This window comes from Dermacentor variabilis, chromosome 6, assembly GCF_050947875.1.
Source record: "Dermacentor variabilis isolate Ectoservices chromosome 6, ASM5094787v1, whole genome shotgun sequence".
Lineage (NCBI taxonomy): Eukaryota > Metazoa > Arthropoda > Arachnida > Ixodida > Ixodidae > Dermacentor > Dermacentor variabilis.
The window spans coordinates 30757208-30901386 of NC_134573.1; the positions used below are offsets into that span (position 1 = coordinate 30757208).

The following is a 144179-nucleotide window of genomic DNA, read 5'->3' on the forward strand; positions in this document are numbered from 1 at the left end:
CTAGGCGCGCCGCGTAATATTTAGGTCGCGGCTCGTAGCTCTTGCTTTGGATCGCTTAAGTTATTCGTAAGACTTTGTTCCGTGGAGGTCTCTGTCAAGATTCGTGGAATGCACTAGCAGAGCAAAAATAGCCAACGGTTTACTGGCAACGATATTCGTTAGCTGAATGCGTTACCATCGCCGTTGTGGATACCAATCAGGCCTACTTCAATCGGACGAACAGAGTGCACAGTCACATCTAGTACAACTGATCTTAGCATTTATCCACGAGAAACAGTCCATTGTCATACAGGCGCATTATTCAGAATTTACATGGCTACAGGTGCGATATATTGAACAAAATTTATTTGATTCATTCAAAGGAAAATCAACTAGGTACTTGTACCAAATGTTCACAAAAACAATTGATTCATCTAAAGTGCCCTTTTTCAACTTTACAACGAACTTTCCACGTTTTCTTCGAAACAAAAAACGAAGCGCATCAAGGCAGTACTTTTGATTGTGCTCGCTTGTGGTTAAACGGTTGTGCACCACTGAAATTTCTGTTAAACGACAGTTTTTGCGGTGCTCAGTTTAAATTGTGGAAGAAATTTTTCACAAAACAGGCACTTAGGTGCACTTTACAATATCAAATCTAAACTGAATCTTTTCTAATTATATTTAGAGGATGAAAGTGTTGTGCATTTTATTTAGGGCATATTTTGTGAGTCTTCAATCAGAATAATGCTCGGAAATATTTCTTGACCTTGCCTATGTGCTGGTGTATAATGTTTGTTTTGTGTGTTTCGTTTCATGCTTTCAGTGTGGTGAAAATAACTTGGGGAGCAGGTGTTCTCCAAACTGCCTATGTCGTGTCTTAAAGGTGGTTCATCCGCCTATATACTTATGCTTTGAGGAAGGCAAACCACTTCCGCTTGGATTCAAGGAATCCTGACGCACACATTCCTGTGGCTGTACTCGATAGCTGCATTTCAATTAAAACAAAGGTAAAGCTGAAATAAAACGTTCACCTATTTTGGATGACTGTTGAATTTTTTACAAATTTATGAAATCGACTGGTGGGGCTGATACAGCGCTTCGTCATTGCTACAGAGGATTCCCAGATAAAAAGCAGTACAGGATAGTATTCCTAATCTATAACGACATGGCGGGCAACACTGATGAATTCCTAAGCAATAATTTGAGAGTAGTACTAGTATTAAATATAAATACGAGGTATGAAATACACGCAGTGCAAGCCTACGTTCCAAATTCTGTCACAATGATGAAGAAATAGAACAGTTTTAAGAAGATTTTGAAATAGCAATAAGAGAAGTGCAAACTCAGTATATTGTCGTCATGGGCAACTTCAATGCAAAAGTGAGGAAAAGCAGGTTGGTGAACAAGCAATTGACAATCACGGCATCGATTCTAGTAACACTAGAGAAGGGATGCTGGTAGAATTCGCGAAAAGAACCAAACTCCCAATAATGCAGAGTTTCTTCGGGAAGCGTATAAAAAAGTGGGCCTTGAAAAGCCCTAATGGAGAAATAAGAAATGCAATAAATTTCATACTTCCCTAAGAGAATGGATACCTGGGCTAGTTGGTATACTTGCATCTTTACATCATAAAAAAGGCACAAAGACAAGAACGAAGAAAGTGCACAGCACGAGGTGCTTTCTCGCAAGTGAAAAATTACGTGCTTTTAGAGTTTGAAGCACAAGATCCACCTGAGCGACTCAACAACCCGCTTTGAACACCACGCCCCGGACGACCAGCAACATGTTCGTTGCGACTTCTGCCGCTACGCGTTAGAGAGTTCTTATAGGCGGCACTATTGCTACGATGGGACTTGAACATGAAATGGCGGTTCGCTTTCCACCCATCCCGAAACACCACCTGTGCGTTACGCACCACGAAAGCGCTGCTGACCTTCTTGTGGAGCACGAGCTATTGATTGATTGATTGATTGATTGATTGATTGATTGATTGATTCATTCATTCATTCATTCATTCATTTTCTTTCATTTTCATTGATTTCTCATTCGCACATGCTCTTGCACGAAAAAAAGTGTAAAATGTTGGGCCCGTAGCCAAAGGTTAGTTTGGTCCCATAGTCAATACACAAATATTAGCAGCTGCAAAATTTAGTATATATATAGACTTCCTAGTGATGAAAATTAGAGAAATTAGGCGACCTGACATATCAAGACAAACAAAAAACAGTATATTACACATGGAAGTAGGATACACGAAAAAGAAAAGCTGATGTGCATGTGTTTTTACAGTTGTGCAAACAGATAATATTACAAATGACGATGTATACTGAAAAAAAAATGAATCAGGTAATTTTATAGGGGTACAGCTTTTTGACAGAAAATAAAAAAAATTTTGCCATTTTTTCCTCATGAGGTACTGAATTCCATATTTTGGCAACATGAAACTCAGTTAGCCGTACGCCATACGTGTTACGAGGGACTGGTAAGTTAAAGTTCATATTTGTTGCATTCCTTGTATTTCGATTATGCTTAATGAACAAGGCCACCGACAATTACTGATTTCTATGTATAATGGTATTAAGCAGAATCGCAACTTTCATTTCTAATGCAGGAGAAATAGTAATTTGCCGACACGGTTCAAAGAATGGTGATATTATCATGGGGGCTTGTGTAAGTTACGCTGCGCAAGGCCCTTTTTTGAAAACGAATAACGCGATCTATGTAGGTTTTATATGTACCAGACTATGATTCCCAGCTGTATTTGATGTGACAATGAAAAAAAGACAAGTAGATAATCTCAAGTGTGTTAGGATAAAAAACATGCTCTACATTTAATACAAAGCAAGCACGAGCTAATTTCGCGCATACACTGGATGTATGAAGTCTCCAGTTTAGATCGCAATCTGATGCACTCCTAAGTATTTTTGGGTGCCTAACTGTTCTATAGTACAACCTTCAAGACAAATTTGCATTCCTGCGGCGTCAGTGTTACAATATCGGTGTAAATTTAGTACACGCAGACCTTGTTTATGTTTCATAACCCGCGATTTATGGAACTCTGCAATTCATTAAGTGATTTACCTGACAAGATTACAGTGGTATCTTGCGCGTAAAGAATAGCTTTTCAGAGCATTAGTGCTAATAGAAGCTCACCAACATGTAGGGAGAAGAGTATGGGCCCTGAAAGTGATCCTTGTTGAAAACATGTAAAGACAGTGTTTATTTAGAATAAAGGTAGTCATGACTTACATATCGTTTTCGACCGCTTGAGTACCTACAAAGGATGTTCATTGTAGTTCCGCTAAAGTTATAGCAGCATTTCTTATCCTGAGACAGAGGAACATTTCTTACTTTTAGGTTTTTCTGACGACCATATTTTTTCAGCTCAATTATGTCCTGTCGCATTTCTCTCACCTCCCCCTTTAACTGACGCACATAACCAATAATGCTGGTAGGGCATAACTTTTGACAAGTCACGGTGTAGGTTGTCCACACCCGTCCAAAGTTGAAACGTCCTATTCATAATATTGCCGCGCCAGTACTCCAATGAAGAAGACGACAACGCGAGTAGGCATGAGCGTTTTTGTCAAGGCGCAGTCAAGAAGTCGCGGTTGCGCTCGGTTCTCAAAAGGCGACCCGCCACTGTGCCTTCTGAATAGCGCTCTACGACCCCCATTCCTGACGTTATGACACTGGTGGAGGTAAAGCCTGCAACCCCATGCGGCCGACCCCTGTTCAGAGCCGTACACCCCGTTCCGAAGCTCCAGCTCTCATAACGACTCCAGTCCACCGTTTCAGTCGGCGCCTGCTCAGCCTCAGCCCGAAGTTCCCTCCCGTTGCGACTCTCACCGACATGGCTACATCATCGGTGCTTCTACCTCCTTCACAAACGGCGCCTGTCCTTTCCCAGGTGACTCTTGAACACCATCGTGTCTCCGGCATCTGCCACGGTGATGCTTTTAAAGGGGTTAAGGACTGGTTAACCAGTACGAAGCTGTCGCTCTGGTCAATCGCTGGAACGACCAAGAAAAGCTCGCCCATGCTTATTTCGCGCTTGAAAACAGCGCTCGTGCGTGGCACGCGAACAGGGAAGTGAGCTTTCCAAACGTGAGGTGATTTTCGCCGTCAGCTCCTCAATACATTCTCGAGCTCGGACCGGCGCGATTACGCTCAACAACTTTTCGAGGCTCGAGTACAGCAACCCAACCAAACCCTCGCCATGTATGCGGAAGATATGGCCCGTCTGTTTGGCTGACCTGACCCCGATACAATCCGAGGCAAAGTAGGTGCGTCAACTCAAGCGGGGCAATTAAGGAACCTCTGTAACGGTGCATTGCTGCACCGTTAACACGCCTTACACGAGACGGTGTTCCCTTTCTATGGGGAGAAATCAAGTAAGTATCATTTAGCGAACTACACCAACGCCTGCAAACGCCTCCTGTTCTTGTCGACTTCGACCAAGATGCCCCTACAACACTTCACACTGATGCGAGCAATGTCAGTCTGGGTGCCGTACTGCTGCAGTGGAAAGACTGCTCTCAAAACGTAATCGCCTACGCTAGCCGAACTCTCTCTCGTACGGAGTAAAACTACTCAACTACCGAGAAGGAATGCCTCACCGTAGTGCGGGCGGTTATCAAATTTCGCCCGTATTTGTACAGCCGTTCCTTCAAGGTTGTCAGCGATCATCATTCTCTATGTTGGCTGACTAACTTAAAAGACCCATCTGGCCGTCTGGCACGTTGGAGTCTTAGTCTTCAGGAGTTCGACATAACCATCATTTAGAAATCAGGAAAGAGGCACACCTACGCCGACTGCCTCTCGCGGTCACCCGTCGAGTTTGCAGGTAAAGATGACGTAGATGTGGACGATGCATTTTTCGGCGTCGTCGACGCCGTCACTATTTCACAGGAGCAGCGCCACGACCCAGAGCTGCTGCCCCTCATTAATTTCTTGGAAGGGCGAAGTACAGACGTTCCGCGACTCTATGTAAGGGAACTGCCGTCTTTTTGTCTCGGGAACGATGTTCTATATAGAAGAACTTTTCTGCCAGTGGCGTACCTGCCTGTCGTACCGGCATCACTTCGAAAAGAACTACTAAGAGCATGCCACGATGAAACCACCACAGGTCATCTTGGCTACACGAGGACATTGTCCCTACTTCGACTGAAGTATTACTGGCCGAAGCTACCCGCCCCTGAAAAACGTCACGTGCAGACATGTGCGCGCTGCCAAAGCCCGACAAGCCCGCATGTCTCTTACATCCGGTAGAGGTACCAGGCCAGGCATACGCCCAAGTTGGAATGTATTTCCTGGGCACATTTTCAACTTCTACAGCTGGCAACAGACGGATCATTGTTTCCACCGATTACATCACGTGCTACGCGGAGACGAAAGCTACGCAGCGGGGCACAACAGCCGAAGCAGCTCATATTTTCAGTGAAGACATTGTCCTTAGGCACGGTGCCCCAAAAGTAGTGATCATAGACAGGGGAACTGCCTTCACTGCTGAACTGATTGACTCGCTTCTCAGACTCAGTGGGACAAGCCACCGGAAAACAGCCGCTTATTATTTCCAGATGAAAGGACTAACCGAGCGTCTTAATAACGCCCTCGCAGACATTTTATCCATGTATGTGGTCATAGAACATAAGAACTGGGATTATATTTTGCCTACAATTACATCGGCCTACAATACCGTTCGACAGGAAACTACTGGTATGACACCGTTAAGCTTGGTCCGTGGTCGCGAGCCACGACAACGCTGGAGGCCATGCTGCCGCACAAGTTTGACGACCTGCCTACAGACGTTCCCGCATTTACTCAGCACGCTGAAGAAGCCAGACAGCTTGACCGCGTACGTATCTGCATTCAGCAAGACCACGATGCAAAACGGTGCGATCTTCAATACATGTCCGTTTTCTACACCCCCGGCGACAAAGCATGGGTCTGTATACTCATACGCCGTCGTTGACACTTCGAAAAAGTCATACGTGGGTACTTTGGGCCGTACAGAGTGATCTGCAGCATGAGCGACGTGAATTACGAGATTGTTTGTTCGACGTACTAGTTTGTGTGAGTGAGTGAGTGAGTGAGTGAGTGAGTGAGTGAGTGAGTGAGTGAGTGGGTGAGTGAGTGAGTGAGTGAGTGAGTGAGTGAGTGAGTGAGTGAGTGAGTGAGTGAGTGAGTGAGTGAGTGAGTGAGTGAGTGAGTGAGTGAGTGAGTGAGTGAGTATGTGTGCGTGCGTGTGTGTGTGTGTGTGTGTACTTTGCCCCGCTGTACTCTGTACCATTGACCCATTGTCCCGACTAGTAGTTATGACCCTTTTTGTCAAGGCGCAGTGAAGACGAAGTCGCAGTTGCGCTCGGTTTTAAAAAGGCGACCCGCCGCTGTTCCGCCTCAATAGCGCTCTACAACCCCTGTTTCTGACCTTGCGACAATATTCATGGGAGCTTTCAGGTCCTGGATGTCCCTCAGAGACTGTTTGCTGTCATCAGCTAAGCCTTTTATATCAAATCTGATGCTTGCGATACTTTCTAGCTTAGACGTTATGTCAAGCAAGGTTTTGGCGAGTTCCGTTACGGTACCCGATGGTTCTTCCGCAAGAGCCTGTCCAAGTCATTTCTCTGGCTGTTCACTGATTGCAGATTTCGTAGAACAAAAGAGCGATCTAAGAGCTTTAACTTGAGATAAACGTTAAAACGCCCACGTACTTAGAAGTATAGAGGGGCGGGGGTTATATACATGGCTGATGCTAGCAGCTGCCTGTATCTCTCTGAATTGATGCTCGCTCAGTCCAAGAAGGTGTTTTATAGCAGAAACCAGATGCGCCGATTATCAGAAAAGCCGCTAGGTGCAGCCGATCGCTCCTTCGAAAATTACTACTTGAGTCATGCAATCGGGGCGAACCCACCTTCGAAGCAGTGTTTTGGAGATATGTACTCAGCTACGGCATCCGAACAAGATTCAATCTGCAGATCGACGCTTGGTCAGTGTCGATTCGTTCGGTGGAGAATGAAAAACGCAGCGTGCAATGATACAGGGGTGTACGCTTAGCACACTGCTGATGCTGGAAGCTGCTTGGATCGCTCTGAAGTCACGAAACTTTTTAAATATTTGTATAGTCCATATATGTGTTTGTGTGACTTTATAAGCAGTATAGAGAGAGAACAGCCAGTCCATCATCTTCAGATTATCACTGTAGCTTCTCTCTGTGTGAGTGTGTGTTTTCCCGCCTACCTTTGTCACTGAGTCCTCCATCGTCCAATAGGAAGCACAGCGGGCTCCTGTACTGATGCGAACGTTTCGAAACCAATCAAAAATTATCCCTTAAATTTAACCGCTGATGAGTGCAGTCGAACCGGCGTCCCAAGGGTTCCTCAAGAACAGCCAGCAAGTCGATTCTTGAGCGATCTGCGGCGCAAATTCACTTTTAAATTTCACTTTTCAATGAGCGACTTTCACAACAACGCTTTAGCCACCTGCGTTGTGAATGCACTCGCTACTTGCTGCTCTTCAGTAAGCCTGTCGCTCACGTGGACTGCTGAGTAGACGCGAAAGAGTGTGTGAGAAGCCACGCAGCAATTGCCAGCATTCGCAGGCACTGGCGCGTCACGCTTCTTGTTTCGGAGGCCATGCGCGAACTTCTTGGCTGTGTCAACGGATGGCGCACGGTGTTCAAAATGAAGCGCGAGGAGGGAGCCCGATTGCCCATGCCGTGTTTCTCAGGGCTCCCAGGCCACGTGCCGTCCTCGCGGCCGCAGCGCTAGACGGCATCGAGTCCTGTCGGAAAAGGGCGAAACAGGGGTCTCACTGCCGCAATTCACGCCTCATACATAACACGTTTCAACGACTGCAATACCGTGCATATCGACATTGATTCCATTTTAAATGCATTACCGTCGAAAGGCATCGTGAGTTGTGTGCTGCCGAATTTTTTTCCCCATCTGTTACCCCGTGCCCCCATTCCCCACACTTACACATACGCTTGTTTAGCGCTATAACTGAAGTGCTCAGCAAGATATATACTGTTTGCAGAATTGGCTGCAGGGGAAGACAAGGTGAAATGCAGTGGGGTAGCTAATGTCGCTCTTGTCTCCCTCCATCACAGCCGCTAGAAGAACGTGGATCCGCTCGGTCCTGTTGTGGGAGAGTCAGGCGCTTATATTTACCCTTTCGCCGTGCCCTTTTCTTCTGTGAAGACATGGCATGCCGACTGCGAGATGCGTATGCTTGTGACATCAACGCGATGGCGTGAAGGGCCCCGTGTCGCATAAAATCCCAAGTAGGCGCCCCGCGTCGAGCGTCGACCTTCGTTTAGGCAGAAGTCATTCCGCAAAAAGCTTACCCAATTACGCATACACAACCGTGCGGGCCCTCCGTGTCGGGCAAAAAAGTTACTGAACTAATTGAATTTGTCAAACAGAACACGTCAGAAAAATCGTAAAGTACGACTTACAATCTACAGATATAATGGCGTCGGATTGTAATTTTAATATAGAAAACATAATTCAGTTACGTGGAAACCCAAACACAGCCCCTTTTCCAGCGTTTCTACCACTCATATGCCAGCCACGACGTCCGAGAATCCCACGTACCGGCGTGCGCCAAACGGCCTAGTTGCTTGCAACACCTCCACATGGCGCCAGCCTCCAATTTATGATAACTTAAAGGGATGGTTACTACTCTTTCAAGCAGGATCAGGATACGTTAGAACACGCATTTATAAAGCGAGATATAAGAACGAAACAGCACCATGTGCTTGCTGCCGTAAAACTAGTCAAACGATGGAGTACGTTTTACAAAAATGTGCAGATTGCTCCGCAACGGTCAATTCAGGAATCAGTGGTCTCCTTCAAGCAATTGTGTTCAGAGAGAGCAGAGGGAAATTAAATACGTCCGCAATAGGGATTAGTAAGAGGCGATTGGAAGATTGGTGAAGGAAATGTAGGGAAACGACAAACAACGGAGGCCTATCAAAACAAAGTTCGCAATAGGGGTTCAGAAACGTTGGTTATTCCAATTGACCGTAGGGTATTCTTTACATTCTTTTTTTCTCATTTTTACCATAGGTAGGGCATTAGGCAATAAAAAAAGACAAGGGCTTGGTGGCGCAACCCATCACCCCATTCTTGTGTGTCGCTCATCCCTTCCATCCATCCATCCATCCATCTATCCTTTGCGGCCCATGAAGAGGCCACGTTTCTATCAGAAATCTCGCCTCCGTGCCTAGCATTCGCTGCCAGCGTTTCCCGGTAAACAAACATTACGGTAACATATGCACCAGCTGCGAGGAACGGTGAGAAGTAGTAAGCAATTTTTTAATGCTCTCGCCTTCCACTGTAAAAGGCAAAGCTTAAGCGTCCTCCATTTTGTTAGTGCACTACAATTAGGAAAAACGGTCGTTGTGGTTATCATTTTGCCTGATGTTGAAATTTATGTCGCGATAATATTGCCTTACAAAATACACCCAGCATTTCGCAGGCTCGTCGTCATCCCTCTATCCTCATGGCAGCTGGTGTAATGCGTTCGTCGTTGTACCATTGTCACCATTTCAGAATCATCATCTGAATGACACCATGCTGTCATCGTCGTTTTTGTCATTCCATCGACGTCATTCCTTCATCCTGATTCTATCTTCTTCGCTGCGTAGTCGTAGTCTTTCTCATGGCGTTAACCTCAGGAGGGACCTCGGCGAACCAGTGCCTTAGCAAAGTGGGCCAATAACGCAGAGTTTCTGTCCAATGTAAACGATAGTCTTAGAAAGATACTTACAGAATTTTAGGTAACCTCATTGCTCTAAGAGGGAGTGTCGCTGTACTGCTACCTTTGTAGCCACCTTTGAAGGCGCCACGACTGAAATTGTCGTGTTGCGCAGGAAAATTGCCCATGCTGGATGAAGTCGAACTGTCGGCGCGCTACAAAAATGTGTCCGTTGGTTGCACGCTAATTGTGCTTGACTGTACAGGACCAAGTGTCTATGGATGCGACCTGACAACTGCGCTCAGCAAAAGGGGCGTTTCAGTTAGACAGCTCACAGCGCCGCATTTACAGGTGATCATATATAGGCCAACCAAGCAGACGGGGAACAGGCTGCTCGTTGGTTATAAGAACGTCTTCGCGGCAGACCTGTGTCTCATCAAAAGTCCTCCCGCAAGCCTGAAGCTCAAGGAGAAGGTGACAGCGAAATTCTGTAAGGCTAGATTCCTTCTTTACGCACTCCGCAATAAGGTCTTACGCGAAATCGATCGGTTGGTGGCAATTCGAGTCTGATCACCGGTACAACGTGCAGAGTGGGCTACGCCTGTCGTAATGGTATTAAAAAAGATGGCACTGTATGAATATGCGGCGAATTTAGGGTCACGCTCAACTGGGCATGCGATGTAGAGCATTATCGATTTCCAGTAATCGAGAACATGTTTGCTAGCCTTAATGGGGGTGAGAGCTTCAGCATGTTGGTTACGAAGGACGCGTACCATCAAGTACCGCTCGACGACGCGTTACACAAGCTGTGGTTTATTGCACCCATCGTAGTCTGTATTCTTATGAAAGATTTCTGTTTGGTATAGCATCCACGCCGGCTATTCTTCAAAGGAAGATGGACGCAATACTCGTGGTGCTGCCAGGCGCCGAAGCCTATCTTGATGATGTGCTAGTGGCAGAACTTAGCATTGGCAGCGGAGAGTGGTTTAAGGAAGTTTTGGAACGGTTCCGAGACCAAGGCGTTAAGATTAAAGCGGAGAAATGCAAGTTTCAACAATCTTCAGTCACGTACATTGGACATCGAACAGATCGTGAAGAACTTCATCCCGTTGAGAAGAATTTAGATGTCGTCTTGCAAGTACCACGCCCAAGAAATGGCATGGAGTTGCGTTCGTTCTCGGGTATGATCACGTACTACGCACGAGTCTTGCCGAATATGTCCACGGTGCTCACGCGATTGTACCGGCTAATGGACAAAACAAAATTACTCAGAGCCGGAGTGAAAGTCGTTGGCATTTGTTTTTGACGTATCTCGTTTACGTGATTACCTTATAGGTCGAAAGTTTACCCTGGTTACCAAACCAACCATCACCCTCTCCTGGGACTACTGAGGCCTGATCGCTAGACTCCAACGATGGCGGCTATTCACATTCAACAGTGGGCACTGTTCCTGGGTGGCTACCAGTACAAGCTACAGTACGTGTCTCGAAAACAAGTGCTGACAGCAGATGCCCTCAGTTAACGGCCAGTAGAGGAGAATGGTCCAACGACGAAAAGCGAACACCCCAAATATATCTTGTCGTTAGATGCACTTCAAGAAGGTATTGTGACGACCCACGAATTACAGGAAGTAACCGCCAAGGTCCAGGTGTTAGCCCGCAACACGCGCTATATAGTGCGTGGGTGACGTCGAACAGCTAAGAAAATGCAGTGACAGCTATTACCGTTCTTCGGCCGCAAATTAGAATTATCGTGGGCCCACCAACTAGTGGGCTGGGGCTGCCGGGTCATGACACCGTCTGCGGCAGAAAGTAGAATGTTACAGCTGCTACATGAAACACACCAGGGCTCGTCGTCAATGAAATATGGGATGCGATCATCGTTCTAGTGGCCGGGTCTGGACAGCGACGTAGAGAACTTCTCCGCTTAATTCACAAACTGCTTGCAGAACTTGCTCATGGCTTCGGCCTCCTCGCCAGTAAATTGGCCAAAAACATCTGACAGGTGGTCTTGGAGCCACATCGATTTTGCAGGGCCTATAGCAGGCCAGATGATCGTGCTGGTGGTAGCTGCAGACACGAAGTAGATTGAAGTAGTTCAAATGAGGAACGCGAACATAGCTTGTACTATTCGGTGTTTGCGAAGCATGTTCTGCCGTTTCGGTGTACCACGCACCATCGTGTCTCATAGTGGCACAAAATTTACGAGCCAGAATTTCACCACGTTCGTAGCAAGAAATAATATTGTACACTTACGTAGAGAGCAATCCCATCCGCTATCGAATGGAGCCGCGAAGAAAGCGGTTCAAACCGTGAAGGATGGGTTGCGTCAGATGACACAAGGGCTGCTCGAAGATAACCTAACGCGACTGCTGTTCAATTGCATGTGAACCCTCCAAAGGGAAAGAAAGCACCGCTCTGAAATCTGGCTTGGCTATCAGCTATATGTTCGCGCTTGGACGCGTGCTTGCCAGCCAGAGCTGCCCATTCAGGGATGGGCCGTGACGAATGAACCGTTTCCCCAGGCAATAATGTATACATCACAGTTATGGAACAGGTCAAAAATCGGCACTGGGGTCCATGCAATCTAAGTTAGAACCCAGAATGGTAAAGGTTGAAACACCAGACGGAGTAGTGCGGTGCCACGTCGAATAAGCCCGCCAGCGTCATCAAGGTACACCCGGAAGGACTACTTACGAAGCTAGTACAAGCGCCCAATCGGACGGTCAACCTGACCCAACCAGTGCTGTCCCTTCATCACCTGCCAGGACCAGCACTGTCACGTCAGCGTCTTGTCCATGCACGGCAGCCAAGGAAATACCTGTGGTAGGACAGCCACCAAAAGGCCAAAGAAATGTCCCAGCTCTACTGCTCTTCTGCGGGAGCAGGTTTTTGACGTCGAGGCAGCCGACAAAACGACCGGACTCTTGCAGCCTAAGCTAAGGCAATAGAAACGAACTCGGAAACCAGTACGGCGCTTCTAATTAAGCGGCAAAGAATCTTACATTTTTGTTGTTCGTCGTTGCACACCAGCCAAATAAGGTGTGCGCGGCCACACCCATATTCACCTGCCCTGTTCCCTGTTCTAGAATGATCATATCATTATTTCCCTTTCCTTCGCCCAAACCCTTTCAGTACTGCATCCTATAAACCGTTTTATTGAGGGCGCCATCATTTTACGATCACAGCGCCGTCTATCATCCAGCGCCATGCTGGTATGAGGGATCACGCTGGAGGGTGCAAAGCGAACGTGCTGTTGACGACGAGCAGCGAGTTTTTGCGCTTTCTCGAGAGGTGTCAACAAGTTGTTTGATTTGGGAAACTTCTTAGCGAGTCGTCACCAAGCTTTTGCATTTGATATAGCCGCGATATCTAATGGCGACAGGCCTAGAAGCGTTCCCACAACTCTGCCCACGATCGAAGTATGGGTGAGTCAAGTCTCAATATTGTCGATGAGTAACGTATACATGTAACCTATTATTATTGTATGTCTAGCCTTGAACTCTATTAAGGTATAATTCAGGCGACAACAATTTGTGTGTTTCAACTGCTCTGTCAATTTTTCTTGATATAGCAAAGGCGTTCGGTACAATCTGTCCCTCCATACTGTTAGAAAAACTGTAATCTTATTGTATCGTTGAAAACGCGCAAATTATCCACAGCTACTTTAAGGCACGAAGGCAACAAGTGGCAATTAACAAACAACATTATGCTTCCACCAATATCGTATGCGATATGCCACAAAGCTCGGTTTTAGGCCCTATTCTGCTTTCATTAGACATAAATGATTTACCGGACGCACTTAACCTGCCAAAAGTATTGATGTATGCTGACGACATCACCTTAGTTTACTGAGGCGACTCACTCTCGTCATTACAAGACAGTCTATCTGGCAAACAACTAAAAGTAGCAAATGGTCTTCAGAAAATATACTAGCCCTTTCCCAATCTAACAGGAAAATAACAGACTACAGTGCGTTCACTTTCACTCTAACTAACCGACCTCTGGATTGTGCTGAATCATTTAAATATTTAAGGGTTACTTTGGAAAGTCACTTGCACAGGAGAGAACATATTAGCGTTGTCGGTAGAAAACTCACCTTAAGCTGTTACACACTGGCCCGTGCCTTGCAATATTTTTCGCGTTCTTTGCTTGGTTGCATATACTTTATTTTGTTTCATACCTACAAGAGCTATTGTTGTGAAATACGGGGCCTAAAATATAAAACCCACTTAATACCTGTACTGCAGTTGCAAAAATGCGGCCCACGAAAATAATATTTACCTAAGTTCATCACCCTAGTAGCGTTCTGTTTACTGACCCTAGTATGGTTTCTTTCACAGCATTGACGTTTCACGATCTTATAATTTCTTTCAAGAAACTATAAGATCACTTGTTTAGTTCACAAAATACTCAAAACCAAATTTCCCTTACCCAACACCATGTCCAACCTCCCGCGTGCAAAGACCAGGCAAGCAACTAACTTTACCTTAACCCTTCCTTATTGCAGCAATGTCTACGGGGAACAATTATTAGAGTTCTTTGGCGCTATAACTCCGAAGTTTGATCTTGTATGTAAACGCTTTTTCTGGCATTGCCTAACATAGTAACTCTGCGTTTAAAAAAGTACTTCTTCACGTAAAAATTGTTCTTACTCATTGAGCAGATATTTACTTGGTTGACCTGTATACGTATTTTTGTGTATTGGACCAGCTACTAGCAACATAGGTTATTGGTCCAACTCTTTTACGCCCCCCCCCCATTTCTTGAACTGTTCAAATAAAGCTCACTTTTTCTTTGATTGATTGATTGATTGATTGAATCAGGTGTCTCGGTGTCACATGCTGTGTACCGCACCAGCGTATATACCAATCTAGGTAACTGCGAAGATCCGAGGAGACACGTTTTGCCAGCTTCCGTGCTACTAAAATTTGGGCGGTGCGATGTTCTAAACATTGCTTATCTGGCAACCGGGAATCAGGCTTTACAAAATAAAGAACCGCAAAATAACTCGATCAAAGGGCCATTAACATGGATAAAAATTGGAGGACGCTTAAGCTTCGCCTTCAAGAGTGGAACGCGACAGCGTTCCCGTCGACCCGCCAAGGGGTGTAAGACAATGGGCTACGGCGCAGCGACTACGCGCCCCGCATCGGACGCGGTGAGCGTCGAGCAACGCAGCGTTCGGCGCGACAACGAATTGTGCGCCTGAGCAGGCGACGCACGCCTGAGCCTTAGAAACAGCTCGTTTCTAAGGTAACACCGCGTTCACTAGAGGCGCTTTTGTACCGCTTTGAAGCATCGAACACTGTCTGCCAACTCCGCCTGGGCAAACACTTGCCCGAAATGGTTGTCTCAGCGGGCAGTTTGCCAGGGGGTGTTTATGGTTTTCTACGTGAAGTTGTGGTTTCATGCAGGTTTTTGTCAGCGCGTTTTTCACTTCAATATTTGAGTGACGTTAACCGAAAAAAACTGTACAGGGACCTGTGTGATGTTGTTCTTCCCGCCGTGCCTTTATATCGGTCTCTCTACAGAGCTAGCCATGGGCACAATGTTCTGAAGCGTGTTAAGGCGATGCTAGTGCCGTCAGGCGCTAAGACGTTCTTTTTTAAATTGCACTCCGGAACGCTGACTGTCAAACCGTGGCTGGCTGAAAGAGGTTTCTTTGTACCTTGGGGCACTCATTGTACAATTTGCAAGCAGGAGGAGACAATTGAACATGTTTTTCTGCATTGTTGGGATGCCGTTTTCCTCTGGGATGTGCTCCAGCGCACAATCAAAAAAGATTTCCCCCTAGATGCGTATGGGATTCGCTACTTGCCAATAGAAAGTGATGATGGTACCCCATTCGATGTGATCATGCTTATTGCCCTGCATAGCATTTGGAAATGTAGAATGGCGGTAAGGAACACCGATCTCGATGCAAGAGCGGCTCGCCAGTATTTCAAAGAAAGCATACGGAACTTTGTAGGGGAACAAAAATTGCTGGAGTGCATCCCAGAGTGGTTGCCACGTGTGGAATTATTATTGGTGATAAAGGAATTTTAGCACAAGCGCAGCCGCACAAGTTCTGCGGTCGTTTTTAACATATTGTGAGTGTGCCTTCTGATTATTTGTGAATGTGTATTTTTTATCCGGGCCAGTGACCGGCAATAAAGAAAAAAAAGAAAAAGAACCTCGTGGCTCAGTGGTAACGTCTCCGTCTCACACTCCGGAGACCCTCGTTCGATTCCCACCCAGCCCATCTTGCAAGTTGTTTTTTATTCATGACGTGCCTGCTGGGATTTATCGCTCACGGCCAACGCCACCGACGCCGACGATACCGGCTTTTCTGCGACACGAGCTGCTTAACGCTGTCGCGTTAAAATTAATTTATGGTAGTGGCCGCGAATATGTCACGATTAACCAGACGCACGAGACGCGTGAAAAGATTGTGCGCGCTCTTGCGTATCGAATGGTGCCTGCGCGTGCAAGGCACCTCACCCACTCGACAGAGCTGAAAAACGAACTCTTTGCAACAGCAACTTTACTTTCTGCAGTAATACAGCGGGCGATGAGCGGCGTCGACAAGTTGCTGGCAAGATTCGGAAGCACGGGGGAGCCCGATGCCTACCGTGTGAGCACACGGTAGGCATCGTTTTGGTTACAGAATGGAAAAAGAACACACGTTCATTCCCTAGTCGGCGTGTGCTGTTTTCATAATACGTCCTCGGTCAACTACCACAAGAACATTGGTTGTCAAGCATGATAATGTTAGAACACGTTTAAGGAGAAGACGTTTAACGTACGTGGATGAAGAGATAGTAAGCTTCATCCACTCACAATATTTGACCGAATCGAATACGCACCTTTCTTTCATATCCCAGTTTGATCACGGGTGCCGAGTTAGGAGTTTGTCGCCGAGCGTTCTCTGAGAACAGAACTTTCCGAAGAGACACGCGATGGCATGAAGAATTTTCTGTTGATGCTTGCAACGCAAAGCGGACGTTTCTCTGCAATAGCAGCGGCGGTGTCCAGGAAGTCGCCATGGCTTGAAGACGCAATTGGCGCTTGCTTCCGAAAGGTATTTTTTTCAGCCAAATGCAGCAGGGTGGTATCCCGTCAACTTTGAATCATCGGACATTGCAGAAATCCCAGATAGAGCCCGTTTGAATCGCGCTAATTCACAATTAAACCACTACCTTTCGAAGCTGTAGCTAGGAGAAAACGGAATCCGCACGTAGCGGTGCTAGAAAGAGAGAGGCACGACGCGCTTGTTCGAGGCTACGTTCCTCTTCGCCAATAAAACGGTCGATATAATGCAGCGGCGCTTTCAATATAGCTGTTTGAATTTGAATTCGAATTTTTGAGTTTATTTGCAACCGTGTGGCGGGAGACAACGGGTAAAAGCTGTTTAATCAGCTTCAGAGGACCTGGCCACCCTACACACACGCAGCATAATGGTAGTTGTAGCAGCAAAAAAAGAAATACAAAAAAAAGGAAATATAGAGATGCAATGTACTTGGCTCACCGACAGGCAAAACATACTTGCGCATGGCACGCGTCCGCAAGCTTACAAAAACACTATTTCAATAAACAGCAAAATGAAAATAAATAAATGAGCAAGAATTTTGTACAAACGCGTACGAGTTTATGGTAAAGATGTTGTTTGAATGAGGGTTGTGAAATTTCAGACAGTTGTTCCCTACTAAATATATTTAGTAATGTGGGTAACAAGAACTCTAGCATGTCCTTGCCGGAATTTGTGCGACATTTCTTTATTTGCCAATGTTCCGGTTCGCGTGTATTACATTTTCTAATGTTTGCTCCTAGTCCAGCTAATATTTCTAGCGCGTTAGTATTGGTGACTATACCAAATTTGTACTGGCGCACAAATTATAAATGTACATGGAACTGACCCTAATAATACTGTGTTTCTGAATAGGTCCTCAGTGCGAAGATAGTATGGAACCTTGCATGTTAATGGAACCACACGCTTTTGCAACACTACAAGCTGGGCGATATTTTCGTTGGTAGTTGTACCCTAAATTAGTAACCCATAGTTAAATACTCGTCAAAAGAGACAGTTATGAGGAAGCATATTGACACGTAGAAGGCAATAAAAAAACACGGCGTATGACACCAATCGTTTAAGATGACTTACTGATCGTATTGTATACGTGGTCCTCCCATGTCATGTGTTATGCAAAGTAGACTCCCAGGGTTGGTATTGATGGTACTAGTTCAATTTCGATGTCACTCAAATTAACTAGAGCAAGCTAGACAGGTTTGTTTGGAGGTCGAAATAAGACCGTCTTTCTTTTATTCGTGTTAACTTTAGGTGGTCTCGTATAGCCCAGTCATATACTTTAGATAGCGCTTTGTTACCCCTATTTGCTAAGTCTCTGCCTGAATTTCACCAAAAAAATAAATATTATAAATTTAGCTGTAGTATCAGCAATCGGGATCTCATTTTCACATAGCAAAATTAAAAATGGTCCCAGAATGCTTCTCTGGGGAACACCACATTTGACAGGTTCGTAGATGACCTTTCTCCTGCATCCATTATATACTGAGTTTTATGTTGTAAATAGGAGGAAACTAAAGTGTGTAGAACGCCTGTATTCCCATAATATTACTAGCACGGACGAATTTCTTTAACTGGGTTTACACGATGCCCTAGACAAGATTATCGAAGCGCACAACGTTGCTCAATACGAGCGTTTGGCAAAGACCAGAATCGAACGACACATCCTCGAGACGCGGGGCATCAGCTACCACACGCAGCATGGCGAAAAGGTCGCGATACTCACACCGATTCGCGAGCGCATCACCGTTCCGCCGTTGGAGCCCAAGAACATGCACCCGACGCATCTCGCTGGCGGGCGCAACAGGTGCGCGCGAGACCCGCAGTAGGAATACCGCAGTAGCAAAGAAACCGTTTACGTAAACGCGGCCTGTTACGAGCGGCGACGCGGTTTCACGGTCGCAATCACGAACCACAGGGGAACGCGTCGCGAGTGCGACGATACGCACGAGAAAGGTGGAGGCGGTCGAGGAAGCGGCGCTAGCAGTCGCGGTGGCCACCACGGACGCCGAAGTGATAATAAGCGACTCGCAGGCAGCGGTACGCGACAACGCTAGCGGCCGGATCTCCCGGAAAGCGGCCCGCATTCTCCAAATCCAAAACGGCAATATTTGGCACAAGAACGACAGTTTCCTCATATGGACCCCCGTCCTCACGGACCCTTCGCTTCCAGGCAACGAGACGGCCCACGCCGCAGCTCGAGGACTTACATGCCGAGCCGCGGCGCCCACCGGCAATCCCGACGTCTCGCCCACCGTGAGAGCAATGCAGGAGTGGACGTGGGGGGACCACATGACCGCGTTCCGATACCTCACGCAACAATACAGATTGAACAGATGTAAATACCCACCACCGCACGCCAAACAAGAAATAGGGGGTTGGCTGGAGGCGGTTGCAGACCCACATATCCGAACCCGGCGATCCTTCACCTCTGCTACCTCGACATTTATTCGTCCGACGAGTGTAAAGCGGGCGGAGCCAGAGCACGCTGCAGGACACGCTGTGGGAATACACCGGCAGCGAGCAGCACGAGCCCCGTCGAGCGATGCAGACGTGGCAGCCTCGAACCGGGGGTCGCGATGGAAGGTGGCCCTGCTCAGCCACGACCTCGCCAATCAACTGTGGACCGTCCGGCACGCCGAAGAAGCCGCCGCTGACCAAGGACTGGAGTGCTTATGGCCCCACTCCACTCAAATCATTGGACAGTTCTAATAAAGTTTTCACTCACTCAGTTCTTAACAAAATGCTGTGATTAACACGGTCAAACGCCATGAAGCAATCTCAGAATAAGCCGTGTACTATTTCCTGAGATTCCAATTTCTCTAATATGAACTCCTTTTGGGCAAGAAGAGCAAGTTCAGTGTATTTCTTTTCTTGGAAGCCGTATAGGGCACAGTACTTAAGATTATGGCGATCTACAAAAAATGACAGGCGCTGTGAGAATTTTTTTTCAAAGCCTTTACAAAAGACTGGTAATATAGATGCCGGGCTGTAATTGCTGGTTTCATTTTTGTCCTTTCTTTAAATACTGCAGTTACATTGGCGGCCTGCATGTCACGAGGGAAAATTCCTAATGATAAGCTTTGGTTTAAAATATGACTTCGAAATGAAGCCAGAACGTCGACTGCATGTTTCACTAGCTGTATTTGGATAACTGACACATCAGCCGCTTTACTGTGACCTAATGCCACAAAAAACGAGAGAACTTCATTCTCGGAAATCAGTATCAGAAATAATGTGTGTTCAGCGCGAGAAATCATATAATTAAAATATGCATCAATGTTTGAAGATTGACCGACTGAAAGGAAGAAGTCATTGAAACTATTCGCCAATTCGCTAAATGCTCGTTCTACGTCATTTTGTAAAATCGTAATCGTTTGTTCGGGCAATTTTCCTAGCACTGTATTAAGCGTCCTCCAAACGTTAGCATTACGTCCTACAGAGGTACTAAATTGATGAATAGATATTCGTACTTAGCCCTCCGTAGTTCCTTGGTAACGGAGCTTCTAAATTGCTTAAACGCTTTAAGTGCCTCAGACATTTTAGTTTTAATAAATGTTTTGTGCAGTTGGTCACGTTTTCCAATTTGGTGAAGCGATTTTCTTGCCATTCATGATTTTCTGCATTTTTTTGAGCGTTTGTCTTTAAAGGAATCGAAGGATGATAGGCTTCGAGGAATACGTCAAGGAATATCTTATATGCAATGCCAGGCTTAAATCCTTCTAGCACCATACCGAGGTTAATAGGTAGTTTTAGAATTTATACACTATAAAAAGCGGTCTTTCAGGCCACACATATTAGTTCAATGTGTAGCTTGTAGAAATAAATGTCGGCAAGTGATCGCTGTTGCCACGAATAGTTGTACCGGAGTTTATGATCCGTAGTTTTAAAGTCGTTATCAAGAGATATATAAGAGTCATCGATGTATTAGTGAATCTTGTTGGTGTCATTGTACCATTGGTACATGAATGGATATTCAGAAGAGATATAATAAACTGCTGCGTTGTACTAGTCACATCTCACATGTTTACGTTAAGATCACCACCTAGCATCGAGTTGTATCGGCTTTCGTTATTCGAATAACTATTCTAAACATAAAAAAAACCCGAACATTGACTACCAGGGGGGCGATAGGATACCGACCAAATTTGAGCACGAGACTTCACTGTGAGCACTTCATAATTGAAAGTTAACAAGCAAAAGTCTTAAAGCCGTTCAGAGTCCAAGGCATTTGACACTAGCATAGGTACACCACCTCCGCGTTTTTTCAGAACGATTCATGTGATAAGACTTGTACATAGTAAGAGTGTAAACGTTATGCTCTACTCCTATTTACGCTACAGCGTTCCAGTGTTGTATAGTGTATGCAAGTCAAATATTCGCCCAATGGAGAGCTTACAAGGCCAAGCATTGCGCACGTGTTTATGACTTGTTCGCGGTGTATCAACAGCTGCAAAAATCGTGCTGACCAAAGACCTTTCCATTCAAGCATACGCAGCAGTGGACTGTCTCAGGACGCGTATCCGTCATCTTTCCCGCATCCCTGATCATCACTTGGCGATCTTATACTCACCTATACATATAATCACCGATATGATCCCCTATACTGTTTGTCTTCCACTATGATACATACCAGCAGCAAGGCTTTTTTTACCCTTTTGGTGTCTCCAAAAGCCTCAGCTGCGCCTAAGTATTCCTGGTGTAAAGAAGAAGGCCAATCACCCAACAATAGCTCTGAAACAGATGATGCTGCTATTAATCAATGAGACATAAGGGGACCGAATACCCATCTACACCGATGGTTTGGTCTAACCGACCAGCTCTTCCGGCGCCGTTTTCATTCCGGCTACGAAAACCACAATCAAGATCAAACGGTGCCACATGATAACATCACAAGCGGCAGAGCTTGCTGTCCTGCATGCTGCTGTCAAATATCTTCTGCAAGAGACACCTCAGAAATGCGTGATTCTTTGCTACCCGAAGGCAACACTTCAGAGTCTCCATTTTGCCCTATATCATAGAACTCGTGAGCAGATTTCATATGAAATAAGACTAGATTACCGTCAAGCTATTGCTAGAGAGCATGAAATTATCTTCCAGTTGCTACCTGGACATACCGGCATTGCTGGTAATGACCTCACCAACGAAGCCGCTCGGTCTGCCCATCTGGGTGCCCCACGAGTTCCAATCTCTTTATCAAGAACCGACGCTGCAAGAAGGCTTCATATTGTGGCTAAAGCTATGACACACAAATACTGGCTTTCTCGTAGCCTTCCGAAGTGTCATCTAAATAAGCTGGATCCTTCCTTAAAGCTAGACGTGCCATAAAAATATCCCCCTCTGGGACAGTATTGTGCCGCCTCTGGCTAGGAATCGTATTTACGGACTCGTCCCGCATTGGAATAAGGGATGGAGGATCGTGTCTTCCTGCCTGACGCCTTTCTTTACTGGGATTTTGTTGCTTTATTTATGGAGGACTATGGTGGCTGTGCAGCCGCTATAGTTATATTTCAGTATATTTACATACGACTAGTCTACACCCTGCTTCCGTAATGCATGCATGACTGCTGAGGTTTCGACTGAATCAAACGCTTTCACGTAATCAATGACAGCTATATATAAGGGTTGGTTATATTCCGCACATTTCTCTATCACCTGTTTGATAGTGTGAATATGTTATATTGTTTAGCAGCCTTTACGGAATCCTGCCTGGTCCTTTGGTTGACAGAAGCCTAAGGTCTCCCTGATTCTATTTGCGATTACCTTAGTACATACTTTGTAGGCAACGGACAGTAAACTGATCAGTCTATAATTTTTCAAGTCTTTGGCGTCCCCTTTCTTGTAGATTACGATTATGTTAGCGTTATACCAAGATTCTGATACGCTCGAGGTCATGTGGCATTGCGTATACAGGGTGGCCAGTTTTTCTAGAACAATCTGCTCACCATCCTTTAACAAATCTGATGTTACCTGATCCTCACACGCTGCCTTCCCCCTTTGCATAGCTCCCAAGGCTTTCTTTACTTCTTCCGGCGTTACTTGTGGGATTTCAAATTGCTCTAGAATATTCTCTCTTCCATTATAGTCGTGGGTGCCACTGGTATTGTATAAATCTCTATAGAACTCCTCAGCCACTTAAACAATATCTTAAATATTAGTAATGATATTGCCGACTTTGTCTCTTAATGCATACATCTGATTCTTGCCTATTCCTAGTTTCTTCTTCACTGAGAGCATGTTCAATTCTATCCATATTATACTTCCTTATGTCAGCTGTCTTATGCTTCTTGATTAACTTGGAAAATTCTGCCAGTTCTATTGTAGCTGTAGGGTTAGAGGCTTTCATACATTGGCATTTCTTGACCAGATCTTCCGTCTCCTGCGATAGCTTACTGGTATCCTGTCTAACAGACCGACTTCCATCGCACATTCCTTAATGATGCCTATAAAACTGACGTTGATTGTTTCAAAACTAAGGTCCTCTTCCTAAGTTAAAGCCGAATGCCTGTTCTGTAGCTTGACCCCGGAATTCCTCTATTTTCCCTCTTACCACTAACTCATTGATCATCCGATCGATCTAGCACCGACCGATCTAGCAGCCCCCAGCAGGGAGCAGATGTCACCTAGCGGAACCGGGTAATGACGGCAAAGAAAGCTCTGCTTTACGCAAAAACACGGAGATTATTTGCCTCCCCAAGTATTTGAATCCTCAAGAAAACATTAAAACTCAACAGCCACTCTCGTTGACTTCAAGATTGCCCAAATGAGCAGCTTCTTTCACGAGCAAATGACTCAAAACCATCCGATCGTTTCATTGGGCACATACAAATGTCGTCACAGGTTAGGAACTGAAGATATTTTCAAGCCATTTCAATAAATAAACTTCAAGGTGGCCACAGGATGACAATCCACTCTATGCAACTGGTCTACATAAAAAGGAATGTCGAACTGTAGGCCAGCCAGTTTTACTGAGAAGATCACATGCATTCCTTTCCTAGAGAAGATGTGCAAGCAAGGAAAGGCATATCCTGCTTACTGCACATTTGGTATGCCAATTTTTGGCCAGGCTATCGGTTGCTTCACATTTTGAGCACAAGGCTCCCGGATTCGGTGTTAGCTTTATTATTGCTCATGTTTACAGTGGTTCCTCTCCGCTGTGTTGTACAGGCTGTGTCATATGCACCGTATTTGATATAGGTTGATGGATATATTCGCACGGTCTAACCAATCCGATTTATTACTTTATTTTATATTTATTATAATTATTTCAAATATAACAGAATTGCAAGGCAAACAGATTGGTTTGGACCGCTCGCGGGGAAATACAACGTTGATTTCAGTGACTAATCATCCTAACTGCTCCCCGCCACATAGCAGACCTACATTTACCGCTGTTCTATGAACGTCCCACACGTTCAGTGTGTTAGCATTCAATGTCTCCGCATTGCGGCTTCAGACTAGACTGCATCGTAGATGAGAGGACCGCAAATCAACATAACTTCTGTATCTCATAGGCCTATGTATTCTAAAAAGTGTACCGCTAGGAGCCACGTAGCCCGACTCTTTTATCGTGGCAAGTTGCAGGCAATACTTTCAAGCTCACTTTTGAGATGTGATTCTTGAGGACTGGTTGCGGTTAATCTGGCAAAAATATGCAAGTAAAATCATCACTTGTCACCCACGCCTCTTCTTTATGCCTACGATTCAGTGGGATTCGCAGGTGCATCATTGGCTGCCGGAATTGGTGCGTTTTAACCCAAGCTCACTGAGGTCGTATCCTCAAGTACTTATCTGGGTGTGGCTCGCCATAGGTGAGAAAACGTGGTACTGGTTGGTGGCCGCGCCTATGCGCAGTGTTCGAGAACTTAAGACCTTTCACGCAGTTTGCACAATAATTCTCCGCCGGCCTCAGACAGTGCATGTACACAAGTATCCGAGCACGTGGATGGGGGTAATGACTGCCAGGGTAGTGCAACTGGCAAAGCATGGAACGCGTAATGTGAAAGATGCCTATTCGGTTCCCACATTCGGCAATTGTAATTTTTATGCACTTTGTTTACTCTTCTGCTCATTATTTTTACATTTCAGTTAAGCAAAATTATTGCTCCGATAATTCTTATGGCGTCTTTCTCTGTTTTGGTCATATGGTTTTCAATGACATTACGTGGCCGCAGCGTATCCTGCTGTACTCAATCTTCTGATGCGTAACGAAGATAGGTAGGCAAACTCACCCATGAGTCGACTAACTCAGACTCAAGCCGACTCATGACTCCGAGTCTGAGTCAGGCTAGCGTACTAGAATTTTTGTAAGGTGTGAGTCCAACACAGCAAGCACAAGTTGGCTCTGGCTAGCTTGACACATCTTGAGCATGCTAGAAGTAGGTAGCTCTGTGCCCAGATATAGTTTAGACACTTTAAAGATGGCTAGCAACTGATGCCTCTAAGCTATACGCACGATGAATTATGAAGGCGCGTATTTAGAAAAAAAATATGAAAAATTCTAAGCCGCGGCTAGCACTTGAAGTGTCCATGTGAGACGCTGTTTCCAGGCTATTCTGAAGACAGTTACACAAAAAATATCAAATTTTCGAAGGCATTGCCAGGAAGGATCTTAAGCAGCATCAAGGAATCATGGGGGGAGGGCGGGGGGGGGGGGGGGTTCGCCAAAAGTATATGGGCAAGGGGTAGGAGGCGACACGATAAATTTTGTAAGCAAGGATGTTTTCCCCTTGCTTTGGAAAAAAGGAGGGGATAGTTGCGTTGGTAGGACATATGAAATCCCTTGTACCGAAAGCACACCATAACTGATAAAGCGCGCCGAATGCGATTCTTCAGATTTCGTACGCAAGTTCCTTCTGCTGAAATTTCCATCTTGCAAAAGGCGGGGGGGCGCAATTTAATATCTACATAAAGGCACCTAAATATAAAGGATATGCTATACGAAAATATAGCCGTGCATTAAAGTTGGCTTAAAGCGAAAATACGTTAGCATAAGAAAAGGTTAGCCAGCGTTACATAAGAGCAGTGCGAACAGCGCAGGTGGCGCCAACGATGGTGCTTTGAGCTTTCTTTTTTAGCCCATTTTGGAACTTTCGTGATGGTGGCTGCGCTTTGTTCTTGCTGTTCGCATGCTTAAAGTTATGTATGTGCTTGAGTGGAGACCTTCGGATCGTGTTTGCAAGAACGGCAACAAAAACACCGCTTTATTTCGGTTCGGTAATTGATTTTGTTATACTCTTACAGGTACCAGGGATTAAGTATTGAAAACAATGTACGATGCTTATTTACAAAAATAACTGCCGCTCCAGCCAGTTCTGCCGACAGCTTGAGACCGAGGAGAAGTTCGCCTTCTTCGTCGGGGTGCCCGCGCGCATCGTCTAACAGAAACACGCAACATGCATGTAGCGTTATCCCCGGCGGCAGAAGCAACATCTCGCAGCGTCTAAATATTGGTGTCAGCAGGGGCCCTATAATTTAAAGCTATTCCAATCTGTTTTATCTCAAGCTCCTGACGTCAAAATTACGTAACCAGCGACGCAGTTATCGAGCGGCGACTCGCAGCATTGTCTGAACCGCCTCAAAAGCGGCGTCCACGTTCATAGGAGGTCACTTTTGTTCGCTTGCAAAACGAATAACACTGCCTGCATTAGGCGCTTCAAGAAGTTGAACGCGTTGTTCGCGATCCCTTTGAGGACGCGGCCTACTTTGGCAGCATCGGCCATTTTTTCGTCCACTTGCCAATAAAGAGCGAGTACGTCTTGTTTGTGCGAGACATACGACTCAGTGGGAGACTACTCTGATAGCAAACTCTTTTCTTGCAGCCAGTTGGCGACCGGTCGGCTTTCCAAAGAGATGGCGAAGCTTCGATTGAATGCATCCCAGCTAGACAGCTCGCTGTCGTGCTCTCCGGAACCAGGCAAACATTGCATTCGCTCGCGTTATGGTAGGGCCCCCCGGATTGCCCTGGCTAACATGCTCATGCCTACTGAGCCGGTCATCAACGTCAACATTATCTGGGCCTGAGTGTATGCCAAGACCACGGGGATTGGTAACGGTGACGTACGTTGTTGTTGGAGTTGCAGTTGTAGATGCAGAAGAGGTGTCGTTGTCGGGAGCTATAGTGGAAAGCTGCATGGTGCGGCCGCTGCGAGCTCCGTGGCGAAAGATGGGGAATGAAGACATCCACCAAATTCTTGCACGAACAAGAAATTAAACACTGAAGACTATTTACAATGTAAACCTACAAAAACTAACTGCGCCGATGGCCAGTTGAGCTTCCTCCTGTTGCTTAATGTAATGGCGCGCGTTGAGAAAACTGTTGTACTTTTTTTAAGAAAACAAATTGGAATGAAGTAAGTGTTTTGTAAATGCGAATTAAAATGTCTGCCATTTTAAATACAACTGATAAAAAACTAGTAGTACAGTAAAAATTATGTGATCATGTGAATTAAAAACAATTTCAGCATGCAATTAATTTTGTCTCGTGCCCAGAGTTGCAGAGGGCTTCACAAACGTTCCAGCGGCTATAACACAGTACAGTAGCCCTGAAAGAAATAATTATCGGAATACTCAAATTCAAGCCAAAGTATGGGAAGGGTTCTTATAAAAATCTTTCCTTTGAATAATTAACCGGTGACATGTCAAGAAGTGTTGCAGAGATTCACTCTCATTGCATAAAGGAGAGAAACGTGACACAGATAGAGTACGCCTGTGGAGGTAACAACGCAAGGCGGGAGGGGAGTATTGAGTGCCTCAGTCTCGTAATCGTTACATAATTTTTTTTTCTATTTGAGCACCATGTGTTATTGCAAAGAAAATTGAGATGCGAGAAATCACAGTTTGACATCAATGACGGCGAATTTATTTGTAGTAGTACATCTTCTGAATTAAGCCGCAGTGACGAAAGCTGAAGTAGGTAAAATGGAGAGAACAGGACCATCGTGGGATGGTGCTGCGAGTGCATGTGAACATTCGCTTAAGGCTAGACCTTTGTGGCGTGGCGCCCATACTAAACGAACGAAGCGCAAATGCCCTGAGAGGAGAGAATAGACTTTTTCTAGTGAATCTGACAATTTCGATGTTGGTAGTGAAGAACAGAGGCAGGCAATCGGTTAAAATTACGGTTTACCACAGAGACCATGGTAATTTCCGTAAGGCTATGACAATTGGCAATAATACAGACAGGCATGAAATGAGGTAGTCGAATGGAAGAAGACTAATTTAGATATCAGGATGCAAGGTACACGCCTAACTGCTCTTTACAGACGGAACCATCAGTCACTCTAACGGTGTATGTATTCAGGTATGTAAGATGGTCTTCCAATATACCATTCAGCTATTGGTAGGGCAAATGTTTAGGATTGTTTCGAAAAAAAATTCAATTCAAATTCAATTTTACCGGCTAGAACAGAGGAATTTAGTAAGACCACCTCGCATAAGTGAACATTGAATGTGTCCAATAGTTTTTGTATGAAAATAGCCTGAGGGCAATATGAGCGATTCCAGTTACAGTTAAAAACAAGGCCGGTTCAGAAATGAAAACATATGGTGACCTCCTCTGTGGAGATGCATATATCTTTAGGAGACTTAAATATATATGCGTATATCTTTCGGAAATCGCATGAGAACAGAAGGCATGTGTGTTTCTTGATATAAAATATCATTCGCGACGAATTTAGGGAGCCACAGACGTAAACATAATGCATCTTGTTCAAATAGTACTAAAAGCCCAATTTTATTTGTGAATCCGTCAGATATAAAACGCAGCTGAACTCTATTATCGGGCGAAAATAAATACAATAAATCATAATGACAGCATTCCGGTGAAATCCTGATAGATTGCTGGTAAGTGTACGCAGCATTCCTAATGCGTGTGCTCCCTTGGAGGTGATGTGCTCTATATGCGCACTTAAATTAATGTTTTTGGTGTATATGACACACAAAAAAATTAAGTGAATTTACCTGCAAGACACTGCCTTTTCAATAAAGAATCGCAATTTGCACACGAACACTTTGAGGGAAAATTAGGATGGCGCTTTTTTCTTATTAGGAGAGTGATTAATATCATGCGATAATTGAAGGGAACTAATATAGTACAATTGCATTTGGAAAAATATATGTATATCTACCAATGCAGCAAAAGTGCGATGTCATTGGCGTATGCATATAGCTTCACATACTGTTGCAAGGGTTCAGTTCTCCGTAAAACATTAAACACCATTGGCGACAGGACTGATCCTTGGGGTAGAGCTCTTGACTGTTTATATGTTAATGAAGACAATCCGCATTGAGAGCAGCAAAATTCCCGGCAGTTTAAGAATTCACAAACCCAAGCAACAAAATAATTGGGCGGACCTGAATTCAGAAGTGCGTTAATTAGGCTACATGCTCTACATTGTCATACGCTTCAGTTATATCCAAAGCGGCTCAGCCAGCATATTTTTGCTGATGTCTAGCTAGTTAAACTCAACATTCTAGGTTGACGTAGGCGCACCAAGTCGAGCACCCACGTCTGAAGCTAATTAGACATGTCTTCAAAACCATGTTTTCTATCAGCGGTCGTGTAAGATTCTTTAGATGAGTTTTACTAGTTTTTATATACCTGATATTGGCCCAATGTTACCAAAGAAGTAACCAGTGCCTTGATATTTTTTCAATAATGAGACTACTTTGCAAGTCTCTATTCTGCAGGAGTGCACAAATTTCTAATAGAATGGTTTATCATGGTAAGCAATCACGACATATGTAGGCGGCGCAGCGTGATTGGGCAAAATTGACTTATAGCGGCTTTCAAGGCGTGTATCCATTTCTTCCAGTAATTTGGCCAATGAAGTTGATGTTGGAAGCACATAGTCGACGTTTATTTGTGCAGGATTGATTTTTTATGCCTAAGAAATCGAAGCAGTACTTTTCTGTCGGTGGCCTTTGAAAAAAAAAAGTCGAGTGCCTACAATCAAAGCTGTCTTTCGCATTTTCAACGGTTATTTTAAATTTGGCTGCTGTGGACTTATAGCCGCCCCCACCCCAATTACTAGGGCACTGGTTATGAAGCAGTTTTGCAAAGCTGCTTTTCTTATCCTATAACCACGCGAGCACTCTGCGTTACGCCAAGGGCTAGAAGACCCACTTTAATGGAGTGCACAGGGAACTGAGACATCTTTACGAAATTTTTAAGCAGAAAATAGATTCATGGCCTTTTCTTCTTGATTATCCCATAGATGATTAGATGAGGGCTTGTGCAAGACCCTTTTGAGTGTGCTGAAATAAACAGAAGTATTTGAATACCTACTAATTTCAGTGAAAGGACACAAAAGCTCAAACAATATTTTATAGAAACTGCTTTTATAACAAACCATGTGGAGATGAATAATTTAAATAGTTAAATTAACATATATCGAGGAAGGTGCCTGACTTCGTAAAAATGGGGGTGTTGTTGTATTAGTGCATAATTAATTATTGTTAACAGCCTAACCCCACAAACGTTTACCAATCGAATCGGTCGTAAAACCCCACGCAGTATGATGGGAGTTAGTCTCCGGCAAAAATGATTTCTGTTTTATTGGGAGCTCGTGACCCATGAGCAGTTAGTTGTTTTCGTCGGGGCCCTCACGCACATTGTCCAAAAGAAACATGCAATATGCATGTAGCAATATCATTGGAGGGTTCCCACTTCGTTGGAAATCATGTTGCACGGTTAGATCATCGCGAACGTCAGTTAACATTTCGAATTGTCACGTTCATGCAGTTACTGACGGAGCCTGCTTCAACATGCAATGTTTTTAAGTTTGTTACTAGCGCTTTTATTCCTTTACCTCTTTGCAGCGCGAACATTGTTCTGGCTTTGAGGCTACGACTGGAGCTGTGTAGTTCTTTTACTGACTCGATACGTGGTGATTGATCGCCAGCAATGCTCTAACGCTAAACAGTTGCAATATTACTATTCATCACTACGCACTGTACCAAAACATGATCGCACAAATAGCACTCGGTGATGGCTGCTACAAACGAAAACAATCGAACACACAACCATTTCGCATGCAAGTCGCCTGAACACCATTTGTTCAGTTTGCGAATCGCAAAACAAACTGCTAATGGGCTCACGTTTAGCTCCATCAAGTGTCAACTCCGTTGTTAGGCACGAAGGCAATGTATATAAAACCAAGGGCAGGCAGCGAAGAATTGCGCTCGCCGAAGGTGACATCAGCCGACCACACAGGCCACTTTTGTACAATGATGCCAGTAAAGAGCAGCTGTGCCACTGTTTCAAGAGAAGCCACACGAATGCAAAACAATATCGTCAGCCACTAATAAGCAAAAATATGCAACACTTCAGGAAAACTAAACGTTTAGAATGGTTCAAAAATCTGTCGGGCACAGCTACCTTGAGTGAAAAAATTATCACATTTAGACATCCACTAAATGAAACTTCGATTTTCTAGGTATATAAATTTACAACATTGTGAATGTGCTTAATGCACAAGCGTGAAATGTTAAATGCCTATGCGTAAATCACGGTGAACTTCATTTTTGGGTGTACTGGGGTTAAATGCCTATAATTTATTCGAAAAAGTTGTTTCAGATACACACTTTAACCTTCAATTGGCCTTCATTTCATTTTTACTGAATGGTTTTTGCGATGCTTTACCCCTCTGATTTCAATACAGCTGTGTCGCTTGCAGTGTTGTCACTGAGGAGTGGGTAGTGAATGCAGACTGCATCTTTTTCCGTTCTTGTTGTTCAGAGGATGTGGGTGGCTTTCTTTTTCATAGTACCTGTCTTCAACTGGAGGTCGCGTTTGCAATTCTGCGTAAGCTATTGTTGTTCATACAATATTATGTAAAAATGGTAGAGGAAAGTCCGGTGACCTTTAGCACTGCAAGAAGGAAAGCTTGGGTGAAGTGATTCATAGCTTTCATTGAATTTTCCTTCAAATGTTGTAGGATTTATTTGGCTGCAAAGAGAAAAGACTTAAATTTGATACACGAACAAGTGTAGTGCAAGACGCATTTTGTTTGCTTATTTGTTAGCTATCAAAGTTGCATTGTTTCCATGACATACGCTGGTGCAGCTGAGGACTGTGGATAGCCAATGTGCTATTATGTTGCTGTTTTAATTTAAGTAGTCATTTGTGTGACCTCATCAGCTGATCAGAGTTATCTGAGTTTCAGAAGCAGCTGTGAATGACCGAACATGACCTAATATGCTATCACGCTCTATCACAAGAGTGCAAGACCGGCTGGAACAGCTGCTGATTGAGCGTCATCTTCTGCTCAAAGGTAAATGTTAACACTTTTAAAACCCTAAATACGTAGATTTCTTTCTCAGTTTTATGAGATATAATAAAGTGAGCTATAGTTCTATTTATTGCTGAAGAACCTCGTAGCTTTTTAATTTATTACAAATATTGGTCTGAACTCTAGCTTTTCAAATTGCCGGGTTTGAATGCAGTCAGCTTCAGGAAAGGCATGTTCGTGTTGTGCTAATTGTCACTAAGGAAAATGATATTTCCGTTTCGAAATTTGCCATATCAAATGTGAATTTGACATCAAAGTTATGAGGTTTAAATTGTTCGTCATTGTTGGTCTGACGAGAGAATACTCACACTCTTAAAGACTGTTACACAAAAGTTGTGAATCATTCTAATACAAAAATTCATGATCACTAGTGTACACGAAAGGATGTGAAGGAGAAAGCCTGCGAGCTCAAGTGTTATTCAATAAATTACTTGATATTCTTACTTGAATGCGCTGTTGCTTCCTATTACTTGTTTTCGCCTACTGCAGGTCTTTGGTTCGATTACCTTAATTAACTGTATCTTAATTATCTTTGCCTCAAGTAACATCAAAGGTCCATGATTCGACTCCAACCAAAGGTCATGGGTTCGAGTGGTGTAATTAATGCTGTGTTAATAACTGTGCCATAATTGACTTCGCCTTACGTAGCATCAAATGTTGACGGTTCGACTCCCAGCAAAGCTCCAGGGTTTGGCTCCTAAGTCTTGTGCCATCGAATGTTTCGGGCGGTCAGATTTTCTACCCATGAGCCATGTAAGACTTCTGCCTTAATAATGAATAGCTGTCAGCCCAGTTATTTTGCTACGGAGCCTTAATTCATTGCTTCTTATTACATAAATATTACGAATAATTACCTAAATTTTTAGCCTGACAGCCCAAAACATGCGCCAAGTGTACTTTGGCTTTCTACATGAAAGAGAAGCCTATTAGTGTCCCCAAACTGACACGGGGCAGTCTCATGGCATCGGAAACAACTGACTCATAGACACACTCTGTGACCTTGCTGCGAAAACTGAGATCATGCAACTCTCGACAGGAGAAGAGGGGAGTAGGACCTCTTGCATTTTAAAAAGAAGTGAGCAATTGAACGGGTGAATTTGACGACATTTAGTGACAAGTTCTTGATATCACTGTCAACTGCAGCATTGAGCCAACTGGCTCGTGTTCGAGTTGTTTGTCGCACCGCATGAATACAAATAATGGTTTCCTTGATACGAATAGTCTCCTGCTTCATGTCTAAAGCAGTTCTACCCTCGGAGCACATTTTGAGCTAGTTGCACAGACAGAAAAAGTGAGCAGGTGTCCAAGTCTTTTATGCGCCAAGAAGTTGATGCAGATCTGCCGCACAACGTGTCCGGTGAAAAAAAAGCACTGCGGGTCCCACGTACTGCGGGTATCGAGGTAAGAGAAGCTTTATAAGCTGTGTGCTTTGATTGACGATAATTATCCTTTATGTTGGTGGCGAATGTGTAACTTTTAAGCGTTTAGTCCAATAGGAGACTGGTGAGTTAATGTTAAGTGGTACCTTGCGTGCACCTCTGCTGTTTGCCTGCGTAGCCCACAGAACGCACAGGGAGACGTATCTGCCTGAAGCGTTGTTCTGCGTTGAAGCGCTGTTCATAATCCCTCAGAGTTGAGCATTATCATTGCCTCACATTGCACATCGCATCGTGGCAGAAGCCTTTAACATTAATTGTGGGGCTGTACGTTGCTCAAATAATTATTATAAATGTGTATGTATACATTCTATACATAGATTTGCAGTATGCACCACGTTTCGCTGCGTAGCGAAGACGCTGCTATTCAGCGTAACGCATATTTTGGGCCTGGGTGTTCTTGACACTCAGTGCGCGCATTGGAGCCATTTTGCTGGTGCGTGTTTACATGTTCTTTCGGAATACGTGGCCAGCACCCCTTGACACGCCAGCTCCAAGCGCTCTCTTTAGGCTTCGGACGATTGTAATGTTTACACTATCACAGCCCAGCACGCGACCTCCATAGCCCAGCACCTGCATTTTTATCGCATAAGAAAGCAAGCACAGCCCGTTCCATATACACAAATTACGCATTCAGGCCCGCGGAAGCGCCGGCCGGGTTGGGCGGAGGCGAGCACCATCTGGTGCTGTTGTAAAAACCCAGCGGCACAAACGACAAGACTATTGGAGCGCCCGGAAACACAGGAGAAGCGACAAAGAAAGCTTCGGTTTAAAAAGTGGACGAAACATTGAGTATTAATAAGAAACATTGGTCAGAATATTTGTCAGAAAGTGATTTATGATATATTCTATTCATGAGGTGGGCAAAAAAAATTCCAGCGGCAAGCCAGAAGATGCCTTAACGTGCTTTTGCAAGAAGCCAAGCAATAAGTTTCCCAAGGTATGGCATATTCGTCATAATGTTTGGTTACCGGATGCGCCTCTCATTGCTAAAACACTACAGTAATCGGAAAGAACACGAATGACCAAACTTCACTCATTATCGAAGGCACGGTCATTGCTAAAGATGGTGCTTTCACCCATGCATTCCATCGCTCCTTCGCAAAAAGAATGATCATATTTAGGATGCGACTAAAGTGGCGCAGCCAGTTAGGGTGCTTCACAGTCAGCACAGAGTAATGCACCTGTTAGGGCTTGGTCGTCCTTTTTTTTATGGTTATAACTTTCACGTGTGCATATATGTTACTCGCAAAAATGGTAACAACAATAAAAGTCAGAGCTTCTCTTCATATTTTCATGTCCTTGTCCCTGTGTGCTCTGTAATTAACAGTAACGTGGAGCAACAACCAGCGCGGTCTCAAGCCATCTTCATACAGGACTGCCTGCATGAGCGAGACGTTTGGGGCTGAATGTTCAGTGGTATGGTCAAGATGCCGGGGATGATGAAAAGCGGCCCGACAAACAGCCTCAAGCTCACGACTCGAGTCACATTCTCGTAACGAGGTGATGCTCGGTGAAGGTCGGCCCAGGATAACGTCACAGCTTTGTTATGTAGACGGGAAAACGGCAGTCCTATACGGCTGTTTTCGGCCTCCTAGAAGCGGCAGCATTTCCGACAAGAGAGTCGATGGTAGAGATATTGTTGTACACCAGTAAATTGAACGCATCCTCTACTCTGCCTTCTATCACGTGGCTAGCTTCGTCAACCTCGGCCATTTTCTCATCAACTTTCCGGCAAAAGGCGAGCACATATATGTACAAGAAAAACTATTCTTGAAGTGATTGAACGGGGATAGCAAGCGCTTCGCATGCGGAAAGTTCGTGGCCAGACGTGTTTCGAAAAATGCCGCGGAGCTGCTGCCTGAAACTATCCCAGCTTGAGAGCTCGTCCTCAAGTGTCTAGTACCTGTGGCGTGGTGTTGCACCCAAGTAGACGGTTGCACTTGCAAGTATTATGGCACAGTTCTACCCATCGCGCTAGCTAAGACGCCCATAGATGTTTATCCGGCTCTCGACGTCAAGACCATCTTGACCGGAGAATGTTCCAGGATAGCGGTCACGGGAAAGCGTGACGTAGGTTGCTGCTGGAGCCGCAGTCGTAAAGGGAGAAGCGTTGTTACTGCGATTCAGGACTGACAGCAGGACGGTGCAGCTGCTGCGAAGTTCCGTGTTGAAGACGCGGAATGCACTCCTCCGCCAAAATGTTTCACAAATTAAGCAGTATTTGTACGAAAGACCATTTCCAGCATATGTTTAGAAATAAATGGTAGTACTGAGCAATGAATTAAGTTCGTTTGCCTTCTGTTAATGGCTTATACCCACCATGGAGGATCGGCCAATGAACAAATTACCTGGAAACTCGAGCCGGGCGGCGAGTTCGTCGTCCTCTTCGTGGGGGGGGGGGGGTGGGGGGGGGACGGTGCTGATATATTAAGAGCAGAACGCACGTAGCAATAGTTTCTTTCATTTCGCTCAGGTTTTCAACATGTTACCCCAAACATCCATCCGCGTAAAATGAGCAAAGTGATAACTGATTCCAACGTTCTAGGCTAGACACACTATTTTTACAACAGCCACTCCCATCACTTCAACGCTTACGGATATGACTGTACTACCTTTCCTTTCACTTCATACAGCCAGAGTGTTCGTTTTCGAGCCCATTGCTTTTTCTGATACATATCACTGGTATACTGATATACATGAAGGTATACACCTTGCCATGAGATTGTTACAAAGATGCGAGTTGTATTTATCTTTAATTACGAATTTGTTCTGTTTTGTAATGTGATCTTTATGCAATCTGTAGCGGGGATAAATCCCGAATCAACGCCCATTCTAATAAATTCAGGTAATGAGAGCTACTATTCATAAGGATAACACTCAATTATTGCGCTGTCAATAATTTACCAATGAACCTCTACACTTCATTTCGTGGTATGCAGAAACTCCCCGCCTCGTATGGTATATGCATACAAATATACATTCATATTTTTTGCGCAAGCTTACTTCTGCGCCGAAATCGTGCACTGCTCCTCAACACAAACTAAGTATGTACAAAAGCTTAGTGAGGTCATAGTTGTGAGATGTTTGGAAATAGCTCACTGGGACGACGGCGGGAAGAAAATATACGGGACCTAGATGGTCCCCGAGGGGAATAACGTCTTTACAGTGAGCCGGCCGCTTTTATCGACCGGGCCAGCCATATTATCAATTACAGAGGCGACTTCTGGGCGCAAATAATTCTGGTCCTGAAGCCAAAACTGATCAAAAATCACTACTTCACGCCACGCCCCTGTTTCTTCAACAAGACCTGGGGATGCCGACGTCGGTACACAGTGCTAATTTCAAGGTACAGGAAGGTTCTCGAGATGCGGATAACGTCATTAATACAATGCAACAGGCAGATACTGGAAATTCAAAACACAAGGCAGTCTGTGTGACTTATTTATCGTACAATATGGATGCAAAGTGGTGATGCTTGGTTCCTATGTCATAAATATCAGATTTCACTGCATGACACGGTGTGGTCCACATGCTACAATCTAAAAGGTTCTACACAAAGTACGCCACAGTGCCGGAGACCTACTGTTAACGTGCTGTACTTCATCTACTGCACTGTATAAGGTGGCCTAGGTTTAATTGAACTAAAACATAACTCCCCAGGCTGATACACTGAAAGACGTCAAATAAGTACGAACTCACATGAATATGTGTTTTGGCCGTAAGACCTTTGTCTCCACGTTCCCCGACCCCCTTAGGGAACAATAACTGGCTATCATGTATAAAGATATATGGCCCTATCTGCAATGAAGATATATGCGAGCTAAGTCATATGGTTTAGCCAGTATCCGATTAAGGTTGAGTCTATTGCGCAGTACACTGTACAAATTTCAGTTTTACGAAATACTTCTACTGCCTTATGTACTCGGGCGCTATTAACTAGAGCAACACAGAATACATTGAACGAAGAATTCTAGAATGAAACCACAGTGTACTTAAACACCGTAACTCAGGATGCATATGCCTGTGCCACATAGAAAATAGGATATATATATATATATATATATATATATATATATATATATATATATATATATATATATATATATATATATATATATGTGTGTATATATATATATATATATATATGCACTAGAGCGTATACGACCAGGTCGGTTATTTTCAACCAGAGGCTGTTACGGGATAATGCAAAGACATTCATCCTTGTATCTGCCTAAATATGGCCTATATATAAACAGCACGCACTAATGAGATGTGTGCTGAGCATAACAGTCTTGCAAAACCTTTTATTGAGCCTGCTCTGCCGGCGCTGCTTGCTAGGGAGACGTATGCAGCGCGTAGCAGATGTGTTGGCCTCAGTGCACTCTTTTCAAGTCGGCGGTTGCTCAGGCATTGAAATTGTGCCTGGAAGCTCCTTTCAGCTCTCTCCAAGCGATGTTGCGAGTAGGGAACACGACTGGAAAGAGCCCGTAGGTTCACTTAAGAGCCCTTCAGCAAAAACTGCAACCGAAAAGTCAACCCTAACGGCATTTGTGCTCGACGGCTTGGAGATATGTCCGTTAGCGGAACAAGAAAACAATGTACGGTCGCCGAGCTATACAGCCGCTTGTTCGTAATGTGCCCGTCTTGAACCTTCAGGTTTGGGTACACGGCCGTCTGGCGAATCAATAGGCAAACTTTGAATGTGCACCGCCGCAAGGCATTGTATTGGTGCCTCAACAGAGCCTGCTGACAGTGTTAAATACCCTAAGCTGACGCTGTGATTGACGCTCTCTCACTGGGCACATCAGTCAGCATTCTAAATCGTGCGTCGTTGTGTTGAATTTTTTCTAACATGACTGTAACATGACTGTAACGTGACTGTAAAATGACTACAGGAATACGTATTCTAGCTATTTAAGGAAATGCTCCGAAAATCAGGCGCCGAACGAGAACATGTTGTTGTTGTCGTTACCTCAAACCGTGGCTAGTACCCACGCGGCGGATTAGTAACACTGGATGTACTGAAGCTTACACCAAACAACATACCGAAATAGGTAAAGGCGAACGTTCAAAACACCACGATAGGCAACTAAATGAGACCACAAATATTGATAGGACATGTACATGAGGTTAGGAACAAGATAAAAATTCACGGTGACGTTTCACTTCTGGAACGCAGGTAACTCGCAAGCGCATGCGTGCTAATGCGCACGCGACGCTATAAGCCCTCGGTGCGCCTAAACACCTACGCTGTCCGCATCGCAGGTTGTATTCTAGGCAGGGCTCGCGCGGCCACGACATACGTAGCTGCCGCCGAAGTAGAATGCCGCCCTATGCACTGTCGCTTGCTAATTAAATTACCTAGCATGCTGTCAGCACACACAGGCAAATTTGAACACTCTACACCCAATGAACGCGGACACTCGCTGTCGAAACACTGGCGTGAGCAACCGCGGCAGCAGAGGCGAGCGAACAGGAACTCCCGTTGAGAACACAGCGCACGCAAAGCTACGAGCCGTCGACCAACCTTAACTAACCTTAACTGTGCTCCCAAAGTAGATAGCTTTCAAGGTAAAGCTCTTGCGACCGCATGACGCCTAAGTGTGACGTCCCGCCTCCCTCCCCTCTTCCGATGTGATGGGCGCGTCGGCATACAGCGCGCTTCCTCCCTTGCGCACGCGACATTGAGCCGCCATCGTAGGCTCACCGTCACACGCTTTCACTCGCACACACAGTGTACGGCGCGCGAGGACAATCTTATTCAAGTATGTCAGTATCGCAAACAATACCTGTAGCAACTGCCAGCGGAGGTCAAACCGGCGCGCTGCTGCCTCCCTTCGTCCTGTGCGACGCTTCGCCTCATTTCTCGTTCGCGCGTTCGCTCACCGTTGCCTAGACTTTCCTCTAGGTGGCGTTACTTTGCCGCGTGCTCGCACATATAAACTTTCAACACGAACATATAAGAAGGAAGAAGAAGCATGTGCTTGGCTGCGATAAAGCTAGGGACACGATGGAGCATGTCTTAGTAGAATGCAGTTGATTTAGGCACCACTGGCCTCCTTGAAGCCCTTGGGTTCAGCTAGAGCCGGGGAAAAGTAAACATGTCCGCAATAGAGATTAGCAGGAGGCGATGGGAAGATTGGTGAAGTACGGAAACGACAGAAAATGGAGACGTACGAAATCAAAGTTCGCTATAAGTGGTCAGAAATTTGGGTTGTGGGAGTTCATATTGTTTTTTTTTTCCTTATTTTTTTTAACCCAGGTAGGACATTAGGCAGTATAATAGCGAGAGCTTGGTGGCGCAACCCACCGCCCCGTTCAAAAGGGGACGCTCATAACATCCATCCATCCATCCTCGCCATCCTTCGTACTTCCCCGGCACACGATGTTCTTCACTTCCAGACGCCTTCTTTGTTCGCCTGCCTAGTGGGTACTATTAACGTAATACTATTTAACGGGTCGAGAGCTGCAGTAGGATACAACTTAAAGAAACAGCAGTTGGCAACCAAGGCCCACGGACCATGCACGGTTTTGTTACACCGCTAAGCAATCAAAGAAGCAAACGAAGTAGTCGTCAATGTGACGTTTTCAAAATGGCGTCGTACTTGATACCGGAGGAGCGTCGGCTGATCTTGGATAGTCCTTTCATCGGCGGAAGCGCTGACGTGTGCATCTGGCATTGACAAAGTGTATGGAGTCTGAGCATTCCGCTCTTCAAAGTCCACGGTACAGTTCATTTCACTGCTCAGTCAGTTTTACTCATGAAACTTCAATGCCAACTGAAGTGAAACTTCACAGTAAATAGTGTCAGCGAAGCAAGCCTTAAATTTCATTTCAATAAAGCATTAGCCTTTCGGAATTCTACTATAATAAAAGAAAAAGAACATAAATTTATGCGTTGATAATTTTTTTTTTAGGTTTACCGCCTTATTTAGGTAACAGGGAAAGTTTGAAGTACAAACTCTTTGCAGCCTTGCGGTAGAGCGGTGGCTCTACCGCAAGGCTGGGCGTGGGCGGTGCTTTACTACAGCCTTGAGTCGTACCCGAATATGCACAGTTACCCTTGCGCGCAAAATCAAATAATGTGTCCCACGGTCGGTACCCTAGCAGCGTAACCTTTCGGATACTTGAATGCACTTGTGCAGAGCAATAAACATCCACTATTAGCTTGTGCGTGATGGACAGGTACCAAAGGATAAAACGTTTGGTGTTATAAGTGCTAAACCCAGATTGCCAGTTGGAAATATCAGGAATATTCTGCTGAATGAGGAGAAGCGGTTGCAAGAAAGAAAAGAATTATCAATGCATTTTGGTTTGTCGTTTCGTCTCATTAGCAGTCGACGCGTAGCAGTATATCCACGGGATACGCCGTGAGAGCTCCTCAACTACAATTCCTAAATTGCAGGATGTGCCGGAAAGTCAAGAAATAAAACCGTAGTTAGTAATTCTTTATTAATTTGGTCAGATATGCATTTGGATTTCTCGTGCAAATAACGTCGGCCGCTTCGATTAGTTGAGCTCCAGTATAACAATTACGCTGTCGGCCTTGAGCGCATTGTAAAAATTCTGCATGATCGAAAGAAAGAAAAATACATATCGGTCCTAGAGCAATGCGAGCCCTATATTACTGTTATACTCGGCGAGATGGGTCCTGTAGGTCTTTAGTCAGGTATATCGGTCCTATACACTAAGCCATATGGGTCCTACATTCACGCATACGAGTCCTGTATGGGCTTGTTCTCAGGCATATCGGTCTTAAATTCAGCCATATGGGTCCTATATATTTCCTATATTATTTCTTTATGAATTCATATCAGTCCTGTATGAAAACATACAGGGCCGTATGAAAGCATTTCGGTCCTGTAGCTTGAAGAATCCTGCGTGCCTTGCTGTTCCAGGAATAGTGAAGAAAGCTAGCCGACCACCGCGGCTCTCAAGCAGATCACGTTGGAACTCTTTCATTGTTCATACGCCAACCGAATCCATGTTTACACGGACGGGTCCGTCTCGGAAAATTCGACGGGCGCCATTTTTATTCCATCTCAATCGGTCGTCATTAAGTTTAAGACTTCACACGTAATGACATCTACAGGTTCCGAACTAGCCGCTCTTCGCGCTGCTGTGGAATACATTGAAAAAGAACCGCCCAACAAATGGGCAATATTTTGTGATTCGAAAGCCGCCCCCAAGAGCTTGCGGGGTATACGACGTGGCAATTATGAACAGCTCGTGTCTAAAATCAACGAAACTTGCTTCTGAACGAGGACATGATATCATCTTTCAGTGGCTGCCGGGGCATTATGGCATCGTTGGTAATCACCTCGACGATGACGCTGTTCGAGGGGCCCAGGATGGCGCACCGACGCTCCTTATACCTTTATCGAAAGTAGACGCTGCAAGAGAGCTTCGCAGTCTCGCTAGTACCATCACGTTAAGTTACTGGCATTTTGAATATTATCAAATATTTTTATTATCTCACGTGTTTATGTTAAAATGTTATCTTAAAATCCTTAGCAATACATATTTTTTTTTATTTCTAAACGACATTTCTTTACTCCTGCGCTCTACTATTCAAATGCTTTTTTTTTAATGTACCTTACAACACCCGATGGATATTTAGTACAGGGGGCGTAGTGGAAGTTATATAAACAGTAGGTGGCACAATTCCACAAGCACACACAAAGAATTGACAACAAGCAACGCATGCTTCAACTTAGTAGTAGGAACCCTATGGAAAATACGATAGATGCACTCACTGAATAAGTCAGAAGCATGTAACAGAAAAAAGATAACGTCAAAAGCGTACATATAAACAGAAATTTGAATTGGGAAAACAAAGTGTTAAAATAGCACTAGTATAACGTTTGCCGCGAAAACACCACGTGCACTAGCGTAGCTGCAGAGACACCGAACAACCCAAGAGAATAATTGACTGCACATGATGACTTAGGAAAATGAAGGGTTCGCTTGTGATATGAGCAATAATGAGTGATTGCCGAAATTTCGCTAGGTTCGCCACAGCGATTCTGCGATCTGGAAAGCTATTGCACAGGCGTATGGCACGTGGGAGCGCCGATGAGTTAAGTGCGTCAGTATTGCCGTAAATGCGCGTGAAGCTTTGGTTATTGTGTAGTCTACGTGATGTGTGCGGTGGCGTTTCTATGCCAAAATTATTTTGGCTAAACTGATACGCGCATTTATGAAATAAGCACAAAGGCACTATGTCACGGCGATTACTTAACTGTGCTAGATAAAGAGACAGTTTGATTTACGCTAGAGTGGTGTTTATAATTTTGATAAATGAAGCGACCGGCTCTACTTAGAATTGCTTCTAACATAGTTCTAGTTAAATAGCTTTGATAGGGGGACCAGATCGAAGGGGGAAATTCGAGTTTGGGCGAACCAACGTTTGGAAAACAAACATACCAATGAGCGAAGGCGACTTTTGAAGGTTTCGACGTAAATACCCCGATTAGTTTGCTGATCTGGCACATACGTTAGAAATACGTGGTGTCCAGGGGAGGTTCGCAGTTACGGTGATACCGAAGTACTTAAATGAAGAGGCCTCAGATCATCTTCTACTTGTTATACTGTAGAAAAGTTGCATTAACAGAGTGTAAATTCATTAGTCATTTGTCACACCCATCGGTAATAAGGTTGAGGTCATCGCCAAGACCTGTCTAACTGGCAATAGGTCGATGTATAAGGCATTCATAATCAAATATGCGCATGCAAGATTATATGTTATTGGGCAGGTCGTTCTATGTACATAGGAAAATGCATGGGACGAAGTACGCTCCCCTGTGGTACACCTGTATAAACATTGGAAAGAGACGAACAGTAACTGTTGATGGCAGTAAATTTCTTCCTGTTAGACATAAAAGTTTGGGTATGTCGAGTTCTAAAGCGGATAATTTTATAAAGCAGCAATACTTGGCTACGTGGTCAAATGCTTTTCAAAATAAAGAAATATGCAGTGAGTTTCTAAATCTGAGTTCGTGTAAAAGTGCAGCGCTGTCGTTAACTCCACTAGTTGCGGGTAACATGACATACCTCTCCGGAAACCATGCTGCTTAGTGAAAAAAATTATTTGATTGCAGGTGATGATAAACATGGGACGCGATAATGTCTTCAACCGTTTTACATCAAATGCACGTTAGTAATATGGGTAAATAGTTTTCAACTAGGTTTCTGTCGCCGTTTATAAATATAGGTACTACTATAGGTACTATATTGGTACTATAGGCCGTCCGGCAATCAGCAGGAATCTGGCCAGGGTACGTTCGGAGTTAGAGTGATACCGATCTACTTAAAGGAAGAGACGTCAGATAATGTGCTGCTTGTTATACTTAGCTTAACAGCTTACTTAACTGCTGGAAAGCGTGAAAAATAGTCTTCGTTCAAACCAAAACTGTAACTTTAGTATTTTGAAGTTAATGTTATAGATACCTGCTGAGGTGGATAGATTGAGGTTATCAATTAGGTGAGCGATACCATCAGTTGTCATGTCTGCGTGTGTCATATACCCGTAGCCTAGATCCCTACCCTCAGTCAGACCATCTAAACCTTCCCTCGTGAAACTGCATGAAAATAAGCTATTCAAAACTGAGGCACACTCGTTTTCTATGAGGGAGGCATCACTAGCATTGTGCAAGGTGATGTGATCATTTCGACTACTAGGATATAAATTGGCCAGAATTTCTTAGTGTTAGATTTGAGGAGCGAGGGAGGGCCTTCAGAAAAATATTGGTCTTTTGCAGCAGAAAAAGTCTCAGAGTACTTTTTTGCCCAGTATTGCGCAGTATATTTTTTCCATGCTGATAGGTTGTGGAAACGTCTTACGGCTTTATATAAGCCTTTTTTCTTACTTCAGAGCTTACGAATATTTTTTTCTAAACCATGGATTGTTTTTGTCTGCTGTTATTTTCTTAGAGTCCTAAACATACGGAGAACCGCCTGCTTCTTTGCCAGTCCCCCATAGTGGGTATGCACCAGTCTTTGAGAGAGAAGACACGACTCTCAATTTGCGCTGCGTGTTCTCTGGTTATGCACTGCCGAAACGCTGTTATACAATGTCAGTGAACAGATCGGCTTACCAAGGGACAAGTACTGCACTTGTAGTTTTTGTTGTTTGGCTGTCTGCCCACTTGTCAACTGTTACGTCGTCCAAGTTCGGTGTGTGGCCGGGAATCTTGGAAGGTGAGTCGCTACGCTTCCGTTTTTCCTAATAGAATGTACTTCCTTTCCTCGATACAGGAAAGAAAAATGGGCGGGAGGAGCAATGGTTTTAAGGTCTAGGTTGTCTGCCGGTATATGCAGCAATAAGTGTGCCTTCTGAAAGGCAGCATTGCTTCCTTGTTTCGATGCACAACGAAGGGGAAGGTGATAGGCACTGGCCAATTAAAGAAGGCTTATGCTTATATTGTTTACACGTTATTTTGAATTGTTTAGGGGTGGCGCCCCTTTTAAATACTTTCTGGAGAGGCGTGCAAAATATTCACACAGGTGTATAGCCGACGCTGGACCTAAGCCATTAAATTTAGGAAACGCGCACCAGACACGGGAGATCAGTGACACTGCGACACTCATAGCGTCCTGCTGTCTGCTGTGCGTTGCACTTTTTGCGAAGACGAGGTGGCCGACGCTTTATATCGAAGGTATGCTTGAAGTCCTTCTCATGTGTCGTGATCTTCCTTGGACAATGTGTTCTCAGTGATCTCCGAGGAGGCGGTGTGTCGGAAGCGCTTTCTGTCGTGATTGGATCGGCTGCGTCATTCACAAGAGGAGACGACCCAACACTCTCGCGCTAGTCCATGTCTGGTGTGAGAGACGCTTCCATTGTAGCAGTAGCACCGTTAGAGGATGGCTGTACGTCTTTCCTTATTCTCCCATCATCGGATAGGTTGGTTATGATTAAGGGTTCCGGCGTGGGTCTTAGATGCTGTCTAGTTTCCCTGTATTTCTCATCATCTTCAGTGAGTACTATGCAAGAACAAGGTGCATTTGGTCTAGCACTCTTGCTTTTAGTGACCATCCGCTGGCGCCTTGCAGACGAAGGATGTCAGCTGGCTGAAGGCTTGGAAGCCTTAATTCTGCTTGGAGACGATCATATGACTTTGTAATTTCTTGGCCGCGAAGTGGATTAAAGTCGGGAAGAGCACAACTGAGGCGGTGGCTCATTAGCACTTTACCTGATGAACCACCACTATCAAGAGCAGATATGAGATAACTCAGAAGACCTTAATACAAGTCACCTGAATAGCGGGTGTTCTTTAAGAAGGTTTTACCACTAGCATGCCTTTTTCCGCGAGTTAATTTGAATGTAGAAACCTAGGACTCGACGTGGTAAGCTTGAACTCTTAGAACGCTGGGAAGCAGGCGAACTCTCTTCATGTATGCCACTGAGACTTCCAGTGGCGCTGCGCCCCTCGAAAAAATGTACGGCTGAAGTACCTTGAAGTTCTTCAACCTCAGAATAATTGGAAGAGGCGTCGCAGACAGCCAGGTACGTTTTACTTGCGCATAGTCATGCCTGCTGCATCCTTTGTTCATTTTGAACGTGGTTTTTCTCTCATCATCCTTAGGTTGGGTATATGCATCGATCTTGGAAATTTCACAGCTGTTGACCATGTTAATGATTTCTTGAGTCATTTCACGCCAGAACATCAAAAGCCTCGCCTGTGCGAACGATTTGTTTATGCCTATGCGGCCTGCATGTAGCCTATTCAACATTTAGCTTCGTAATAAGCTTGGCATAACAACTTTTGCTCCCTTGAAAAGCAGCATTTCTATAACCGACCGTTCCCAGTCGTACGCTTAGTGCTTACCCGGAAGCGTTTGTTCAGATGAATAGTTTTAATACCATTTGAGAGAAATGGATCTCTTGCCGGCTCGTCGACCAGTTTCGCGATGATTTTTCTCACTGACTCGACTGGGCTAGACCGATACTGCATGAACCTCAATATCGCTATCCTCATCCTCTGTCATGGGACAGTAAAGAGTGGGAGCCTTTGACAGCGTGTCGGGCGGAACGAGAAGTTTACCTGGAACATACGCAAACTGATATTGATGCCTCATCAGTCGGAGGAACAGGCCTTGTAGTCGAGGTGGCATGTCGGGCAGACTATTTTTTGATATCGCAATCAATGGCTAATGATATCTTTTTTATGAGCGCCCTCCGGCCATATATAAAGTCATGAAACTTTTTACAGCCGTACACAACGCCAAACACACCCTTTTCTATTTGAGAGTATCGGCTATAGCACTCTGTTTGGCGCCTTGAGCTCTCTGCCACTGGCCTCCAATCAGGACCATGCCTTTGGAAGAATAGTGCACCAAGCCAAAATTCTGAAGCGTCGATTGAGTCTTTGGATTCTCTTTTAGGACCATATGCCTCTGGCGCAGGTCGGCTCGTTATGGCCTTCTTAACGCCTTCCAACTCTTTTGTTTTCTTGGGACCCCATGGGAAGTTTCCATCTTGCTTGAGCAGGTCACGAAGGAGAGTAATCCTCGCTGACAGATAAGGCACATATTTTACAAAATACGTGACCATGCCTAGGACGCGTTGAAGGTCTTGCTTTGTGTTTGGCTCTGGCATCTGTAAGACGCTGCTTACGAGTGTGGGCTATGCCTGTACGCCTTCATCACTGCTCTTATCACGTACGAAAATTAGTTCCTTCATGGCCATTTCAAATCTTTCGGCGTTTAGTGAAAATCCATGTCTCAGAGCCGCGTTCAGCGCCGCTCTCAAACGCTATTTATGGTCTTGGCAATGGGGCCTGTTATGAGCACATCATCAACGTACACCCTCGCACCTGAGAGCCTATCAAATATTCGTGACATCACCTCCTGGTGCACCTCTGGTGCATACGCTAAACCGAATGCCATGTGAAAAAATCTGCTACGCCCGAGGTCGTGCTCAAGATAGAAATGCTAGGGCTCTCTTCGTCCAACGGGATCTGACAAAAACAAGGGTTGGCGTCTAGCCTTGAGAACGCACGCGCACCTGTCAGCTCACCTTCTATTTCTTCACGCTTCAGCATTTGCAAATTCTCACGCTTAAGGTTTTCATTGATATGTTGGGAATAATAAGCGCACCTTTCTTGTTCCGTATTATAAATAAGGGACTCACCCATTCAGTCGGTTCCTAAATTCTAGGGATGATGCCTGCTTCGGTCATCCTCTGCAACTCATCTTTCAGCGGTTGCTTGTGCAGGTTAGCATTCGACGCGGGTGTTGAATATCTGTATGAGCTCCTTTTGGCATCGCTATATTGCAGTGCGTCCGAATGCATCCCAAGCCGCGAAAAAATTTCGGGTAGTCTTTGATGAAGCATTCTTCAAACGTCACCAGTGCCGGTGCAACTTGAGACGCTACCACCGATACCTCCGGGATGCGACGCAAGAGATTAGTCCTCACATGATGTGAGTCCGGGTAAGGAGCATGTTTTCGTCACAACAAGAATTTGACGCTCAGGGCCTTGCCTCGGTTAGTCAAAGGCAGCACTATTGTTCCAATGTGCTGTATGGCTTCACCGCTGTAGATGAGTAGCGTCGCTGTGCTCTCTTGAAGCTAGTAGCGATCATCGCCGAAACTGTTCAGCCAATACACCGGGGCTAAGATTACTTTTGATGCAGTGTCCACTTTCCCCTTCACTTTGGAGTTTTTCACAGTTGCCTCTATTTGCCATTCTGGAATTTTGTTTGCAATACTTTGCTGTATCTTGTAGTCCACATTCGACGAACTGATGCACGTTTGTTTCAACGTCGTCGACTGTTTGATTCACCCTACAGCACGCTGCGAAATGATTCTTCCGGCCACACTTTCAACACTTTTGACCGTACCGCGGGCATTCTTTTTTTATTCGTGCCAGCTCTTGCACTAGTCGCAGGACCTTTGTTTTGGCACACTGTCCTTGTTTGATACTTTTTTCTGGCTGACTACTGGCACAGCTATTGTTCTCGGAGCTTCCCCGGCTCTTTTTTGGTTTGCTGCCGTTTTCGCGGATTGCGCTGCTTTTATAGCATTTTCCAGCGATAGCAAGTGTGCTCTTAGTAGGCGCTCTCGAAGCTTTTCATCAACTATTCCAAACGCAATTTGGTCACGTATCATAGATTCGCGCAATATTCCGAAGTTGCAACTCTGTGCTTTCAGCTGCAGGTCCCTCAATAACGCTTCAAAAGGTTCGCCATCTGGCTGCACTCGCTGCCGAAACACACATCACTCGAAGGTCTCGCTCATGTGGGACTGGCAATAGCTCTCAAGCGTTTGAATAATCGCATCATAACTCTCCTTTCCTGTTTCCGTGTAACCGAAACTGTCGAATATATGAGTAGCTTCCAGCCCTGCGAGAGGACCAACGCCGCTTTCCGCTCCTGACTACGTTCCTTGTCCGTTTGCTCGGATACGAGACAAAGTTGAAAACGCTGACGAAACTTACGCCAGTTTTCAGCAATGTTCCCGGAAAGGACGAGCTAGTCTGGCAGCCGTAGTCCTTCCATGGTATGTAGAAGCGATTGTTAGTGCATCCCACTTCTGCCGCAATGTAGCTGACTCTGGGCCTAAGCCATAACAATTAGGAAACGCGCACCAGACACAGGAGACCCGTCCCGCTACGAAGCTCCTAACGTCTGCCTCGCTAGCACCGGTTTGTAACATCACCAAGGAAGGAGAGGGGGGCGGGAGGAGGAAGAGCCCAAGATTTCAGTACAACTGTCTGCTGTCCGGTGCACGCGTGTAAACTGTGTATGTTTACAGTGAACGTTCTTTAGGAGACAATGTCCATTACATCGTTATCGCTCCGCGAGATGCACCTTTCTTTGTCGGAAGTTTCTCGAATGTTATCGGTGCCTCTATTCGTTCTCTGGTGTCACCGAACCTTGTGTAATCGTATTCTATGCTAGACACGAATTATATAGTTCTTCCTGGAAGTCACGCGGGCACCAACGATTACGCTCGAACTTTTAGCGAGTTATGGATAAAAACGACGCGCTTCGACTTCCAGATCAAAAATGGACGATCGAAGCGTGTGCTCGCCGCTGTCATGGTTGTGATTTGTTGTTTTTCTACGCACAGTTCCGCCCATAAAACAGTTAGTTTCGTCACTTGCGTGGCGAAACTGTGCTTGTTTCGCCATCACTACAACGTGAAAATAATATTGAGAGTTTATTATGCCGTCATATTCTAGCATGTCTTTCGCTAAAGGCACGCTTCAGCTCACTGCGAACAACAATTTACCTATTCAAGTTCAATTGAAAGTCAGCAATGCTTTTGTGGGCCAACAACTCGGCCAGTTAGAATGAAATTGCTCGCCTTTGAGAGAAACTACGCAAGTAGGGTTTGTCACGAAGATGGCTTAGTAGAAAAGACGGAGAGACGGATCCGTCCAAAACAGTTCTGAGCAACAACGTGCTACCTCAGTAAAACATGTTCGTCCAAAGCGATTCGAAGAACCAAGAGCGTGGCAATTACCAACTCGATTGTTGACTTATGTCTTAAGAGGAGGGTTTAGCCCGGGCCTCGAATCAATATACTTAGTAACAGTGAAATCATATTTCTTTGCAAACGCTGCGTCGAATTCGATAGGATTTCTTAAACTTCAAAAAAAGCTACAATTGTCAATGCTATAAATGAAACTCTAATTTAGGTCATCAAAGTTCTTAATCCCTAAAAGTGCGAAATTCAGCTCAGCAACGAAAAACAATCACTTCTCTAAAATGGACTTAGTAATAATCCTAATGTGGACACGACTGATGCATTCTATATTGCTCTGTAATTTACCAATAATTTTTCTATAATGTTTTTGGAAAACAATTAAAACATTAAAAATTCACATTGGTTCTAAATATACATAGAAACTCATGCGGGCATGATGCTTTACAATTGCAGTTTAGAAAACTGCAATACCTTTTTCTAATGCACAGCTACAAATTCTTAAACTTCCTGCTTCCATTTCTTAACTTACCAATAAAGAGTTATTCTACTAGAATCCATATCATAAATGAAATTGTGCTGCCTATAGTCACTAGAATTTAGCTTTCTCTTTTAAATGGAACGCGTTTCTTTCAAATCCGTGTAGTCGTGATCTGGTCAAAGGTTTCGGTGCTGTACACGTATTTTTAGACGAGAAACATAACCTGAAGAAAGAAGAAATTGAAGAAATAAAACGAAGGACACCGACCAACATAGAAGTGCTAAAAAATGAAAGAAAGCTAAAAGACGTTTCGGCTTCGCTACGGAAGCCTTGTTCACAATGGGATGACGGAAGGTTCATGGAAGCTTATGTATAAGCTTAACTTATAAGCTAAACATAACCTATTCACAAGCGCACATTCTGGATTAAGGCAGCAACAGTCAACAGACCTCGACCTCTTCACGCAGAGCGAGTATATATTAGTGAACATTGAACGTAACAGTTTGAAATTAGGTATTTTTATTGATTCCACAAAAGCGCTTGATTCTTTGAAGCACAGTCTACCTTTGCGCAAGCTGCGATTCTATGACATACGGGGCGTAGCGCACAGCAATATTCTGTCCCATTTGTGGAATCGTAGACACTGTGAAGCAATTCATCGTAACCTTTTACCGTAAAAAGCATTTCTTGCGGCGTACCCCAAGGCAGTAATTTAGGACCGTACCTTTTTAATTTGATTGTTTATGATATAACACAAGTTGATGAAGATTTAAGGTAAGTAATATATGCGGAAGATACAGGTTTCTTCATTTCGGATACTAATCCTGTGGCACTATTCCGCCGAGGAAATGAGACTCTCATAACTGGCGTTCTCGGCCTCAACTAGTGCACTAAATATAAATATGCAGAAAACCGAAGAAATTGTGCTTAGATCAAAGGGCAAGCAACTGCCTGGACATTTTGGGCTGTTTTTAAATGACAATGCATTAGACATAGTCAGCAGTTTTAAATCTTTGGCTGTGATATTCAGAGAACACGTGCTTCTGGACACGGCGACCAATTACACCACAATATGGCTGTCCCGCGTAAGTGCTTTGCTTTATCGGAATAGAGATGTACTACAAATTAACATTTGGATGTTACTATACCACTCACTTTTTTTTTCGGACATGCAATACTGCTTTCTTGTATGGGGTAATACAATGTCAACTAATATAGGACAACTCGCGCGTGCCCAAAACAAGATAATTAGAGATATACCTAGTGTTCTCTGGTACACTGTAGCGGCTCCTCTAATAAAATAGTATGGTTTAATTCCTATGGAAACGTTTGTGATTATTGCCTCAGCAAAGCGTTAAGAGACTCAAAAGGATGTTTAACTGGGTTAGTTGGTTCATTCTTCAAGGATTGCAGCGGCAGAACTTAATGGACACGGACGCAGAACGAACGACTAGACGAGGAGCAGCTGCGCCCTCGTCTAGTCGTTCCTTCTGCGTCCATGTCCCTTAACTTCTGCTGCTGCAATCCTCGAAGAATTAATAGAAAAACGACATCACTGTTCTGCTCTAACTTGCCTTGCGAAACTGACATTACCGATACACACATATAATACCAGTGATTGGGAGTGCTCGAATGTGGCTCTAAACCGCACTAATTGCGGAGAGCAGATGCGCAGCAGTACATTTCCAAAACTTTCAAATTACTTTTATGATCGTGGTACTTTGCTAGAAAATCTAACCACACTAGAACTTAAGGATGTTTTTCTATAGTTTGTTCCTCGGGGTCGTTTTTTTGTTGTTTTGCTTTTTGTTCCCTACGTAATCTTTTTTTTATTGCGATAAAGACTTGCCCTTAAGGCATAATTCTTGGTGCGTATATGTGTATTATATGTGTGCTGTGAGGCCTGTGTTTTGTATGAATTGAAGCAGTGTTTTGTGGAATCTGTTGTCATGTATCCAGCGGTCGTCACACTGCAGTGGAGGCCAGCTTGCAGTAGGAGACGCAAGCGTTCCGATTTTAAACCAGTACATGTCCATATTAGGTGGTATGTATCTACTTCCATCACAGGCACGGAGCAGTATGAACACGTAGCACCCAGTGGTAAATGCGACCAATTCCACCTTGAGATAACAGCCGGTGTAAGGGCCACCCCGGCCCGAAGCCTCCTAAGCACAACTTCCTCCACCCTAGTAAGGTGAAGGGGGAGGGAGCAGGCACACGGTGGGATAAGAGCGCGTGCGTCCTGCCGGAGAAAATTTTTGCGGGCTCGGAGCGAGTTAAGGGGTTGAGGTGGGGTGGGAGGGGAATAGGCGGAAGATCAGGATTAGGAGGGCAGTGTGCCTGCTGGTCAGCAGCAATGTTGTGAGGGTTGACTGAATGGCCTTGAATGCAGTGTACCTTGACGCAAGTAGCTGTTTTACTATTCATAGTGTGTATTGTCTCACAGATTTCCATCGCCTTATCAACCTTCTCGAGTTCCTGAATAGCATCTAAAGAATCAGTGACGATATCTAGTTGCTGGATGGTAAGCAGCTTAGATATCGCATCTTGCACAGCGCCGTGGATGGCTTGAAGTTCCATATTAGAGCGCTGGCTTCTGTAGACAAATAGCGCTGGTGGCCGCTGATGAAATTATGCGTAGTACTCAAGAATGATGTCCTTCCGCCGTCTGGGAGAATGGCAGCATCCGTATAGACTTTCCAGGTGTTAGCGCATGATGCATCAACGATATTGTGTTCGTCAATAATACCTGTTGTATCGCTGCGTCGTAACTTCGTTGGCTTATTAGTTGTGATGCTGGTAAATTCCCAGGGAGGCATTGGATAGGGCTGATTCTCAATAAGAGAGCCGCGTTGAAAATGAGCATGCAACGCAGCGACAGTCGGAGTAAGTTGCTTTTTCATTTCACGTGCTTGCTCACGTTGCAAAATTAGCTCTCCAATTGTGTTGAGCTTTGCATGTTCCTGTAAGTTTGGTATCGGAGTGATGAGGGGCAGTGCTGTGATTGTACGCATAGCATCGCGATTAATCGTCTCCAACTGTACCAGCTGTGCCAAAGTCAGCCGTTCAAATTGTGCCTGATGTAAAATTCGTGGCTGTAAGACTGCACGCACCAACCGTCGAGCTATGTCAGTACGAGCTCCAGCTGCTCTTGCTGCAATGCGACGAATAAGGTGAAGTGTTTTTGTCGAACTCTGTCTGGTTTTACGTAGCCAGTGTGCAGAACTGCCGGAGTGGTCAATATCGACACCCAGTATGCGGACCTCAGAAGCCTCAGGGATTGTCACTGCGCCGAGTCTCAATGTAAAGGGGTGCTGCATGATTCTTGTGCGTCCTTTCTTATTGGCCACCACAACATAGCTTGATTTTTGGGCGGAAATGTCCAACCCTGCTTTCCGAGCGTTGTTGTTCAGAACATCAATGGCTTCCTGAAGCTGTTGAGTTTGTCTAGATATATCTTCATGCACGGACCAGAAAGTGACATCATCCGCATAGATTAAGAACCTCACGTCTGAAATCAGATGTAGTTACTAAGCTAGAGGTATTAGAGCAACGTTGAAGAGAAGAGGAGCCAAAACCGAACCTTGTAGGACTCCTCTGTTCGATGTGGAGTATCTTTCTTGCCTTCCATCTACTCTAATTGCAAATGTGTCATTCTGAAGGAATGAGGAGATGAATCTTATCACCCGCGGTGGAAGTCCCAGGTCGATGAGGTTGGCTATAATGATTTCCTGGTCTATATTGTCATAAACTTTCGTTATGTCTGTTGCTACTACCGTGCGCACAGCGTGACTGTGTGGTGAAACCGTAAAACATCGTCCGATAAGATAGAAAGTCCGTCTTCAGTTCCCAAGTAAGAACGGAATCCAATTTGAGCAGGATGATTTTTATCGTGGCGTTCAAGCCACGAGGAAACACTTGTGGCCAGCATCTTTTCAGCGAGCTTGCAGACAGGTGAGGTTAGTGAAATGGGGCGTAAAGACTGCAGGCTATTTGGAGACTTTCCTGGTTTCGGAATCGCGACAACAATTGAATGCTTCCAATCAGGTGGAACGTTTCCAGCCTCCCATACTTTATTAATAGCCTGAAGAAGTTTGTCGAGAGCTGCTCCTTCCATGTTCTTGAAAACCTCATCAAGAATACCATCGGGACCAGGCGTTGTTCGTTGCTTCGAAGTTTCAATCGCCGCTATTAGTTCGGCCATGCTGAGTGGGCTGGATATTTCGGATATGGAAATTGTGTCAGACTCATCAATTTCGGGGCAGTTTATGGGTGACGCGTGATCGTATTTCGGGAAAAACGCTCTAGCGGCGCGTTCTGCACATTGATGTGGCGAACTGTTCATTGTTAACCTAACGCTCGCTGCAGGGTCAGGTTGCTTATGAGCGCGTTCCATTGAGCGTAGCGTACACCAAAGTCCTCTGTTTCCAACGCCTGATCCAAAATTCTCGCACCACTCATACCATCGTCGGAGAGAAAGTTGCTTTTCGTGCCGACACGCCTTCGCCGCTATATGGTTAGCACGTGCACGGCTACCTGGTGCATCGGGATTCCTCGACGCATACACTTCTGCCTGACGTCGCTTTCCCCAAGTTGCAAAAGGGCGATGTCCGGTTGAGGTTGTTCCTCGTCAACTGTCGTTACAGTGGTGTTCCTCCGTAGCAGTTCTTACAAAGCGGGAATAATTTCTGAGTGCTCTGAGGGTACTTTATCAATCGATGATTCCCGAAACTTATCCCAATGCGTGACTGTTACTCGTCGTCGAATTTTCTTTATGCACTTTCTGTGCAAATCAATCATTATTGGCATATGATCACTGCCCCATGTATCTGGTTCCACCAGCCACTGCGGCATTACAGGACCCAACCACCACGTGAGGCCTGGAGCGTTTGTTCTAGATACTGCGGGTAAAGCCCAGGTAGCCACAGCGTGATGGTTCAATAGTGTAAAAGTGGCATCGTTCATGATGTTTTTAACTTGGTATCCTCTTCGAGAGTCGTCCTTGTACCCACATTCTGTATGTGGGGGCATTGAAGTCTCCACCAACGAGAATAGGAATTCCCGGGTAAGTAGACCAGAGATTGGCTATCCACCTCAAGTTCAAACGTGTGCGCTGTGGTCTGCGGCAGAATGACACTAGAGTGACAGGAGTCTGCACTGGTCGTGTCAGGACCCCGACAACTTCTTCATTATCACTACACCATGGATCCAGATCAATCATTGTGTGAGCGATATGCGATGATATATAAACTGCAGCTTTTCCCGGAGCTGAAGCGATTGTAGTAGCACGTCTATCTCTAATAGATGGATTACGATACCAATTGAAATTGGACAGGGCACATAGCTTTTTATGCTCTTGAATAAGCAGTGCCCATCCATGTAGCTTATTGTATTGAAGCTTGGTTTTAATTTCTCCTAACTTGGAACTTAGGCCCCGACAGTTCCGCTGTAGAATTCCATGCTGTGACAGCTGCTGCAGAGAATTAGCCATGATGCAGGCAACTCTGAATCATCAACGTTAGTTGAGCAAGTTGATCTAAAGCTGCTGTCCAAACAGCTTGGTTGACCTGTTGTGCCGGACGGGATCCAGGCGTAACGGTGGCATTCGCAGTGGTTGATGAGTCACGTGTTGGTCCTGTTTTCTGACGACGCGGAACTACCTATAATTTATGTTTGCGTAGTCGGTCAATCTCTCTGGCCAGTGCGTCTATCCGAGCGTCAATGTCATCATGGTCATCATCCGACTGATACAGAGATTCCGGTAATTTCTGTTTCTTTGTCTGCGACTGCTTGCCACATTTAAGAACAGAAGAATGCAGTTGTGTTTCTGAGGCTTTTGCTTCTTCTGCCAAGACCATCTCTGGCTCTTCTGCAAGAACCTCATAACGATTGTGTGTTGTTACTATAGTCGTTTTTGGAATAGCCTTTCGTATCCGTACTGTGGCTTTCTGTTTAGTCTGACAGTTTGTTCTTGTCATATCGTGCTCATCAGATTTACATAAGCCACATCTATATCGTGGTTGGCCTTCTGGTGTGAGCTTTCCTGGATCAATAGTATGCTGTGGGCAAAATGCCTGCATGTGTCCACGTTGAACGCAGCGGTAGCAGAATATTGCCCAAGGGAGGTAGGGTTTATATCGCAATATGCAACCATAGTAATAAAACAGTTCTGGAATACATTGAGGGCCCTGTACCGTCTCTAAGCATGTACGGATTTTGCCCATGAATCTAGCTGCGAGCACCCTGTGTGTCGTGGAGGTCAATGCACGACATATTATCTCAGGGGTGTCTTCCGGGTCAATGCCATAGACAACACACCTCTGTATATTAGGGCCCGATGCAAAGTAGCACTGCACAGGTAGGTTTTGATCTTCTGGCAGCGGGATAGATGTTAAAGTGCACATTTTCTGCACATCACTGAGAGATACCAAGTGCGCAGTGATCGAGTTGGCACATTTATATGCTGCGAACCCTTTGTATCCAGTGGTTTCAAGAGATTGGTCGATGACCCTTTGGACATATTTTGTGGCTACTGAGTTAATGCCGTAGCATGAAAGGGGGCGTATATGAACTCGATAGGATCCCTATACATCGGTCCTATACAGTTGAACATGGCTCACAAACTTGCCCGTTACTTCAGCTTCGTATAAGCGAGCATGCAGGTTTTTTCTTCTCTTCTACTTTATATTGTTATACCTCCACAAGTTCAGCGAAATGCTTGTACATGCATTATTCTTTGTTACTGATTTTTGTTTGCTCTAAAGGTTGCTGCTGATATGTGCGGGAGTGAGAACCCGTCAAGAGGCCTTACGGCAGCTTTCTTTCTTTTCACACCTCCATGTGCACTGATACATAAAAAATAAATAAATAAATAAATAAGTAAATAAATAAATAAATAAACCGACCGACCGACTGGCAGACATCGGAGCTAGCTACGAGCTAAATGTTCCGCTTTATTCTAATTGCTTTTTCGTCTGGTGGCAATTTAAAAAGTCGCAGTTTCGCCCGAAAGGCAAATCATCGATTGCGACAAAAAATTAGTGGACAGCTAAACGAAATAAGGGTAGTAGTTTTATCGGCCGTATAAAATTGTAAACATAGGCATATAAACTAAATTTACAAGCATAGTGCAACGCGCGCACAACAAAACATGAACACATCTCACTCAATGACCGCGGAAACTCGCTGTCGAAACGCTGGAGCGCGGAAGCGCCTTCGTGCTTCCTCCCTCGTACTGCGTCTCGTGCTTCACCTTCGTGCTGCGACTCGCATCAAGGCGAGCTACGTTGCGAAAACACCGCGCACGGTTGACTCTTTTGCCGTTGCAGATGGCCTTCAAAAAAATTGGACACTTTGTAAATTTCAAAGTGTGTTCGGCGAAAGCCTGTGCCCCTTAACAGACTAGGCCATGCCTTCTTTTTGTTTTTGTTTTTTTGTGCATGACCCTCCCAGTGGAATGGGCAGAGGCTTTCGCCGAACACATATTGGAATGTACAAAGTGTCCTTTAATTTTTTTTTACAAAGACTGACAAAGTGTGATTTGAATTAAACGATGCCCTTTTTATTTATGAATTCTTTCTATCTTTGCTTTTTTGCCTCATGAATTCCTTATGCTTCACTGGGTCGACGTCTAATATAGCTGCCTTGTGATCACTGAAGTGTACTGATATGTAGTCGAGATCTTTGGTGGTTGGATATGTCTCGAAGACGAGATCAAGACATTTGCCATGATGCGTGGTGGCTGTTGTCGTCGGTCTGGCCAACTGTAACTCTAGTTAACTTTGTAGACCACTGACAAATGCATGTCGGTTCCTAGCGCCTTCGTTGAAATCCCCGACAACGTTCCAGGGCACTGACGGACGGACGGTCGGACGCCACCAGTGCGAGCCATCAAAGGCTTTCCCCTTAATCATCTCCGTTCCGCTTCTTTGGCCTTAATAGCCCGTCGCATGTAAACTCGCTGATTCTTCTTCTGGCGTTTGCTATCGGGAGATCCACAATCACGGGGCGCTTTTTCGAATCGGTTGCCGTGTAATCATCAAGGGTCTGCTTGGAAGTCATCCGACTAACTCGACTGCTGCAATGAGACGTCTGAAGAATGGTTGCCGAGCGCGCCGCTGTGCCATCACGTGATTGCTGAGAGAGTGTAACGGGAATAAGGAGGAGAGTCCAAAGCTGTGGCGGCGAAACTGTTGCTATGCTCCGCTGTGCCAACACGCGATTGCTGAGAGAGTGCGAGAGTGCGTTCCTGGGCACGGATGGACGGACGGTCGGACGCCGCGAGTATTAGCCATTAAAGGCTTTCGCCTTAAAAATACAGCGGCCTAGCGGCACGCAGTAGAACGCCCCGCCCCCCTCCTTGCACGCGATGGAGGAAGACGGCGCGCTAACCCTCCGCTTTCCGCCCTTTGTGGGCGCATCCTCGAAAGCTTTCACTCGCGCAAACAGCACACAGCTGGCGGCGACGATTTTGTCGCCCTCGACATTATACGGAACTTCACGGTGACGGCGGCTGCAAAAAGGCGCCTGAAAGTGTCTATTTAAAAACTGCTGCAAAAATCAAGGTTTTACACAAATGTCGATTCGCGTGTGCGAATCACGGAGTTCCGAAGCATTAAAGATCCCGCACTAAATACAAACTTCCCGTAAGACAATGAATAGTCATTATTTAAGAGAACAGTTAAGTCTCACGAAAATTGGGCGAAGTTTCAGACAACTCTGTAAAAAATAATGGTTCTGGATTAGAATTATTGATTACGTTGGCTGATCTAATATGTTCCATACTCAGCTTATTCGGGGAAAATCAGGCGCCAGTACTTGCAGGCGGCGCCAGAGTGAGTATAACGGTTGTACGTATAGTAGCAGTAGCATCTTTATTTGTTTGTTGCATACAATACAGATGAAAAAGGAAGTGGAGAAAGAGGCGCTTCACACGCCTGACAACGGCTTCTGCACGTGTAGTTCACAGTCGATGCTTATTCGTTACACGAAACACGTGGATCATCTTGGAACGAAGTGAAAACTCTGAAAGTCACATTTGGCAATTACGAACACAGCTAATAATACAATCTTTTCATACAGTTCTTAAGAAGACAAAAACAACGACAATACATTTGCGCCTATTCACGGCAACGATATTATATTCCCTCATTACATCTGAAGAGTGATTTGAAATAGTTGTTGAGGGCCTTTGCAGTAGCTAAGCTTTCGATTGGGGTCACTGCTACATTTTTTTCTTGGTGGCTCTGGGCTTAAGGTAGTTCCAGAATTTTCATAGCGATGTTCTTGTGAAGTTATTGAGTTTATTGGCAAAGAAATAGTTTTGGCAAACTTCAAACTAAACTTCAAATTGGTAATAGGACCGTTGAAACCACCTTTTCTGTCACATAAAATTTTTTTACTTTCTTAACTGTCTTTCTTAGTCGTTTTACTTTCCTTTTCCGGCGGATGATGTCTCGCGTTAGCCAAGGCTATGTGTCCTTATGTTTTTTTTTTTATTTTGATAGGTAGTATCTTGCGGATGGAATGTGAGACTATGTTTTTGAATATTTTCTATAATGTTTCAATGTCTGTGGAGGCGACAAGAAATTTTGTGGAATGAAAATTGTTCAAATGCAAGGTGGTCGATAATGCTGCTATCGTAAGCTCTACGGAAGTCAGGAAAAGGTTCTATAAGCGAATGGTGGGCTTTGTTAGGGATTGGTATGCAACAGGTTACCATCTTGTGGTCGCACTTTCTATTGGCTACCTCTATTTCTTCTTGTTTTGATGGAAATTTACTGCTCAGGAAAAGCAGATCTCGCACGTTAGCACTGAAACCTCGACGGCATGTAGGCGTTTTTACCACCTGGTTCAGGTTTAAGTATAAAATAATCTCGAACATTATACCGGCAGGGGCGGAGTGTTATGCCACTGTTAACCAATCGATATCCGGGAGGTTCAAATGCCCAAACATGATAAGTCTGTTCTTTTTTTTCAGGTGGTGGTGCATGTAATGGTATAATAAAAGCATAGTGCGATGATACGAGGTAGAACTTGGATAAACACATGTCACAACAATTGCGTAGCATCTAAGCATCAGCTTTCAGAATATGGCCTCGGCTCTCTCGACATCTGGCAATTAGGCAAAGATTTTTTTTTATTTATTAGTAGTGCAACTCCACCTCCTCGTGTTTGTTTAAAATCGCATATTTCGGGCGAGTCCCTTTTACATCCAAGATATCAGGCGACAGCCGCGTTTCTGTGGTTGACAGGCATCACGGTTGGAGGGAGATGAGCAGATATTCCAGACAGTCCTTTTTGTCCAACATGCTCGGGGCATGGAAGATTATGAATGTTAACTCTGATGTCCGCGTGCACGCAGTGTCCATGTGTTGTCTTGGCAGTTTTTTCTGGGCATCGCTAGTGAAACTAGGTACCACACAAGTTATATCATTTTGTGAGCTGTCCCAGACGAATAGCTCTAAGCGTAGTTTGTCGTAGCTTAGAGTGAACTTATCACCATCTTTGCACAGTTCAACAAGTTTTTTGTTCTGTGGCGCACTCGGCTTCAAAAGTCTTCAGTGATGGAAAACGTCCAGTATATTCAAGGAGATTTACTATAAGTGGTCAGATTTTTTTGTCAATGCGTTTGCTTAGTCTGTGGACTGTTTCGATGGTTGTAGGCTCAGTTTTCAGGATATCGTTCATTATGTTAGAGTTAACAGCAGTGTTAAGGGAACTCCGGTTTTCCTTCTTCTGTTCTGTTAACAGGAGGTTATTTCTTCTAGAGCGAATTTCGAAGTCATCAATTTTTGAGTTCGAGGGTATCAACAATATATGTTGTGAGCAATACTCTTTATTGTGGGCAAGTAATTTCTTTAAAAAAACTATTTGTTATCTTGATTATGGAACGTTCTTGAACTAACGCCAGTATCTGAGTTATACTTTAATAGGTAAATCAAATAAACTAAATTCTGGTCTTTTGCGTGCCAGAACCACGATGTCATTACGAAGCATGCCGTAGTTCCGGATTCCATGCTAATTTCGACAACCTGCGGTTTCCAACGCGCTCCCAGTGCACGGTACAAGGGCAACGTTGCACTTGGCCGCTTCTTAAAGCGTTCGCCATTCTTTGGGAACCAACGATAATTTCTTGTGATCGTCTAACTGTTTTGTTGGGCCGATCCCGAACATAGTACTTACGCTATTACGCTAGGGAACACTGCGGTAAGAACCATCGACTGGTACGGTGGCACCGAGCTGTTACCAATGGCATAGCTTACACTGTGCGGTACCACGTGGTGGCACGGTAGAAAGGGGCGCTCTCGCATTCTTCCCTGACCCGCCGTGGCTGCACAGTGGCTATGGAGTTGGGCTGCTGAGCACGAGGTCGCGGGATCGAATACCGGCCACGGCGGCCGCATTTCGATGGGGTCGAAATGCGAAAACACCCGTGCACTTAGATTAAGGTGCACGTTAAAGAACCCCAGGTGGTCGAAATTTCCAGGGTCCTCCACTACGGCGTGCCTCATAATCAGAAAGTGGTTTTGGCACGTTAAACCCCATAATTTTAATTCTTCCCTTCTGATAGCCTGCCTTTTGAAACAGTGTTGTAGAGACGCTAAGCCGCTGGTCGAAGACGCAGACGCCGTTGCTTGGGTCGCAGCGCCCAGAGGCGATCGCAGATGTTGGAAGGCTCCAAACTGGTCCTGGAGAAAGTAACGCTGGAAATACGGGTTGGCTCCAGCATAAGCAAAAGTCACGGTGTAAGGGGAATACCACCCGTAACAGAGAGCGCAGGATTATCCCACAAATGAGAACCCTCCCAAGGCATGTTTAACACATTCTTATATAGCGGCAGGCCTTGGTTCTTCGTACATTTATTCTGTGTTTGCAGGCTTGTGTTTCTGCACGGCGTTTGTAATGCTGATTTTGCTGCTATGTTTTAGCCATATCAAATGCGTCATTGAACAGTTGGTATCCGTGCATCCATGTGCTATGCGATATTCTGCTTTGTGTCCTTACATGCAACAATATCAATGCGAAATACACCCTTACTTGTTTGCGTCCCACATGACAGATAAATAAGATCTTATCGGTTGCGTATCTATTCTCACCACAAACATAACAAATAAAATTTTATTAGACCTATTGCACGTTGCGAAAAAGATTTCTTTTACTTTCCGATGAAGTGGCTATGACACGACAAAAAAAATGCCTATTATAAGAAACATCGGCAGCTTTGTTACACATTAATAAGTGCAAGTGCACACATTTGCACAGTGTTTCATTAACAACACCTTCCCTCGAACGCTGAAGCAATGACGGCGATAGCAAGCATGCGGGGTCAGTGCTGCTGCGCCCTCAAACAGCACTTCAGAAGCTACCAGGCGTCGTATCAGACGCGACGGCAAGTCCATTTGAGGCAAAACAGCGTCATCACCAACATGACATGTTTTTAGCGAGCGAAAACACAACGCGCACAACGACCCGCGCCGCTGGGGACGCGAGAGCATCCGTACGAAGGAAGTGAAAATGCGGCACGAACTCGCCGTTCATCTTCTTGCCTAATAGCGCTTTGGGCTTTTTTGATGCCCGCAACAGAAAGGACACATCGACCTCCATCCCGATGGCCCGCCGAGATATTCCGCCAAAATGATGCACAGACGGCAACACCATGTCGCGGTATTCTCCGACCATGTCATTTTAAGGTCACAAAACGGAAAAGTGGCACCACCTCTTACGCAAGCCTGAAAACTAGTGTGATGATGGTTGTTGACGTATATAAATGGGACAAATGTTCGAGGGAGTCCGGTACAAAAGCATTCTTGTGTTAAGAGTGGTTGGAGCTTTTCGGGTCACTTCGAGTAACTTCAGAGCAACGCCGTCCACCAAGACATCACTTTAAGGGAACCGGACCGTGGCTGTCGCCGTCTTGCTGATTATGCACGTGCCTCATGGTGGGTAGCGCATTCACGTGAGAATATGTGGGCGCGCCAGCTTTCATTAGGCCATATACACAGGAATGAAACCCGAGAATAATGGTCAGCATTACCCGTCCTGTTTTGTCAAACGTTTATGAAAATAAATCTGCACTCATCATTCATCTCTCGACAAACATCCTCTTCGTCCTCGAGATACCACGGCTCCGAGTTCACACCACGTGCACTTTCATCAACATCAATTTGCATCTCGACTTTGATTGTCAAGGCTGTAACGTCTAAACCGAAAACATTGAACACAATAAAGTTGTGACGGGCATGGTGCATAAACCTAAACATTACATATATGTACTTGCTGCATACATGAGAATAATGTAAATTGTAGTCATCGCCCTTGGTTGTGTAGCATTTACATAACCACTTCAGGGCACATTTGCCTAACGGGTGTTCGAAAAATGTGCGTTGACTCTACGCTAGTACCCCAGTCCACTCTTTGCGTGTGGTACCTTCAGTTTTAGTTTATTTACCTAAGGGCCCTTGCCTTAGGGTATTTCACGAGGACTGGAATTACATGCTTTATTGGAATACAAGTTCTTAGCCTTTGGAAAAACATTGTTGCACAGCCTATAAATGGAACTTAGTGGGGCAGGCCGTTGAGTGTAATGGATGGATGGATGGAGTTGTTCTGAGAGTAATGACGTGTGTGTCTCTGATTTCGTTCTTTGGTTTGGGACCGCTCCTCGATGGTTTGTAGACGAGGAGCTCCGACTTCGCAGGCGAACATCGCAGGCCGGTGGGAGCGAGGTATTCCTCGATCACGTCGATCGCTTCCTGCAGAGCGCTTTCAATTGATCCCAGGCTACCTCCGGGGACCCAGAGCGTTACGTCATCGGCGTATATCGTGTATTTGACGTTCTCGATTTGATCCAGTTTCTTGCCTAGGCCGGCTAGCGCAAGGTTAAAAAGCGTCGGAGAGATGACAGAACCTTGCGATGTGCCCCTGCCTCCGAGTTTGTATTTCTGGGACTTGATTTCCCCTAGACGGAGGGTGGCCGTTCTGTCGCTCAGGAACGATTTTGTATAAGCGTAGAGTCTCGTGCCGAGGTCGAGGTTGGAGATCGTGTCGAGTATGTAGTCGTGTGACAAATTATCGAATGCCTTTTCGAGGTCTAGCCCTAGGATTACTCTCGCGTCTCTCGTGTCTGCGTCAATGATCTGATGCTTGAGGAGCTTCATGGCGTCTTGGGTGGATAGCCCGGGTCTAAAGCCGATCATTGCTGCGGGGTAGACATCTTTATCTTCGAGATGTTTCGAGAGCCTGTTTAGGACCGCGTGCTCGGCTACCTTGCCGACGCAAGACGTCAGCGAGATAGGTCTGAGGTTATTGATGTAATGAGTGTAATGCTGTTCGGAAGAAAAATGGGGCTAAGAAATTGGGGTGCGGGAACGAGGGCGTGAAACCTGAAGAGGATAGCTGGTGCGCTGCGATATATGAGCGCCAAGTCCAATATAAGCTGCTTGATGCTATGCGTAGTAGGAAAGCTTATAGGAAAGGCTGGGGTTTGCATTGTGACGACGAAATTGTCTCGGGCGAAGCCGGGCTTTCCAGTATGACGAAAGTATGGTCTCGGGCGAAACCGGCGGCGCCCTTACAAAAATGTCTTTAGACTGTCTATAGAAAGTCTATGGACTTTTTACAGACGACCTTGCCTTTCTATACATTTGGACTTTTGTTGATACAAAGTCTATAGACTGTCTATAGACGGAAGTCGATAAAGTTTTTATGTCTTTTTGTCTCTTCGCAGTCTACAGACGGTCTATAAAAAAAGTTGACAAAGTGTTTGTTTCTTTATTGTCTACTTCCCCTCTATAGACTACCTATAGACGAAAGTCGATACAGTCTCTATTTATTGTTGTTCTTTCTTCGTCTTTAGACTGTTTATAGACTACAGTCGATATGGTGTATCTTTCTTCTTGTCTATTCCTACGCGACGTAGCTCTTCACAAACACGCACATGAACACATTCATGTACACATGTGTGCATATATATATATATATATTTCTGCGTGACCGGCCACTCGAGGCACATTGTGCATAATCGCGGGGTTCTTCACGCTAGGAAGAACACTTCTATAGGGCACGAGTTGAGCCACAGAAAACTGTCTCGGGAGATTGTAATGTTGCTGTACAATTTTACAATTGAGAATTGTCATCTCATTAAGAAAATTGAGAAATTAGTTAACTCTAATAATCTAATCAGGGGAATACAAAAAAATAATCTGCGTATGTCCAAAGGATGGCAAACAACATTACCTTTGCTCTCCCCAGCTACGCAGCATTTGCATATTTTAAAGTCTGGTTCAAATTAGGTAAAACACCCCGTATACTTGTTTGCAATTCGAATTATTTTCCACGGTTTCCTATATCACCGCCGGTGAAGGCCATAGGGTGGGACGTCACCAAAAGTCATGTTAACTTGTGTGAACAGCCAGCATACCGATTGCGGTAAGGCGTGAGATGAATTAGAAACAGCCGATACTGTAAAATTCTTATTGTTTCAAGTTGACATGCAGTCTGTACGTTCACAAAGACAAAAGTCGTTAATCTTGGCCCAGCCCGTGTACGCTGTAACGAAGCGCAGGTACCGGTAGATAATACGGAGCTGCGTTTGATATAAGCCACTGAATTTGTATACTATTGAGATTGCTGTAGAGCCTATTTGTGGACTTTAGTATACAGATCGTGTATGCCTCCTCATTTGTTGACCACATTATAGGATCTTCGTAGTCACTCTCGGCAATCCCAAGACTGTCTTCACAGTTGTCATAGCATGACTTGTGCGGCAGCAGAATAAAGAAAGCAAAACGCGGATCCAATCGTGATAATAGATGTTATGATCGCCAACTTTAGCTACAGGTGGATTCCAAACAAGCATCAAGCTAACAGCACAGAGACTCGTAATTTTTGTAGCTGATAATGCAGACTTTGTGAATGTTTGATGAACCGATGTCGCGCATGTCGTATGCGCGTTGAGCGTCGTCCGATTCTCAGACACTTTTCATATTGTCTTCATATCTCGGCTGCATGACTAACATCAGGCGGTTTTTCGTTCACTGATATCCTGCACTATAAAGTCATCAATGTTTCTCATTCACCTAAAAGATGTGCCAAATTCTCTGAGCCCACCCAGTACTTCGCAGGTGGTATGCCTGCGCGGCGGCGCATATGAGTACTATATTGCTGTACTCATTGCTTTGACCTATCATCGGAACAGCAAACGTGCACTAACATACATGAGGGCGTCAAATTTGGCGGTACGCTGGAAGATACGCTAAAAATGCGCTGTATTACTCATCTTAACAGGCGATAATGCAAGCGCCTGAAGGGCCCTGTAACCGCTTTTACAAACAGCGCATTCATCCATGTGTGCGTTCCAATCTCATGCGATAGCCCACAGCGTTCATAATACAAGCTGCCAGCGCATTTCCTTCGTCCATGAAAAAAAAGATGAAAAATGGAAAAGAAAAACAACCCGTTCCGGCGCTCATGGCACACAGAGAGAAAGAGACAAAAAAAAAGGCGCCCAGATTTCTCGGAGGGCGCGTGCCCTGGCACGCGGAGCTCATGCGCTTGCGCGGCGGTGCGCCATCTGTCCGCGTCAATTTGAATTCTCAACGCGTGCGCCAGGCAGGTAAGCTCTTGTAGTGGTGTGCAGTGTCTGCGTTAACGCTGGTGTCTGTGTATGCGTGACTTCTTTGTGGCATCACACGTCAACTACACTAAACGGTGGGCTTTAGCAAAGATGTTTTGCGTCAATAGCTCATGATTAGGTGAGCGCATTTCTTAGCGCGAACGGCCTGCATGTAACGCAGGTGACTCGTTTGTCTGTTTCATGATTTGGTAACGCGCTCTTGTTCTCACTTCTACTATACGGAATGTTGTACGGCGAGCGATCGCTCACTCTTGTTGATTTTAGCGTCATAGTTGATGCGCGTAAAAAAGGAAGTACACCATGTCTAACTTGATACTGAGCTGCCACTAAGCGGATTGGGTGTGTTGAGCAGCCATTGTGGTAGATCTCATTTCGTGGCGCTTGATCCGGCCGCGATGAATGCTACGCCGCAGGTGTAGTGAAATTCTCGTGACACGCTTTACGTTTATATATCTCGAAATTGTATTAGTATGAAGAATTTTCAAACAGAGATGTATAGTTCAATTACTGCTATCATACTCAGATGAAAGGCCGTGTTTGCGGGGCATGTATCAGCAGTGTGTGCGATGCCCATTTTCGTACAATTTGAAGGTAGCAGTACTTTTAAAGGGAAGCTGAAATGGTTTTCAATTTCCATGAATTGCTGGGATTGAGAAGAACAGACCTAATAATTTACGGTTCCGAAATTTTTTTCTTCGTTTTGTTAATATAAGGGGCGGAAATCGCTTTCTAAATCACCCCCGCGGACACGCCCCCATCGCTTCGCGGAGCGCCGGGTGAGATGGTTGCCAGAGAAGAGAACCGGCGAGAGTGACGTCATTCGCGGGGACCGAGCTGCCAGACCGGCGTGCTGGCATGTGCTGGCATGTACTGGCATGCCTCTTTTTTTCCTGCGCTTTACTGAACGACGCTACGAGAAATCTGCCGCCGCCGCCGCCGCTCACGTTTGTTTTCTTTCGCGATTTTCGTAAACTGTTCTTTCCTTCTGTGCTGCGTGAGTGCCTACAGCCAAGGGCGCCCAACACGCCCTCGTTCTGTGCAGCATTCGGCTGCGCGAACACAGGCGGGCGAGACGATGTGGTGCTTCACAGATTCCCGAAGGACAAGAAGCTTGCAGCGCAGTGGGTCCGTGCTGTGAGGAGAGATAAGTTCGTGCCGACGAAATCAACTGTGCTGTGCACCGACCATTCCCGCGATAGCCGGATAGCCTTACGACAAATGCGGAAACGCGTTGTTGTTAGCGTTGCTACACTCCGTTTCATACTTCAGCTGCAACGCAATGGAGGCTTGAGATACGTCTCGCAGTGGCTGAGTTCGCACTTAGAAAAAGTTCGGTGTTTCTTGACCCGATTTTTGAGAAAATTTTTCATATATAAGCTCAGTTCTGAATGAAGAAAAAGAATTTACCCATAGAAACAATCCGTATACTTATACGGCTGCTAAAACGTTCTTTTAAATCAATTTTCCTTTCGGCATTTTTTAATTGCAGCCCGTCGCGGCAGCTTCACGTGCATGCTCGCACGAGCAAATGCCGCTGGCACGCTGCGAAGCATAGACAGAAACGCGCGCAGTAATAAATTTTGGTGACCGGACTTCGTGCGTAGCTTCCACAGCGTTGCAGCTGAGGTATGAAATGGAGTATAGACTCGCCTAGTGACGTTCGACGTAGGGTTGCAGTTATCGTGTTTCCCACAAGGCGGTGCTAAAACTGTCTAATATCTTTATGTCCTTAGTGCTTTTGCTCTTCTCTCTTTTCTTTCCTTCTTTTTTTCTCTTTTTTTTTCCCCTTACCGTTTCCCACCTGCCCTGCTGCCGCCATTGTAAACGGAACCTGGGGCCAGTCAAGCTGCTTCTCCGCAGCTTTTTTCCCCTTGTTTTTCCGCCACAACCATGTACCTCCTTGCTTGTGGAAACTAATAAATAAATAAATAAATAAATAAATGTCAACACTAGCATGGAGCACGCATACCGATCCTTGATCGAGCCACAATCGCAAAGTCGTCGAACCATAGTATGAATGTTGCACATATAATACCTCTGGCCATCTCTGGATGCGTATGATAAGCAACTTCCATAACTGTACCTCGCAGCACTGCATGTGCGCGCTTTGAAACGCGGCACTTATGTTCGCGATCGTGTATCAACAGTCAAAAAACCACGGGACTTTAGTCAAGCAGCGGCAAGGGGCTTGACATCGCGGAATTGCACCCGTGTTTATAATCTAATGAGAAGTTAGTGCTTCGGAATTCCTCCAGCAGCAAGTTCCCAGTGACACTTTAGCGCATTTTTTCTCCCGTCATTGGAATGTGCAGCTACATGGAAAAAAAAACATACGTACCAGCTAAGATTTCCAACGCGCGAGAAGGTGCACACATCGCTCTTGCTGTTGGCACACTCAACATTGTCGTTGCCGCCATCGTTTTCCGTATCGGCTGTCGGTTCGAACATGTACGGCGATAGTACAAGCTGTCCGAGACAGCGAGAACGTTCCATAATGCTTACTACTCAGCTATGATGCCAGAACAGAACAGCGTGCTACGCTCTGAAACGGCGGCGCCGACCGGCGACTGCCGCGAATGACGTCACAGCAGCCCCGACCAATCACGGGCAACAGCGGCGATCGCGCGATGCCCTGAGGCGCTAGTGCGCATTTTCATCAAAAAACAGCCGCTTGCGTTTGTTTCTGCCTTTATTCAACCAGATATTCGTGTTCAGGGGACTCAAAACTGTAGAATTCCGCAGAGAACTCATTTTTTTCGGAAAGTGTTTCAGCTTCCCTATAAAGTTACTGGCAACCAATCTAAGTAATTTTGGGAAGTAACCGCAAGCAAAACACGAGACTTGAAAAAATATCTAGATTCACCCAATCTAATTATGGCGACTTCAATGCCAAGATAGGCAAGAAGCAGGCTGGAGACAAGGCAGTGGGGTAATATGACATATGCACTAGGAATAGCAGGGGAGAGTTATTGGTAGAGTTTGCAGGATAGAATAATATGCGGATAATGAATATCTTCTTCCGCAAGCGGGATAGCCGAAAGTGGACGTGGAGGAGCCCGAACGGCGAGATTAGACATGAAATTGACTTCATACTCTGCGCTAACACTGACATCAAACCAGATGTGGACGTGCTCAGCAAGGTGCGCTGCAGTGACCTTAGGATGAGAACTCGAATTAGCCTAGACCTAAGGAGGGAACGGAAGAAACTGGTACATGAGAAGCCGATCAATGAGTTAGCGGTACGAGGCAAAATAGAGGAATTCCAGATCAAGCTACAGAAGAGGTATTCGGCTTTAACTCAGGAAGATGACCTTAGTGTAGAAGCAATGAACGACAATCTTGAAAGCATCGTTAAGGAGTGTGCAATAGAAGTCGGTGGTAACTCCGTTAGACAGGATACCAGTAAGCTATCGCAGGAGACGAAAGATCTGATCAAGAAACGCCAATGTATGAACGCCTCTAACCTTACAGCTAGAATAGAACAGGAAGAACTTTCGAAGTTAATCAACAAGCGTAAGACAGCTGACATAAGGAAGTATAATCTAGATAGAAATGAACATGCTCTCAGGAACGGAGCAAGCCTAAAAGCAGTGAAGAAGAAACTAGGAATTGGTAAGAATCGGATGTATGCCTTAAGAGACAAAGCCGGCAATATCATTACTAATATGGATGAGATAGTTCAAGTGGCTCAGGAGTTCTATAGAGATTTATACAGTAACAGTGTCACTCAAGACGACAATGGAAGAGAGAATAGTCTAGAGGAATTCGAAATCCCACAGCCATTCCGGAAGAAGTAAACAAAGCCTTGGGAGCTATACAAAGGGGGAAGGCAGCTGGGGAAAATCAGGTAACAGTAGATTTGTGAAAGGATGGTGGGCAGATTGTTCTAGAGAAACTGGCCACCCTGTATACGCAATGCCTCATGACCACGAGCGTACCGGAATCTTGGAAGAACGCAAACATAATCCTAATCCATAAGTAAGGGGACGCCAAAGACTTGAAAATTTATAGACCGATCAGCTTACTGTCAGTTGCCCACAAAGTATTTACTAAGGTAATCGCAAATAGAATCAGGAACACCTTAGACTTCTGTCAAGCAAAGGACCAGGCAGGATTCCGTAAAGGCTACTCAAAAATAGACCATATTCACACTATCAATAAGGTGGTGGAGAAATGTGCGGAAAGAACCAACCCTTATACATAGTTTTGATTGATTATGAGAAAGCGTTCGATTCTGTCGAAATTTCAGCAGTCTTGGAGGCGTTACGGAATCAGGGTGTAGACGAGCCGTATGTAAAAATACTGATAGACATCTATAGCGGCTCCACAGCCACCGTAGTCCTCCATAAAGAAAGCAACAAAATTCTCATAAAAAAAGGCATCGGGCATGGACATACGATCTCTCCAATGCTATTCACAGTGTGTTTACAGGAGGTATTCAAAGACCTGGATTGGGAAGCATGAAGGAGAAAAGTTAATGGAGAATACCTTAGTAACTTGCGATTTGCTGATGATATTGCCTTGCTTTGTAACCCAGTGGACCAATTGCAACGCATACTCACTGACCTGGAGAGGCGAAGCAGAAGAGTGGGTCTAAAAATTAATCTCCAGGAAACTAAAGTAGTGTTTAACAGTCTCAGAAGAGAACAGCAGTTTACAATAGGTAGCGACGCACTGGAAGTGGTAAGGGAATACTTCTACTTAGGGCAGGTAGTGACGGCGGATCCGAATCATGAGACTGAAATAATCAGAAGAATAAGAATGGCCTGGGATGTGTTTGGCAGGCATTCTCAGATCATGAACAGCAGGTTGCCATTATCTCTCAAGAGAAAAGTGTATAATAGCTGTGTCTGGAGGCTTACGAAAAGGGTTCTGCTTAAATTGGGGACGATTCACGAGCTATGGAAAGAAGAATGATGGGTGTAACGTTAAGGGATAAGAAAAAAGCAGAGGAAACAAACACGAGTTAATGACATCTTAGTGAAAATCAAGAAAAGAAATGGGCATGGCCAGGACATGTACTGAGGAGGGAAGATAGCCGATGGTCATTGAGAGTTACGGACTGGATTCCAAGGGAAGGGAAGCGTAGCAGGGGGCAGCAGAAAGTTAGGTAGGCGGATGAGATAAAGAAGTTTGCAGGGACGACATGGCCACAATTAGTACATGACCGGGGTTCTTGGAGGAGTATGGGAGAGGCTTTTGCCCTGCAGTGGGCGTAACCTGGCTGATGGTGATGATGATGATGATGAATATAAATATATGCAACCACAAACGCTTTTAGAGCATGAAACCTACGATAAGGTCAGTCACTCGCAGCTTCGCAACATAGCGGAAAAAAATTAGAGACCAACAAATTTATTCCTCCTGATAGCATCTTTGCACGTTTCAAACTCACGGCATTGCGTTTCACGGTAGTTGGAAGATTTTCTTTGGTGTCTTTTAAAACCAGTTTAGCAGTAGAAGTAATCTTTCGGGCTATTTGAAAAGCGTTAAGCTCCTCTCGGTGCCTCGGCGTTATGCAGTTTACGGGCTGGTAATCACTAGGCAGCTGCTGGCGAAGATTCGCATTGTGCCAATCGTGCATGGTATGAAGCCCTTGTCGTGCATAATAAGTGTTCCGGTTTTAATTACTGTTGCAATTAGTGGCATCGTCTTGGACAGAGCGTATACTATCTGCGCTGTACAAAAGAAAAAAGAGACAGATTATCCATTTGGTGGTCTTTTCTTTGTAAATAACGCACAGATTATTGAAATAATTTAGAGGACATTGCACTTGTTCAACCCTTATTAACACACCTAAGAGATCCTAACATGTTTTAGTTGATATGTAACCTTATCAATACAGCCCAATTTATGTGCATTCTACTGAAAGTGTGGCAAAAGTATTCATCTCGAAGTATGAGAAAAGAGACATTCCAGACTGTTCTAAGCGGAAATAAATTGCAATTCCTAATGTGATTGTTAAGAACTACATTCGCTAAGCTCAGCTTGTTCGTTCGGCACGGGCATATTGCATTGTCACCTGAAAAATGAGCACATTTCGTCCGGGTATCTTTCGATAGACTAGTTTATAGACAGTCTAAAGAAAGTCTATAGACTCAGACTGTTTATAGTCTAATCTACAAAAAGTGTATAACCATAAGTCTATAGACTAGTGCAAAGAAATGTCTATAGACTATAGAAATGTCTATAGACAATCTATAGACTTCATGTAGAAATGTCTATAGACTGTCTATAGAAATTCTACAAAAATTTTGTAAGGGCAGCCATCTTGCGGTGGGAAAGATGCGGCCTGCCAAGACCTTCGCAACGCTGTTCACCGACTTTTCCTGCGGTGTTTAATTACCTGACGAATTTTCAAGTTCTAATGCAACACTGTGGACGATGAGGCGATCCATATTGGAGGTCTCCGAATTGCAGATATCCGACTAGTCAGGCATTTTTACATTTTATAGCCATAGATATGCTGCTGCCACAAAGTACGAAAAATACCGTGATAATTATCGTTTATTTGCCTTATTTAATGCAGTCTATAAATACATCAATCATGAGAGTTGTCAGGACAACACGCAAATAAAAACTAAAAAGGTAGCATGAGAAACAGCATTACATGTATCGAGCATAAGTATGTATTATTATCTTCAATATCATAAGGTGTTGCCGGTGCTTTTGCATCCTGATTGCACAGACGGTCTCGGATATTTGGTGGCAGCCGTTTTCTTTCAGGCTTCAATATAAAATGTTATTTTATTTTAGAGCAAGGCAGTGCTAACCTGCAACCATATTAAATGAGAACGGTAACGCTAGCATGTGAACTGCTTCTACGTCAACTTTTCTATAAACACCCGAGCGCGCTAGCACATTTTGGGATCCTCGCAGCACGACGCACGGCAAGATACAACGATCGGAACACGTAAGCTGCGACGACTGGTGTGCCTTGCCCCCCGCAATATGGCGGTGCGGCGGCTGCAGCCTCAACTCCAGCAGTTTTTCTTTACCCTCTTTGGATGATACACTGGTGTACGAATAGCAAGTCTGAATGAACCTAACTGCATTGTTTTGAAGTTCGAGGTCATATTTAAACAATATTTTTACTGGTTTGACTTGGTGAGACATATTATAGTTTCCGTCTGATAAGCTCTTTATGGGCAAGTAACATCACTTGTTTCGAGCTGCATGTTGGTGACGTTTAAAAATTCCTTGTTCTTTTTGTGTGTGTTGACATTACAATGCCAGCAATATGTGAATAAAAAAAAGAAGATTCGGGAGTTCTACACGCCAAAGTCACAATTTCATTATGAGGCACGTCATAGGGGGCATAGAGGTGTAATTATTATCATCATATTCATGAGCCTGTTTGTGTGTCCGCTGTGGGAGAAATGCCTCTCCCTGCGATCTTCAATTATCCCTGCCCTGCACCAAACCGATTCCATCTTCCGCCTGCAAATTTCCTGAATTCGTCACTCCAGCCAGTTTTCTGACGTTCTTCACAGCCCTTCCCTTATTTTGGCACCCATTATGTAGCTGTAATGGGCCACTGGCTATCCATCCTACGCGCTACATGGCCTGCCCAGCTTCATTTTTTTCTCCTACTGTCAATAAGAATATCGGATACCTCTTTTTCTCTCTGATCAAAGTCACTCCCTTCCTGTCTCCTAAATATACGCCTAGAATTTTTTTTCCGCTCCGTCGCTCTTTGCGCGATGCTTAACCTGTACTCAAGCATCTTTGTCAGTCTCCAAGTTTCTGCCCTATATGTTAGCACCAGTAGAATGCATTTATTGCACACTTTTCCATTCAATGATATTGGTAAGCTCCCAGTTACGAGCTGGGAACGCCTGCCGTATGCACTCCAGTCAATTTTGATTTTGTTAATTTCTGTCTCATGATCAGAGTCCCATGTGAGTAATTGACCTAGATAAACGTACTCTTTTAGACTGCAGAGGCTGTCTGGCGAGCTTGCACTCCTGTTCCATTGCAAGGCTATTGAACATTATCTTTTTCCTCTGCATATTAAGCTTAAACGCCACTCTTACATTTTCTTGATTAAGGTCCTCAATCATTTGTTATAACTCGTCCTCAGAGCTGCTGAACGGGGCGATGTCATCTGCAAACCGAAGTTCGCTGAGATATTCGCAGTTGTTCCTCACTCCTAGGCCTTAATAGTTTAATAGCTTGCATATCTCTTTACGGCTGATAACTGTCACCTGTAAAGAAGGCCCTTAATAGACTAGGTAACTTGCCTCGTGCGCTGCGTCTCGCTCCTCGGGAAACTAAACTCCGAACATATAAAACCCTCATCCGCCCCATCCTCGAATTCAGCTGCGTTGTATGGAATCCATGCGCACATTCTTACATACAAAAACCAGAATCAGTGCAAAAAGGCAGTGAGTTTTGTTTGTAGGAGATATGACAAGGACCTTTCACCGCCTAACTCTCTTCCTGTGCTTGGCCTCACTACTCTTGCAGAGCGTCGCAAACTGGAATGCCTTAAAATTCCTTCACATGGTAATCAATTTTCCTCGTCTCTCCACTCTTCATAACTGTTTGACTTTTTCCATACCCATTGTATGAGGAGCCGCCAGGTTCTGAATATCTCAACCTTTGTTGCCCGCAGTGATTCCTTTAAATAAAGCTTTTTTTTCTATCAACAACTGAAGTCTTGAATTCCTTAACGGGCAACAGAAGTTCACTACGACTGAAAGAAATCACGCAAGCTTGTTTGTAAATGTTTGCTTCTTTGTTCATGCCACTCCTGCAATAGCCTCATTTAGGCTGCAGTATCTCTTAATAACATAAAATAAATAAAGTAAATATATATTTTTTAGCAAGCATGCAGTGAATAGGATTGGAGAGACCGTCTGTTTTCGCCTGATGCTTTTCTTAATAGGTAACTTCCTACCTTTTTTGTGGAGAATCAAGGTAGTTGCGGAAGCTTTGCGTAAATTCCACAATATATTCACGTATGCCTCCTGTGCGCTTTGATTTATTAATGCCTCTATGACTACTTTTATCTCTACTGAATCAAAAGCCTCTCCGTAATCTTTGAAAGCCGTATAGAGAGGTTGATTGTACTCTGCAGATTTCTCGATTACATCATGGTTGACATGGATGTGATCCATTGTAGAATATATCTTCGTCATACCGGCCTGTTCTCTTGGTTAACTGAAGTGTTGCCCTTATTCTATTGAAAATTAATTTGGTGAATATTTTATACAATACTGAAGGCAAGCTATTGGGCCTGCAGTTTTTCAATTCTTAAGGTCTCCCTTTTTGCAGGTTGTAGCACTGTCTCTGGCCGCGTCGAGAGGCGCGACAGAAGGAAAAAAATATAAGGAATAAAACAAGGAGAGAATATATTTACAAATGGTTCTACTAACGCCATGGTTCTGAGCCGCACGTAAGCAGGCGACCATGAAATCGGCTAGGTACACTAGACATTTTCAACAAGCTCGGACAACGCTTAAACGAGAAGGAAAGGAAAATATATTGTCTTCAGGCTCACCCAAGGTCACAAGCCGCTTACGCACGGTGCCGCATCCAGCTGCCACAGTTACAGGAGAAGCCTCTTTCTTAACCAGTCGCTAACGAACCAGGAATGACATGTCACTTAGTAGCTACAGCAAACGCGCCTGTAAACTCGTGGTGGGGCGATCAGTTAGACGCATGGTTCGTATGCTTCGCGCAGAGGAAATCCATGCAAGCAATTATTACCAGAACACATCAAGTGCCAAATTAACGACCAAGCCATCGGGCGCGAGGCAGGTGACCAGGGCTAGGCTGTAACTAACTTCTGCTAGAAAACAGGGCAAAGCTAATCAGGCGCGACTTAAAGCGATAGGGAGCACTATGTTATTTATACATTATATTGCCTCTGGCCTTGTCGAGAAGTGCGAGAGAAAAAAGAAGTAAAGGAAGAAAGAAAAGGGAAGGACAGATTTACAAATATTTCTAACATGCATAGGGGGTAGGCGGACCGGATTAATTTGCACCACTATGCGTTCTTCAACCTGCACCTGCCCGGTACACGAGCGTTATCATAATCCCCCCGCATCGAAATGCGGCCACCGCGGTGGTTATTGGATTGGGGGAGTAGGCAAAGATTCGTTAATTAGCAACGGCTCAAATCAATTAGTAAGAAATTGTTTTAATCTTCCAAATACAATAGGGCCGAGGTCGACGTTTTACACTTCCAGAAAAAAAGCATCGGTGAGATAGTTTATATAACGTTTTATCATAGTATAAGATTGCGTGAGTCGCTGTTTATATTCAGGTCTTAAATGAAGACGGCCAACTGGGTTTCATGTTGTGACTGATTAAAATAATTGCATGAAACTGAGAAGTTCATAATTTGAGAACATACATCAACACCATATATCGCTCAATGGAAATCTGCGGACACAATACTGCACCAGAATAAGCTTTTTTTTTAAATTGCCTTGAGCAACAAGCGTTTATGTGCCGTAGAACGCTACCTGTGAAGTTCGAAGGCTCCGTTAACATGACTTTATTGCGCTTCTTTCATGTACTAAGAGCGGGTGAAGCCACTCTGGTGCGTGTACGACAATAGGGTTGACGAACGACCATGGCGGTTCCTTCCTCGAGACATCCCCACTGCCCAGTGCACGTCCGTGGTGTACGCTTACCTAGGCCTCAGCCCTGGTGGTCGGAACCTGACGAGCTACAAGCCTAACTTCGACTTTGGACCCGGTACGGTCGTGCGCAGCTGTCGTTTTCAAATATTACCCCAAAGTGCACATGTTTTACCGTATTTTCCTCAAGCGTAGCGATTAAACATGACTTACATTTTCCACTGAGGAAGTATAACCAGAAATATGTATTCACTAGACGTTGAGTAGCTGTTGATTTTTTTATAACCAGAAATATGTAATATTATGAGATATGCAGTATGTCTGATGACAAACACAGCGCCGAGCAATTACGTTAAAAATTATTCTGCGAATAAACGTCGCATTGAAGTTTACGTTTCCAATTCCATGCAGTCATCCAAGAAGCTGTCATGTCTAAATCATGACACCTTGATAACATACAGCATATGAGCTGCCGCCTCTTGAACACCGCTCTTCCTGTATAATGTACTTCAGTCCTTTGAGATACTTCTTCGTACTTATAATGGCAAAATGCGTCGCACAATCACTGAATAGCAAAGCCAGCTAAGTCAATGCAGGTTCGGGTTGGCTGGATTCTCTGGAACACTTCATCCCTGCGCTTCCTGCACTTGTGGCTCAATGGTCTCACCATTGATGTAACTTCTGAATGGAGGTCGCTGTCATCTTAGAAGTCGAAGCCCCTTTAGTGCGGTTTTCAACACGGCTTGTTGGGCGGCGGCGATGCTAGCAGTAAGCACATTTCGAAGCGTTTCAAATCTGTGACCGTCAAATGTCATCTGGTGTTGAAATCGCGGAAGTGAAGAAGCGTGTCCTATCCACGCGGTCGTTTTTTATCACACTGGTATGTTAACTAACTTTGGGGCGATATAAATTACGTGTTGTTTTTGAGGTGTGCTTTCACAATGTAATCTTTTAAACGACTTGCATCACAAGGTACTGTACGTGGAACTTGTTTTTCAGTGTTTGCATGCAGCGCAAGAACACTGACGAGCTTTAACGGGATATCTGCTTTGCCACTTTAGTCATTCTATGTGGTGATTTTGTTTGCCAGGCATTTAGTGTTTGCCATGGTGTTTACCAGGCATTTCTAGCGTGAAACGAGATGATTGACTACGACATGGGGTGATGCTGAAACAGAGGAATGTGAGCAGGCGCACGAAACAAATTGTGCCGCGAAGCTGTAGTCTGTCCGAGAGTAAATACAAGTGTTTAAAGCCGAAGTTCCTTTCCCTACACGCTCAGGTTTTGGAATGAATAAGCATGCTTATTGCCATTTAGATGATGGGAACACTCACGAGCATGACAAATCGGCATATATGACCACCTGTCCTGACCTGCAAATGAGCAGCTGGTATTCTTCGTCCTTAGTTTATTTAGTTATTTATTTTCCTTTCAAAATATCGTGCATGTAGAACGACCATGTATTCAATCCCTAACTCAAGGCTAGTAGCGGGCACAATTAGAAATTATCAGTCAGAAGTAGGTAAACTAATTGGGGATATGACAGCAACACGGATATATAAAAGGATCAAACCACTAGAAACCTTATACAATAATATCGAATCTGAGACGAAAGCAAAAGCACTATTATCGATAGAAGAAGAGCTGTGCTTTCAGAGACAGCGCCAAGCAAGCGAGAGGTAGACAGTATTATCATTATATTAAAATTAAGCTCATGAGTAATTATGTCATAAAACAGGAAAATTTTCATATTCAGGGCATTTACTATTGCAAAGTCTTGCTGCTCTAGTTATAGACAAAGGTGTCTCTGCAAAGTTACGCAATGAAAGAACAAGCGGCACCTAAATATTCTAATTGCAAAAAAAAAAAGAATATCGACAGTCAAGCTCATACTTCCTTTATTAAAGCTAATCATTTTCGCCTTCATCTTTGGGGTACGCCTTGTATGATCGGTTCCTTTCTCGCCGAGTGAGCCGATCCCAGAGAGAAAAAGGAGAACTGAGCTGATCCAGGAATGAAAATTAGATAGACCCTGAAGACAGCGCAACAGTACACTTGACCGTTCACCGCAGTTATATTTTCAAATCTTAGCCGAACCCAGACACCGCGTAGCACTCCTCAGTCCGGTGGATTACATAGGACATTATGGTGTCATGGGTGGTACAGCGTGCTAAAGCCTAAGGCCGCAATGTGGGAGTGTGTGGCCTTCACACTTATGTCCTGATAGCCAAGAGAATTCTCAAGCCCTATCAACACTCAACTCCAAAAAGGCTTGCAAAAATGGCTGAATGATTCATCATATCATAAGCTCCTCTCCTACATACTAGAAGTCAATTAGACTCCCATATGTTATACGAGATGTGCGATAGCTTCGGTCGAAGTCATGGGCGCGAATAAAGAAATTCTCATGACAAAAGCCAAGAAGAAGCTTGCCGGGCACGTCGGTATTCGCTATGCTGCAAAACGCTAGTTACAAGACGAAAAGTTACATGCACGTTAACGTCAGTACTAACTGCACAAAATGTCTGCGATGACACGACAACTTATACTGTGCATAAACTAAAGTGCAATAACTTATATGCACGGACTTCTCTTTCGCACAGCATTTAAATGAAACATTTCAACCAATGATCACCAAACATGGATTCCAATGAGTGCATTGCACTTGCCTTCTTTGCTACCTTGCTATCGCATTCAGTGCTTCGAACGAAGCTGCGATACTTTATTATAGGAAAAACGTTCATGTTATTTAACTTATTCTTGCTAGGAAATGCAAACGAACGTAAACCCTATCAAGACGGTTCAAACCTGCACTTTATTCTGAAGTTGAATCTGAACTGAGCCGAATAAAAGCCCGAAGAAAATAGTAATCATCATCATCATCATCATCATCATTTATTTTTCCTTAAAGACCCCTGTCGGGGTATTACATAAGGGGGATTACAGAAGATAAGGATACAAACATATGGTTACAATTTCTTACAAAACTGGGCCTGTGGATTCGTATCAGAACAAAAAAAGAGAAAAACCAAGAGCCACTCTGAATATAATGCAAAAGCAAATCAGCGGAAGAGTCACTATGTAAGATGGCAATCGCAATACAATGAAGGCGCAGTACGGACATTATAAGGTTAGGGTTTAAGGTGATCAGTAAGCAGCTGCTTGAAGGTAATAGGGTTGCGCTCATTGACAACTCTATCTGGTAAATTGTTCCACTCCGCAATGACGCTAGGCAAAAACGATTGATTAAAGGAAAATGTTGCACCATGCAAGCGCTGCTTGCTGCAAGAGCTAAAAAGGCGACAATATGTACGGGTTGGTGGGATTAGAAACCTTCCATGCAGTTCAGGGACGTTATAATAAAGTCGCTGGAAAAGGCACAGTTTTGCAATTTTCCGACGCAACACCAATGGTTAGAGTGCTAGAGATGATTTAATTGCACTGACACTTTCTTCATGGCTGTACCTGGAAGTGATGAATCTAGCGGCACGATTTTGTATTGATTCTAATATATTAATTATGTATGCTTGGTGCGGGCTTCTTATAGCTGAGGCGTATTCTAGTTTACTTCGAATGAAAGTTTCATAAGCTGGTTTTCTTGTGGATGAGGGGCACAGCACAAGGGTACGCCTGACATAACCAAGTGGTTTATTTGTGTCGGTAGCAAATTTTGTTATGTGGTCGGACCAGGTCAACTTGCTATTAATAGTGATACCGAGATAACGATACGATTCAACGGTGGACAGGACTGTCGAGTTTAAAAAGTTCGGGTGATTCTTGTTAGAGTGTTTACGGAATAAATACATAACTTTGCATTTGGAGATGTTCAGTTTCATTAAAGAATTTAAACAACAGGTTTCTAATAAATGTATGTCTATTTGCAGCATTGCATGGTTGGTTGGGTCTGTAATGCGACGATAGATTACGCAGTTATCTGCAAAAAGTCGGATATTGTATGATATGCCGTTAGAAAGGTCATTTATGAAGATGACAAAGAGAAGGGGACCGAGGGCGGACCTATGTGGTACTCCGGAGATGACGCTAGCAGTGGTTGAGCAATGATTTCCGACAGCTGTGTACTGGAGTCGACTAGTAAAAAAGCAAGAGATCCATGAAAGTGCGAGAGGGTCGACACCGAGGCATGAAAGTTTGGCCAAAAGCCGCTGATGGGGAACACCGTCAAATGCTTTGGCAAAGTCTCGGTATATGACGTCAGTATGAAAAGATGACTCTTAGTTCAGGTGAAGTACAGTAATAAATTCAAAAAGCTGTGTATCGCATGAAAAACTTGGCCGGAAACCGTGCTGAGTGTAAAAAAAAAGAGGGAATGATCACCGAGATGACATGCTATTTGCGAATATATTATATGTTCTAGGAGTTTACACGGACTACTCATTAAGGAAATGGGGCGCTAATTGGAAGGATCAGAGTGGCTACCAGTACCACTTTACTTATCTTCCAGTCATTTGGAAGTGAACTATCAGTAATAGACTGGGTGAAAATTATTTGTAATACTAGACTGGGAATTTCTTTCGTACCTTTTAGTATCTTAGCAGTGATGTTATCTGGCCCGGAGGCACTAGAAATCGTTAGGTCTTCGCTAAGTTTCATAATGCCTTGAGAAATTATCGTAATAGGAAACATGAGAGAAAAACTCTGGCTGGGCAAATCAAAGTCCTTCAGTGCAGGCTGATGAGTGAAAACAGAAGGAAAATATAAGTTCATTACGTCTGACCGCTCATCAAGCGGCAAGTTTGAACCGTCAGAATAAGTCAAGGAAACGTTATCGGAGCTATTGTTTGGTTTCAAAATATTCCAAAATTTTTTGGTGTTCATACGTATGATGTTAGGCAAATCGTGGTGGAAGAACTTCTTTTCGGATTGTCTCAAACTGCTAGTGTATTTGCGCAGGCGTTTAAAGTGCTTGTCGCACTTTGAACAAGATTTATAGCGCTTTGCATCACGAAGGAGACCTTTTTTCCTTCCCGACATCCTCCGAAGGGTGTAAGAAAGCCAGGGTTTTCCTAAATCACCGCGAATGCGAACAAGAGGCACATGTCTCTCAACAAGCCGTAATAACTTATTCTTAAACAGCAACCAGTTTTCATCTACTGTACGAGAAGGAGCAGTCTCACGAAAAAAATAAAAAAAATGTGCTTAGTTCATTGTTAATTTTGCTAAAATGTGCTTTGTTGTACTCTCTAATGTGTTTGGTCGAGGGCTGTCTGAAAGGAACTGCGATGCAGAGAATAAATAGCAGTAATTTGTGGTCGCTTAGGACAGCAACGAATGATAGCGATTTTATTATTTCGGGGTTAGAAACAAGGACAAGGTCTAGAATGTTCTCCCCACGGGTTGCCATATTAACCGTCTGAGTAAAGTTGGATGTAAGGATTGTGTCAAGAAAATCTTTGGATTGCCGGTTATGTGCCTCTAGATTTGCCTAGTTAATGTCCGGAAAATTAAAATCGCCACACAGCGTAAAATTCGCAGAAGGGAAGCGTGAGTAAAGATTCGCTAGTACAGAATTTAGTTCATGGTTCAAATAAACATAACAGCCAGGAGCGCGATAACAAGCAATTAACAAGCAATTACCACAGTCATACTTGACCGAATTGATATATTTACACAGCAAATTTCGTGTTGACAGTTCAATTTGGTGACATATGAAGGAACACTTTCCTTCACAAAAATCAAAATGCCGCCTCCCCTGCGCAACAACCTGTCAAGCCTGTGAACAGCTTATGTTAGGCTACCATATACTAGCTCGTGGTGAGCAATATTTGGATGCAGCCAAGATTCCGTAAGTATAGCAAGGTCAGTATTGTTGTCTTTCAAGATAGATTCTAGGGCGTCTTTCTTAGGCAGGTAACTACGCACGTTTGCGAACAAGGCCGACATATTCTGATAAACAGGGACAGTAATCGAGGCGAGGCAGGTCTGGGGGGAGAAGAGGGACGCGCATGCCTGGAGAGACGCAGTGACCGCTATGCCCTCAGTTCAACTATACAATCAGATTCAGCATTGTACGTGAATTGCTTGCCATCAAGCAGCAGCCTGTCAAATCGAAGTTTAAGTGATCTGCCGCTCTGTTGTTCATGAAGATAAAGTTTCCTTCGCACCTGTCGAACTCCGGCTGAGTAGTTCTCACGAATCGAAAAATTCGTGCCCTTGAGCTTAGAAGCAACTGCAAGATTTCTTGATTTATATTTAAATCTTGCATATTTTACAATAATAAGCCTAGTTTTGTCTTCCTGGTAATGGCCAAGTCGGTGTGCACGCTCCAAGTCGTCTATACTAACGGATAAACCGAGTTTCTCGGAGCAGAATGACACTATTTTCGTCTGGGGCTCAAGCCAAGTCTCGCCCCCCCCCCCCCATTGTATCTTGAATTCCACAAAAAAGTAAGTTTTAACGACGCAGGCGATTTTCTGCATCATCGCATTTTTCAGTAAGAACTTTGATTTCAGTGGAAAGTTTTGCAAGGCTGCCATTCACGTCCACCTTTAAACCTATTTTGTTTGGCTGAGTCTACTGGAAAATCTTCTCCAGGGCATCAACGCGAGCTGAAAGGCTGGTCACGGTGGTCTCGAAGCTATTCTGTGATGCTCGGATTAAAGAAAGTTCGAACAGAACAGAGCTTTGTGATGTTTCTATGCGAGATATGGCCTTTGCAATAGTTTCAATGGACAGCGGTGAAACGTCATTTGGCCCTGGGTTTAATTCTACATCTCCCGACGGCAACAGGAGCAGAATAATTGTTTTAGCATTGATGTATAGAGATAATATTTCTCACAACAGCCCGCAACAAGTTCCTATAACACAAGGGGAGCACGACACCGCAAGAAAACAGCGATTTCTAGAGAGAACACAAACCGCGTTCGGAAGGTAACTGACCTGCGTAAAGAAGGGGATATTTGGGACCACTGTCGTTGCTGTGGCGTGCCCCTACTCACCCCATTCCGGAGGTACAATATGTAGTCGATGCGGCTGTCCCTCGTGCATAGTTGCTCGATGTTGCCTGACGAAAAACCGGACTGTGGCAAGGAACGGCTTGTGTGAGGTGACTTACGAAGAATCGTTAAGGCAATGGGTAGCATCTGGGCGGGAGCGCTTTGGTGATAAGCCAGAAACGTGTGGCTGCCGTGGAATCTCAGCCGAAGCGACAATACGAAGCGCAGCACGAAAACATGTGCCAAGAACGGGATTTTCGTGACCACCGTCGTTGCGGTGGTGTGCCCCAACTCACCCCAGTCCGGTGGTACAATGGTGCAATATGTAGTCGAAGCGGCTGTCCCTCGTGCATAGTTGCTCGATGTTGCCAGACGAAAAACCGGACTGTGGCAAGGAACCGCTTGTGTGAGCTGACTTGTGTGAGTCAGTGCGAAACTCAGTTTGCTAAGGTAGCGCGCAAGTACTGATTACTCGTCATGCCGTCTATAAGTTTCGGAAGGCGGTTCCACTCATCAGACGGTAGGAAAAGAATGATTTCCTAGTTAGCGTTTTTGGGGAAATAAAATGCCGTCATTGTGACAGCGGCCAGTGGCCGCGGAGATGCATGCAGACAAAAATAAGTATGAAGTTGTCGCGAAGGGTGGGGATGCCTTAAGAAATTTTGTCACGCAAACTAGCATATCCATAGGAATGTGACAATTTCACATTTTCAGTGGCACAGCGGAAGAATAATACATCCACTTGTGCTGATAATTGTACTGATAATTGTACTGGTAATTGTGTTGATAATTGATAATGATTGTACTGATCCTCCGCTACGCAGCGGGACTTAGCGCCGTTTCAGCACTGAAGCGACAGCACAAACGCCCTGTACGCTTGCGGGCTCTCTTGGCCGTGGGGGGCCCGGACACGGACAGCCGGTTGTTCGCGCACCCCGTCGAAGGCACCGAGGGCGCGCGCTCAGCGCTCATGGCGAACGCCGAACACTGGCTGCGCGTGTTTGAGTTCGACGGCCTCCTGGTGCACATCGACCGCCCGGAGAGTTTCACCACCTCAGACTATGCCATCAACGAGTTTGTCTTTGTGAGTACACAGCGCGCGAGAAGCAGCCAGCCAAGACGCTTAATTCATTGCTATTTATACTATTCCGCCTATTCAGTGCTTTTTTGCCGTCTTTAGTACGGTTACCGAGATTCTCTTTGAACGCTAGCTAATGCAGTAACTGTAATCCATGTATATGATACATCGCGCCAAGGGGTACATAAAATAGAATTTGCGTAGCATAAGTAAACTCATTAGCGGTTCTTCTGATCTTCTGGAAGCGCTGGGGTTTGTCGACCTGTCGGAGTCATTTGTGAAGTGTTTTTTGTATCACATTTGCCTATTAAGCGAATACTTCGATCAAGTTGAAAACCCTCATACGAAACGTTGTATAATCGTGGTGCCATACGATGTTTCTTGCAAAGCTAACTAACAGGGCATGAACAGGTGAGCTTGCAAAATTTCGCACTGTAGCCGCGTGTATTGAAGTGCGTGGAAGCGCAAGACACTGCTGATTGATTTATCGACTCTGTTTATAAGTGTAAACATTAGCTACTATCTCCATATTGTTTTTTATTAAAACTGTGACTCATTAGCGAAGTAGTTAGAAATTTTCTAGTATATAGGAGTTATAAGTGCTACTTAATACGAAGTGTCAGCCTTTTCCGTTTACATAATTGTAGAATTTGCCGTACTTACTGCGGCGTTTATTTTCTACAGAAAGTTTCTTTTGTGTGTGAATATAGCAAGTGGCGAAACATACAATTTTTTAGTGTGGAATTTGTTGCGCCTAGGTTAGAAGTTATTTTCGGCAAATATCTCGTTCTTGAATCGTGCTCCATATTTGGAGACCCTCTTCCTAAACACTGTAGTTATTGCACAAATATCAAAGCTTTAGAGAAGCAGTCAATAGAGAAGCTGCAGTGCCCATAATTTCATTTAACAATGCAGGAATTAGGTGTCAGTGTATTTGGTACGCGAACAGAACTAGAACGGGAATTTATTCCTAGCAGTATGTCAGTAGAGAGTCGTAATGAATAGGCTTGAAATTCCGGCAAGACACACCTATGGTAATTGTCAAATACAACGTTCTCTTTAAAACACCCTGCGATTTGCTTGAGTCACGCCTTGGCCACCCAACTTTCCCTTGTTTCCTCCTGCACTCAGTCACCAATCACCATACCAGATTACTTCTCTCGCTGTTTTGCAAACCTTTCACTACATCGCAATAATTCCTTTACAACATCATCGGCACTTTCCCCCGAGAATTATTTCTGATCAGTAGTCTAGTAATTGAAGGAGTAGATTGTCGCAAGGTAGTAAACGATTAAGAATATCGTTAGCCCGGGGTGCCATCAATGAACCTACACATTTCATCCACCGCAGTAGCAGCAGTGCGTACACTGAGCGGTCCAGGGCTCGTCTTCCCTGCTTTTTTGTTTTTATCGCAGTGACAGTGAAAATGGACGATTGCTTGGGCAGAAGGCTGACGGGATACCTTGCCCTCCCTATGCTCTTTGTATGTGAATGCATGTAAGCTCACATGTGGCAAGATGACCATCGTCTTAACCGTCAGGTATTTGCTTTCACTAAGTCATTTTGGTTAAAAACAAATCTGAGCAAAATAATTCGCCGTACTTTCTTCGGATTTTATTTGAGGCTTCAATCAGGAACTTTGAGCCCATTCTGATTCTTATCACCTTTCGGCGTGCGTGATTCCTCAGTGCGCCGCCGTGTCCTCCACCAGAAGCGCATTTTGAAACGCCGATAGAAATGCGTTCTGCTTTGAGAAACGCTCAGGAAGCGCCTTCCCCACAAATTGCCTTCAGCCAGCTTTGGCCACTCCCGATCAATTTAGTCTCCTGTCATCCTGTTTTTAATTTTGACGTCGAGTTACATCACCAGACCACCATACCGATACAAGTGCACTATATAGCAGTTCTTTTTGTCCCTGTCACATACAGAGTGCCCCACAGATGGAATTGTGAAGGGGCAAGTTGTGTACACTGATTCAAAAAGAGCAGATTTATCAGAAATGAAACTTTACACGGTTTAAATGTTTTCGCCAGCGTGTGATCTCTCCTACAGGCCATGTACGAGTTCATGAAGACAAGAGACAAGTTCTTCTCTGTTATCTTACCAGCTGACGAGGACCGTCGGAGCGCCTACTTCTCGCCATACGCCTACGCACAGTGCGTATTTGAATTACAGTTGTATTTTCCCACCACTAAGACATTCTTATATTGACCGCTCAAGGCGAAGCTTTATGGCCGCACAGCAATAAAACGCCGTCCTTGGGTGGTTAATGTTGCAGTTTGTAATAATCCGGTAATATTAAGGGGAGCTTTGTTTCCAGAATGCTTAAGGCAGGGGTTCCAAAAGCGGCTTCCACGAGAGGCCTAAATGAATCCGACCCAATTCCCGCTTTGGTTGATTTTACAACGTTTATTATATTCGACGAGTTCACTGCTTGTTTTGTTCTCATTTCATAGCCGTCCAATTTATTTATAGCAGAAATTATCGCGGAGCTGAGGATTAGCAAATCGGTGGCGAAAAAAAGTAAAAAACCAGAGGGGAGGGGGGGGGAAGAAGGGTGGTTCCGCGGCACGTTGCGAAAACAGTTGCTGTTCTCCAAGGTCCGAAAATTTCGAATCCTTTTGCATAAGATATTAGCCGCAACTTACCTCGCGCTGTTTGATCATCATCAGCCTATATTTAGGTCCGCTGCAGAACGAAGGCCTCTTCAAGCCATCCCGAACTACCCATGTTATGCGCTAGCGGATTCTAACTTGCACCTGCGAATGTTCAACTTTCATCACCCCACCTAATTTTTTGCCGTCCTCGACTGCGTTCCTTTTCCATGAGCTCCATTCTGTAACTCTAATGGTCGACCTGTCACCTGCTCTACCCACTATACGGCCTACCCAGCTCCATTTTATTTCTCCTAATGGCAGAATATCAGCTATCCCCGTTTGCTCCGTGATCCACACCGCTGTGCTCTTGTTTTTTAACGTTACGCCTAATATTTTCTGTTCCACTGCTCTTTGCGCGGTTCTTAACTAAGATCGAGCTTCTGTTGAACTTCTTTGTCAGCAACACTCGAGAGGACCTGCAACAAATGACTCAGGACCTTAACCGAGAAAGCGCGAGTTGGGTTGACTATAAGGATGCAGAAGACGAAAGTAATGTTCAATATAGCCTGCCAAAGAAACAAGAATTCATAATCGCCAGTCAGCTTCTAGAGTGAGCAGGAGTACATTTATATAGATCAATTACAGACTGGTGCACCCTGATCAAGAGAACGAAATTTACAGAGAAATAAATGCTGATTGAAGTGCATACAGCTGTCTTTACAAAGTCCTGACTGTTAGCTTAACACTGTCGTTGAAAAGAAAAGCGTACAATAACTACATTCCAGTAACGCAAACATACGGGGCAGAAACTTGAGCGTTAACAATGAAGCTAGATGCACATTTTCACGGTCGCCTCAATAATAAATGCGTAACCGTTTATATGCTTGCCCAGCGAGAAAAAGCATACGTCCTTCCGTGCTTCTCATATGACGACCGCTTTAAATATCACACGAGCCGCAGCGATTGAATCCGCCGTCTTGCTGCCTCTCTCTTCGACGGGAACTCAGCGGCGAGAACACAGAGCGCACAAGGCTGTCAGCAGTCGGCGCTCTTTGTCGCCATCGTAGAGGGATTTAAAAATACGGTCGACGTGGCCGCGCAGGACGCAGCCGCGGCGGGAGTGCGGTTCAACGCGCATGAATGAGGCGCTAAATAGTCATAATGACCTATAATAATCGGAATGTCATCAGCGCAGTGGTTTGCTTACGTCATCAAATAACATTGCGCCTCCGTCGGCAGCAGGTCGTATCGCCGTAGTGCTGTCGTTTGTACTGGTGGGATCAAGTTTCATACTATTGATAATGACACCGGGCAGCGTTGCGACAAGGAAGCGGCTCAATGATTACGCATATTTGGGCAACTCCCATTGTGGTTTCTGCGCAAATTTTTTCCCTCAGAAAAAACACCATTGGCGCCTGCCAATGTTGTGTTCTCGTAATGATACACTACCATTACGACAGAAATCATTTTCTACACAATTAGAGCCTCTCTCCTGTTGACTGCGATGACCTTCACAAGCTCTTGCCGGAAATTGTCAGCTAATAGCATCTCCTAAACGACCTTATTGATGACTGTCACTCTTTCCATCTCCCTCTGAAGATATCACTACAGTGGTAGTGCGGCTATGTGGTATTCCACTGCTAGTAAAGTAATGAAACTAATCGAGAATACAGCCAAGTCGGCATTACAAATCATATAAGCAAATTCTAAATTGCTTGCACAATAAGCTAATGTGTGCTGTGTACTGTACAAATGAAGGAGCACGAGGCTTTGGCTTCACCTTAGGATGGATTGTCTCGCAAATGCCATAAAAATAAAGAAAGATGAGCATGTCATTCTGAGACCCGAACACCTTTAGGGTAATTTGGATTCGGGCACAAAATGTTGTATCCTCTCAAAACCGGTGGAACTAATGCGGCACGACCATGTGCGCAGGAGGCTGGAGGCTTTTGTGGTCTGGAGCCACGACCTGGTGGTGCATCCTCGGGAGCCAACTTGCCCATCACCGCTAAACACCAAGCACAAACACCACGGCCAAAAAGTGCTGTCCTTGGTGAGCGTTTAACGTGTTTATTTGGAACAAATAACTTAATATAGCGCCAAGCAACCCTTGATAGGTGCCGCAACAGTGCCAGCGCGAACTGCCAGGTAACTGAGATGCAATGGGCGGACTTCTGTAGAAAAGTGCGCAGGAAGTCGAAGAATGAAGGAAAAGCTAAAACCACAAGTGAAAGAGAATTTTTGCCTTCAAACAAGAGGTCAAACATGTAAAGCGGATGCGAAATCACATTTTTCCAAGTACTTTGCAAATAAAAGCTTATTACTAGCATGAAGGACTTGTCTGGTGGCTAACGCTAGCATCTTTGGAAAAAGCCGTGGGACGTAGTTCTTGGCACCTGAAAATTTTACCACGCGACGAGAAGCCGTAAGACGTATCCTGCGTTTCTTTATCGTTAGATTTATTGCCAATCATTATAATGGGAGTATATCAACATTTTCTTCTGAATTACGTTTCCCATTTTTACAATGGTCACCCGTGCTGTTCATATGTCCGCGCCTCAAATTATTGGCCTATTCAGTATGCTGCTAAGCACCACATTTGGTTTCGAACCGCGGTAGATGCAATTTTACACAGCAAGGTAAAATTAATCTTGTTGTGCGCCTAACGTAAGGAAGTGTTCAACTATTGCGGTAGAAATAATGACCAACCTTTCACTATGAATCGTGTACTGTGGGCGTTCGAAACTATTGCGGGCGTAAAACGAACGAAGTACAATTGCCGGTTACTTCATACTGTCTTTCTCGGTTTTGCAAACGCGACATTTTAGGCATCTACCACCACGCATAACTTTTCAATTCCTCTACGGGTATGACATTTTGTTGCAGGAAGAAAGCAGGGCCACGAGTGTAAAATAACGTATATTTACAACTGGCGTATATGGCGTTCAGGCAGCTGCCAAACTTCGTCTTCGTCTAGTCCAATCCAACTTCTTCGTTCCCTTCACTGTAACATCACCCTCCCGGTGAACTAGCTCCGTCCCGGTGCAAATTATAGAGCCTCACTTAATGGGGGGACATAGGGCTTAAGCCTGGCGACGTGAACAACATCGCTGGTGACGTTGCGATGCTCTGAAGGCTGACCGGCTGGGGCGACCTCGTATGTCACGTCGGACAGCTGGCGTAAGATCTGGTACGGACCGGAATACCGGGAAAGTAATTTTTTCCGACAAGCCGACGCGCCGTGAAGGCGTCCAGAGAAAGACAAGGGAACTAGGTGAAAAATGATGGTCTCGGTGTCGAAGGTCGTAGCGTCGCTTTTGAGAAGCTTGCGAGAGTGTGAGGCGATTACGGGTGACATCTCAGGCCTGGGCGGCTAAACCAATAGCACCGCGAGCGTAACCAGTGCTGGGTGATTGTACTGCGGTAGGTAGCAACGTGTCAAAGAGCAAGGTGGGGTTGCGGCCATACAAAAGGTAAAATGGTGAAAATCCGGCAGTGTCGTGACGGGACGAGTTGTATGCGAAAGTGATGTATGGTAAAGCGACGTCCAAATCACGATGATCGTCGGAAACGTACATGGCCAGCATTTCAGTTAGCGTGCGGCTGAGTCGCTCGGTGAGGCCGTTCGTTTGAGGGTGGTACGCGGTAGCAATCTGGTGTTCAGTTGCGCTGGACTGGAGCAGGTCATCGACGACCTTAGATAAAAAGCAGCGGCCGCGATCCGTCAGCAACTGACGAGGGGTGCCGTGGTGCAGGATGACGTCGTATAGTAAGAAGTCAGCGGCGTCTGTAGCGCAGGTGGTTGGTAGCGCTCGCGCGATGGCATATCTCGTGGCATAATCAGTTGCTACAGCAATCCATTTGTTGCCTTTGATAGAAATTGGAAAGGGGCCCAGGAGGTCTAGGCCCACACGAAAGAAAGGCTCTGTGGGGATATCGATTGGTTGAAGCAAACCAGCGGGAGGCGTAGCAGGCGTCTTCCGGCGCTGACACAGGTCGCAAGAAGTGACATAACGGCACACAGAGCGATAAATGCCGGGCCAGAAGAAGCGGCGCCACAGGCGGTCGTATGTACGAGTGATGCCCAGATGTCCAGCACTAGGAGCGCCGTGAAGTTGCTGGAGCACGGCTAGTCGAAGGTGCTTGGGAACGACGAGGAGGAGCTCCGAGCCGTCAGGACGAACGCTACGACGGTATAAAGTTCCATCGCGCAAGGTGAACATGCGGAGGGACAGGTCATTGGGCGAGGAGCTTAGGCAGTCCATAAGTGTTCGAATAACAGGATCTTTGCGCTGCTCGTCGCCAATATGGAGGAAGTCGGAGATGGATAGAACACTGATGTCCAAGTCTGCATCGGTATCGCCCAGTTGATCCACGGGATTGCGGGACAGGCAGTCAGCGTCTTTATGCAGGCGCCCTGACTTATACATAATAGAATATGTATTCGTGTAGACGCAATGCCCAACGTGCAAGTCGTCCAGTTGGGTCCTTCAAAGAGGAGAGCCAGCAGAGGGGGTGATGATTGGTTACGACGCAGAAGCTCCGACCGAAAAGGTACGGCCGGAATTTCGCGACCGCCCATACGAGCGCGAGACATTCTCTCTCGGTAATGGAGTAATTTCGTTCGGGCGTGGAAAGAAGGCGGCTAGCGTAAGCGATGACACGGTCTTGGCCCTGTTGACGCTGAGCGAGGACAGCGCCGATGCCATGACCACTCGCGTCAGTTCGCACTTCAGTGGGCGCAGAAGGGTCAAAGTGTGACAGAATTGGGGAAGTTGTAAGCCGCTCAATCAGGGTAGAAAAGGCTTTCTCCTGCAGAGGTCCCTAAGAGAAAGAGACGTCTTTCGTAAGAAGGTCAGTGTGAGGTTGAGCGATGTCGGCAAAATTTTTCACAAATCGCCGGAAATAAGAGCATAGGCCCAGAAAACTACGGACATCGTTTGTTGAACAAGGTACAGGGAAATTTCGCACGGCGTGAACTTTCTGTGGGTTAGGTTGGATACCGGCGGCGTTTACGAGATGGCCGAGCATGTTAATTTCACGGCGACTGAAATGGCACTTAAAGGAGTTTAGCTGAAGGCCAGCCCTGCGAAACACGGAGAGTATGGTTGTGAGGCGCCGCAGGTGGCTCTCAAATTTCGGCGAAAACACAATCACATCTTCGAGGTAACAGAGGCATGTAGACCACTTCAAGCCGCGCAAGAGAGAGTCCAACATGCGCTCGAATGTAGCTAGCGCATTGCATAATCCAAACGGCATGACTTTAAATTGGTACAGACCTTCCGGTGTGACGAAGGCTGTTTTCTCGCGGTCCATCTCATCGACGCTAATCTGCCAATAGCCGGAGCGGAGGTCAATTGATGAAAAGTATTGGGATCCGTGAAGGCAGTCAAGAGCATCATCAATGCGCGGCAGGGAATAAACATCCTTCTTTGTTATCCTGTTGATGTGACTGTAGTCAACGCAGAAGCGCCCCAAGTTGTCTTTTTTTCTTTACTAGGACAACCGGTGATGCCCACGGGCTACTGGAAGGTTCAATGATGTCCTTGTCCATCATCCTGTCTACTTCTTTCTGTATGGTGGCCCTTTCTGTTGGGGAGACACGATATGGCCGCCTATGAATGGGGCTGGCGTCACCGGTGTTGATGCGATGCGTGACAACAGATGTCTGGCCAAGTGGACGGTCGTCCAAATCAAAGATGTCCCGAAAAGATGACAGGAGGTGACGAAGAGCTGTTGTTTGCACAGAAGGAAGGTCAGGGGCGATCATCTTAGAAACATCGTCCGCAGGCGTCGAGTACGGAGGAGTGGGTGACAAAGGTCCGTTGGTACTGACGAAGGATTCAGAGGTGAAAGAAGAAATGTCAAATTCTTCCAAAGGAGTGATATGCGCTATGGCGATACCGTGCGGCAGCACATGCGACGAAAGTCCAAAATTGAGGATGGGCACGCGAGTGCAGTTTTCGCGGATCCGGATTAAGGTGCTCGGTAGGGCAATATTGCGCGACAAAACCACGTCAGTAAGCGGCGACACGACGCACTCGCCATCAGGTACGGGAGGACAGGACGTCAGGAGGACATTTGTAGGCGCCTGTGGAGACAGCCTTGCAAAGTCGGCAGAACATAAGCGGCGTGAAACACAAGTTGTTGCGTTGGCAGGAAGCCGCAGATCCAACTGTACAACACCTGCGGAGCAATCAATTTGGGCAGAGTGTTCCGAAAGGAAGTCGAGGCCGAGAATTAGGTCGTGTGGACAGTGTTCAAGGACGATAAATAGAACAACGGCATAATGGCCCCCAATGGTCACACGTGTTGTGCACATTCCAAGGACAGGTGAAGTACTCCCATCGGCGACTCGCACAGTGCACGGTACGGCGGGTGTCAGAACCTTTTTGAGCCTTCGGCGGAGACCAGCACTCATAACTGAAAGGTGCGCTCCTTTGTCAACGAGAGATCTAACAGGAACGCCATCAACTTCAATGTCCAGTAGGTTTCCACATGTAGGCAGGGTCAACAGAGGATTTGTGGGCCGGGTCGGAGTTGCAGCTTCACCTCCGGGAACTGCACCGCCTAGTTTCCCGAAGCGAAGCGACCGGTTGCAGAAGGGGACGAAGAGCGGGGAACGAGAGGCGAACGAGACCTACGACTTTGCGGAGACGGGGAGCGGCTGGAAGCGGCGACCACCGAGGAGGCGACGACCAATGGTTGCGGCAATGACGAGCGATGTGTCCATTACCGGAACAATTAGAACAGATAGGTTTATCATACGCTGTGCGCCAGTCAGCTGGGTGGCGACGAGGGGGCGGAAAGCTTTGCGTTTGGGAGCGAGCGGCCGGAGAAATCTGGTAGGTGTTTGTATGGCGGACAGAGCCGAGAGATGGAATGCGCAAACTTGCTATTTCCTCTCGAACGACCGCTTGTATAAGGGAGATAGCGGGCACGCTTTCCCGACAGTCAGAACGTACTGGAGCCGGAGCCATGGCCTCAAGCTCACGGCGAACGATGCGCGTGATTTCTTCCGGTCCTGTGGGCTGAACGAAGCGCAGCGGGTATTCGCAAGATGTCGCGGCGCTATTGGGCAATCGGTCAAAAATCTGAGCGACGCGGCGGCCCTTCGCTTGTTCGAAGCGCCGGCACTCCTTTATAATTGCATCCACAGTGGCACAATCCTTGCACATCAGGAGATTGAAGGCATCGTCTGCAATACCTTTCAACATGTGACCAATCTTGTCTACCTCGGTCATCTTGTTATCAGCCTTGCGACAGAGGGCCAGCACATCCTGTATGTAGACGACATAGGATTTTGTGGACGTTTGAGCGCGACACGCAAGTTCTTTTTTTGCCGCCAGCTGACGACCGACAGGTCTGCCAAACAGGTCTCGCATTTTTTCTTTGCAGACATCCCAGCTCGTTAGGTCAGCTTCGTGTGTGTCGTACCATTGCCTCGCAGTTCCTCTTAGGTAAAATATGACGTTTGCTAGCATCATTGTTGGATCGCACCTGTTGTTGTCGCACACTCGTTCGTACATCGTAAGCCAGCCCTCGACGTCGGCGTTTTCCGTGCCACAAAATGTCCCTGGATCCCGCGGATGAGTGAGGATGACCGTTGGCACGGGCTGCTGAGGTGTTGTCGCTTGTGTCGGTTGATTTGCCATTGTGGTGGCAGGTAGATGACGTCCGCTGCTAAGTTCCGTGATTGTACCGCGCACCTACACCAAAATGTTGCAGGAAGAAAGCAGGCCCACGAGTGTAAAATAACGTATATTTACAACTGGCGTATATGGCGTTCAGGCAACTGCCAGACTTCGTCTTCATCTAGTCCAATCCAACTTCTTCATTCCCTTCACCGTCACAATATCACCAGCCCGATCATATGTTCTTAGTTGCTTACTTTCACATGTAAAATTGTGAAAGAAGACGCTTGCACGCACCTCCATTCCCCGAACTCGTGCCTCTTCAAAAGGAAAGGAAATAACACGTAAAAATCACTGGCGATTTAGCGGTAAATGAGAAACAAATCTATTAGCATAACATCGAAATTCTTTCGGGCCTCGAATCCATCTTTTAAAACACGCTCACCACATTGCGAACTGTCGTTCAGGAGGTGACTCAACACACGTCCGGCCTTTTCGACGAGCAACGTCCCACTTTGCTCCTTCATTTCCAGGTATTTATCATTTCAGTAATTCAATTAAGAAGTACACATAATTTCCCCTCTGTGGCGCTTCGGGTCATTGCTTGTTGGCTTCTTACGATATGACTATAAATATATCCACTTTTTCTACTTGGACACTTATAAGGATAATGCTTTGAAATTTATTTGGTCGTCCGGCACCTTCAAATTAGTAAATATGAAAACCCGTTCTTATTCTGTTATATACGATATCACGATAAATAAGAACAGGCTTAGAAACACTCTGCCATCTCAAAAAAAAATTTTGGCAGATCCAATGTACCTTTTTGGAACCTATCTGAAGAGAATATTCCTTTAAAGACATGGAAAGTGATGATAGCTGCATTACTTTATGTGTTTTTCTAATGTAAGAGCACGATCAAGCCGAAGGCCTTATGCATATCTTTCGACAACCTAGTACAACGTCTTATAACAAGTTTTCCAATGATCACTGACGTATTCTGGCGATGATTTACTGTCATTTACTACTGCAGATGTACATTTTGAAGTCACCCTTTATGCACACTTGGACTTCTTTATTACGTTACTGCAATTTCATCGATGCAGGCGTGCAACTTGTGTGTTGTTGCGTGTCTTGCACTGCAGACTGTGGAGGGATTATCGAAAGCCGAGGCGTAGACACCGTAAAGAACGAAACGTAGTGATGCCCATTCATGGAATTTATGCCCGCACAATCACGTGATCGATGACACCAGCCGTTCTGCATGTTAGGTGACACTCTGTGTTGTTCGCTTTGGGCAAACCGCACGTTGTCTTCATGAACCCGACAATTCATCTGTTTTCCACCTTGTATCAATTGATGTTGAAGTCACCCGCTGTGATGAGTGGAATGGTCTCGTGCTTTTCGCACTCTGTGCTACCGGGCATAATCGCATCTGGTGCAAACTGGGCAGACACAAGTTCATGTTCCTCTTCACGTGGTTCCTCGTCTAGAAACAACGTTGTGATGCACTCGGCTTCTGGCTTGCATTGGAGAATTCGCTCAGACTGAGCGCCAGCGGTACACCGAAGTTGTCTTTCTTCGGTGCGATGCTTCTATTTCGCTAGTCTCTCTTGTGCTGTGAGGTTCTGTTCAGCTCCCTTGTGCGCGAAGATTGCAATGAGCCCTTCAGCGCACATACCTTTTAGGGGTACGATTGGACGCGGCCGATGATACATAATCGAAGCAATCAATTCCCATGTACTGACCTGTAACACCATCGTGGGCTCTTCTCACAGGGGTTTGTTCTGTTTTTGTGTCGAAGTGGAAATCATGTGCCCGTTCTCGGTGCCCTCCTCAACTCAAGAGTTTCCTTCCTGCGTCTTAGTCATAAAGGAACTGACGCGTGCGCATGTGCTCATGCACCCCTGTGCTAATCAATATGCCACCACGCGGGTATATTATCGAACAGTTTTTTCGCGTTGACACGATGGAAGTATGCGTGCAAATGTGGCTTAATTTTTAGGGCATCATGCTTCCGTGCTGGGGACCGACGTTTGGTCCTATTATCAGCCACATCATCATCAACCTCACCATCATCAGAATATTTTATGTCCCCTGCAGGACGAAGGCCTCTCCCGGCGATTCCAACTTGCACCCACGAATTTCCTAATTTCATCGTACCACCTAGACTTCTGCTGTCCTCTCCTCCGCTTCCCTTCTCTAGCTACCCATGCTGTAACTCTAATGGTCCAATGGTTGTCTAACCTGCGCAATACATGACCTGGCCAGCGCCGCTTCTTTCTGCTAATGTCAATTAGATTATCGGCTATACCTGTTTGCTCTCTGATCGAAACCGCACTTTTTCTTTATCTGAAGGTTATGTCTAGCATTCTTCGTTCCATCGCTCTTTGTGTGGTCCTTAGCTTGTTCTCAAGTTTCTTTGTCAGCCTCCAAGTCTATGCCCAATATGTCAGCACCGGTAAAATAGACTGATTGTACATCTTCCTTTTCAATTATAATGGTAAGCTTCCAGTCAGCAGCTGACAATGTATGCCGTATGCTATCCAACCCATTTATATTCTTCTAGGAATTTCCTTCTCATGATCAGGCTTCCCTGTGATTAGTTGACCTTAGTAAACGTACTCCTTCACAGACTATAGAGGCTGACTGGCGACCCAGAACTCTTATTCCCTTGCCCGGTTATTCATCATTATCTTTGTCTTCTGCATATTAATCTTAAACGCCACTCTTACGCTTTCTCTATTAAGGTCCTTCATCATTTGTTGTAATTGCTCCCCAGTGTTGCTGAATAGGGCGATGTCATCGGCGAACCGAACGTTTCCGAGGTATTCGCCGTCGATGCTTACTCCTAAGCCTTCCGAGTTTAATGGCTTGAAAACTTCTTCCAAGCAAGCAGTCAACAGCATTGGAGAGATTGTGTCTCCCTGTCTGAGCGCTTTCTTTATAGGTATCTTCCTGCTTTCCTTGTGTAGAATTGAGGTAGCTATGGCAATTTAGTAGATATTTTCCAAGGTATTTACGTAAGCGGTCTGTACTCCTCGATTATGTAATGCCTCTATGACTGCTGGTACCTCTTCTGAATCAAATGCCTTTTCGTAATAAATGAAAGCCATATATACAGGCTCATTATAATCTGCGTATTTCTTAATTACCCGCTTGATGAAATGGATGTGATCCATTGTAGGGTATGCCATCCTGAAACCAGCCTGTTCCCCAGTTGACTTAAGTCCAGCGTTGCCCTTATTTTATCGTAGATTATCTTGGAGAATATTGATTATCATACCGGGAGTAAAGTGATGGGTCTATAATTCTTCAATTCTTGAACGTCTCCCCTTTTGTGGATTAGTATAATGTTTGCATTCTTCCAGTTTTCTGGTGCTCTTGCAGTCGATAGACACTTCGTATAGAGAGCCACCAGTTTTCCAAGCATTATGTCTCCGCGATCTTTGTTTTTAATCGACTCTTATTACATCTTCTCCGGTCGCTCTTCCTGATTTCATGCTCACCATGATTGCTCAGTGGCTATGGTGTTAGGCTGCTGAGCACGAGGTCGCGGGATCGAATCCCGGCCATGGCGGCTGCATTTCGATGGCGGCCAAATGCGAAGACATTGTCTACTTAGGTTTAGGTGAATGTTAAAGAACCCCATGTAATCGAAATTTCCGGAGTCCTCCACTATGGCGTGCCTAATAGTCAGAAAGCACTTTCAGAAAGTATTTAGCACGTTAAACCCCATAATTCATTTCATGTCCTGCAAAGCCCTTCTGATCTCATCGTTAGATATAGGAGCAGTTTATGTATCCTGTTTATTAATGTTTCGAATGGCGTTATCCTGAGTCCTCAGGGCACCGTACTGGTCAGTATGGCATTCTTCTGCTGCTTTTACTACACCTTCGAGATTCCTTTTGATATTACTTTGCTTATCTTTCAGTGCATGCATCTTGGTTTGTCCTATTCCAAGTTTCCTTCTCACTGATTTCAGGCTCAGTCCATTTCTTACGGCTTTTTCAGTTTTTCCCGCGTTATAATTTCAAATATCACTTATTTTTGCCTTATTGATCAGTTTTGACAGCTCCGGGAATTCTATCTTATCTCTTGAGTTGGACACATTCATTCTTTGTCGTCTCTTTATATGGTCCTTTTTTACTTGAGAGAGCTTGCCTTCTGGTTGCCTTGGTGTCATGCCTCGCACTTTAATTGCTGCCTCTGAAGCTAGCTTAGTTGCAGTTTCATTCGTCACCTATATGTCATCTTCATCACTCTGTTCAAAGGCTGCATATTTGTGTGCAAGCACTAGCCTCCATTTATCTGCTTTTTACCCTTACTGCGTCTAGGTTGACCTGGTTCTTCTTGACCAACATTACTCTTTCTCTCTTCAAATCGAGGTGAATTGTAGCCCTGACTAACAGATGATCACTGCACTTTACCCTACGCATCACTTCTACATACTGCAGTATGCTGGGATCGGCAAAAAATTATGAGTTCAATTTAATTTCTGGTTTCACCAGTAGGGCTTTTCCAGGTCCACTTTCTGTTGCTACGCTTCTTGAAAAAAGGTGTTCATTATTCTCAGCTTATTCCTTTCTGCGAATTTTAACAGGATCTCTTCTCTAGCATTCCGAGAATCGACGCCATATTTGCCAATTGCTTTTCACTAGCCTGCTTTTTCCACACTTTTGCATTGAAGTTGCCCATTACTACAATACACTGAGTTTGCACTTTTCTCATCACTAATTCAACATCTTCATAAAACTGACCTACTTTATCATCATCGTGACTGTATCTTGGAGCGTAGGCTTGTACTACCTTTAATTTATATCTGTTATTAAGTTTGATTACGACTAATGCTACCCTCTCATTATTGCTGTAAAATTCATCAATGTTGCCTGCTTATGCCCTTGTGCATTAGGAATCCTCCCCCTTTTGATCTTAACTAGGAGACTTCTATAGCAGAGGATATGACTGTTACTCAGCACTGCATAAGTCTCACCGGTCCTTTTAATCTAGATAAGGCCAATGATATCCCAAACAATCTTTGATAGTTATTTTAAGAGTCCTGTGAAGCTAACCTCACTCGACAGAGTTTGGCTGGTAAAGGTTGCCAAGGTCAGCTTCTATTGGCGGCTTGTCCGGGTCCATAGGTTTTTAGCACCCTCTGCTGCATTACAGGTCTGACCACCACCTTGGTCAGGTGCTTCGAAGCTGCTAGGGACTAGGTGCCATGGGTTAATTGTACGCATGATCAGGATGGGGGTGGCCGAATACTGCAGCAGGAAGGCCAATTCCTGTTCTGGTGAGGGAGTGTCTTTGTTGAAGCTTAGTGGGCCTTCCTAATTTGGTTGTATCTGGATTAGTATAGCCCCACTCGCTCTCGACATCTTTTGCCGAGTGTCAGGCGTCACTCCAAGCCTGCAGATGGAGTGCACTGGAGGAGGTCGAAGTCACGCATACAATCGTTAAAAAAGAGGATTCGAACTTTCGACTATCGTAACTGAGCATTCGGCAAAGCTCAGTCAGATAATCCAGCAGGCGGCGAGGCTACCTTATTGCCGGAAAGTACAGTAGTAAATGTAGATGAAAGGATTGAACGCAAATATGATCGTTCAGGCGTGATGAAAATATGTGTGTTGACTTTACAAGTGGTGGTGTAACTACTTGCTTTTTCTTTATTTGTGCGTGAATACTGCAAACCCTCTCGTCACGTTTCTCTGTGGCCCTCCCCTTCGTTGTGCTAGTGCAGTTCTTGTTCAGCCCTCCAGTGTTTGCACTGCGCGCGTTTTTATTGATGGCATCCTTCACCACATTCAGTTCATCGTGCTGTCTTCCTGTAGCTGCGTGATGATTTTGGGATGGGATTTTGTGTCCTCCGCCTCAGCTTTCCTCATGCCGTCAGCGAACTATTCACATGACGGACACTGAATCTTCGTCCGCTGTCGATGCTCATAGCCTACGTTTCGTCACATCTACCGACTGTTTCATTCCCGCGGGCAATGAGCATATCCTCACACTGACTTTCGACACTACTCTTAATGTTGATGTGTTCCTTGCACCGATCGGTCACTGCCTTCTTGGTAAGCTTAGCCTTACTCCTAGCCTGGTGCGGTTTCAGGACGGTAGAGCGTTAGTCACTGTTCGCAACCCTATTTCTTCGCCAGTTGTGCTCTCCCAGGGCGCTACTGTGACATGCTCTACTGAAACCGAACCTCTTTCGCTGTTACCGCTTCACACCGAATAACCACCTTTGTCTACCACCACTGATTATCATACGGCTGCCGCTGCTTTAACGGCCGCGATAAATCCCGATCTGACCACTGCGACTGCGCAAAAAGATGACCGTTTGGCACTCCTGCAAAAACACAGCGCCTGATTTGACGTTCACTCCAAGCTTCTAGGGCGCATTTCCGTCGCAGTACATCGCAACGAAACCGAAGGCAGTTCGATTGTACGCCGCCGCCTGTATCGCGTGTCTTCCGCAGAACAGAAAATCATTGCAGATAACGTTGAGGACATGTTCAAAAGAGACATCATTCGGCCATCGCCCATTTCTTGGTCTTCGCCTGTTATACTGGTTCGCAAGTAATACGGCTCTGTACGATTTTACGTCGATTATCAAGTCCTCAATATAATAATAATATTTGGGGTTTTACGTGCCAAAACCACTTTCTGATTATGAGGCACGCCGTAGTGGAGGACTCCGGAAATTTTGACCACCTGGGGTTCTTTAACGTGCACCTAAATCTAAGCACACGGGTGTTTTCGCATTTCGCCCCCATCGAAATGCGGCCGCCGTGGCCGGGATTCAATCCCGCGACCTCGTGCTCAGCAGCCCAACACCATAGCCACTGAGCAACCACGGCGGGTTATCGAGTCCTTAATAAGATCACGGGCAAAGACGTATATCCAATGCCAAGAATCGACGGTGCCATTGACTCCCTCCAGGGTGCAGAATATTTCTCTAGTCTAGACCTCCGATCCGGATACTGGCAAATCCCTATGCACGAAGCGGACAAGGACAAGAAAGCCTTTGCAACCCCAGACGGACTTTACGAGTTCAACGTCATGCCCTTCGGTTTATGCAATGCTCCTGCAACATTTGAACGCATGATCGACACAGTTTTACGTGACCTTAAGTGGAAGAGCTGTCAGTGCTATTTAGATGACATCGTTATTTTTTCTACAACTTTTCGTCTGCACCTAGAGCGTTTGGACGAAGTTTTCACATGCATTTCAAACGCTGGACTCCAAACTCAACACAAAGGAATGCCATTTTGCCAGAAAGAACATCAAAGTGTTGGGCCACCTTATCAGCAAGGATGGCGTTCGACCAGATCCTGAAAAGATTGCTGCCATGCTTTGCTTCCCTCACCCTGAAAATAAAAAACAATTAAGAAGTTTCTTGGGCCTGGCATCATACTTCCGCCACTTCATCAGTCATTTTGCTGCCGTGGCGTCTCCGCTGTACAAGTTGTTAATGTCGGGCACTGATTTCCCTTGGACAGACGACGGCGAACTTTATTTTCTAGCCCTCAAGCAAGCATTAACCACCGACCCTGTCCTCTGTCACTTCAATGAGAACGCACCAACTTGTTTGGACACCGACGCCAGTGGCCATGGGATCGGTGCTGTCCTTCTACAGCGTGATACCACCTCACTAGAGAGAGTTGTTGCTTATGCCAGTCGCGCACTAACGGCTGCCGAAAAGAACTACTCGATTACAGAACAAGAATGTCTCGCAGTAGTTTGGGCGATCCAAAAATTTGGACCACATCTTTACGGACGCCACTTCACGGTCATAACCGACCCCCATGCCTTATGCTGGTTGTCGTCAATCAAAAATTTGTCTGAACGCCTTGGTCACTGGGTGGTCCGCTTACAAGAGTACGATTTTAACGTTCTCTGCAAGTCTAGGAAAAAGCGTCAAGATACCGATGCTCTCTCTCGCTGCCCGCTGCCACTATTATCTTCGAGTACATCTCTATTTTGTGACGTCACGATAGGCCATTCTAGGTTGTATCTATTTAAAATCCTGTTTCTTCAAAAAAACATTTAGTTGCAAGTAGCGCCTTGTCCGTCGTACATGTTCCTCTTTTAATCCGCGTCTTCGTAGCGTTCTTTTCTTGAACTATCTCTCCATTGCTCGCCACTTGATGATGAGACTAAGTCGCCACTCCTGGTATACCTCTAGCGGTTACTGACACGTTATGTTCCAATCGCGTCGCTCAGCTCGCCTCGTGTCAACGTTCTGACCCCTACTACAACCGCATTATGCAACGCCTGTGCGGAATTACTTCTGCACCAAATGCCAGATTACGTCGACAACTGCGACTATTTAAGCTTGACAACGACGTGCGGTACCGCTACATTTACAACTCCGACGGACACCACTGGGTACCTATTCTTCCACGCTCGATTCGCAAACAAGTTCTTGAAGCCTCTCACGACGATCCATCTGCTCGCCATTTGGGTTTCCACAAAACACACCACCGCGTTAGGAACCATCTCTTTTGGCTAGGCATGTCTACCTTTGTGGCCAAGTGCGTCGCTTCTTGCGTCCAGTGTCAACGGCGCAAACGACCGACTTCTCCTCCTGCTGGGCTTGTACAGACCATCCCATGTCCCGAGACACCGTTTGCCAACGTTGGGATAGACCTAGTCAGCCCTCTGCCCATAACGCCGGCAGGTCATCGATGGATCATGACAGCTGTTCACCAGCTCACACGTTGCGCAGAGACCACTCCTCTACGCTCTAGTTCGGCCTCCGACGTTGCCACCTTCTTTCTGGATGCCATTGTGCAGCGTCATGGTGCACCTCATGTACTGTTAAGCAACGGCGGCAAGACTTTCATGTCAAGAATGATCGCAGAAGTATTCGAAGCTTGCGCCACAGTTCATAAGACGACATCTGCATATCACCCACAAACAAATGGCTTAATCGAGCGATTTCGTCGCACACTAATATATATGATATGAGTGCATATCGGGCCAAACCACGACAACTGGGACAAACTTTTACTTTTTGTGACTTTTGCTGACAACACCGCTATCCAACGAACTGCGGGGTACTCACCTGTCTACCTAGTTTACGGCCCTTCACCGACAATCACCACTGACGCCGCTTTCTTCAATGTCCCAACTAACACCTCGGCCCGTATACCCGAACAGTTCGTCTCGAGACTTCAGGAATTCCGTCAACGCGCTCGCTTCAACACAGAAGTCAGACAGCTGGATCGCAAGAAACGTTACGACATCTCTCGTCGCGACGTCTCCTTTCGTTCTTGCGAGGAAGTGCTCCTTTGGACGCCCATTCGTACACCCGGTTTGTGTGAGAAAATTGAATCTCGCTTTCTTGGACCCTACAGTATTTATTTATTTATTTATTTATTTATTTATTTGTATTGCCCTCAGGGCCAGAGGCATTACAGAGGGGAGTGGAACATACGGAAAAAGAGAAACTATACAGGTTTTTCTTCTGCTAATACAATGTTAGCTAAAACGATGAGATAATTGCGGGAGGCAACAAAAATTCAAGCAATTGACCGATAAAAAATAAAATTACATAGTTGGTTAGCTACACTGCAATACACTTGTGTTTAAAACATTATGAAACTGGGAATAGTGAACAGTGGACGTGACTGCTCCAGGAGGGTGGTTCGAGTCCTGTGAGGTGCGGGGTACAAATGATTGATAACATGTTTGCGTTAAGCACGACATTATTCCCACCTTTTGTGCATGATCGAAACGAAGGGAAATGTATGATGGAGGAAGAATAAGGTCGTTGTGTAGGGCGGGGACTTTAGTATATCTTGTGGAAAAGACAGGCGAGAAAACTTGCGGCGACAGGCGAGTGACGCAAGCTGTAGGGACTCTTTCATTAAAGTGATACTGGCAGTACGACTGTAGTTTCCTGGAATGAAGCGGACAGAGTTATTTTGGACAAGCTCGAGGGCAGAGGTTAATATAGCAGTGCTGGGGTCCCAGATTGAAGAGGCATATTCGAGTTTACTTCGGACTAAAGATTTGTAAAGGAGGAGTTTTAAAGAAATAGGAGCAGATGAAAAATTGCGCCAGAGGTAACCTAACGAGCGGTTTGCATTCCTAATTATTTTGCTAATATGAAGAGACCAAGAAAGAGAGGAAGTTATGTGGACACCTAAGTATGAATAGGATGTTACGGATTCGAGAGCGGAATTCTCGAGCAAGTAGTAAATGGGGCAAGAAGTTGCACGGGAGATGCGTAATACCTTACATTTTGTAGTGATGAGTTCCATCAGCCAGATTTTACAGCAGTTAGATATACAGTTGATATCATTTTGAAGGATCGTAACATCATTTTGGTCAATAATTTCTTGGAAGACTACGCAATCGTCGGCGAATAAGTGAATGTTAGAGGTCACGCATTGCGGCAAGTCATTAATATAAATGAGAAACTGGAGAGGGCCGAGCACTGAACCTTGGGGCACGCCAGAATGAACTGGCCTCAACGGGGAAATATAAGTATTAGCAGACACGAATTGTGAGCGTCCGGTTCGAAAATATTCGATCCAGGAGAGAAGTTTCCTATCAATGTTCAATTTGCTTAATTTAAAGAGAAGTAAACTGTGGCACACTTTTTCAAAAGCTTTTGCGAAATCTAGGAAGACACAGTTAGCTATAGAACGACGATCAAGAATTGTATGTAGCTTGTGTGTAAAGGAAGCCAACTGCGTTTCGCAGGAAAGAGATCGGCGGAAACCATGTTGAGCCTTCGAAAAAAACGAGTTGGCATCAAGGAAATTTACAATGTTTGTGTAAAGAACATGTTCGGGGATTTCACACGGGATACTAGTTGGTGAAATCGGGCGGTAGTTTAGGGGTGAACTTTAACTTCCAGATTTATGAATTAGAACCATCTTTCTGACTTTCCAGTCGTATGGCAGTGTGGATTCATCAATTGATTGTTGGAATATTTTGGATAGCATAATACTAGAATATATTTTGGTACTTTTTAAGAATTTCGCATTGATAAGGTCAATTCCTGGGCTTGAGGGCACTTTCAATGATTCAATAATTTTTTCGATGCCAAGGGGTTGAATAATTACTGGATCCATTGTTAGAGAATCAAAACACTGCACCTTGGGAAGTGTTGTAGACGAGGTTGTAACAAAATTACGGCAAAATACATAATTTAATACCACAGAGCAGTCGGCAACTGGAATCGCATCACCAGAAGAGTCAGGTAACGTGATTTCGCTATTATGGTCGGGGTGAATGGTTCGCCAAAACTTTTTTGGGTCATTACTGAGCATAGCTGGCAGAGCATTTTGTAGGAAGTTATTACGAGAACATTTCAGTGCGGAGACATAAGCATTATTCGCTTTCACATATGCTTCCCATTGCGGCTCGGAGGATAATGCTTGGCAGGGCGATAGAGCCGCTTTTTTTGTTACGAAGTCGTTTTAAATTCGAGTTATACTAAAGTGCTTTTGAATGCGAAGAAATAGTGCGCATAGGTACGTGCTTGTCGATTAGTTCATGTACTTTTCTTGTAAACATATTCCAGTTAGTTTCGGTAGTACGGCTTTCAAAATCATCTAAGAAAACGTTGAGAAACGTAGATAGTTCGTTATTAATAGCTTCAAAGTTGGCTTACCTGTAATTACGAATGGACTTTTTGACTCTCCGGTTTATCGACTGACAATATTTTACTTCAAAACAAAGCGTTAAATGATCGCTAATACCTGGCATATACGATAAATCAGAGACCATATCAGGACAGTTCGTTAGTATAAGGTCAAGCGTATTTTCCGTACTGTGCGATAGCCTAGTAGGTTGAGAGACAAGCTGATAAAGGGAACATACCGAGCAAAGATTAAGAAAGTCATAGCTTCCTGATGAAAACAGTTTCAAAGCCGGGGGCTCAGAAAACCAGGAAATGTTGGGAAAGTTGAAGTCAGTCCCAGCAGGAAAATGAAAGCGTTAGGATGACGTGCAATAATAGTATCAATGGCATCATGTAAATCGACAGGAAAATTTGAGCAAATATCGGGTGGGTGATAGCAAACCCCCAACACAAAGCTCTTATGGCAGATATAAGCGTGCGCCCATACAATTTCTAGATTAGTTTGAACAGATTAGAACAGATTTTCTAGATTAGTTTGATTAATGAACAAACATCCGCCGTGAACTATCGCGTTACTCCTGTAGACGTTTCTTCGGACCATCGTTATCGTGGCTCAGAGATTGTTCACGTTTCGCGCCTAAAACGATTCATTTGGCGTTTCCCTCCTGACTACGTCGCAGCCTGGCTGGCCGCTGGCGCGCGCGGAGAAATTCGAGTGAGCATTATTCTTACACTTCGTATTCTCGCCTGTACATACTCATCATCACCGTATATATACATATATATATATATATATATATATATATATATATATATATATATATATATATATATATATATGTATATATATATATCAACACAGAAAGGCTGTTTGACAGTTCGTTTCTTAGTAGGTTACGCTGATGGTGGATTTTGCAGTCGAAGAGAATTGGATGGAAGGATGGACTGATGTCATGAGGGTCCCTCTTGGAAAGGGGCGGTGGGTTGCGCCACCAAGCTCTCGTTATTTTATTGCCTAATGTCCCACCTATGCTAAGTAAAATCGAACAAGAAACCGCGAAGAATTCTAATGGCCAAAGTTTCTGAACCTCACTGTGAACTTTGTTTTTGTCCGCCTCCGTTGTTTATCGTTTCCCTACTTTTCTTCCACCAACCTTGCAATTGCCTCTTACTCATTCCTGGGGCGCTATAACGTAAAACTATTCGAAACTTTTCTATTCCAATTCTGATATCAGCCCTCCACGATTATAATAATATTTGGGGTTTTACGTGCCAAAACCACTTTCTGATTATGAGGCACGCCGTAGTGGAGGACTCCGGTAATTTTGACCACCTGGGGTTCTTTAACGTGCACCTAAATCTAAGCACACGGGTGTTTTCGCATTTCGCCCCCCATCGAAATGCGGCCGCCGTGGCCGGGATTCGATCCCGCGACCTCGTGCTCAGCAGCCCAACACCATAGCCACTGAGCAACCACGGCGGGTACCGTCCACGATTGGTCAAAAACTTTTTTCGACCACCCCCACTTCACCGGTCTGTCACGCGACGTCACGAAAACCACGATACCTCCCCATCTGATATGATGTGTACACACTGATTATGCATGATTTGACAGAAAAAAGAAAAACAGTTATTTCTGATAGGACCCCTTTTCGCCATTAGCCCTCGGCTATTGGTAAAAAGTTTTCGGGCTGCACCCACTTCACCTGCCTGTCGCGCGATGTCACATAACCGCAAAAAGTCACCGCGACAAAGTGACGTGCACGCCATAATGATGCATTATTAGGCCGAAGAAAACTGAATTTTCTTCGGAATAGCCGCAGGCTGCCCCGTTCCGAAAGGAATAAAAGATGGCGGCCGCCCATCGCTCAGACGCTGGCTACTCGCACCTGGCGGAGAGCATGGGTGTATTTGCGTATAATAATACTTCTGGCGTGGCCTTGTAACGTTTTCGAGCACTTTCGGCACGTTTGCCCCCTCATTCTGCCAACTCTTCTTTGCTGAGGGTCCATTTTAGCGTCATTGTTGAGCTTCCGTTGCACGCCGCCACGATTTTCGACCAGCCACCGCAAGCTAAGAAAGGGAGAGCCGACGAATCGTAGACGCCGGCACCACCCTCTTCATCCGGTTATCGACTTTCAGTACAGTGGCTCGGCCCCATCGAATCCCTCTCCACTTGAGCGTTCTTATTGCCTCTTCTCAGCTAATTAGATGCGACAAGCCGCTCAGTGTACGCAATGTTATTCGTTTTTCAAGCAAACAAAAGTGACCTCCTATGAACGAGAAGAGCGTTTGATTGGTCTGTTCAGACAACCCTGCGGGTGACTGCCGGGTGCTTGCGTTGGTGGTTACGCAACTTTGACGTCAGGAGATTGAAATAGAAACATATTGGAATAGTTTAAAGTTATAGGGCCCCTGTTGCGGACATGTTTACTTCACCCTGCTGTCGCTGAATCCGAGGGCTTCAAGGAGGCCAGTGGTGCCTAAATCGACCCTGGGCAGATATGTTGACATTCTAATACAACATGCTCCATCGTTGCACTAGGTTTACCGCAGCAAGCACATGCTTCTTCTTCGTTCCTATATCTTTCTTTATAAGTGCGTTTTCTAGGGCATCCTGGTCTCGCTTTGAAAAGTAATGAGCTTTCCTTCGAGTGATCATAGATTGTTTTTTTTTTTCTAATTTCGTTTTTTTCGCTTTATTAGTTACTCACGACAGCTTTCTTTTGCATTGCCGTCACGCATGAGATTATCTCAACCTCTCTGACTTTCTCTTTGACGTTATTTGTTCCTGTGTCGCGGTATTCGTAACAGAAGTCCAGACGGTAGACGTCGCACTGGAGGTGCTATTTAAGACCAACTGCAAAAAAATTGCAGTTTGGCAAAAAAATGTTATAAACTTTGCTGATCTACCACTGAACCAATCATGCGAATATCGCAGAGCGGGTGATTGTATAGTTATTTTGCTAGCAGTCGTTGAACAGAGCCTAACAAGATGATGCGAGCACCTGCTGTGGTGACGACGCTATGGCCTAAGTCCCACGACTCTGCTTCCAAAATTTTTCAGCGGACCGCGGGCAGCCGTGGGAGCCGAGACTCAGGCTGGCTCGCTTCGCCAGGCCTGGAGAGCCACAGAGAGCTATCAAAGCACACGGTAGCACGAACGTCTGCGAAAGGGCTAGAGGATGGGTGCTATGAGCGTCCCCTTTGAAACGGGGTGGTAGGTCACGCCAGCAAGCCCTTGTTCGTATTTTATCTAGATTTCTACCTCTCTCACACTCATGCTCACACACACACACACACACACACACACACACACAAACACACACACACACACACATACACACGCACGCACTCAAAGAATTCCCAGCATTGCGCTTTCTGAACCAATACTGGGAACTTTGATTTTTGCATCTCCGTTGTTAGGGGTCTCCCGACTTTTCTGCCATCAAAGCTTCAATCGTTTCTTACTAGTCTCTATTGCGAACATTGTTTACTTTCCCTTAGCTGTCTCGGAACTCGAGGACTTCACCTAAACTGACCCCTGGTTAGATGTCTTCAGATTCTAATACAACATGCACCATTGTTTCCCTCGTCGCGGCAGCCCGCGCCGGCCATAGTAGCATGGCTACATACGGGCGTGGCCTCCCAGATTGCCCCGTTGCACTGTTGCAATCTCAGATGTGCTGCCGAGAAGCCACACAAGATTTCATGCGTCAGTGCCGGCAGAATTTAATGACTCCGTTTTCTTTTCAGGAACAAAACCCATTATTTTTGTGAGTTCTTGTGATGGCTTCCACTCCTGTTCAAAACGGAGCATTTTGCGTGCATGCTTCTTCATATGTACGATATCTTGAACTCAGCATTTTACGCAGTCCAAAGTTTTGTTGCAGTTCGCCTCTAAGTTTGGACAAGTCAGCCCGTCTGAACTACATTTGCTATGCTAAGAGGGGATGGTAGCCGAACAGATGACATTAAAGGTGTTGGCGATTATCTCAACTTCCACTAGCGAGAAACAATTCAAAATTTGCACTGCTATCGAAAGATGTTTCTGCTTCATGTTGCTTCTGCCGTTTATAAATAGAGAAATTTGTATATAAAAACTATTCATTCAAAAATTGTCTTTTTCGCTCAGTCAATGCAACGACCACAGTGCAATTGTTGATTGAAATTTCACAGAAAAACGTTCACTCATTGCAGAGAAAGTATTCCTCCTGCAAGTCAAAACAGCGTTTTCAGAAATACTTATTACATTTTAACTGTTCGACCGTGCTATTATGCACTTGGGGCGTAGTCTGCAGTATCATCTGCATCAGATTTCTTCACGAAACCTTTCCAGGCACTTAATACAGCCTTCTTTCGACTTTAGCATGAGTGTTGCATTGCTTTATTTATAGTGAAAATTGCAGCGTAAGCAACCTTTTTTGCAGCTACGGCCACTGTTACGAGCGAATATGCATCAAATGCCCTATTTTTCCATCGCTTGTGGTGCAAGTACAAGTGGGTCACTTAATGGACATGTTTTCCATAAGATTAACTATTTATTGGTCCTACATTTGAGAAGCGGTGTTTAGGGCAGATTCTGGGTAATATTCCTCCTTAAGCTTTTGTCTGCGGCTATGGGATTCTCCTTTTTAATGGTAACAATGTCCATGTATAAAAGATCTGAGCACTCTCCGCTAGGCGTATGTTCTACGGCTACTACACCAACAAATTTAAGCCAGACTCCTTATATCAAAGAGGAACACATGATAATGAGGACCTTGGACCCACATTTGCTGCCTCTCATTTGAGCAATAGCACCAAGAACGGACATGTCAGCAGATATAGCAAGGCTCGAACTGCGAAGGAGAAGCTGCCTTGCCGCATGCCCACACTTTCGCCGTCTCCTACTCAGATCCAAATTCTGTGTGCAGGCGAAATTGGTGGATTCAGTGGGTGCCTCGTATGCCACGGAGGAACAGGCCCACCTGGTGATGTCTCGCATGCTGCTGACCTTCTCATTGGCGGGATTCTACTTCGACTTAGAACAGCCCAGTCCACGGCACCGTGGACACCCACATCCACCGCTTCCCCGGGAGGTGATGCTTGAGAGCGCCAGCTACGTCGCATACCACCAGGTGCGTAACTTTACTCTTCTATGCAGTACATACTTACCTGGCGAAAGTGCTGACACTCAATTTTTGCTAGTAGAAGGGTGTTTTTCTTTTCTTATGCTTTTGTTACCTGTAATCAGGCAGACCGCTCACAACTCGTGGCTGGCTACAAGTTTCTATAACGTTTCCGACAAATGTATTTCTCTGTGTTTGTGTAAAACTGCGAAAAAGTAAAAAAAGAGCCATATCCATACAAAGCTAAGCGGTACGCTTTCCACGTAAAGCTGCGCCGATCAGTATTTGAAATTGAGTTGCATGTAAGGAAATCCTCGAGTGCGCTTCAGAGTTGCCATGCGGGCGTACTGTTCACACATGAGCGCAATTGCACTGTGCTTCATGACCAAAGGCGATAAAGCCGAGCTAGCGTGCGCAATATAGAACGTACCATGAGTTGGAAAGCACAGTACGGCGACTGCGGAGGAGAACACCAAAGTAACATTGGACGGCTACTTAACATCACCCTCGGACGACATCATGAAGAGCTCTCGCCATGTCTACATGGCTACCTGAGGAGAACTACAGATTCTCTGAAACAATTACCCTATTTGTTCCATCTTTTGCAAGGGTGCTTTGATTCCATCTGCTGAGAAACTTATCGTTCGCCTATCTGAGCCTATTGTATTAAAAAAAATAACATTGGCCTTTTACTGTAATGCGAGGAACCGGAAAACTTGAAGTCTGCGGAATAACTGGGAGGAGCGGTGGCCAAGCCCATAAAAAATAGTATGCGGCGAGGTCCTCTCGGGGGAACACAAGGAAGCCTTCAAGATGACCAAACGCATTGACTTGTCTCGGAAGCTGGAAATATTATACACAATGAGTACGTGTCTTTCAACAGGAAGCAGTGACTACCGTTGTGCAGTACCAGCTCGCAAGTAAATGGGAAAGCTGATCGCCACCCTTGTTTCCACTGAAATGTTATTGGTTGGCCATTTGAACGTATGTTGCCAAGGTGTTTTAGAAGGAAGTAGTTCTTGCGGTGTCTGTGTCGTTTAACTGCAGCAAAATAATTTCCCAGCCCTTGAGTAGTCATTACGTGTCACCAAGGTAGAAGGCGATAAATTTAGTGGCGCAGATGTCAGTGTGTTTGGATGGTGCACAAGCTTCTACAACGGCATTATTTTTTGTGTAAGTGCGTGCGTGCTCTTGCTTTAAATTAGACCCCTTTGTGGCTTCTGAAAAATTGCCATGGGAAAATCAACATCAGTGACACTTGCGCGTTTTACTGTCTCCAGCTTCATGCAGGGATTACTGGTAGTTGGATCGAAAACAAATGTTACCAATTGTTCAGAAAAAACTTTAAAATTTTGAAAGTTGCTAGCAGACACCATGGATGCGTTATGTTAGCAAAGCGCACACGACAGGATGACTAGAAACGCGTTGACCTAGCTTTGGCAAGTACAATTCATGGTGCAGAAAAATTCGGCTGTGTACATATCACAATGAATACGGAAATTAACGCTATTAGCAATGAATCAGAGTAGTGAAGCACTGTACTGCCACCACAGAGACATGTCATGTATGAGCGAAGCTCCTCTCTCACGCTTCACCTCTAAATACGCCAGGTCATTCAGTGAAGCTGCCGCGAAGTTTGCGCGTAGCGCTTGTGTGAATTCGAATGCGTATGTCTCAATATATATGACGCAGGTTCAATTCCACACAAGCACTGAAGAAACATTCGGTTTTCTTCTATTGAAGGGGCGGCACATATTAAGTGCCACACTGTTACCCAAGCGGGCGTCAAAGAGGTTCAATAAAGAACAGCGCACACCGAGTGTCGTATACACAGTGACCCAGGTCAGCTTCAAAAGGTTAATTGAAGACCAGCACATAATGAGTGGCACATATGCAGTAGCATCAGTTGTGAAATTAACTAATAAGCGGCACTTAACCATTACCACATACCCAGCGACCCAAAATTGTACGGGGGCTGCTTTCGAACCCTATTCTGTCAGCACATCAGCCCAATGATCGACCCATTATTCTACAGATTGCCGAGTGACGCATGTTGACGGGAAAATGGCTACAGACCGAGGCCTTCTAGCCCCGTAAAAGTGAGTCAAGTACGCTAAGAAAGCTGCTCGCGAAAAATGCATTAAGTAGCTATGTGTGAGGACCATATAATGTCAGACTCGTTTGAAACAACACGTGAGAGGCGGCGAATCAGTGCAAGAAAAAGGACGTACTGTCCAGGTGGGTTTTTACAGAGAAGCTGGTAAGGGCTACTTCCCCCTGCATCGTGTGCCTGTATCGACACGAAACTCTAGCCTGCTGCTCCGGCGTCCGCTTTGGACGCCAGCTGTGTTCGTGCCGTGGAGTACGTGCCGTGATTGACGTTGCCCTACTACATTAAAACGACGTTATATCACCAACCAATCATATGTGTCATGCGTTCCGTGAAGTAGAGATCGTGCCGGTGATCTGATCAGTTGCCCTTTGGACTCACGATGGCTGGACTGCGTGCGGTTGGTCCTCAGAAGGGAGGGAACGGAAGGAGCGGGGACTTTTACATAAGCGCTAATGGGCACTCAAACGTTGCAAAAGAACGACGTTTGCGGGCCCATTAGCGCAACCGACCCACGGCGAAGGGGAAGCACGCGTTAAGCACTCCCCATACGTAGGCCGATCCTGAAGATAGTGTAATGCCGCCCCCCTTCGCGGCGGCGTGAAACAGGTGTTAGCAGTTCCCATACGTGGACGGATCCCGAAGACAGTGCAATTCCGGGCCGACTTGCGGCGCAAATGACGCAGGTGTTAAGCACTCACCATACGTGGGTCGAAACCGAAGGTATGCAATGCCCAGCCGACCCGCGGCAGGGGTGAAGCAGGTGTTAGGAACTCCCCCATACGTAGGCCTATCCCGAAGTTTGCGTAATGCCGGGCCAAACTGCGGCTGAGATGACGCAGATGTTAACCATTCTCCATACGTGGGTCGATCCCGAACGTAGTGCAATGCCGGGCTGACCAGCGGTGGGGGTGAAGCAGGTATTAAGCCCCCCCCCCCCCCCTACCTGTCGGCCTATTCCGAAGTTTGTGCAATGCCGGGCCGACCCGCGGCTGAGATGACGCAGGTGTCAAGCACTCGCCATACGTGGGCCGATCCCAAAGGTAGTGCAATACCGGACCTACCAGCGCCGGAGGTGCAGTTCGCCACTAAAGGGTCCACATGCACAGCTTTGCTCGTCATCGTTCTTCACAGAGTGGAAGGGCACTGAGCTTCTAATTTTTGTATACCAGGCATTCTATAGAGCACAACCTTTCTCAGCGCGCTCTACAAAATCCCTCTCCTTAAATAGCAGATGTGCAAAGTTATTTCTCGACCTCCTTCCTTCTTTCACAGAGACCGAGCAAACCACATATTTTTAATGCGTAAGTGGCAAAGCCTGCCGTGAGCGGCCCGAGATACGTAGAGTATTTTCAGCTACTAGATTTTAGAGGAACTGTGGAGTTTTGCAAACATTTATAAAACGTATTCCCTTTTGTAGTTTTTGTTAAAGGTTGGTAATGAAGAGCCACTTGTTGTTATGTCCTTTCCTGCAACTATCTACCGTTTCTTTTATTGCGATAGCGTTTCTTTCATGACCGATGGCAGACTGCGTTTGGTACCAGAACACGGGATGAACAAGTCGAGTAGGCGGGGCGTCGAGGCTGCGAGGCAATGAGTAAGGATCCCGTAGTGCATTAGTTAACCAGATTTGTTCGGTAGGTGCGATAGTGGCAAGGTACCTCTAAGCCTCTGAGCTTCAGCCGCGTAGTCAGGCGCCACGGCGAACAAAATGTACCGTCGCAAGGGCAAGTCACATGGAATAGTGGCAGTTTCGAAACGCAAGTTATTTAGATGCTACAAATGCATTAATTTACTTCAGTAAACGGTTTCATAAAAGCTTCTTATTATTACATTTTCATACGAATAAATACAACACCAATAAATTTTGAAGCAACAATATGGTGAGTGGATTTTCTAACCGATATTAAGAACCAATAATTTACAACTGATGCTAGCCTAAGAGCTTCCGCTCCGCAGAAGTTAGTTCTCTACTACTGGGTAATATTTCTCAATTTCAGCATGCATTTTAATGAGACTATCTAAGATGCCAACTAGTGAGTCTCATAATTAGCAACCTGTATTTAGCATTATCAAGCAGGAAATTTCTGCCCCTTTCTAAAATCCAGCTTAGAAGAAAGAAACAGTGTTTGCAATGCGCTATTTTGAAAGCGTCTACATTTATTTGAGCGCAGTGCGCGTTTGCTTGGACGTGATACTTAAACTAAACTAAGGAAAGGACCAGCGCTGGAGCGCCAGCAGCAACCGTCCCCCTCTTATGCCGCCGCCATTCACTCCAGCAGCTACCAGGGCGAGAGAGGGTGGAAGCAGGGCAGTCGCCTTCCAGGCTGTTGTTATCGCCGCTGGATACAACACGCTTACGATATAATTGGCTTATACAGCCATCTATACTCCTGCTTCACATGTACCGTTGATCGACCCGTTCTCTACGGAATTCCGCGATGAAACAACAAACACTACCTATATATTCCTACTGCAAGGAATATAGACATTGAAGCGCTTCATTTATTTTATAAAGCAAATGCCTTTCTAGAGATTTGGCCTTTCGCCTTGTCGTTCGTTTCGCCAGCCGTTCATTGTCTATATAAATATAAAAATCAGGTCATGTAAAGATTTAAGAAATTGGAGGACGCTTAAGCTTCGCCTTCAAGAGTGGAACGCGAGAGCGTTCCCATCGACCCGCCAAGGGGTGTAAGACAAAGCGCTACGGCGCAGGGATCACTTACGAGGCGCCCCGCGTCGGACTTTGCGCCCACCCATCACACGGAGAGCGTCGAGCAACGCAGCGTTCTGCGCGGCAACGAAACGTGCGCCTGAGCAAACGGAATGAACCAAAGAACTCGGTGTCTCGGAGGGGGAAACGATCTACGCCAGCCAAACGTCGTGATCGGCACGGGCAGAGAGATAGACAGATAGTAATCTAAAGAAAGGAACGGCGCTTGATTCTGCAACCCACGTGGGAGCACGGCGAAGCGTCGCCAGGGGAGAGGGAGTCGGGGCCGCAACGCGCCTGGCACCGGTCCGCGCACAGCACAGCCCCAATGCGCGCATGGCGCGCCACCTGTCGGGGTAGCGCCGTACATTGAGAGGAGGGGTCTTCTGTGTTTGCCGCAAGATGGCTCTGCGTGTGCGGTAAGCGCAGAAGAAATGTAGCGGAAACGTACTTCGCTATTCGTGTAAATGCGACTTCTGTAAGTTACGTGCTCATAATTACCGATATACACCGCAGTATAACATTCTACGGCACGTTTTTAAGGCAACACCGCGTTCACTAAAAGCGCGTTTGTACCGTCTTCAAGCATCGAACTCGTGGCTGAGTGGTAGCGTCTCCGTCTCACACTCCGGAGACCCTGGTTCGATTCCCACCCAGCCCATCTTGGAAGTTGCTTTTTATTTATGAAGTGCCTGCTATGATTTATCGCTCACGGCCAACGCCGCGGACGCCGACGCCGACACCCGACACCAACGCCGACGACACCGGCTTTTCTGCGACACGAGCTCCTTAACGCTATCGCGTTAAAATTTCTTCTTTGAAGTTGTTATAAATGCACTCGAAATGCGTCGGCACTTGGTGGGTACGGTTCGCACCGTACCCACCAAGAACGCCTCGATATGCCACGAAACGTAACCCTGAAAGCGAACGTCAGCGTCCGGATATTCAATTACATTGCCCAAACTTTGAGCGGGAACCACTTTCGATGGTTTCGGTAGATATATTTTACTATGTCAGAATTAAAAAACAAAACAAGAACACAATAAGAGAGCCAGTGAACAGGAATGACACTGCGCCGTAAGTTACACATCTGCAAAATTACGATATCACTCATAGTATTTCCACGTGAACTTTAGCCCAGTCACTCTTTTCCGTTGTTTCAGATCTGCGGGGACAAGCAATGGAATACGACCTACAACGCCGTCACTGGTTGCGTCGAGATGATCGGAGAAAACGGCTGGATTTCATACCCGGGAAGACCGCGGAGAGAGCTACTGGCAAGCAAGCGTTGTTCTCGACATTAGCAGTTAATTATTTTTGCCGAAATGAATCAATACATCATGTGGTTAATCTTTCATTTTGTCAATGGAATTTTAGACCTTGTCATGTCTTAGTCGAACTAACCTCTCTTATTAGTGTCTTTTACCAAAGCGAGAAATATTAAGCTGGGCAAGATATCTCTTCGCATCGTAGCGAACCAGCGCAGGAACCTCACAGGTCAACAGAAGGCACGAAAATTTATTGGAATCGCAACTAACGCGTTATTAGAAAGAGGGAAATTAAATACGTACAAGCAATATCATATCATATATGCTATGGCGTTCACAAAGCACATGTTATAACTCACCTCAAGGAGCAAAGCCGAAAGATGACATTGATCGTAGAGTTCGAACAATTGAGCTCCTCAACTGAATAGCAGCTACTTTCAAGGCGTAAAAATGATTTCTTTATGAATGGTGAACGAAGGCCTACATTTGTCTCCACATATTTTAAAGGTGAACGCCCCTATTATTTACCCTGTACATGCATTCTTAATTTTCCACGCTTCACTTTATTACCTCACGTGTACCTTTATTCAACTATTTTTGTTTGGTTTTTAGGCTTGCTGCTTCTCAAGGCAGCTAGCCCCCACTGAGGCTTCCGTGAGCAATAGGGGCATGCATGAAAGAACAATTCAGTATGAACTGCTAGAGCAAGATATTTATTCGAGTAACCCTCTTAGCGCTTTGTGGCGGGAATAGTTAGACCATACGTTGTCGACAAAGTTAATGAGAAATGAAATATCACCTTGGCATTGTATTGGCAGCATCGACACATACATGAGAAATCGCGCTGGATGCCATTGGCATAAATGTTTCCTTCCTAGCGATACTTTCCCAAAATGCAACTATACTTGTGCTACGAAGCGCAAGGGGTGGGTACCGGCTATTGAATTCTCTGCAAGAACCTCCACTATCACTACAGAGAAAGTAACTTGTAAATTCGTATTACAAAATCCGGTTAGAGGCTTCTGGTACCGAATTCACAAAGCTTTTTCTTCGTAAGTGCTTTTTTCATTGGCGGATCGCCTTCTCTAATACTATGTCCTACATTACTTTTGGCTGGCACGAACGCTTTTAGCGTAAGGACGTTTTGCGAATACGGGCCGTGTTTTCGATAGTGGGCTCGAAAGCTTAGTCAAGCTGTCGTCTGTACTGCTTTTCTGAACGCTGCTCTTAGGCGCCGCTTCCTGCGTTGAGCATCGGCATGCCTCGGCGTCGTACCTCGTAACCGAGCGAACGAACTTAGCGAAACATGAAAGCGGACGCGGAGCGCAGCGGTATATGAAAGAAGACAGCGGGAGCAGGAAAGTGGAGGAAGTGGCTATATTGAAAGCGTGAGGCAAAGAGGGAGTGCAGGGTAGACGGCCTATGCACGCGCTGAGTTGGCGGCGGCCATTGCATCAGCAATCGCCTGAGCGATCTTATCTGCGCTTCCGAGGGGGGGGGGGCACAATGGCGTTAGGTGAGGAGGGCTGCGCTCGTCCGCGGCGTCAGCTGCTGAAGTCAGTCCGAGGTACCAGCATGTGTGATGGCTATCACTGCTTCTGCAAGGGGCGATGGCGAGCGGCTACGATTAAGGCTCGATGGGACGCTTCCTTGGGTGGTGTTGTCGCTGTTGGCACTAGTGGCAGGAATTCCCCGCGACGAACGGCCGCTCTCGTCGTTGATGGAACGAAAGCGTGAGAAGAAAAGCGCAGTGACTTGAAAGACAAGCTGTGCGGCTATGATGGCTACGATATGGCGTCAGAGTGACGTGCGTAGTCTGTATGGAAACAAAGCGCTGCATCGCGCCCACGCGTCACCCAGGCGCTGCCTCTCGCGATCTCTCGATTAGCGAGGCAGTCGTGCCACACTTCGGTCCGTTTGCAATGTGCCGCACGAGACAGATTATCCGTGCCAGCTGCGCTACTCACCACGTTGGCTTCCTTATGTAAACCGTGTACGTAATAATTATAATACAAAATATTGGCACGTGAAATGAAAACACGCATAGAGCTGCGCTCAAATTTCGCATTATGGAGCATCGTAATCCTCGGTGAATTTTTACTCTCAACCACCTGTTTTGTGTAAACTGAACTGAAATAAAGTTAGTTTGATTGATAATACGAAGATGCAATCGTGCGTAATTGGTGTGTTGTCAGGTTATGGCAGTTGATACCATGATAGCGTGTTTGTATATGGATGTCAATTATGATAATTCAGTACTCATGTCGCGATCAGTGCTGTCTCGGTGGTGCTTTGTTACCATCCGGGGTTACTCAAATAAAGCAGTGCCAATGCGAATGTGTCCCTTCGAGTTCCAGCGTTATATCAGCTCCCAGTATCAAAGCAGCCAGCGTCCCGCAACTTTAGCCCCGCTTACACAGTGATCCGCCGACACTCAAAGTAAAACCAGCTTCCTTGAACGTACACAATGCGCAGTACTTCAAGCATAAACCATTGCACTGAAAGACATTGCAAAATGCATATTTTTACGCGAATATCTTTTTTAATTCACTCGCATGTTTTCTTCGCGCTTACCTTTGAATGATTACTAAATTACAGCCTCTACGCCGCATCAACTATCACGTTTGCACACTGACTATGAACAATTCTACCAAACAAAAGAAAAATAATTATTTCACATTCTGCACCTCTTTTTCCGTTATCCCTCCGCGGTTGTTAGAAAGATTTCGGTGTCCTCCAACATCACCTATCTGTTTGCAACGTCACAAACCCGCGAGAACTCACCATGACGAAGTGCCCTACACGCATTGAAGACGCATTAATATGCAGGACAAAACTGAACGTTTTGACGGAATAACCGAAGAGTGCCCCGTTACGAAATGAATAGAAGATGCTGCCCGCTGATAACTCTGGCATTAGGTACTCGCAGCTGCCGGTGATAATAGATTTATTTACTTATAATAAAAAAAAAATATGAGTTGCTGTATAGCGTTTTAGATCCCTTTACATATCTACGTCATCGCTCTGCGAACTTCGTCCAGAATCAGTTATGGGAAAATTTTTAACCGTCCGTTGCACGCCGCTGCGACTGTCCACTAGCCACCGCAAGCTAACATTCTAAAACAACGGCATCGTCCTCCTCATATGGTTTTCAAGTTTCACCGTACTGGAATGGCCCAACAGAAACACTCTGCATGTGTGCGCATCCTTCGCCTCTGATCAGCTAATTAGATAAGAATCTGTGAAGGTAAACACTACTATTCCCCCTGAAAGCAAACAAACTTACTTGCTATAAACGAGTAGAGTGTTTGACTGAGCTGTTAAAACAATGGCTGCGGGCCACCGCTCGGTGCTTGCGTCTGTTGTTACGCAAGTTTGACGTCGGAAGATTTGGATAAAAACATATTCCAATGCTTTTACGTTATAAGGTCAATAGTGCCACTCTGCGATAAAGCTCCTGCATCGTTCAGACGTATCCGACCAAGCTTTTGTCCTGCGGCTGCGTTCGAAAATCGATTTCCCGCTGTACCAGAAGCTCGTATTTAGGCAGCAAGAATCCATCTCGGAAGCGTGTCTCGAGTTCTTTCTAGACTGAAGAAGACTGGAGCCTCCACCGACATCATGAGCCTCCCCGCACGGCAACTATATCAGGAGTCGGGCCAAGACGTACGCTTGCAAGGCGCCAGTGATTCCAGCTTATAGAGGAGGTCGGCCAATCACTGTTGGCCATTATAGCCCGTATAACTGCACAACTCGACCTGTGGTTGTAGTTGCAGTTCGGCTGAAGAATTGCGTGACCACCCTACTCACCTACGGGGCAGAAACCTGGAGGCTTACGAAAAGGGTTCTACTTAAATTGAGGAAGACGCAACGAGCTATGGAAAGAAGGATGATGGGTGTAACGTTAAGGGATAAGAAAAGAGCAGATTGGGTGAGGGAACAAACGCGAGTTAATGACATCATAGTTGAAATCAAGAAAAAGAAATGGGGGGGTGGGCATGGGCAGGACATGTAATGAGGAGGGAAGATAACCGATGGTCATTAAGGGTTACGGACTGGATTCCAAGGGGAGGGCAGCGTAGCAGGGGGCGGCAGAAAGTTAGGTGGGCGGATGAGATTAAGAATTTTGCAGGGACAACATGGCCACAATTAATACATGACCGGGGCAGTTGGAGAAGTATGGGGAGGCCTTTGCCCTGCAGTGGGCGTAACCAGGCTGATGATGATGACGATGAAAGTAAGAACGTCTCCTGTGGAAAAATGCTTCTCAGTACTGTGGCAAATGCTGCATTCAAAAGTATTGTTCCACGGCAAATCATTGTACGAGCACTAAAAGCTTAAAAGAAATCCTTAACCAATTGAAGTTTTGAAGTGACATACACCAAGGGACTGTCGACTCAAAATCATAATTCATTTCTTACGTTATTTATTTATTTATATCATCATCATCATCATCATCAGCCTAGTTACGCCCACTGCAGGGCAAAAGCCTCTCCCATACTTTTCCAACTACCCCGGTCATGTACTAATTGTGGCCATGTTGTCCCTGCAAACGTCTTAATGTCATCCGCCCACCTAACTTTCTGCCGCCCCCTGCTACGCATCCCTTCCCTTGGAATCCAGTCCGTAACCCTTAGTGACCATCGGTTATCTTCCCTCCTCATTACATGTCCGGCCCATGCCCATTTCTTTTTCTTGATTTCAACTAAGATGTCGTTTACCCGCGTTTGTTGCCTCACCCAATCTGCTCTTTTCTTATCCCTTAACGTCACACCTATCATTCTTCTTTCCATAGCTCGTTGCGTCGTCCTCAATTTCAGCAGAACCCTTTTCGTAAGTCTCCAGGTTTCTGCCCCATATGTGAGTACTGGTAACACACAGCTGTTATACACTTTCCTTTTGAGGGATAGTGGCAACCTGCTGTTCATGATTTGAGAATGCCTGCCAAACGCACCCCAGCCCATTCTTATTCTTCTGGTTATTTCAGTCTCATGATCCGGATCCGTGGTCACTACCTGCCCTAAGTAGATGTAGTCCCTTACCCCTTCCAGTGCTTCGCTGCCTATCGTAAACTGCTGTTCTCTTCCGAGCCTGTTAAACATTACTTTATTTTTCTGCAGATTAATTTTCAGACCCACCTTTCTGCTTTGCCTCTCCAGGTCAGTGAGCATGCATTGCAATTGGTCTCCTGAGTTACTAAGCAAGGCAATATCATCAGCGAATCGCAAGTTGCTAAGGTATTCTCCATCAACTTTTATCCCCAATTCTTCCCACTCCAGGCCTCTGAATACCTCCAGTAAACATGCTGTGAATAGCATTGGAGATATCGTATCTCCCTGTCTGACGCCTTTCTTTATAGGGATTTTGTTGCTTTCTTTGTGGAGGACTACGGTGGCTGTGGAGCCGCTATAGATATCTTCCAGTATCTTTACATATGGCTCATCTACACCCTGATTCCGTAATGCCTCCATGACTGCTGAGGTTTCGACTGAATCAAACGCTTTCTCGTAATCAATGAAAGCTATATATAACGGTTGGTTATATTCTGCACATTTCTCTATCACTTGATTGATAGTGTGAATATGGTCTATTGTTGAGTAGCCTTTACGGAATCCTGCCTGGTCCTTTGGTTGACAGAAGTCTAAGGTGTTCGTGATTCTATTTGCGATTACCTTAGTAAATACTTTGTAGGCAACGGACAGTAAGCTGATCGGTCTATAATTTTTCAAGTCTTTGGCGTCCCCTTTCTTATGGATTAGGATTATGTTAGCGTTCTTCCAAGATTCCGGTACGCTCGAGGTTATGAGGCATTGCGTATACAGGGTGGCCAGTTTCTCTAGAACAATCTGACCACCATCCTTCAACAAATCTACTGTTACCTGATCCTCCCCGGCTGCCTTCCCCCTTTGCATAGCTCCTAAGGCTTTCTTTACTTCTTCTGGCGTTACCTGTGGGATTTCGAATTCCTCTAGGCTATTCTCTCTTCCACTATCGTCGTGGGTGCCACTGGTACTGTATAAATCTCTATAGAACTCCTCAGCCACTTGAACTATCTCATCCATATTAGTAACGATATTGCCGGCTTTGTCTCTTAACGCACACATCTGATTCTTGCCTATTCCTAGTTTCTTCTTCACTGTTTTTAGGCTTCCTCCGTTCCTGAGAGCCTGTTCGATTCTATCCATATTATAGTTCCTGATGTCCGCTGTCTTACGCTTGTTGAATAACTTAGAAAGTTCTGCCAGTTCTATTCTAGCTGTAGGGTTAGAGGCTTTCATACATTGGCGTTTCTTGATCAGATCTTTCGTCTCCTGCGATAGCCTACTGGTTTCCTGTCTAACGGAGTTACCACCGACTTCTATTGCGCACTCCTTAATGGTTCCCATGAGATAGTCGTTCATTGCTTCAACACTAAGGTCCTCTTCCTGAGTTAAAACCGAATACCTGTTCTGTAGCTTGATCCGGAATTCCTCTAGTGTCCCTCTTACCTCTAATTCATTGATTGGCTTCTTGTGTACCAGTTTCTTCCGTTCCCTCCTCAAGTCTAGGCTAATTCGAGTTCTTACCATCCTATGGTCACTGCAGCGTACCTTGCCGAGTACGTCTACATCTTGTATGATGCCAGGGTTCGCGCAGAGTATGAAGTCGATTTCATTTCTAGTCTCACCACTCGGGCTCCTCCACGTCCACTTTCGACTAACCCGCTTGCGGAAAAAGGTGTTCATTATCCGCATATTATTGTGTTCTGCGAACTCTACTAATAATTCTCCTCTGCTATTCCTAGAGCCTATGCCATATTCCCCCACTGACTTGTCTCCAGCCTGCTTCTTGCCTACCCTGGCATTGAAGTCGCCCATCAGTATAGTGTATTTTGTTTTGACTTTACCCATCGCCGATTCCACGTCTTCATAAAAGCTTTCGACTTCCTGATCATCATGACTGCATGTAGGGGCATAGACTTGTACTACCTTCAATTTGTACCTCTTATTAAGTTTCACAACAAGACCTGCCACCCTCTCGTTAATGCTATAGAATTCCTGTATGTTACCAGCTATTTCCTTATTAATCAGGAATCCGACTCCTAGTTCTCGCCTCTCCGCTAAGCCCCGGTAGCACAGTACATGCCCGCTTTTTAGCACTGTATATGCTTCTTTTGTCCTCCTAACCTCACTGAGCCCTATTATATCCCATTTACTACCCTCTAATTCCTCCAATAATACTGCTAGACTCGCCTCACTAGATAGCGTTCTAACGTTAAACGTTGCCAGGTTCAGATTCCAATGGCGGCCTGTCCGGAGCCAGGTATTCTTAGCACCCTCTGCAGCGTTACAGATCTGACCGCCGCCGTGGTCAGTTGCTTCGCGGCTGCTGGGGACTGAGGGCCGGGGTTTGATTGTTGTATTCATATAGGAGGTTGTGGCCAAGTACTGCACCAGGGTGGCCAATCCTGCTCTGGTGAGAGAGTGCGTTACCGGTTCTGGTCACCGGGATCAGGCCGCACTCCAGGCCTGTTTGTGCAATTTCTCAACACACGGTTTTCTTTTTTTTTTTTTCCGGAGGAGAATTGCGCGGCATCGGGATTTGAATCACGGTCCTCTTGCACTGGAGACGGATACTCTACCGTCCCCGCAGGAGCTAAATTAAAAATTGAATTATGGTGTTTTGCGTGACAAAAACCACTTTCTGATTATGCACGCCGTAGTGGAGGACTCCGAAAATTTCGACCACCTGGGGTTCTTTAACGTGCACCTAATTCTAAGTACACGGGGGTTTTCGCATTTCGCCCCCATCGAAATGCGGCCGCCGTGGCCGGGGTCCGATCCCGCGACCTCGTGCTCAGCAGTCTAACACCATGACCACTGGGCAACCACGGCGGGTCCCGCAGGAGTTGTACGCCTCATTTAACCTACAGTGGCACCCTATTTGATCAGTCAAGGTGGACCAATCTGAGCTCGGTTATACCGCATGGATGGCACTCGGCTCGAGAACCTGGTATTTATGACCTGAACATGTGTGGCCACACATAATTGAGGATATATAATTTTTTTTGTTTTTTTTTTAGGAGGGTTTCCGTACAGTGATAAAAGGAAGAAATTACCTTTAAAAAAAAAAAAGGAACATAACATGTGATTTGAACTCGTGATCCTTCAATGTTGCCCGGAAAGGTAGCTCAGTCGGTTGGTTCGTCAAGCCAGCGGTTACTTTCAAGCGCCATAGCTCCTGCTCCGAGCCTCATACTTATGTAGAAAGGGACTGATGATGTCCGCGGCAGTCGATTCTGAGTGGTTGGAAGGCATAATTTCTTGGCAAAATGGCCGCCAGAGGAGCAGCGTGAACTCGAGCGGCTTTAGAGACTAGGACAACTGCCTTAAAGTATTTAGAATTGAGGGGTAGTTTCGTTAACAAACTATAACACGGCAATCAGCACTCGAATATAATTATAACCCTAATAATAATTGTAAATATTCGTCTCATCTATAGTATCTAAAGCGCGCGCTGTTTCTTGCCTCTGCGTGTAGTAGTTAAGAGAGTCAGTTTAAGGGCGGAGAAGAGGGAAGGAAAGGAAAGCAAACTTGCAGCGCCGTGGTTTTTAAAGCGCAACCGTGGTAGAGAAACGGAAAGGCGATATAAGCATGCGTGGCCATGATACGCACACGACAAACTGCCTTACAATATTTAGACTTGAGGGGAAGCTTCGTTAACAAACTATAACACGGCAATGAGCACTCGAATACGACGAGAGAAATAATTGAGACGTGGAAAATTCCCTTGAAATAAATCTGGTTTGCGAGACAAATGCTTGTATGTATTGAATCTCTTAAAAGATGAGGGGGGAAATATGCGCTCACCGAGAGGGCATCGTCCGCACGAGACCACCAGCAGGCTCCTTACGGGGATGTGGAGAGCTTCGCGGCCGGAACGAAGCCCCCCCTCTCCGCCGGCCAGGCGTGGAAAACGCGCTTTCCGATCGCTCAAGGTTGCGTAAGAATAGTATAGTTCTAGCGTCAAGGAAAAGTTTTAACAGGTGCGAGGACGGCACGCATAGCGTGGGAAGCTAGCCGCCGGAATAGCTATCTTCGAGGGCTATTCTATATTATATTATATTATACTTCGAGAGCTATGACTGATGCTTTTCTATATATATGTATTCATCTCATCTATGCGATCGCATGCGCGTGCTGTTTCTTTGTCTCTGCGTGTAGTAGTTAAGAGAGTCAGTTTAAGGGCGGAGAAGAGGGAAGGAAAGGAAAGCAAACTTGCAGCGCCGTGGTTTTTAAAGCGCAACCGTGGTAGAGAAACGGAAAGGCGATATAAGCATGCGTGGCCATGATACGCACACGACAAACTGCCTTACAATATTTAGAATTGAGGGGTAGTTTCGTTAACAAACTATAACACGGCAATCAGCACTCGAATATAATTATAACCCTAATAATAATTGTAAATATTCGTCTCATCTATAGTATCTAAAGCGCGCGCTGTTTCTTGCCTCTGCGTGTAGTAGTTAAGAGAGTCAGTTTAAGGGCGGAGAAGAGGGAAGGAAAGGAAAGCAAACTTGCAGCGCCGTGGTTTTTAAAGCACAACCGTGGTAGAGAAACGGAAAGGCGATATAAGCATGCGTGGCCATGATACGCACACGACAAACTGCCTTACAATATTACGACTTGAGGGGAAGCTTCGTTAACAAACTATAACACGGCAATGAGCACTCGAATACGACGAGAGAAATAATTGAGACGTGGAAAATTCCCTTGAAATAAATCTGGTTTGCGAGACAAATGCTTGTATGTATTGAATCTCTTAAAAGATGAGGGGGGAAATATGCGCTCACCGAGAGGGCATCGTCCGCACGAGACCACCAGCAGGCTCCTTACGGGGATGTGGAGAGCTTCGCGGCCGGAACGAAGCCCCCCCTCTCCGCCGGCCAGGCGTGGAAAACGCGCTTTCCGATCGCTCAAGGTTGCGTAAGAATAGTATAGTTCTAGCGTCTAGGAAAAGTTTTAACAGGTGCGAGGACGGCACGCATAGCATGGGAAGCTAGCCGCCGGAATAGCTATCTTCGAGGGCTATTCTATATTATATTATATTATATTATACTTCGAGAGCTATGACTGATGCTTTTCTATATATATGTATTCATCTCATCTATGCGATCGCATGCGCGTGCTGTTTCTTTGTCTCTGCGTGTAGTAGTTAAGAGAGTCAGTTTAAGGGCGGAGAAGAGGGAAGGAAAGGAAAGCAAACTTGCAGCGCCGTGGTTTTTAAAGCGCAACCGTGGTAGAGAAACGGAAAGGCGATATAAGCATGCGTGGCCATGATACGCACACGACAAACTGCCTTACAATATTTAGAATTGAGGGGTAGTTTCGTTAACAAACTATAACGCGGCAATCAGCACTCGAATATAATTATAACCCTAATAATAATTGTAAATATTCGTCTCATCTATAGTATCAAAAGCGCGCGCTGTTTCTTGCCTCTGCGTGTAGTAGTTAAGAGAGTCAGTTTAAGGGCGGAGAAGAGGGAAGGAAAGGAAAGCAAACTTGCAGCGCCGTGGTTTTTAAAGCGCAACCGTGGTAGAGAAACGGAAAGGCGATATAAGCATGCGTGGCCATGATACGCACACGACAAACTGCCTTACAATATTTAGAATTGAGGGGTAGTTTCGTTAACAAACTATAACACGGCAATCAGCACTCGAATATAATTATAACCCTAATAATAATTGTAAATATTCGTCTCATCTATAGTATCTAAAGCACGCGCTGTTTCTTGCCTCTGCGTGTAGTAGTTAAGAGAGTCAGTTTAAGGGCGGAGAAGAGGGAAGGAAAGGAAAGCAAACTTGCAGCGCCGTGGTTTTTAAAGCGCAACCGTGGTAGAGAAACGGAAAGGCGATATGAGCATGCGTGGCCATGATACGCACACGACAAACTGCCTTACAATATTTAGAATTGAGGGGTAGTTTCGTTAACAAACTATAACACGGCAATGAGCACTCGAATATAATTATAACCCTAATAATAATTGTAAATATTCGTCTCATCTATAGTATCTAAAGCGCGCGCTGTTTCTTGCCTCTGCGTGTAGTAGTTAAGAGAGTCAGTTTAAGGGCGGAGAAGAGGGAAGGTAAGGAAAGCAAACTTGCAGCGCCGTGGTTTTTAAAGCGCCACCGTGGTAGAGAAACGGAAAGGCGATATAAGCATGCGTGGCCATGATACGCACACGACAAACTGCCTTACAATATTACGACTTGAGGGGAAGCTTCGTTAACAAACTATAACACGGCAAAGAGCACTCGAATACGACGAGAGAAATAATTGAGACGTGGAAAATTCCCTTGAAATAAATCTGGTTTGCGAGACAAATGCTTGTATGTATTGAATCTCTTAAAAGATGAGGGGGGAAATATGCGCTCACCGAGAGGGCATCGTCCGCACGAGACCACCAGCAGGCTTCTTACGGGGATGTGGAGAGCTTCGCGGCCGGAACGAAGCCCCCCCTCTCCGCCGGCCAGGCGTGGAAAACGCGCTTTCCGATCGCTCAAGGTTGCGTAAGAATAGTATAGTTCTAGCGTCTAGGAAAAGTTTTAACAGGTGCGAGGACGGCACGCATAGCCTGGGAAGCTAGCCGCCGGAATAGCTATCTTCGAGGGCTATTCTATATTATATTATATTATACTTCGAGAGCTATGACTGATGCTTTTCTATTTATATGTATTCATCTCATCTATGCGATCGCATGCGCGTGCTGTTTCTTTGTCTCTGCGTGTAGTAGTTAAGAGAGCCAGTTTAAGGGCGGAGAAGAGGGAAGGAAAGGAAAGCAAACTTGCAGCGCCGTGGTTTTTAAAGCGCAACCGTGGTAGAGAAACGGAAAGGCGATATAAGCATGCGTGGCCATGATACGCACACGACAAACTGCCTTACAATATTTAGAATTGAGGGGTAGTTTCGTTAACAAACTATAACGCGGCAATCAGCACTCGAATATAATTATAACCCTAATAATAATTGTAAATATTCGTCTCATCTATAGTATCAAAAGCGCGCGCTGTTTCTTGCCTCTGCGTGTAGTAGTTAAGAGAGTCAGTTTAAGGGCGGAGAAGAGGGAAGGAAAGGAAAGCAAACTTGCAGCGCCGTGGTTTTTAAAGCGCAACCGTGGTAGAGAAACGGAAAGGCGATATAAGCATGCGTGGCCATGATACACACACGACAAACTGCCTTACAATATTTAGAATTGAGGGGTAGTTTCGTTAACAAACTATAACACGGCAATCAGCACTCGAATATAATTATAACCCTAATAATAATTGTAAATATTCGTCTCATCTATAGTATCTAAAGCGCGCGCTGTTTCTTGCCTCTGCGTGTAGTAGTTAAGAGAGTCAGTTTAAGGGCGGAGAAGAGGGAAGGAAAGGAAAGCAAACTTGCAGCGCCGTGGTTTTTAAAGCGCAACCGTGGTAGAGAAACGGAAAGGCGATATAAGCATGTGTGGCCATGATACGCACACGACAAACTGCCTTACAATATTTAGAATTGAGGGGTAGTTTCGTTAACAAACTATAACACGGCAATCAGCACTCGAATATAATTATAACCCTAATAATAATTGTAAATATTCGTCTCATCTATAGTATCTAAAGCGCGCGCTGTTTCTTGCCTCTGCGTGTAGTAGTTAAGAGAGTCAGTTTAAGGGCGGAGAAGAGGGAAGGAAAGGAAAGCAAACTTGCAGCGCCGTGGTTTTTAAAGCGCAACCGTGGTAGAGAAACGGAAAGGCGATATAAGCATGCGTGGCCATGATACGCACACGACAAACTGCCTTACAATATTTAGACTTGAGGGGAAGCTTCGTTAACAAACTATAACACGGCAATGAGCACTCGAATACGACGAGAGAAATAATTGAGACGTGGAAAATTTCCTTGAAATAAATCTGGTTTGCGAGACAAATGCTTGTATGTATTGAATCTCTTAAAAGATGAGGGGGGAAATATGCGCTCACCGAGAGGGCATCGTCCGCACGAGACCACCAGCAGGCTCCTTACGGGGATGTGGAGAGCTTCGCGGCCGGAACGAAGCCCCCCCTCTCCGCCGGCCAGGCGTGGAAAACGCGCTTTCCGATCGCTCAAGGTTGCGTAAGAATAGTATAGTTCTAGCGTCTAGGAAAAGTTTTAACAGGTGCGAGGACGGCACGCATAGCGTGGGAAGCTAGCCGCCGGAATAGCTATCTTCGAGGGCTATTCTATATTATATTATATTATACTTCGAGAGCTATGACTGATGCTTTTCTATATATATGTATTCATCTCATCTATGCGATCGCATGCGCGTGCTGTTTCTTTGTCTCTGCGTGTAGTAGTTAAGAGAGTCAGTTTAAGGGCGGAGAAGAGGGAAGGAAAGGAAAGCAAACTTGCAGCGCCGTGGTTTTTAAAGCGCAACCGTGCTAGAGAAACGGAAAGGCGATATAAGCATGCGTGGCCATGATACGCACACGACAAACTGCCTTACAATATTTAGAATTGAGGGGTAGTTTCGTTAACAAACTATAACACGGCAATCAGCACTCGAATATAATTATAACCCTAATAATAATTGTAAATATTCGTCTCATCTATAGTATCTAAAGCGCGCGCTGTTTCTTGCCTCTGCGTGTAGTAGTTAAGAGAGTCAGTTTAAGGGCGGAGAAGAGGGAAGGAAAGGAAAGCAAACTTGCAGCGCCGTGGTTTTTAAAGCGCAACCGTGGTAGAGAAACGGAAAGGCGATATAAGCATGCGTGGCCATGATACGCACACGACAAACTGCCTTACAATATTTAGAATTGAGGGGTAGTTTCGTTAACAAACTATAACACGGCAATCAGCACTCGAATATAATTATAACCCTAATAATAATTGTAAATATTCGTCTCATCTATAGTATCTAAAGCGCGCGCTGTTTCTTGCCTCTGCGTGTAGTAGTTAAGAGAGTCAGTTTAAGGGCGGAGAAGAGGGAAGGAAAGGAAAGCAAACTTGCAGCGCCGTGGTTTTTAAAGCGCAACCGTGGTAGAGAAACGGAAAGGCGATATAAGCATGCGTGGCCATGATACGCACACGACAAACTGCCTTACAATATTTAGACTTGAGGGGAAGCTTCGTTAACAAACTATAACACGGCAATGAGCACTCGAATACGACGAGAGAAATAATTGAGACGTGGAAAATTCCCTTGAAATAAATCTGGTTTGCGAGACAAATGCTTGTATGTATTGAATCTCTTAAAAGATGAGGGGGGAAATATGCGCTCACCGAGAGGGCATCGTCCGCACGAGACCACCAGCAGGCTCCTTACGGGGATGTGGAGAGCTTCGCGGCCGGAACGAAGCCCCCCCTCTCCGCCGGCCAGGCGTGGAAAACGCGCTTTCCGATCGCTCAAGGTTGCGTAAGAATAGTATAGTTCTAGCGTCTAGGAAAAGTTTTAACAGGTGCGAGGACGGCACGCATAGCGTGGGAAGCTAGCCGCCGGAATAGCTATCTTCGAGGGCTATTCTATATTATATTATATTATACTTCGAGAGCTATGACTGATGCTTTTCTATATATATGTATTCATCTCATCTATGCGATCCGATGCGCGTGCTGTTTCTTTGTCTCTGCGTGTAGTAGTTAAGAGAGTCAGTTTAAGGGCGGAGAAGAGGGAAGGAAAGGAAAGCAAACTTGCAGCGCCGTGGTTTTTAAAGCGCAACCGTGGTAGAGAAACGGAAAGGCGATATAAGCATGCGTGGCCATGATACGCACACGACAAACTGCCTTACAATATTTAGAATTGAGGGGTAGTTTCGTTAACAAACTATAACACGGCAATCAGCACTCGAATATAATTATAACCCTAAGAATAATTGTAAATATTCGTGTCATCTATAGTATCTAAAGCGCGCGCTGTTTCTTGCCTCTGCGTGTAGTAGTTAAGAGAGTCAGTTTAAGGGCGGAGAAGAGGGAAGGAAAGGAAAGCAAACTTACAGCGCCGTGGTTTTTAAAGCGCAACCGTGGTAGAGAAACGGAAAGGCGATATAAGCATGCGTGGCCATGATACGCACACGACAAACTGCCTTACAATATTTAGAATTGTGGGGTAGTTTCGTTAACAAACTATAACACGGCAATCAGCACTCGAATATAATTATAACCCTAATAATAATTGTAAATATTCGTCTAATCTATAGTATCTAAAGCGCGCGCTGTTTCTTGCCTCTGCGTGTAGTAGTTAAGAGAGTCAGTTTAAGGGCGGAGAAGAGGGAAGGAAAGGAAAGCAAACTTGCAGTGCCGTGGTTTTTAAAGCGCAACCGTGGTAGAGAAACGGAAAGGCGATATAAGCATGCGTGGCCATGATACGCACACGACAAACTGCCTTACAATATTTAGACTTGAGGGGAAGCTTCGTTAACAAACTATAACACGGCAATGAGCACTCGAATACGACGAGAGAAATAATTGAGACGTGGAAAATTCCCTTGAAATAAATCTGGTTTGCGAGACAAATGCTTGTATGTATTGAATCTCTTAAAAGATGAGGGGGGAAATATGCGCTCACCGAGAGGGCATCGTCCGCACGAGACCACCAGCAGGCTCCTTACGGGGATGTGGAGAGCTTCGCGGCCGGAACGAAGCCCCCCCTCTCCGCCGGCCAGGCGTGGAAAACGCGCTTTCCGATCGCTCAAGGTTGCGTAAGAATAGTATAGTTCTAGCGTCTAGGAAAAGTTTTAACAGGTGCGAGGACGGCACGCATAGCGTGGGAAGCTAGCCGCCGGAATAGCTATCTTCGAGGGCTATTCTATATTATATTATATTATACTTCGAGAGCTATGACTGATGCTTTTCTATATATATGTATTCATCTCATCTATGCGATCGCATGCGCGTGCTGTTTCTTTGTCTCTGCGTGTAGTAGTTAAGAGAGTCAGTTTAAGGGCGGAGAAGAGGGAAGGAAAGGAAAGCAAACTTGCAGCGCCGTGGTTTTTAAAGCGCAACCGTGCTAGAGAAACGGAAAGGCGATATAAGCATGCGTGGCCATGATACGCACACGACAAACTGCCTTACAATATTTAGAATTGAGGGGTAGTTTCGTTAACAAACTATAACACGGCAATCAGCACTCGAATATAATTATAACCCTAATAATAATTGTAAATATTCGTCTCATCTATAGTATCTAAAGCGCGCGCTGTTTCTTGCCTCTGCGTGTAGTAGTTAAGAGAGTCAGTTTAAGGGCGGAGAAGAGGGAAGGAAAGGAAAGCAAACTTGCAGCGCCGTGGTTTTTAAAGCGCAACCGTGGTAGAGAAACGGAAAGGCGATATAAGCATGCGTGGCCATGATACGCACACGACAAACTGCCTTACGATATTTAGAATTGAGGGGTAGTTTCGTTAACAAACTATAACACGGCAATCAGCACTCGAATAGTAGTATAGTATAGTATTATTTATTTATTTATTTATTTGTTTATTTATTTATTTATTCACTGCAGATTATCAGGCCGAAGGAGGAGTGGGCAGTACAAAAACTATGTAGTGGGTAGTACGAGGGCACGGAAGTTGCGAGTAATACTAAAATGTAGGAAAAATGAACATCCTGCGGCAACTGAGACAAAGGTATATGGCAATGAAAAATACATGGGCGCTATAACATAACGCTATTCCAAACTTTTCTCTTCCAATTCTGCAATCAGCCCTCCATGATTGGTCGACCCATCTGCTCGGCGCTGTCTGTCACGCCACGAAGACCGGGGACACAGATTGTGCAGGATTAGACGAAACAAAATTAGAATGATAATTCCTGATTCGACGCCTTTTCGCTATTAGTAATAAAGGCGTCGTCTGACCAATTGCTACTTGTCACAACTTTTCGGGCTGCACCCACTTCACTTGCCTGTCACGTGACGTCACAAAAGCGCCAAAACTCAGCGCGTTAATTTGACGTGTATGCGTTAAAGGCGTATTATTATGCCGAAAAAACTGAAATATTTTCTGAATAGCCGGAGACTGCCCCGTTCCGAAAGCAATCAAAAATGGCTGTCTGCCGATCACAGTAGTACTAACTACTCGAAACTGCCGGGGAGCATGGATTTATTTGCGAATAATAAAAAAAAAAGAATGCGTGGCTGTATAACGTTGTCGAGACCTTTCGGTGAGTAGACGACATCACTCGCCAAATTCTTCTTTGCTGAAGATCCCTTTTAGCAACATTTTTAAACTTCCGTTGCACGCCGCCGCGATTTTCGACCAGGCAGCGCAAGCTAAGGGATCGGAAGCGGACCATTCGCAGACGCCGGCCCCAATCTCCTCATCCGGCTTTCTACTTTCACTGTACTTGCTCGGCCCCATCGAAACTCTCTCCACTTGGGCGTACTCCTCGCTTCTTCTGAGCCAGTTAGATAAGAAAAATTGCACGATGTAGGGAATGCTATTGGGTTTGAAAGCAAAAGAAAGGGACAGCCTACAAACGAGAAGCGCGTTTCACTGGGCTTTTCAAACAACGCTGCAGGTTACAGCCCGATGCTTGCGTCTATGGTTACGCAAATTTCACGTCTAGACATTGGAATAAAAACATACTGGAATAATTTAATGTTATTGCGCCCCTGGCTGTTGCAAGTGCAAATAACAACAGAAAATTCAGCCGCTCAAACAGAAACAACGCCATCCTATAAAGCACCACGAGAATTATAAAAGTAAGGGCTAGATTGAGATGGGTCACTCAGGAGCGCCTCGAATGTTTTGAGCCACTCTTCTTTAAAAAAAGAGTGAGTGAGCCGTGGTTCAATATAAGTGAGCGGCAGTTCTTTTGGAGACAGGAAGCCGGTTCTCGTTCACTGAGCCGTGCCGAACTGTTATGGCAGAGACGGGTCTTCTGCTGGGTGCAACTTTCGCGCCATCCATTAGCGCTTCGAGAAAAAAACTGTCCTCCCACCCTTCTTCGCAAGAGTGGCAACCACTCCCTCGCCTTCAGTGCAGATGGGTTGGTCAGGAGGGAACCGGATCTCTTGAAAACTTTACTTACAGCGGGTACATAGAGAAAGATACAGCAACAACCACGAAGAAAAGTGCTGGCTTCCATCTTTTTTTTAATTTGAATAGCAAGCATATATATGACACCAAGACAAAAGCGCTCGCTCCAAAGCAAGTAGGCGGCATGGGTACGCGTTCAGAATTCAACCGAACCAAGAACGCCTCTTCAAGATGAACGAGCACGCATGCGCAATCTCAAATTGGAGATCGCACATGCGTGGTCGTTCATCTTAAAGAGGCGTTCTTGGTTCGGTTGAATTTTGAACGCGTACCCATGCCGCCTACTTGCTTTGGAGCGAGCGCTTTTGTCTTGGTGTCATATATATGCTTGCTATTAAAATTAAAAAAAAAAGTTGGAAGTCAGTGCTTTTCTTCGTCCTTGTTGCTGTACCTTTGTCTATGTACCCGCTGTAAGTGAAGTTTGCAACGGAATAATAGCCGCATTATCCCGTACCCAAACCCTGCTTCAGCAAAAGAGCGGCGGTTCTTTTGGAGAGAGCAAGCCCGTTTGCTCTCGTTCAGTGACGGTTCCAAACCGTTCCATCAGAGTCGCGTCGTCTGCTTGGATAAGACCCCTTAGTTGGTCTTTCAAAAGTAGCGTCTTTCCTCGATCTTTCCGGCCCCCCGCTCTCCCCGCGTGTCCTCCTCGCCGCCTCATGTCGCCACAGCCTCCTCCGCTGCCCCATTGGCCAATCCGCGTCATGTGAAAGCAGGCGTTGTGGTTTTGTGTGTGTATATATATATATATATATATATATATATATATATATATATATATATATATATATATATATATATATGTATATATATATATATATATGCATGCGTGTGTGTTCTTTCCAGCGCGCTCCCTCCGACCTCCATTCTCGACCCAGTGCGAAAGTACGCGCACACCGATTTATCGAGTGCGTTAGCGGACCAAATCAAGTGTGTTAGAGATGAAAACTTCATATTCAAGCCGTGCCAGAGAACGCGCGTACCAAACATTTTTTTTTGTTTTTTACCATCCGGTGAGCGGTACGCACAAAGGAAAAAAATCGTGGTATGGCATAGCGTCGGGCAGGCTGACACTGCTGACAGCAGGCTGAGGTTGCGAAAACCGTACCGCTTTGTGAAGTGCTGCGGTTGTTCATTACATTTTATATTGAACCCAGTTTACGGCTGCTTTTTGCAAGATGTGCTTGCGTATGTGTCTATGCTTCGCGCAGTCCTTAGCGCGTTGAAGCTGACTTTTTTTCAAGGTGGTCTCATTGTTGCATATAGTTTGGCCACGAAAGTGTTCGCAGCTACAATGGGCATGTAGCGTAGAGGCGACTTTGCTGAGGCAATTTATTTCAGCTCCACCAGAAGTTAGCGCATTGTGGACGCCTTTACAGGGATCACTAATGCTTAATAATGCAGTCGTTCAGCTACAATCTACGCCAACACGTGTTAATTTGGTTTGTGCTGTTTAACATATTTAACCTCCTGAAGCGACTGAGTTTATGAGGGAGGTCGCAGTGGATGGCTGCGGATAACTTTATTTAGGTCACCTGAGATCTATAGCCTGCAGTTTGAGCAAACAATACATAAGCCTGTAAATTCCTTTTTGGCGTTCCATAATTCCTTTCACACGGGCGCGGTAGCGCTGCGTCAGAAATTGGTGTCTGGGCGTGATTGTATTTCTTTAATAGATTATACTTTCTAGTTTAAACGTGTCACTATTTCGTTTTATTGCCGGCCCCTCCAGTACACCAAAGCGGCAACGGGATCACCAAAGCTAAAACCAGGGCTGGTCCTCGGGTTGGGGCTCGCCGAAACCTGTGCGTGCCAGGAAGGTACAAGATCAACTATCCGCAGTTGCGTCGCGGACAGCCAGCATTGTGTGCGAGCACTACCTGCGCTGCCTGATTTATTATAATCGCAGGCGTTCTCTTGAGGCCTCCGTTAGCATTACATGTGCCCTTCGGGAAGAGTAGTTGTAAAAAAAAAGCGCCTATCATCACGACAACAAAAGCACCCACTACAAAAAAAAAAAGAAAGCCCCCACCGTACGAGAAGAAATTATGGGACGCCAATGAGGAATCTGCACACGTGCTTTTTGCATTTCTCATCTACCCCGACTGCACCAGGACGCGTATTAGAGGGATGAACAGCGGCTACTGGCACGTTTTCGGTGCAGGATTATCGCAGCAGAGAAACGCCGCAAGAGACCACAGGCCCCCTGATAAGGATGAGCTTTGTCACTGCTTAACGTTGATGTTTTTATGCGTGCGATTCAGTAAATGGCTATCGCATGCGTAATATGCACTGTATGTTGCCTTCTATCACTTGCGACAAATAATTTCCATGTTTTCATTATGGAGTGTGGACGGAGTTGCCGTGCAAGCTACGGGTAGAGCAGTTATGTACTTTTGCATCCTAGTACCACGTCAGGAATTAGTACGTCTCTTGCAATTCGCTTTAATAATTAATCCTTCTTTTTCCTTCGGGTTTCATTGCTGTGAGAGCCTCACAGCACAGTGGACTTTGTGTAGTTGTGCGGTATATTTTCCTTGTCTGCAAGACTGTGATAAGCACCTTTATTGAAGCCATTTGAGGACTGTTTGGTACCAAAACCATATCGTTCTCTCGGTCTCTATACCCGCAGCGAGGGCTTCGCGTCTATGGTGCGGCGCTTCCAAGCACGAGGTCGCGGGATCAAATCACGGCCGCGGCAGTCGCATTTCGATAAGGGCGAAATACAAAAAAAGTCCGTATCCCTTGCATTGGGGTCACGTTAAAGAACCCTAGGTCAAAAAATTAATCCAGAACTCCCCATTACGGCGTGCCTCATAATTAGATCGTGAGCTTGGCACGTAAAACCCAAGAATTAAATGTGTTCTCTGTGTGTAGTGTTAAGTTGTAGGGACACTGCTCCATGCGAAAACTGACAACGCGAAATAATAGACAGACGCACAATACAAATATAAAATTAGCACTTTAACAACAGCATTACTGGTGCTAATGGAGGGGGAGTAAATATTTTTGGAACCTCTGTTCATTTTTCCATCACGTTCGTTCTTGTTAGGAAATTGCAGCCTCTTGCATTGAAATAGATAACATAAACAAAAAACGAGTTATTCTGCTGCGAAAACCACCGGTATGTTGTTCACGTTATCAATACCGTCTACGCGTGAAAACGTTGCTCCTGGCAGTCAGAACCCGTGCATCAGCTACACAAACCTGCAAAAGACGCAGAGAAGAAGTGGCACCAGATAGTTAAAATCTTCCGCGCGCCCGCCGAACAAAAATATCCTACAGGTACGTAAACGAACCTACGAAACCACGATCGCATACTTTCAGCACTTAAAACCTGAAAGTCTGGTAAATCGCGCGTCTTCGAGCAAATCGCGTGCATGCGCCGCGCTTCAGCAACACGAAGTCTCAACCTGCGATTGCTTCGCACCTTACGTAATAGTCATTTTCACTAGTCTATTGCGCACTCACAACACTGCATTATTGAGGCCGTTACTTGCTTAAAAAGCGAAATCGCCTCAAAAATTACTACGCAGGGCTCGAACGAAGTTTTGTGGGATTTCCTCCCGTAGCCTTTTAGCGTTAGTCTGTTGCGGCAGGGTCGGCATAGGCGGCGCCGCTTTCGAGGCCGCGCTGAGTGGGACAGTGGATCGGAGATGGAGGGAAGTGGTTGACGCTACTTTTAGACGCTACTTTTAGACAGGTTTTATGCTGGGTTAAAGCCTCTCAATTTTCCAAAAGGCGCGCCATTCTTAGATTTTTCCGCCACCCCTCTCTCCCCGACGTTTCCTCCTCCACGCCTCCTGTAGCTCCAGCCTCCTCCGCTCCCCCATTGAACAACCTGTGTCATGTGGAAGCAGGCGCAAGACTTTTGTATATTTTTTTTCATTCCAGCGCGTGCCGACCGCCCATGTTGGCCCTGCGCGATGAAAGTACGCGCAAACGGACTGATCGAGTGCGTTAGCGGAACAAATCGAGTGTGTTTGGGACGAAAACTTAATTGTGATGGCGTGGTGTTGCGCCTTCGGTTGCCGCAACCGACACAGCGACTGCAAAAGCCTTCTTTCTTTACCATCGGGCGAGCGCAACACAGAAAAAAGAAAAGTGTGGATACATAAGGATCGGACGGGCTGACTTCGAGGAAGTGGCAAACCACGCACGGCTTTGTGAAGTGCCACGGTTCCTCAAGCTCATCTTTTGAGCCTTGTTCACGCCTGCCCCTTGTAAAAGTGTACGTGGTCACGCTGTGCGTGCTTTTAGCGCGTTTAGGCTGAATTTTTTGGAATGTGCTCTCTTTGTTTCAGGTAGTTTCGCCGGCGAAAGTGTACGTATCTGCAGCTGGCCTATGACATAAGAACGACTTTATTCATGCTATGTTTTGAGCTCCACCAGAAGTTAGCACATTCTCGACGCTTTTGCAAGGCTCACTATCCCTTAAGGATGCAGTCGTTTAGCTTCGAATGTACGCCCACATATATTGATTTGGTTTGTGGTGATTAACGTTTTTAACGTCCCGAAGTGACTAAAGCTATGAGGGAGGTCGTAGTGGATGGCTCCAGATAACCTTATTTAGGTCGCCTGGGGATGTTTAACTTGCACATTGATCGTAGTTGTACGTGGGCCGGTAAAATCCTCGTTGGCGTTTCGTAATTCTCGCGCGGGCGCGGTAACGCTGCGCTAGAATTTGGTGCCTTGGCGTGATTGTATCTTTTATTAGATTTTGTTTACTGGTTGTAACAATGTGCGATTATTTCGTTTTAGTGACCGCGCTTCCAGAGTACCAAAACGGCAACGGGAACTTGTAATGTCACGTGCTCTCCAGAGGCCTCTGTTAGTCGTTACTTGTGCCCTCCTGGAGCAGTACATGTAAAAAAATATCTATCGTTGGGATTACCAAAGCACCCCGCAGCGAAAAAAGCGCCCCGCGACTGCTGCGAAATAGCGAGCCCGTGCGAGGAGAATTGCGGAACACCAACGAGGAATCTCTCCACAGGCCTCTTGCATTTTGCCTGCATCCCGGCTGCTGCCGGACGCGTCCTCAACATTGGAGGCATGAGCAGCGGCTACTCGCACGTTTTTTGTGCAGGATTATAATGGCCGAGAAATGCCGCAAAGAACCGCAGGCCTGCTCATAAGGAATAACATTTTTACTGCTTAAGGTTGACATTTTAGGCGTCCGAATAAGTAAATGCGTATCGCATGCGTCATATGCACTGTATGTGAATCTACGAAACCATGTAGGCATACTTTCTCGCTGTCGAAACATGTAAGTCTGGTAATTACGCGAGTATTACAGCAAACCGCGTGCATGCGTCATGTTTCAGCAACAAGAACTCCCAACGTTCGCGTGCTTTATGCCTTAAATAATGGCCCTTTTGTCTATTTTTTCCGCAATTCCAACACAACATTCTAAGGCCAGTTACCGACTGACGAAGCAAGATCTCGATTGAAAAAACTACTCCGCAGGGTTCGAACGAACTTTTCCGCGGATTTGCTCAGATAGCGTGTTAGCCGTCGTCTGCTACGGCAGGGCCAGCATGGGCGGCGCCACCGTCGAGGCCGCGCCGAGCGCAGGAGGAGGGAAGGGATTGGCGCTACTTTTGGAGATTGGGGGACTTTATGCTGGGTGCGACTTTTGCGCCATCTATTAGGGGTGCGAGAAAGCACCTTCCCCCCTACCCTTCCTCATAGGAGTCGCAACCACTCCCTCGCCTTCAACAGATGGGCTGCTCAGAGCAACTCGGATCATCTGAGCCGCCAAAGAACAAGTCAGCCGTGGTTCAATAAAAGTGAGAGGTGGTTATTTTAGAGCAAGGAAGCCGGTTCACTATCGAGTGAGCCGTACGAAACCGTCCTTCGAGAACCTGATCTTCTGCTGAGTTTCGTTGCTTTGTTTTCTTGCCGATGAGTGGTCGCCGGCGTGGGCAAACACGTGATACTCGTACTCGCTCTCTCTATGCGGTGTGCTCGGCAGTCACTTTGGTTTTGGATGCGTTATATGTAGCACCCCATGTAGCCGAAGGGAAAAATAAAGAGGCCTTAATTGGCAAAAATGTCGCAGTTCGTTGCCTGCTGCTGTTCGGACGTTGTCGCACGCCACTACGAAAATGAATTTTTCGTTGTATTTAAAGACAATAGGTGAACGTACTGTTTACGTTCTGGTCTTATTTTTGCTAATTAGTGTGGCCACGAAAATATCGCCCATCTCATCCACTTCCGTGCATTTTCTGAGCGTGTATCATTAGCACGTCAATAAAACAAGGCCATTGATCTGCGTGTTGTAATACGTCTTCATTTTTTGTCATGACGTATTTGGCATGATCGACAGTATAGCGCCGGCACCCAAGAAAAGAATTTACCAATCCTTCCACAACCAGAAAATTTGGGTAAGCATAACTCGTTCTGCGTGCACATGACCTTCGCTACTATTAAGTAACACAGAAGTAACGGTGCCGGATTGACTCCACTCCTCCTTCCCCAGCTCGCGATCTTCCCGTTGCTGTCAGATTGCCTGGGCTCCGGCGTCACTAACAGCTGGACCGGCGCGCCGTTGCGAGCCCTTTCACGGGCGAGTTCTCGCATCCGCTCGTCGAATACTGCCGGTTCCACGGGAAAAGGCAAACCGCGTGTCCATCCATTTTCTTCGAGTAAGCTGAATGGAAACGAAGCCGGCGCAGCGCGCGCGATACCCTCTCCCCCCTTTTACCTCCCCGGCGGAAGCGAAATGGCTCTGATTGGCTGCACACGTGGCGTAAGCGCGTGCCTATGCAGCTGGAATCCCTTCGAATGACTCACGCTTCGGTGTTGGCGCAGCTGTCAATCCATCAAACCTCCCTTTGCCGCAACTGCTCTGCTGAGGGAGCAACTGTTCTTTTTTTTTCTGCGTGACCACGACAACGCCACTTGTGCCGATGCAATCCAAGCCAATAGAAGCTTCGCTTGAAAAAAGCTAAAGGTACGCGAGGCAGGGAAGAAGGGGTGCGCGTGGAGACGGCAAGAAAGGAAAACAAGACTAGGCGGAAGAGCCACGTCGCGTAACACATGTTACATTTTTAATTGAACCGGTTCATTTTAGTGAGCTGAGTCGTTCCGAGCCACTAACAGAAGTAAGCCGTTCTGCCAGTCTCAATGGCAAGTTGAACTGCAATGATCTTTTTAGCCGCATGCATAGCAAATGGTCCCGAGATCCATGCGTATATATTTTTGACAGTTCTGGCTGCTTGTGTATGTATCTACGAAGACTACCACGCTCTTGCATGATCAAAAGAAGCGATGTTTGCGAGAGGCAGGGAAAACAATACAGATACATTTTCAATGGCACCCAATACATTAGTATCCTCACCTAACCTAACCTAACCACCGTCTCGACGGAAAACATAGCACTTAGGTGATAAAAGTTATCTACTTTTACGAGGAAATAGAAGAAAACGAACTATGCACTATCTTGTATCTCATGCGAGATTTT

General features: G+C 45.4%; 1 protein-coding gene across 1 annotated transcript; it reads left to right on the forward strand.

Moving 5' to 3' along the window:
• The first annotated feature begins 11095 nt into the window (after positions 1–11095).
• LOC142586080 (uncharacterized) lies at positions 11096–119331 on the forward strand. The gene is made up of 9 exons (XM_075697340.1): positions 11096–11157; positions 31969–32021; positions 77560–77736; positions 85396–85655; positions 87702–87805; positions 90182–90299; positions 112399–112602; positions 118580–118697; positions 119297–119331. Exons 1-9 carry the CDS (start codon positions 11096–11098, stop codon positions 119329–119331), a joined length of 1131 nt encoding a protein of 376 aa, XP_075553455.1.
• Positions 119332–144179: the final 24848 nt, after the last annotated feature.

Excerpts from the sequence above, each read along its gene's own strand:
- LOC142586080 (XM_075697340.1), top strand. The coding sequence starts at position 11,096 with ATGGCGGCTATTCACATTCAACAGTGGGCACTGTTCCTGGGTGGCTAC. Across the intron at positions 11,158-31,968 it reads GGCTACCAGTACAAGCTACA|AGTGCAAGACCGGCTGGAAC; the intron begins GTACGTGTCTCG and ends CTCTATCACAAG. Across the intron at positions 85,656-87,701 it reads CCATCAACGAGTTTGTCTTT|GCCATGTACGAGTTCATGAA; the intron begins GTGAGTACACAG and ends TCTCTCCTACAG.